Source organism: Tachypleus tridentatus, chromosome 8, assembly GCF_004210375.1.
Source record: "Tachypleus tridentatus isolate NWPU-2018 chromosome 8, ASM421037v1, whole genome shotgun sequence".
NCBI classification, from domain to species: Eukaryota; Metazoa; Arthropoda; class Merostomata; order Xiphosura; family Limulidae; genus Tachypleus; species Tachypleus tridentatus.
Window position 1 is genome coordinate 113,682,225 of NC_134832.1, and position 144,179 is coordinate 113,826,403.

Here is a 144,179-nt window from a genome sequence, read left to right on the forward strand (position 1 = left end):
TAGTATATATATACGGGTATTTGTATATATATCAAGACAATCAATTTATAATTAATGTGTTTGTGTTTTCTTATAGCAAAGCCACATTGGGCTATCTACTGAGTATTATAATTAATACGACCCGAATCACAAAACTCATTTTTTCAATATACCTTTTAACAACTCTGTAAAACAGACATCGCCAAAGATGGAACAAGACTAATAATACGACCCCTTTTTTATTTCATTTCAAACATTCTTTTTTTAAAATTAGATATAAACAGTGCCAGTACATCTAGTGCAAATCACAGGAAAGCATTACAATAGAGCCAAAGCGGAATCTAATCAACGTACTGAAGACAGAAAATTAATCAGGAATTGATCTTATATTTATTACGCCCCCCACCACCAGTGACCTATCGGTACGTCTGAAGACTTACAACGCTAAAAACCTGTGGTGCGCAGAGCACAGATGACCCATTGTGTAGCTTTGTGCTAAACATCAACAACAACCCACTTATTACTGACTTTTTCGCCATTTCTATGTTTATAAGCCCCTCAGTGGCACAGTGGTATGTCTGCGGACTTACACACTAAAAACTGGGTTTCGATACCCGTAGTGGGCAGAGCACAGATAGCCCATTGTGTAGCTTTGTGCTTAATTCTAAATAAACGAAATAAACAAATAAATACAGGGTTCTTCAATGTACAACAATTTACTTCTATATGTGCTCCCTAGTGGCACAGTGATATGTATTCATACTTACACTGCTAGAAAACTTGTTTCGATACTCCTGGTGGTAAGAGCACAGATAGCTCTTTGTGTAGCTTTGAGCTTAGTAACAAATAAACTACCAAACTACTGTGTATATTTTCTTTATCATTTTCTTATTATACATACATACAAAAGTATATTTTATGTTTATTAATTTATCCATTCATCTATTTTTGTCTGTGACTGTTTGTGCGTGTGCTAATTCAAGAAACCAAGCCTCTCTCCATTTAATTTTTTTTTAACTTCGCGCAAAGTTACACGAGGACTATCTGCGTTAGTCGTCCCTAATTTAGCAGTGTAAGACCAGAGGGAAGACAGTTAGTCATCACCATCCACCGCCAACTCTTGGGATACTCTTTCACCAACAAATAGTGAGATTGACCGCACATTATAACGCCCCCACGGCTGAAAGGGCGAGCATGTTTGGTGCGACGGGGATTCGAACCCGCGACCCTCAGATTTCGAGTCGAACGCCTTAACACACATGGCCATGCCGAGCCTTCTCCAAAGACGTAACTCACAACAAAAGGATAACAAATAACACTTGGACACAAGTGAAAACAGGTAAAACATGTCCTGATTTTGGAGGCTATATCATCCCACCATGTAGCTTGTACCTTTGTGTTATTTGTAATAGTATTGCTGCTATTTATTATTATTATTTGCTTTGGAAAAGGAATTATCTCTTAAATTGGTATTTGTTTATTATTGAAGGTTTTATCAGGTTGTTTTATTAACGCATTCCCTCCTTTTGATGTAAACTTTTATTTACATTTATTTTTTATTCCATTTTGTATTTCCGTTGTATAGATATATACAAATTAAACATGTAAACCTTATAAATACACACTCGAGCAGGAACTTCGAACTTAATAGAGTATACATTTTAATTTTTTTATTCATATAACTCTAAAGCACATCAGTATTGCCCATTCCTATTCACAATCATCGTTTGAACCGTTGTGGTACGTAGTATATGTAGTTGCAATTCAAAATCCCGTAAATGTTTTCGACACGTGTCAAATTTTTTATATTATATACATGTATATATACTTTTCTTAAATCCAAAACGAATAGATGAAAGGTATTCATTAAATAAGTCTTTTTTGGATTTCTTCTGACTTTATTATCTTCATACAACGAATCTTTGACTGTGACATATTGTATTAGATGTGTTATTCACTAGACACAAGTATCTTAGACGACTTTACTTGTTATTTTATTTTTCACCTTTTCAAGTATGAGGAAACAACCAGTGAAAGCTTTGGAATGTCTTACTGTTTGTGTTCTCAAAGGACATTATATTTAAGTACTTCTAGCGCCATGCACTGTTATTTGGTAACTGACTACAGCAAGCACCGTGGTTACAACAAAGTATTTGATGTTATAAAGTAGTCACAAACCGTGATGTGTAGATATATATGTGACGTTTCTGAAATTATCATGTTATTAAATTTAACAAACATCGGTAAGAATATTGAGAACGTACTGAGGACCAGAATCTTTGTCAGCGATACAGACAAGCAACACGACAATAATTCACAATAAACTATAACAGTTTCTTAGTGATTTGAGACACGACGACAGACAATATTATTTTAAAAAATAGTTAAACATTTGCAGTAAACCTATCTCCTCTAACTTGTCTCTTCAAACAGTGATCGATAAGTAGTGCCACATTTGTAACAACTTTAAACGTGAACAAAAACTGCAAAATGTTGGTTGTGGTTAGTCAGTAACTGACACAACCTTATGAATGTCGTATTTTATCTTTCTTGATTAACCAGGGATACTGAACATCACAGCAGTTCCTGTGACAGATGAAGTTGGCGCAGGAATTACATAACTTTTGTTCCTGACTGGAAAAGTAACATAAAATGTCAAACGGTGAAACATTATTTTTTTTAGGAGGGTGAGATATTGATAACATTTTCCTGTGCGCATTTAGCATTTTCTGAGAACCTCATTTTTTTCTACTCCCATCCTATTATCTCGTCGAACTTTTCCAGTGAAGCTTGAAATTGCTACCCTTTAAAACAAATATGTGTGTGTTTGTGTGTGCATGTATATGTATATATATAATAAAAACAAGAACAATTATTGTACCGAGCCTGATTTATCTGCTGTTAAGGCAAGATTTTGAACCTGTAATGATATCAGATTGTGAGATTACCCTGACTTAAACAAATAATTTCATTTTTAATTGTTTGCTTCATTACGTAAAACGTACCTTCCAACAAGTGTTTGTGTATGTTATAGAAGATGTGTAGGCTTACAAATAGAAGTTAAATCTGGCAGACACAAATCTTCTGAATTTTATACCAAACAAATAAGCAGCTGTAATAATAAAATGAAAACAATAGAACTAAGTTTTATAAACGTCCAGTCCTTGGACTATATATCTTCGCGGATGGATGTTATAATAATAAGAATCAATATGTTGTCGCAATTAACAATATGAAATTTCCTATAACTAGGCTTGAGTGTAGAGGTCGCCACAAACATGACAGACTCCAAAGGAGAATGTCTAAAAGATATAGAATCATCAGTGACATGACCAATCATTGCAATATCCTTATTTACATTTCATCCCATTTCTTCCTGATATTCCTTGCATACAAATAACCACATATTCCAACTCTTTTCCCCTCGAACTATTATGTAAAACAAGGCTTGTCTATAAAAAAGGAAACAAATAAAATATTTTTGACTACCTTTTCTTAAAAAACTATTATTTTCTATGATTTTTTTCACCCTCTATTGGATTGATACGGTCATATACATTAAGGGTTGACACTTATTCGAAGGAATCTGAAATTGTCCCCTGTCCTCCAAGTAGCACATATTTGAATTTTTTGGGGAAAATATTACGCCAGTTGTTTAACTTAGTCGCAATTGTTAACACCAGGTATTGTTTGTATGGATTGTGATAAAATAGATTAATGTATATTTGTAGATCTTCGTCGAACTCAAAATATTTTTAGAAGCAGATTAAATTATTTAAAACAAAGGACTTATCAGTTGTATAAGAATACGTCAAAGGAAAAAGGAAACAGGAAATGTTATAAAGGATATACAGGACACAAAGGAATTCCTTGTGAAACAGAAAACAGGTGACAACCATAGGTACAATTGCCATATAACTTTTTCACATTATATGTATTGTATACGAAATTAGATTTTATTCTATACTTCTTCCAAATTGTTACTAACACATCATTCTGATATATATCGATCACCCATCATGTGATTGGGCGATAAATGTTTTGTTTTTTCATTAGACTTATGGTTAATTGCTCGACTGCTTAAAGATATTATTAAGAAAAACTTAGGAAGACAGCTTGGTTTGAATTTCCAGCAAAGTTACACGACGCTGTTTATGCTAGCTGTCTCCACTGTAGTTGTGATAGGCTAAAGGGAAGACAGATGCTCAACAACTCCCACCGCCAATTGTTGGACAACTATTTTAAAAACAAATAATGGAACTGACAGTACATTATGACGCTCCCACGGCTGAGAGAGCGAGCGTGTTCGATGAAGAGAATTCGAACCTGCGACTGGTAGATTGCAAGTCGAGAGCTCCTAACTACCAGGCCTTGCCAGGCCTAAGAAAACACTTTGATGTAAAGTAGAAAGCTACACAATTAGTTATCTGTACTCTGCCCACCGCAGGTATCAAAACCCAGTTTCTAGTATTGTAAGACCGCAGACATACCGCTTGTAACACTTGGGTACAATTGCGTGTGTGTTTTTTATAGTAAAGCCACATCGGGCTATCTGATGTGTCCACCGAGGGAAATCAAATTCCTGATTTTAGCGTTGTCAATCCATAAATTTACCGCTATCCCAGCGGGAGACACTGGGTACGAAAACAGACATTTCAAGGTAAATTTAAAATTCAATCCAAAACACTCATTTGTAATAATGTTGTCATGGTTACATTATTATTAAACTACTTGTTCTTTGTATACTTTGCAACAAAGGAAAAAGTGGTTAAATGTAATATTTATCATTCTTGAAAAATAATTTATTTAACTTCTATACATTACAAAATTATACACTAGAACAAAATAATTTACATTAATCGTCGAAGTGGATTTCACGGCACATTATATGTTTCCCATCTTAATTCTATTTGACCAATCTTAGGGGGGCAAGAATATCACTCAGTTTTTTTTTTTACTGTATAATACATATAAAAGTATTTTCAACTGATTATTATCTTCAAATGTCCTACTTTAAAAATAAGAAAGACAGCAAACGCCGAATGAGGCATTTGTTTGTTTGTTTTGGAATTTCTCACAAAGCTACTCGAGGGCTATCTGTGCTAGCCGACCCTAATTTAGCAGTGTAAGACTAGAGGGAAGGCAGCTAGTCATCACCACCCACCGCCAACTCTTGGGCTACTCTTTTACCAACGAATAGTGGGATTGACATTATACCGCCCCCACGGCTGGGAGGGCGAACATGTTTAGCGCGATGCGGATGCGAACCCGCGACCCTCGGATTACGAGTGGCACGCCTTACGCGCTTGGCCATGCCAGGCCGCCGAATGAGGCAATACGACAAACTTCGCCACAGAAACACGTTGCTTTATTTACACAAACGACACCTTGATTAGCATCTTGTGAAAACATAAACACAATAAAACAGCACTTTACAATAGACAATGACATTTATCCTCTACAGAACCAGAACCGACAACTTAGTGTAATACACCATCAATATTAACAACCTTTACACAAAAAATGAAACTACATTAATCGAAATATCACATAACGTTCTTAATACCGAAGCCAAATTATTAGAGCTGACACTGTTTAATAATACTTAAAACATAATAGAAACTAATTCACCGCGTGTCATTTGAAACTATACAATGATAAGTAACATATGCAGAGTGAAGTTTGAAGACCACAGATAGTTAATACACTTCATACTAAGTAATAAATGTATAGCAGCAGGATTAGTTTCTTGCCTACTATTAAGAGAAGTTGCATCATTGGCTACGGCAATAGAACAAACAGCATGTTTACTGTAGAAGGAACATTTATCATATAACCTAACATACAAAATTATATAATATCAAACTTCGCTATCGGTCTACAATATCACATGCTCTATTGTAAGCATACAACCTCTAAAGCTAATTATATACGCTCTGTACAGAGAAGTATCAGAAGCTATAACATTAAATGAACGTGTTACAAAATTAATATACCAACCACTGCACCCAGTTTATAGCATTATAAGTCAGTACACATGCTGCTGTGCCACCGAGGGAAGGAATCTTGTTTTTGATAAAATGCAAATACATTTGACTTAGAGGCATTTTTTAGTAAAGTTAATGTGTTATAAAATGATATTGTGTTGGTTGTTTTATTTGTGTATATGATGTACAATTATAGTTCCAACATTTCGTAAGAGTAAATGCAAAGTATAATTTAACACGAGAGGGGGCAGAGTTAAATAACAGAAGGATCTTTCATATGATAGATATAATGGTAAAAATTACGTTCCCAGTTATTCAAGCAACCATATAATATTAAACATTTAACGAATTGTTTAAGAAAAAGTAACACACGAATCATGTTTTAGTAACATTATTTTATTAAATAAATTCTTAGTTTCACAAACATATACCTTTTTTATTTCTATTAAACATTGTAAAAACATACTATATATTCAAAACATTTGTTCCAAACTATTAAACATTACTATACTTTCTTCCAAAAAACGGTTATTGGAATTAATAAAGAGAATAATAAAATATGATAAAACAAACCCTAAATTTATCGTTTTTAACTTCATGTACTTTCATATAACATATTTTTTGTATTTTTGTGGTCATAATATTGAGTTCTTATAAACAGATCTACGTTAATCCCTTTCCGGAAGTTCTGGTTGAATTTTTCTTTTTGGTGATAAAATTGAAAATAATTTTTATAGACTTCTCTTTGAAAGTACGTGTTAATGGAGTGTGTTGTTAGTTGGATCATTCGTGTGTATGTTATGTAGACGTACACGTAAATTTACTGTGTGCTTTTAATGTTTGCATAATTAATGGGACTGAATATTTTGTATGTATAATTATTTTAGTGTTTGCATAGTTAATGGAATTGCGTTTCCATTATGTGTGGATATTCTGCGAAACACAGTAATGGAATTAGACTATTTTCACATCTCCGAGAAAGGTTGGTTGTGTTTACTTTTTACAAGTAGAACGAAACATAATTTTATTAATTATGGAAATGTAGAGCACTTAGTTTAACAGTATAAAGATATTCTAGAATTGAATCTCGATTTTTTTTCCCATAGTTTAGGATACACATACTCAAATTTTAAAAGCTAAGCAACGTAATTTGTTATCAAACTGGTATATTTTTGGAAAAACACAGTTTGAAGAAAAATAGAACCTATTCCACTCCCCTTGTTTGGTGCCTTTATTTACTAACAATTAAGATTAACAATTCACTGTATTTAGCATATATGTCAATACGTTTATAACATATTCAGCAAGATTTAATGATCTGTTTCTATTCCCTTTATTTTGGTTATATTGGTTATACTTGTTTCATTTTATTTTAAACTTAGAACAACCATTTTCACGGTATCTGTGTACTTTGAAGTTAACTTTTATTTCTTTATATTTAAAAAAAAAGTACGAAACTTGTGAAAAGATTAGTTATTTAAACTTGGTTTTATATTATTTGAACGAGATTTAAGAGGTTGTTAAAAACAAATAAGCAAAAAAAAAAAAAATATACTACAACAGATTGAAGACTGTTCATGTAAATAATACGGTTACCATGACGATAGTACTTAGTTATCTTTCATCCGGTTTCTAGTAGTGATATATATGCTGGCATCGGTGCGTTTTGTTATTTCACGTTTAATGTCCATATTTAGTAAATAAGTTTTTTTTTCTACAATGCTTGTGCAGCCATAATAATAAATAATGCTCATATAGTTGTAATAATGTTGGTCCACTATCAATATTCCTTCATTTCTAGAATGAGTATTATATGTATTCTATTCTACAATTATTTAAAGCAATGGATAATGACAGAAAAATATACGATTTTATTTTGTTAAGTTGATTTCATTTTGTGAAGTCGATAACGTCGACACGTAACTGTTTTATCTCTAGCCCTATTTATGGTCTTTCCTTGAGCTATTTTCTATTATTATTATTCCTGGCATTCTCCTTTTATCAAAACCCTAGTCTAATCTGTTTCTTACTAAAGCTTGGCAAATGTTTAATTCTCGTCTCGTCGCTTGTTCACCACCATACTGGAACGTGTTCCTCGTGAGCATGCGCAATAGGTACAGCTTGTGGTCGCTGCATCAGCTATAGTTCTCACGACATGTAACGAGTGGAGAAGGCTGGAAGCTTGCCAGAGTGGAGAACGTCTATGGTACGTTTCTTCAATCACAGACAGACCGAAAGCTTGGTGATCTCGAACGTGAGCTAACTGATTGTTTTGTTCCTCTGTCATCTACTAAGATTGTTCTACTGAAGTGTTTTCTTTACTTACTACTGTAAACAAAACTGTTTAAAAATTCTAGAGTTTAAAAACAAGTATTTAAAGGAAACCGGAGAACTACTCTAATGTATGCCTGAAGAAGACGAAATGAATGAACCGGCTTCCTTTCCAACAGGACTGTTAGAAGAAACGACATTTGTAAGGTTAACGTTATCTTATTCTATCTGCACTTTTTAAATAATTCTAAATATATGAAAGAAAAAAAATCATCTAGAAATCTCTATCACAACTGGTGATTACCTATGTTGCACCAGTTAGTTAAATAAATAATTTGGTGATTCTCGTTTAAATTTATTCGATAGGGCTAGAAAATGTTCGTGTTTTGAATCGGTATCCCATGTTAGATATCTGTGATCAAGTTCGTTCTTCGATTCTGAACTATCAGTATGAGCTTTCTACAAGTTCCACTACATCGTATAATTATTGAACAACAACAACAGTAGTACTCAACTCTTTCCTAACAGATTTCTTAACACTGAGTAACTTCTCATGCAGAACGGAAGTGTTGTTTGCTGGAAATCTTTTTGCGAATATCCTCTTTCGAAGGTTTATACTTCGTAGTTTTCAACAGTTTTTGTCAATTTCGTTGAACCTCATTTCCTGTTTTCTGTTACTGTAATTCACAGTAATTCAAAGTTTTCTGTGTAAATCTGTAAAGGAAACGATGTTCTTTTTAAAGTAAAATATTTTGAAAAGTTGTACGTGCTTGTTTTACGTAATCTAAATAAGAGAATTGATTACATCCAGCTACTAGAAACCTAGAAATGGAAACCACAACAGAAGTAGTGTAATTGATTTTTAACTATAAAAACATAATGTTGTGTTAAAAACGTGTCATGGAATAAGTGTCAGTATTATTAATATAACTCCAGTTCGAAACGTCTGCAAAGAATTAAGAGCTATTCGTTATAGCTGGTCAGTATTTCTAACTCTGCTCGATACACATTATTGTTCTGAGTTTCCTACTGTAACTAAAATGTTCAAGTAGTATTGTTACGTTTTGGAAGTATTGTCAACGGCTCAAGAACTCGATGAACCATATATATTCAGGTGTCCACTTCGAAACTAATATTAAACCAATGTTATTGAAACGCCACTTATAAATCACCACTACTAGAAATATTTTCATAACACCAAGGTTCGTGAAAGATCAGTTTTGTAAGACACCTTTCGTGCAAGGTAATAAACAATATTATTTGAAGCAAAGATTATAGGAAAACCAATCGCTTTCACGTCAAATAAAAACCCGCGAAGAAACTTTTTGCAAGAATCGATGAGTTTAATTCGTCTGACTATATAAACTTCGAAGTTTATAATAAGACAAGAATCAAGAATAGCCTGTAGTGTGTTTTTTCAAGAAAAGACATGGACGGTAAGTTTTCTACTTTTTAACGTAAATATTTTACTATTGGACACTATACTGGTTGGATTTAACCTTGTGACAGTAGTGATAACATTACTTTACATTTGTAAACTGAATTCTATTACCGTAGAAGCTCTGAATCTGAAGTTGTTGTTAAAACCTGACATTTTAAGATTATTATTATAATATTTAGTAACGTGATATAAATAATGTAAAAAATTTTAACAGAGTGGTTAAAACGGAGCTGTTGCTAGTATCATTATTAATACTGAAATATACATTTACGTAAAGTAACGATGATACATTTTGTGTTCATAAATGTATTCAACCAGGACGGCGTGAAACAATCTTCGTAAAAAACTTTAACGTTAATTCTTCTAACCGACAGTTGAATATAGTAAATAATTATTTTTCAAATATTGTAGTTTCTTTCATTTTTTTCACAGCTAATGCACATTAAAAATAAAATAGAATGAGCAAATGTAAGTAGAATTTAAAGAATACTGTGGAGAAAATATAGTAATATAAATTATTTTTAGAGACACTTGGGAACTTTCCCAACAGTGCCTAAGATGCTTCTTTGTTGTTGTTAAAGGATCGAAATATCAATGGAGACAAGTGCTTATACTGGTGGTTAGGAAACTTTACTGCATATTTTTTCATTAAGTAAGACATTATTATACAAAATTCAAAGGATTTACTAAGCATGAAAAAAAACAGTTGAAATAAAAAATATGTATAATGCGTATATTGTACGTCTTAAGAAACTTTAACGACTTAAATTCATACTATTTTATATTAACCAGAAACGTGTCGAAAGAAAAAAACACAAACAGCTTTGAGCGAATGTAAAAGTTTGGTTTTATTTTTTAATCCACTCGTTTCTTTTACCTTTTAATTTTTAACAAAACTTCCTAACGGTGTTCGAAACAAGATTTTCGAGTTTACACGCAAAAAAAACAACAAAAAACTGAAGATTTTCAATGAGAAATCTTTTTCGTTACTAATATAACAAGTGCTTTTGGTTACGTCATGCTGAAGTATTCTTCAAAGCGGATATTCCTAACTGTGAACGTTTCTTATTGAAAGAAAAGAATGGGTCCTTGTCTTATCCCATACATTTCAGAAGTCCATTGATATGATTATTTCTTGTGTTTAGTTTCCTCAAAATACACACAAGCGCATTCGATATGTTGACCACAAATGCTCTTTCAGATGTCGTATCTCTATCGTGTAGTTTGCATCGGCTGACTTGTGAACTGTTGCGAAATCCAACGCCTTTATAGTTTATGGTCCATTGTGAGATCCATCGCTCTTATATTTTATGATTCGTTGTAAAATCACGTTTAACAGAGCGAAAAGCAAAGTCGGACTCTGTGATTTCTGTTATTACCAAACTTCAGTTTTACAGGCTCACGAACACGCTATCTAATTCAAGTGGATCGAAATAAACTGAGATTCCGTCAGACAAACAGAGTCTATAAACACTTATTAACCTTACAATGCACGGTTAAACACCGAACAAAGTATTACTAATCGCATTAAAGAAATTTCATCCACCAGGCTTAAACGAGAGGTGATATAAAAGAATAGTCTTCCAAAACCATGACAAATGTTTCATCAGGATCTAAGCCATAAGAAAGCGAGGTGTTTTATTTTAGGACACCCTTCTAACAACAAAGCAAATGTTTTCTCAACATCTAAGCCGTCGAAGAGTTGAGGTGTTTTAAAGAAACTATAAAATTAACTTGGTTCATATTCTGACAGTAACTACTGGAATTTTTTGTTTGTTTTTGTAGTTGTTGTTTTTCTTTCACAGATGTTTCGTTGTTTACCTTGTTAATCGAAGAATACTGACCTGATTATGAGAAATCATGACTGTCAACCGTCCATGTAATCCCGAGGTATTCAGTAGAATGTAAAATCGTTAAAGAAGCTCGGCACTGTCGGCTTCTTGTTCACATGCATTATGTTGTTTTGGGCATTTATAATTTAATTTTTTTACTCCACTTTAACTGTTGATTAACTATATAAATTTTAAAACCTTGAAGCTAATATAACTTTTGTGCATTTTAGCCCCTTATTTTAGAAGGTTTCATTGTGTTTATTCTTTTGGCAAAAGGGATTTGCTTATCCAATGATCACACACCATTAAATTCTGTTACAGAGACAAACAAATATATATATTTAAGCGTGTTATTCTTGTTTGCAACTTAGTTAGAAGTAAGAACATTTTCTTTGTTTGTTCCAACAGTGAATGTAGAGAACTGTTAAATATTCCACTAAAATAAATAGTGAAAAGTTCACATGATATAACTGGAAAAACAAATACCACACGGATAGGTAGCAAGAAGATGATGTCTTTGGTTTATTTTTAAACGTATATTCATTAGTGCAAGGAGCATACACAATTAGTTGTCAAGCGCCTATGCAGATGTATATGTCACAGTTTTGGTTTAATTAAAATAAGGGTAACGAACTGCAGTTACACCTAAATCACGATGTATTTTTTTTTTAAATACAACAATGTATTCACCTTATTCCTTGAAATATGAGTATGGTGATAAACAATTGTATCTTTAACAGTTTTAACCTGATTTAACAGTTACTTAACACAGAAATAAAAAACGTATTTAGTGAACAGAAGAGAACAGAGAAAACACAAAAATACTATTCATTTCATGCCCTCTTCTACACTGTGGAAGTCATCTCTTGGTTAGAGTAATAAATAATGGTTTGTAGAATATTAAAGCCTCTTAGAAACGGTCATTTGTTGAACGCTTTTGACAACATAAGAAGTTATATAATTGTGGACCTAATATGAAACTTATTAAAATCTTCTTTGGTCCGTTTTATTTCCTTGAAACGGAATAATTCTTACGTATAAAACGTGTGGAAAAAGAATGACATTACGGGTGATATGGATATTATCAAAGAATAGAATCACCAAGTGAAGTCACAGTGGTTGGATTATTTCTTTCTTATTCTGATTGAAAGCTATAAAGTAACAACAAATACTCCTGCATTCGTTAATCGTGACGCTGAATAAACTGTGCTAACGACACTTTCCAGTTCTACAAATGAACAACGTTGCTACAACAGTAGATTTACATTAGTCCATTTGTCACTGTATTTGTGTAGCAGTCACGAATCAATTATATTTTCTTTATTGCAACTAGAAGGTTGCGATTTATTGTAGGTTGATGCCAATTTTAAATGTTGTTGTTGTTGTTTTGAATTAAGCACAAAGCTACACAATGGGCTATCTGTGCTCTGCCCATCACGGGTATCGAAACCTGGTTTTTAGCGTTATAAGTCCGCAGACATACTGCTGAGCCACTGGGGGGCCAATTTTAAATGAAATAATATATTTTAGAATTAAGAGAACTAGAAAACTAATCAAACTATCTAAACGACCCAACGAACTGTTTGTTTTAGGGCAAAGCCACATGGAGCTATTTACCGTGTCCACTACGAGGAATCACACCAAAATTTTTGTGTTGTAAACTCGTAAAATTACTGCTGTCCTACCGGCAAACGCACGGCTTTTATTTTTCGAAACGTAATTGTAAAATTACTTAATAAATGTTCATAGCAGTTTAATTGTAAGAAATACTTAAAAACTCAAGCTGAAACTAACACATTTAGGTGAAAATATTTAGAACACAAAAGTCAAGTTATCTCACTTTTAGCTGAAATTGTATGAATTAGGGGGGTTAGGGGGAAGGCAATCGATAAGATTTTTACTGCTAATAAAACTCCAGTAACTATTAGTTTTGTTGTTAGGCACAAAAGTACACAATGTACTATTGATGCTGTGGTCACCACAGGTATCGAGACTTTGTTTTAATGATAGGAACTTTCAGACATACCGCTGAGCTACTGGGAGGATCTCCAGGAGGGAGGTGGGAATTATACAATGTATATATACGTTTTTAATTATTAAATAAGATACAAAGAAACATAAACATTTCGTATAAATTAATCTTACATACAGGCTTCTCTGAGCATAATATAATATAATGATTTTATAAACAGTTATGTATTAATGGTACTAAGAGGCAGATGTAAGCACTCAAAGTACCGTAGAAATGAATTCTCAAAGTGCTTTGTTAATTGTTCATTTGAGAACGAACAGATTATGATAAAACTGAATTTTCCAGTAACTGCTTAACAATTAAATTCAGTACGTAGAGAGTTTTAGGAAAAAGTAATATGAAATTTCACGTTAATGTCGATACAGTTAAAACGTTGTGCACGATTGATATTGGTGTTGAATAGTTATTTTTTTAAATTTTAACCACATCTTAAAAACTTTTACTGGAAACAACGTAGCCCAGCACTTAACTTATCGGACTATCGATCTCAGGACCATCGTTTGAGACTTTATGTGTGTTATAAGGGTGACAGTCAACTCCCAATATTTGGTTAAACTATGTACCCATAGAATAACGGTAGGTGTTAACTAACTGTCTTTCCCCTAGTTTATATGTTCCAAATTAGCTACAGCTAGCGCAGATAGCCTTTGAGTAGCTTTTAGCGAATATCTGAAAACAAATAAACAGAAAGAAACTCTATATTAATGTTGTATTGCAAATATGAAATCTTCCTGAGGGAAACCGTTCCTTAGTTTTTCTCCATAGCATAAATATTAATGTTATTTTAAATATTTTGAGTAAAGTACCATCTTATTCAACCAGAATAATTCGGTCTTTTGTTTTTCGCCACTTTGCGATTTGCTTTATTAACTTTTTAACATACTGTACCTTAGAATTCGTCAAACGCTAGGTGTCACTACAAACTGTATATGGTTTTTAATGAAAAAGTAAAGGATCTATCGCCATGTTTTGAAAATTTTCACCAAAGGTTCAATGAAGTATATAATGAGCTTAGATAAGTGTTTGCATTACGCATGCGTGCTTGATAATGCTTTCTCCGATACATTTTATGACTTCAGCAATGTATTTTTCCACTTTGTGAATAACGTTCGGTAAGAAAGAAATGTCTGCGAAAATTCGGCTATACCTAGAGCTCTGATTGGACGATGTGAATCAAACTGCAAGCCAAGAAATTTGATAACAATGATTTCAGGCATTAATGAAACAATCAGATAGTTGTGGAAAATAACAATTAAACTATTCGGGTTACATCTTATGTGATTATAAAAATATTCCTTGATGACAAGAAATCCACTTGAAATAAAAATGTATCTCAAAACGGCTGGTATGGGTATTAACACTTTTATTGATAAGCAGAGAACAATGTTCCGACCTTTCTAGGTCATCTTCAGGTTAAGAAAGAGAGAGTTTCCAACAGTATACTCTAAAGAAATATTAAATGCTCTTAGCATCCAGGCACATTATTGTAAACAAGCAAGTATTGTCTTCACATTTATTCTTTGTATAGAACATTTCATAATAATATATAAAAAGCTTCTGTTTGTTTTTGTTTAGTACATTAATTGTAGTCTGTCGGTAACCTGTTACAGTCTTCGAAAAATTAAATTTTATCTTCAGACAAGCAATAAATATATAACTCAAGATGTCTATAACGAAAGATATTAGATTGAACTAACACTTCAAAATATGATTCATTTTGATTTTGTGTAGTTAGGTCAATCAAATAATACTGAAACATCTAAAAGAAATTAAGCGGATGAACTTGATCAAATTAAAAAACAAATCTAGGCGTGGCTCTCATAAGACATCACAAATAATCAGATAAATATATGTGATTATATTTTTTCAGTGACAATATTAATTTAAAAAAACACAAATTTACTATAAATTTGACTTTTTTATTTCTTAACTCCTTTTCTTCATCAAAACGTGTATTTCAACGAAGAAATAATGATGTAGTAACATAACCTATTCTTTCGTTTGCTATTTCCGCTCCAACAGACTAACCTCACCGGTTTCACAGCCATTCGGCGCTTCTTAGAAGAGCGAAGCTAATAAATAAAGTTATATCTTCTATAGCGGAATTCCATTGGCTTAGATGTATTGTCCTTTACACCTAAACTCAACAAACTTGACATTTTTTTGTCAGTGTACTTCTCCAATCAAAGTAGTCCCTCACGAAATCATTGATCTGTTTACCATCTTGAAACGCTAAAATCAAGGGTTCGACTTTCCGTGTTAGACAGATCGCAGATAACCTATTGTGTGATTCGGTGGTTCAATAAATAAACTCACCCAAATAGAATATTGTATTTATTTAACTAATTTGTTTACGGAAAAGTTACAAGTTCTTGATGACGAGAAATTCACTTGAAGGAAGACCGAAACGTTGTTCTCTGCTTATCAATAAAATTGTTAATACCCATACCAGCCGTTCAGAGATACAAAAGTTATTAGCTTAATAAAAACTTGTACAGTTTTTGGTTTTCCTATTTGAATTACTGTATCAAGTTCTTTGATTTGGATATTTTTATGTTTAAGTCTAAAAACAAATTTCTGATTTACTACTTAATTTCAAACATTTCTAGAAGAAAAACATTTAGTTTTCACATTATATTAATTTTTCTACATATAATTTATTTCAGGAAGTAACGCAATAAATACCTTTTTATAACCAAAGGTACCACTCAAGTTGAGTCAGTTTCAGCTTATATGATGGTAGTGCATGGTCTAGTGGTTAGTGTGCCTGGCTGGTGGTTAGTGTGCATGGTCTAGTGGTTAGTGTGCCTGGCTGGCGGTTAGTGTGCATGGTCTAGTGGATAGTGTGCCTGGCTGTGAATTGAGGGTCCACAATTCCGTACCATTACCGCTATTGCTATTTCCCACTATTTGATTCGAGTACACCAAGGGTTAGCGGTGAGTGCTGTTGGTTAACTGCATTCTTTCTGGTATATCAGTTCAAAATTAGAAATGACCCTCGCAAATAACCCTTGAGTTGTTTTGCCAAAATGCCTGAAATAACCATTCAGTGAGTTTACGGTGGTTTTATATTCTCTCAAGCAGGGAGTGTTCGCTAACCAAACATGACGACCATAAAGTACCAAATGTTATCTTACGTATTACGTGGTTGACTTGGAACTTAATTAATTTATGTAACTGCTAAGAGTAACACAAATAAGGAAATATTTTAATGGATAGACTCGTTTGTACTGTTTATGATAAGAAAATTAAGTACTGCTCATACTATAACAAACAATCCTTTCTTTGTTTGACCTTGCTGTCGGAGGTCGCTTAGTGTCTCCATAATAATGTTTCATTATAGTAATCTAACTAATAAAGTACTTAGTATCATGTGTTTTTATAGTTGTTTCTTTTAGAGAATACGATGAAATTATGTTATGTGTCCTACTAAAAATTATAATATTAGATAGACACTTATTTTGAGCTAAAAGACATGTTACCCTGAGACCTCTTTCATGACTTTTTTATCTGTTATTTTGTTGCACATTGTATAAGTAGAAAACCCGTAGCGATAAATCAAGATAAAAGTTCTCTATTTCACTCTAATAATCTGAGCGTCCACCTGTAGTAAAAGAAAGTGTGAAAAAACAACATTTTTTTCTACTGCTGCTCTGGCTAGGTATAGCTATACGATTTCTAAAGGTCGCCGGGGTTCGCATTACGAGAAATTGGTATATCTTCCATCTCAGTCCTTATCGATCTTGTATCCGAGGGAGTTGTATTCGGGGTTCATATGCCTAGTCGCTAACAAACACACTATACAGTGTGCATGAGCTTTTCCTATCAAAATAAACAATAGTACAGACTAAGGCGAACTTATAAAATAGTTTTTCAATCGAAAATCCATCAGATTTGTAAGAAATACCCTTATACGCGAGCGCGATCTACAATAAACGGAACAAAATCCGAAGGAATGTTCTCTTCAATTTCTGTTGGTTGTGATAAAAATACACATGCATTGTTTAGTTAGAATATCTAATCTTGTGAAAAGTTTGGGAAATTAGAATGAATATATTTATGTTGTCCATTGTCTGGAAACTTGACGCCTGCAGCGGTGATAAAGAAATGTCCAGTTACTTCTGACATCATAAAAAAGAACAATAATTACAGCAATCTTCAGCTGCATAAACAATGAACTGAAACACCTTTTTTGCCAATCTAATCTCCTATAGTAGTATTCATATTAAATCAAACCAAATAAAATAAAATATTCATATCAAAACAATTTGACTATAGCGGGTTTCGATACCCGGGGTGGGCACAGTACAGATAACCATTGTGTAGCTTTGTACTTAAGAGCAAACAAGCAAACAATTTGACTCTGAATTTCATGCATTTAAACTTTAATGCCTGATGAGCAATTTGTATTATACTGTTACATTGTCTAACAATTATGTTAGTCACATTATATATATATATATGTATGTATATTTAGAGAATACTCCATTTATTTGGATATGTTAAATATCCTATGTGTCGTGTGACTGACTCAACCGTGTAAATGCATTATTGTAGACATATAATAATTACTTAACAAATCAATAGTTAAGAGCTTTCAGAGGTTTAGAGAATGGCAGCTCAGCGTCATTATCAACTACATTTTTCTTGACTGTCTACTTAAAGACATTTGTCACAAGAGTTTACAATTAAAAGAGAAAACTGTAGCCATCAACTACTAGTGATTGGCTAAGAGAAAGAGCGATTGGATAGAGATAAACGATTTGATTCACGATTAACCGGTTTCAAGTGGTCATGAACTGACAATCTGTGACAGTACTATGCGAGGAACAATAGGAAGCTGACAGTAATATCAAAACGCCAGTTTGTGTTCCAGATGCAAATGGGGAAAAAAACACAACATATTCGGTGATACTTAGAGAGTAGGCTGTGAGCAGTGAATAAGTGTGTATTTATAATATAAACAGATTTTTTGCCGTTTTCTCTAATATTGGTAGAATACAAAAATTGGAAAAACGAATTTGAAACACTTGACGGTTCCGGCACTAAAAGTTGAGGTTCGTGTGTTAATATGGAGACTATTCTCGCAGCAGAGCTTTTGTTCCCTTCTTTATAAGGGTTCATAATATCCAAAATATATTTGAACACTGTTACTTATCTTATCTACTTCGCATTCTCGCTTTTCCACCCTGATAGGCAGACTTTTCTAAGAGGAAAATGCAATAACGTAATATACTGTTGTTATCCGAAATTAGTTCAAAAAGAGGCGACAGTAACTTCAACTGTCTTTACTAATTAGCACAGTCACTTGATCTTAGTTCAGTTGATCCTCTTTTGAATGATTTTTGATGTTGCATTAGTTACCATAATCTCTTACTGGCATGTAGAGACCAAACTAATTAATAAATAGACTAAATCAGTCACAGCCATGATGAATTAAAAAAAGGCTTGGGAGGTGATAGCAACTGATAATAGAAAACAAAGGTCTGGATTATTGCAGTGTTGAAACTGATGCAGTGTATTAGATAAATCTCATGAGATGAAAAAATACTGTACTTAATAACACAAATCATATGGAAATAAAAACATTTATTATTTAATTAACTCTGCCTTGATTAGTAATTACCTTTTACTGATTTACAAACATCTGGACATTACTGTAAAAACAATATTTAACAGAGATAAAGGAATGTTTTATAACTTTCTGCTGAACAAATCTGCTCTGACACTAAAAGGCACAACTTTTCACATAATCTGCATTTACTTTTTATTATCTCCACAAGTCAGAAGAAAGTTATTACAAAATGACCCCCTAAGAAATTTGGGCCAACAACCTTTAAAAGTTCAGTAATGAGAACACAGACGGTAACTAGAAAAAATGTGAATTCCAACTAAAATATTTAAAATGGTGAATCGTGCAGTTATACAAACAAGGAAATTTGGGAAAAAAAAACAGCCTACATTTTGAAATTGTAGAAATGGAACTACACAAAGACAGTTTTTTTTAAATTCAGAATATTACAGCTCTTTCCCTCTCTCTTTTCAGTTTTTTCTAAGTATCTTGCATTTCTGAATAAATCAAATTGTTATACTATAGTTACTAATATACAACAGAAATTAGAGTTGAAATAACCAAATTAATTAATCAAAATTCACAGCAAAAAATGTCGTGGAATAGAAACATAATCGTATTAAATTCATATAATTAGAAATAAAATGAAACGTTATATTCAATACAAATACAAATCAGAATACAAGTTACAGTAATTCTAAAGATACAATAAAAAACCACGTTTTGGACAAAGCGGATTGCCACATACAAAGGCCAGCGCGGTCTTATAGTTAGGGACTCGAACTGTGACCGTGAGGTTCCATAGTTTGCGTTTGGATATCAGTAAAACAAAAATTCAAGTCCCGCACTATGGAGGTTTTAAGTTATGCAAGTGCATCTAAAACAATTCCATTAATATTGTTTGTAGTGTCGTTGTGGCTTTAAGGAAACCTTGTGGTGTAGAACCTTTTCTGTTATACTTGTCTACTCTATCCTTCTCTATGTGAGTGGTGCGCTTCTTGTTGTTGACTGAAATCGTTTGGTTACCTGATGATATCTCATTTTAAGAGAGAACACCCCTTTGATAGGTTATGTTAGTAGGTGTTTCACTATCACCTGGTACCACCACTAATCTAACTTGTAAGGGATTTATATTAAAGTGATGTCCTAGTGTTGGTGGCCACAGGTTCTGCTAGCATATGATGAGTTATCAACCAGATTGTATTCCGATCTTCTACAATCATACAGGGGTATATAGTGTCAGAAATATACCATAGTTTGTTAACATAGGCAGCCAGATGTTTCACAGTTTATACGTGCTTGTCTACATACAGAAAGTGTCGAGATTGTAAAGCAGGCATTGTGTCCAAGTATCTCAAGTTGCCGCCTGTCTAACATCTTTAGAAAATATTTAATTCTCTTATTCGTTCTTGCTTCAAAGTGTGGTAAGATGGTTTACTAAGTTTTGCCAAAAATTATATTGATAAGGGTGGCGATAAACCGACTCAAATCTCCTCTGCATTTCTGCCATCGTCAGCAGCCTTTACAGATCTTTCTCTTTCCTGGTGTAGATATACGCTTCTGTGGTAAATCATGGAGACACTATAACAGTATAGAGTCATTTAGACTTCATATTCTTAGCATCCAATACTAACAAGCCACTTCCTTTACCATATACGAGACAATATTAGTCCAGCCAAAAGTCTTGCCTTCTCACTAATGCCAATCACACCACTTAAGAGCAGATAAAGTACTTTATAACTAACCTTCTTCTTTTGCCAAAAAAACACACAGCATCACTTTCTTCCTGATTCTTACATCAAGCTAATCCTTCATTTCCACTATGTACTGCATGCCAGATGCAGACAACCATGGAAACAAGAGCCATTACCATGAATGAGGCATATTTCATCTATTTTGTTGAATAGCAGCTTATTGGTAGTTCTCTGCTAGTGTTCTTGGCAGGTGGCCAGGTAGTCATTTCTCAAAGTGATTGCTACAACACGAGAAGACACATCACAAAAAAATTAGGAACTTCGCCTTGAGAGTCTCAGTTACGTTGAGCATGACCATTTTCTACCAAGAATTACTCTTCTAGAGCTAGCACTGGTTTCCCTATATTGTGTACTCATGAGACTTATCACAACAGAAAAGGAAAAATCGTTTGAAGTAATGGAAAAACAAAAAGTTAAGAAACCCACCTCTCACCCAGCTCGCCTAAATCTTGGTCAAGGCATCAAAACGTTTTGTTTTTATACTTATACTTTTGATATTCTAAAAAGAAGACTATGAAAAAAAGTTTATTTTGAATTTTGAGCAAAGCTACACGTAGACTATCTGCATTGGCCGTCTCTATTTTAATAGTGTAAGACTAGAGGGAAGGCAGCTAGCTAGCCATCACTACCCATCGCTAACTCTTGGGCTACTGTTTTTACAAACGAGCAGTAGGATTGATCTTCACATAAGAAAATTACCACTATTGAAAGGGCAATCATGTTTTGGTGAGATGAGGATTCAAACCCGTGATCCTTAAATTGCGAGTCGAGCTCCATAACCACCTGACCATGATAGAAAGCTTTACTTTTACAAAGTCCCAAAGTAACACAGAGGTATGTCTGTGGGCTTACGACGCCAGAAACTATTTCAAATAGCCGGAAATTTTAATTGAGAAGTTAATTGAATTTCGATATGTATCAAATTTATATTTGACAATAAGATTGATACACACAATTTTCTTTCTTAACACAAATATATATTTAATATACGAACAAGAATACAATTTATAATAACAGTTATTACAAATAATGGGTTACATACAAGAGTTTTACAAAGTTACAAACAATATTGAATCTTTTATCTTCTGGAACTGAATGTTTTATCGATGGTTCACGACGAGCAAATTTGTTTCAGTTGATATTAGTACAGTTCACTTAACTAGCTCTGTATTCTCTCAAGCCGTTTACAAGCAGACTTTTCACCGACGAAGATATCTAATTTCCTCGAAGAAATACTGATATTCTAAGTTAATTCTCTGAAGCTAAACAGTTTATAATGTTCGTAATCCATAAACTTTCCTGGTTAAATAGCTATAATTTCCCAATTGATAGGCGTTTATTACAGTTATAGGTTCTGAAGTTTATAGTACACTAATTGTAGCAAAATAACAATATAAAACTGTCTCTTCGCGCGTCGATTTATAAACTTCAAAGTGAGATTTTCGAAAGTTCAGTTGGCAGTAATACTCGCAATCACTAGTATTCTACACAGTATATTGTTGATTTTGCGCTCGAGAATCTTCTTCAAATTTCGAGAACAGGTGGGACTTGTGCAATAGACATCAAACAATATATATATCACATACATCAAACTGAACCAAATGTAGGTATTAAAATAAAGTTATAACAGTAAATCCGTCACAGTAGCTTTGTGCTTAACTATAAACAAATACTTGTACAAGAATTAGCCAGAGTCTGGCGAAATTTGAAAGAAATTGTGTCAAGTTCAAATAATTTACCCCTCCCTCCATCAAAGTGATTATTTTTCAAAGCTTCTAACTAATTGACTGTATTATTTATGTTTCATTTTACTATTCGTATATTGTAAACGTTGTTTAAAACTGTTAAACCTTACTTTATTTTTAAGCACCCTGTTTTTAAACATTGAATTTATTTATCATGTTTTGATAAGTTACAAACTTATGGAAGAGAAGATGTGTTTAAGATGAGAATAAATGGCCTCGACACTTCCTGCCAATATGATAAGCAATTGTGAAATATTTAACTTTTCTCAGTTAAACTAATTATTTCAGTCAGCGTATTCAAGACACGTAAGTTACAATTCACTCATGGGAGTTTCTACATCACACGTTATTAATTTGTACTTATCCACTTATCCCGTTAGTTATAAATTTTAACTTGCATCATTGTTTGATATTCGTCTTAGCATACGTTTTACAAGCTACTATTGTTTATAGGTAGGATCGCGTTAATATTTCAGGTACTCTGATTGTAGACACCGTCACTTAACTAATGTTTAGCTGTTTCCTTTCATTTATCTATGTTCAGGATGCCTTAATTAGAAATGTATTTTGATTATGTGTTTTGAATAAGGATATTTAACACAGCTTTTAATTTGATAGAACCGTTTCATGATGTATCGATCTTTGTTCTCTATACCACTGTTATCTCATCCTTAGTTGAGTTTTCTGTTAGAATTCAGCGATTGTTTAAACAAAAACATGATTTGTGACGAAGGAAAAACTTATTGGTCGTACATAAACAACCTTTTCAGAGGGAAAGCAGCCACCTATTTTACATAGGGCATTGCTGTACTGGAATGCGTTTGTTTTTGTTTAACTAGTGCAACAGCTTTTGAGATACAACACCTTTACTGTGAATTATAATTTATTATTTTAAAGAAATAATTAAATTCAATATATGTTATTCACGCACTAGCGATGAAAGACAATCTCTATGTTTTGAAGTCGTGTTTCAATATCTGAAATATAGTTATTACTTAACTAAAAATCCTTTGCTACGTTATTTAAAAATTGCTCATAAGAAGACAACTTAGTAGTTTATGACTATTTTAAGGGCATGAAGTATGATATTAGTCGCTGAAGTAAGATTTATGAAGTGGAAGGTCCGAGGTTCGAACCTATGATATGTTGATGAGGACACTCCACTTTTACAGCTGTGAATCCGTTATAAATTGTGTTATTAGACTAAGAGATGGTGATTTAACTGCCTATCGTTGGATTAACAGTTCAAAGTTAGGGATGACCTGGACTCTGTTCCAGCCATTTCCCATGTGTCGCATAGGGTATTTTAAGGTCATAAATAATAAGTATCATGACAATGACTTTCGTAACAAAAGCAAAACGTATAAATATTTATGTACTACTTTGTCCTATTATTATTTTAATATATTTTAGTTTTCTATACGGTCATTATAGAAATAAGGAGAATAAATTTAGTACTACGTTCTCTGTGATATTTGAAATTCTATAATAATATACCAAAATAATATATCAAATACATTACAATATAACAATCATTTACAAAGATACAACATGAAACTTAGAGCTAATTTTAACTTCCTATTTTTCTAAATTCTTTAAGTAGTTACCCAGACCTTTGGGATAACGATTAATCCAAAAAATAAATCTATGATCATTTTTAAAAGGCTTGAAAATCGTCCTTCTTTACTGGTTTTGCCTTCCTAGAGCTCGACTCTTTGTGGAAGTTAACTGTATTAGACATTTTGGTTGCGAAACCTTCGTGTTTTAGTTAATCATGTGATTATTCATTTGATAGTGCCATCCAGTAAAACAAAAAATAAAGATAATATGGCTACAGATATATTAATAGTTGATGTATTAATTAATTTTCTACCTATCTTTTACCAAAATATAAAATATAATTTTCACAATAAGAGTAGAAATTATTGAACTTTTCAGTAGTAAAATAATATATGCACTAATTTTATTGTAAAACAAATCGGACATTTAAATGTTTAAGTTAAATGTGATCATTTAAAGTGACACTGCACATGACACATGAAACGATTGATTCAGAATACAGTAATATAATCTGAACAGCAAGAAAAGAATATTTTAAGACTAAAGGAAAATTAAGTTGATGCAAAAACTATAACGTAATACATAATAGAGCACGTGACTTTGTTATACCGTTTAGTTGTTAGCAAGTAATTTTGAAACTCTAAATATGTTACCAAGTCGTTGTTGTATTTTTTAGTAAATCCTTTTGTTTTAAAAGCTTTCGTGATTTTAGATAGTGTAGTGGGAAGTGATATTGTTTGGGCTTTTGTATGCTTTCTTTTAATAAAAGAAAATGATATTAACTAGAATTAGCCACGTCTTCGTATATGGATCTTCTCCCTGTTTAACTAAGCATTAGTTACTGCTTATATCCTCTTTGTAATTATTAGTGTTTTATTGACAAAAGAAAGAGGAAACTCGCGCGATGCAGAAAACATTAAGTGTTGAGCACGTTTTTTAAAATTTAAATATAGAAACACGCGAGTACTAGCACGTATTTATTATTCGTATATTTAAATTTAAAATGCAGAGAACTTAAAATACTACAGAATATTTTGTAGTTATATTGTTGTTTTTTTTAAGTGGAGCTAAAAGTTTATTCAGTAAACAATAAATCTGTGTCATTCACGTCGTTGCTTGTGTATGTATGGTTCATGAGTGTTCTCAAATTTAAAAAAAGAGAGATTTAGTTTGGCAAGATCAATTCGCCTGAAGCTCATACACAGCTAAAAGAGAAACACATGGAGGGTATTATCCCCCGACCCCACATACACAACAAACATTCATACCATCTCGTACCTAGTCAGTCTACGATATCATAATGAATCCTGTACCATTTTTCCAGTAAGAGTGTGTGCCAAGCACTTTGACGACACGTGATGCAAATGTGCACAGTAATTTATGACATTCTAAAGATATTCTACGAGATTTAAATGAGGTCTTCTTTGCTGGCGAATTATTACTACAATAGTACACCATAACTCTGGTAGTATAAAGTCACGGATTATCCTTCATGAGGACAATATCTAGTTGAACTGTATTCGAAAACAAAAGTACGTTTGAGTCTTATATCTCGAGCAGTAAATCTGTCCTTATGAGACACGGTAAAGATAACTGTGTGCATTCATTGTGATGCCTGTCAGCATTATACCTGAGCCACTACAAAGACGGTCATATGCAGTGTTGTTACGTTCTGTATATGATTTAACCCTGACTCTCCAGACATGAAATCATAAATCATTTATAGAGACCTAAATCTTTAACTGATATGTTAAGGGTACATGGAGGCCTATGGTGTTGTTACTTCGAATCTGGTCGTTACATCAAAGTCCAAATGATTCGTTAAATTAATTGCAAGACCAAAGTACCTCTTCTTAACCTTAAGTTGGACCCATGAAATTTGTCGCTTGCCGAATTTATTAACAATAATCCCTCCAGTTGCTGTAAATTCTACATTAAACCCATAAGCATTATAGACTGGCAACTCCTAAGTACCAGTGATTACATCATGCAGTGAAAGTTCCATGACGTGGTCCATGCTGTCTGTCAAATGTATAAATTAGTAGTGGGGCCAATGGCCACCACTTTTTTCTACGAATCTGCATTTACAAAAATGTATGGTTCAGAGTCCGAATTTCAACATTTGAATGGCCCAGACAGCTAACTTTTACGGGAATATCCTCTCGCCATTTGCCTGCCATGGGAAGGTGATTGAGGAGGGCGCTTCACTCGCAATCAGACGGACGCAAATTCGAATCTCCGTCCCACCAAACATGCTAATGGGGGCGTTGTTACGTTATTCATTGGTAAAATAGTTGCCTAAAGGTTGGCGGTGAATGATGATGACTTGCTGCCTTCCCTCTAGTCTTTCAATGCTAAATTAAGGACGGCAAGCACACATAACTCTCGTGTAGCTTTGAGCGAAATTCAAAACAAACGAAACCTCCCGCCATCAGTATTTAACAGTATCATACTATTATACAGAGAAAGAAATCGAAATTGAAGAGGTGACCAAAGCAATAAATCGGTAAATGATTGCACCTGAAAACAAAACACAAAATACACAAAACGTTTTGCTGTGCATTATCCCAACAGAACACATGAAATTTTCTCTCAACTAACGATGTACCGACTTAGAAAACGCGTCAGTTAAGATGCAAAATTTACAAGTAAATAATCAGTTTTAATCTGTGTATTTGCATCTTTACCTGAACTTAACAGATACTGAAAAATATACCATAAATGAGAAACTCAAAAGATAAATTCATAGAGGTATTCAATGATTACTTTGTTCCTATATCATGAAGGCGAATTTGCTGTCAGCGGGAAACGATTTCTTATTAGAGATCTTCACGGGTAAAAGGCTCGCGCGGCGCAAAAGGATTGAAAATGTCATGTTGAGTTTGACATTTCGTTTATTTCTGACATGACATTTACAAGAAATCTTTACTTCACTTCTAAATTTGTCACGACAACATTTTGAGAAGTTTGACACCACCTATAGAATTGCGCGAATTCCCCAACACTTAATATCTAGGGAGATATGGCTGTCACACACGTAGATAACATTTCTAGCAGTTTCCATTTCGTTCTTGTTACTTCAAGTTTCATTTCTTTAATATGAACAGTCAAAAACTTTTACTGTCAACATAATAAAATCTGTGTTTACGGTGATGGTTACTTATGTATTTGTTTCGTCGTTATTTGTTGAGGTATTTTATGGTTCTTTATAACTGTGACCAGATGGTATAAACTACCTAGTGGTTAGAGTGCCGAACTGTGAATTAGAGGGCCCATAGTTTGCGCCCTATTGTTTCAAATTCGTCCTCTGCAATTTGAGCCCTTAGATCCATTAAAACAGCGATAGTCAAATTTCACTATTTGATTAGAATAAGCGAAGAGTTGGCAGTGGGTATTGTTGACTTGCTGCCTTCCTTTTAATGTACTAGTTCAAAATGTAAAATTTTGAGAATGTCTCAAGCAAACAACTCAGTAAATCATTAAAAATTTAAGTAGCTTCAAACATGAAAACAAGGATAAAATCTGGCCTCGTGGTTTGGGTGTTCGATTCACATGAAACACAGGATTGAAATACGTCACCTAACATGCTCATTTTTTAAGCCATGAGAATGTTATAAAGTAATGGTCAATTTCACTATTCTTTGCTGCTTTCTCTCTAGCCAAACATTTCAAAATTAGCGACAGCTAGCACAGATAACTCTCACGTATAGCTTTAAGTGAACATTTATCAAAGAAAGGTATAAATATCCATAAACTCTTATATAACCCGATCTAACACGTATAATTCAAATAGAACAAGGCATGGTTATTGTTTCTAAATGTTATGTATTTAGACATTTCTTCCGAAGCTTGTAGAACTGTGTAAGTGACGTATTTAAAATAATTTAACATTTATGTAAAGTTAGATAATAATTATACTAAATATAAGAATGCTAGAGTTAGTCGCTTGTTGTGATCTTGACGTATTGTTGCGCAACTTAAGTCGAATGAATGTCTGTCGGTGTTTAGGTAAGAAAAGTTCATACCCTGGAGGGTCAGGTTCTCTATTACCTCTTCCTCCTCCCCGTACTTATGTTCTTGACGGATTGGTATTTATAATTGTAGAACTGAATATTATTTTGATCCTTTTCAGGGCAATGTCCATGTATTGTGGCTCATATATAATGATTATTTTATTCTATCAGCAGAATGTCAAGTTTGTTGGTGGCATTTTTTTATTATTATTATTACATACATATATATATTTTATTATTATTATTATTTTTATTATTTAATATATATTTTTATTTATTTATTTTTATATTTAAAATATAAGTTAACTGGGGAGAGATATTTAGGACTAGCTTCATCATGTATGAGGTACCTGTCTAATTCGCATAGTAATTTGTTTTTCATCCAATTCTTATTAAAGTACATTATTGTACTATGTAGGAGTCTATCTGGTATGGTTGGTATGTTCGAATATTTGTGTATGAATTGAGATGATGTTGCTCTAGGAACTCTGCATGCTGTTGTGAGGAGTGTGTTTTGGATTGCTTGTAGTTTGGTTTTAATTATTTTGTCACTCCATCCATGCTGGAGCTGCATAATCTACTACTGGTCTAATATATGTTTTATAGATTTTTAGTATGTTGTATGTAGATGCTCCACTGTTTTTACCAGTTAGACTCCTAGCATAATTAGTTCTTCGCCAGACTTTATTTTTAATTTCGTTCACATGATTGATCCAAGTTAGTTTTGAATCATAGGTCAGACCTAAATATTTTGCCGATGGGGCAATCTGGAGTAGTGTGCCATTTATATATAATTCTGACTGTTGTTTTTTGTGTTTTGTCAATTTCGTAAAGACTACGAGTTGTGTTTTTGCTGTGTTTATTTTTATTCTGTATTTTTGACAGTATTCACTTATTCTATTTAGTTGCGGTTGTATGTTAGTGGCTGCTATCGTGGGTGTTGCGGCACTTTTCCAGACTGCCACATCATCTGCGAACTGTGAAGAGAATCCATGATTCGGATCCCCCAGTGGCATATTGTTTACATACATGATGAAGAGTATAGGGCTAACCACCTCTCCCTGAGGGACACCAGCTTGTGGAGTAAAATATTCAGAAAATGTTCCTTCAACATTTACTCTACACTTTCTATTTTACAAAAAGTTAGATAACCAGCAAATAATTCCTCACGGTAGTTCCATTTCATTCATTCGGAACCTTAGACCATCGTGCCAAACAGTGTCGAATGCTTTCTCGATATCAAGGAAGCAAACGACTGTACATTATTTTTTGTTGAAGCTATCTATTATGGTTTCGGTTAATCTGATTAGGTGGTCTGTCGTTTGTCTAAATTTCCTGAATCCATTTTGTTCTTTTGGTAATTTTGATGTTATCTCCAAGAATGTGGAGAGTCTATTACTGATTATTCGTTCAAGAATTTTGCATACACAGCTGGTCAGGTTGATTGGTCGGTAGCTATTAGGTTTATTTGCTGGCTTTCCTTCCTTATGGAACATTAATATATTTGCAAGCTTCCAAGAAACTGGGATGTATCCTGATGATAGAGATAGGTTGAAAAGTGAATTTAGGTGGTCAAACAATTTCGGAGTGCCCTTTTTTAGAAGGATAGCTTGTATTTCATCTCCACCTGGAGATTTGTTTTTTGTTTTTTATTGCTTCGAGTAGTTCTTGAAGGTATATTTCATTTGTTAGTAACGTGCTTGCATAATCTGTGTCGGAACTTGTATTTGTATCAGTTATGTTTATTGGAAAAATTGGTTCAAATTGATGTTTATTGTTTAATATGTGATTAGTGACTTTATTGTAGAAATATGTATTCATATCTGGATCAGTGCGAGTTTTAAAAGTATTTCTTTATTTGTGTATGCTATAGTATTATTATGTTCAAGTGAAGGATATTTCTTTGTGTCTGTATTTTCATTGGTGAGTCTTTTAAGATGTGACCAGAATTTTTTCGGGTCAGTTTTATCATTTAGTTTTGAGCAATAGTTGTCCCATTTATCTTGTTTTTTATTTGTGTTCTGATGTGATTTCTAATGTTGTTTATTTGCGTTTTGGTTTCTCTGTCTCTTGTTATCATGTACTGTCTTCTTAATTGTCTTCGTTTTTTGATTAGATTGATTATTTCTGTGGTGGGTTTCCATGTGTTGTTTGTTGTTTTATGGTATTGTTTTGGTATTGTTAACTTGGCTGCTTTCTGAAGGCATTCCGTAATTGTTTGACAGTAGTTATCCATTTCAATATGGGTTTTAACTTCTTTTATAACTTTATTAGGTAATAGGTTGTCTAATTCCTGTTTGTAATTTTGCCAATCTGCTTTTCTGTAATTAAATTTTTCTTTCCTAAATGTTATATTTTTATGGGGGGCGAGATCGAAGACACAATATTGGAAGGTGATCACTGTCAACATCTTGTCCCACTTAAAATTTTATTATTTTTTGGCTCAGATTATATGTACACATGCACAGGTCTAGTATGTCACTGGAGTTAGTGTATGTGTAGGGGTGGTATCATTTAATAAGACTATATTGTTATCATCTATGAACTGTAATAGACTTCTGTCATTGTAGTTTGAGCTCCGGCATCCAAAGGTAACATTTTTACTATTTAAGTCACCCATAACTATGGAGTTTTGGTTGTGGGAAAAGATGTTGCTGAGTAATGCTATATCTAGTTGTTTATTAGGTGAGCAGTAAATTCCTGCTACAGTTACTTTTGTTTTATTTCTTTGCAGGATATTGACAGTAACATGTTCGTTGTTACTGCTCAGTTTAATTTCTATTACTGATAGCTCCATTTTGTAGAGCAGCATAATGCCTCTGTTTTCATCATTTTTATTTATTCTTTCTTTCCTTATTGTTGAATAATTTGGTATTTTAAATATATGTTATTGTATATCAGAGTTTCGCTTACTATTATAATGTCGGGGTTAGTTTCTTGTATTAGGTCTTCGATCTCATGTTTCTTGGAAGCTATTGCACCTTGGATGTTGATATATACTACTGTGAACATTATGCTGTGAGCATGTAACAAGTAAGTGTTGATATTATGTAGGGTATGTGTGGTGTGATGTGTTTTTTGGAGATATTAATCAGTAATTCGAAGCAGTTGGTTTTCGGTTCGGTTTTGTGTATTCTGTTACAAATTCTGTAAATATGTTTTTCATTATGGTTGTGAAAAGGCTTGTTTTATCTGGTGTGTTATTATTCGTTTCTTGGAGGGTGGTGCTGTTTTATTGTGGCTTTTGTGTTTGTGTTAAGGTGTTCTTATCCTGAGTAATATTGTTCTGTTCTTGCTGTTTGTGGGGTTCTTTTCCTTTTAACATTTCTGCATATGTGGTTTTAGTTGTTTTATTAAATTCTGTTGATATGTCTGTTTGTATTTGGTTGATTCTGTTCTGATGATGGTGTTCTTATCTGATATATACGTTGTTTTATTTATTTGTATTTATCATATCCTTTACAGTTGGCTGTGTGGGTTAGACCACAGTTACAACATTTGGGTGTTTCTTTATCTTTTTCGCATTGGGTGATATGGTGTTCCCCGCCACAGCCGCAGCACCTCGGTGTTGCTAAGCAGGCTGCAGAAATATGTCCATATCTTTGGCAATTGTAACATTGTATAACTACAATTGCCGGAGTTTTTAGTTGTTCTACTTGGTATTTTTGATACCAAAGCGTTATGCCATTATTTATTAATTTTAGATTGTTGTAACTGTCGTCTATGTTTATACGTATAAGATTAGTGGGTGCCTGTGTTTGCTTTGAGATTATACGATGTATATTAGTATGTGGAATGCCTTGTTCGTCTAAAGCTTGTATAATTGATTCAAGGTTAATTATTTGGTGAACCCCTCTTACTACAATGGCTTTAGGCTGCGGCTTACTTCCTGGCAGGTGGATTTTAATTTTGCCTGGTTTGAAAGCATCTGCTGGCCACTCCTTTACTAATCTGTTGAGGTCAGCAGCGTCTTGTCCTTGAACAAGGATACCACCTCGGGGCAGACGCTTGATATTAACAATAGTTACATGCGGCTTGCAGTGTTTAACCTCTGTCGCATGTAGGGGTTGGTTTTACTGGCCTGGGATAACTTCTATAATGATTGAGAATTGTGGTGGTTTTGTTTTTTGTGCCATATTGTTACTTATTTTTTGTTCTTTCTGTAATGTTTTTTTTTTATGTGACTGTAATAAAGCCTTCTTGATCTTCGGTGTCTGGCTCACTGCCTGTGGTATTTTTCACAATATTATTTTGAGTGTTTTCGGTAGATCTATCAACATCCACGGCGTTTGTTTTTACTTCTATTTCTTTTACATTGTTAGTTATTTTATTGTTAATGTTACTTGCAGGGGAAGCTACCTCTACCTCGGTATTAGTAACAACAACTGGTTCTTCTTCATTTTCGGAATTTTCCGTAGAGTTAGTTTAATAATTTTTCTTTTGACTTTTCTTCTTTTTCTTATATTATTTTCATTTGTTTTTTTCTGCTGTACTAAGTTCCTTTTTAGCTATAGTACATAGCGCTAATAATGGTGAATTAGTTAAATTACTTTTCGATTTGCCACCAACAAGACTTGACTTGTTTTCTGTATATCCTGTTCGTCCTCGGTACTTTTTCCGTCTGCCATAGTTTGTCCTGGTCTGATTTTAGTCTCCAGGTGAGATCGTAAACGCGGTTTCCCGCTCTGCTGTCAGTGATTTCATTAGGTGGCCGACGCTTTGTTTGTTTGTTTGTTTTTGAATTTCGCACAAAGCTACTCGAGGGCTATCTGTGCTAGCCGTCCCTAATTTAGCAGTGTAAGACTAGAGGGAAGGCAGCTAGTCATCACCACCCACCGCCACCTCTTGGGATACTCTTTTGCCAAAGAATAGTGGGATTGATCGTTACTTTATAACGCCCCCACGGCTGGGAGGGCAAGCATGTTTGTTGTGACGGGGATGCGAACCCGCGACCCTCGGATTACGAGTCGCACGCCTAAACACGCTTGGCCATGCTGAGCCTGTGGCCGCTGCTATAGTAGTAGTCTTTGTAGTCAATCGCACTGGTAATGTGTTTTTTTTTTTTCAGCTGTATTAGTTGGGGGAAGCCTATCTATTCAATCTTTCCTTTTTAGCGTTGAGAGAACATGTCTGTATCTTTCTCACTCTCGCCAAAAGATCCCGCAACTTAAGTTGGACATCTGTCAGTTTGTTTTGAATTTCGCGGAAAGCTATACGAGGTCTATCTGCGCTAGCCGTCCCTAATATAGTAATGTAAGCAAGAAAGAAGGCAGCTAGTCATCACCACCCTCCGCCAACTCTTGGGCTACCCTTTTACCAACTAATAGTGGGGTTGATCGTAACATTATAACGCCCCCACGGTTGAAAGGGAGAGCATGTTTGGTGGGACGAGGATTCGAACCCGCGACCCTCAGATTACGAGTCGAACGCCTTAACCCACCCGGCCATGCCGAGCCGTTGGACACCTGGTAGCACTTATCCGTTTAATTTATTCACTTTAAAGTGACTGGTTGTTCTGTTCCTCCTTGCAAAAGATTAAAAATATCTGAGAACAAGCAAAAAAGCCACTAAAATTGAATTTGTTTAATATTTTTAACCCCTAGTTAAGTGAAATATAAGTTAACTCTATTAAGCACCTAGTCCGTTCTTATGGGTTAAATTCGTATTTCAATATAAACTAGCAAATAACATTTGCCAATAATCAATTCTGTTACAGGAGTCTTAATGATTATTTAGGTAAATATTTCTTTTTTCTTGTTCAAGTTAAATAACGAAGAAATCTCCAAATAACACTCAATAAGATTACAATACTCTCGTTGAACTGGCCCACATTTTTACTGAGTTAATTCAACTATTAGCAAACAACGTTATTTAATTATCACAAAATAAAATGAGTAAAAGCCACAGAGTTACGAAAGAGTATGCTTATTCTAAGTACTTGCCACAATTTAAGCAGATAATATTTTATAACTAAAATACACTAAGAATACTGTAGCATAGGAATATAACGAATTCTATTTGCTTATAATGGGATATCTTAAGATTTAAAAAAAAAGAGAAAAAAATAAAAAGTCATGGGCAAAATCTGTTTTTGATTAATTTGTTATATTTGATTAAAATTCTGTTGTATAAAATACGTTTATTAATTTTTTTTCAGGAAATAAAACTTACATCGCAACCAATATGATGAAACGCACATATTGTATTCATTACATATACACACAGCTAATTATGAGGCTCTTGAAGAATCAGGTGAGACGACACCTGGTCTGCACCTGAAGATTGACTATATTCTAAGTCACGAACACAGTTCAATTTGTTGGTTAGGCAGATTTTTGGTTGTTTTCCTTTGTTAAGTAATCTCGGATCTCGGCAAGTACAGTTTGATTTCACACGGTTTACCACACGAATAACTTAGGGCTCTCAATTAAAGGCAGCTTTCATATTCTATTTGCTTTTCCTTCACGAACTGCCTGGAGAAAGTCGAAGATAATTAAATCACGCTAAACCAGTCATGTATAATTTGACAGCGAGTCCGAATGCTGAAAACTGCGACCTTGTGCTGGGTTAACTCTGGTTCTATTGCACAATACAATGTCTTATTTTAAGTTCACTTTTTATTGGTGTAGTTGATTTCCTTTTTTGTAACAGACGTATCTTTAAAAGTATTGTATTGTAAATTAGTATGTGAAGCTATACAACTATTTATCCGTTAAATAAACCAATTTCCTTTGTGTTTTCACTTTCAACAAAATAAGAAATGCATCATTTAACGAAATATGAATCATAGCATGACCAACCGAATAGAACAGTTTCAAGAAAGTCCTGATAACCTAACTTTATTATTGGCTATAAAAATTGATGGTGTGGTTTCTACTTATTTATCAACTTTTAATATTTTTTTACAAAAGGAATCAAAAGTTCGAACTTTGAAGTCACATTCTTGAGAATCACAACCATCTTTACGTAGTAAAATAGTGATTACGTCATTCGTACGTCATATCGCAGCGCTCTCTGAACAACGTGAAAACTTGCACAGAGACAGAGCAGTTGTTCTGCTCGGTATGAACATTTATTTCCTTTTTTAACCAATACAGGAGACATGGAACCAGACATAATACAGAAAAAAACAAAACATGAAACCAGACATGATACAGAAAAACACGAAACCAGACATCCAGTATTTTCAGAAAAAAAAACTTGCTAATTTGTTTCCAAACTTTGCTTCATAAAGAGCTTGCTTGCTCATGTGTGTAAGTTGCTTTATATAGGAGATAGTCCAATGAATAATATAACACGTGCATTAACAGTGTGGCCAAAATAAATAAACACTTGCTATATTATTTGAGCACAGGACGCATGAAACTATTTTCTTAGTGTATGAATGTATTATTTTATGCGATTGGATATAAATGACGAAACGTTAGTGACAAGACGAAAACTGTCTTTCGTTTAACACCCTTCTCATGTTGTTGAGTAAATTATGACACCCTTCCTGTAGTGTCTTTTTTGTTCAGTATAAATAACTGTCTCATTTGCCTTTTTGTTGGAAATAATGGCTTATTTGTTACAGATATACGTGTTTCTGAAAATACAGACTTTCAATAAGTTACGACTAATGAACGCAGTTCCGCCTACACGAAATTTCAGCCACAAGTACATTTCGCTAACATTTTGTTAAATTACTTATACGATTATTTTGTTATTAATTAATGAGTCTTCAGTCACGCTAGCATTTTTGTTTACACATATAATTTATTATGAATGAGATACAGTCTGTTCTGAGATTCTGTGATTATGATATAAGTTTGTATTTGCTCTTCTCTCCGGGGTAGTTTTTTCTTTAATATATTGTTTTAAGCAGATTGCATAAAGTGCATGCGCATTTAGGATGTTCTTTTTTACCACGATAGAACCCACCTTTTTATGTTAGACCTTAAAAAAAAAGAAGAGATAATTTAATACATAAATAGCTCAAGTGTTTCTCAGTTTATCATTATGAAATATTCATCTAAATATACACGTGTAGTAACAGAAAGGAAAAAGGTGGTGTAGTAAAAGTTACCCCAGTATAGATGGAAGTTTTCTATACAACTAATTTCTGACAGGTGCCTCATGTAATTTGTACAATTTGCACTGATAGGCTAGAGGGAAGGTACTTAGTCAACAGCATCTATCGGCAACTCTTGGACCATTCTTACCTGAGCGAATAGTGGGATTCGATCTCCACTCTTATAGCGCACCTTAAGCTCCAAATTATTTTAACGAGCATCGAACCACAAACCCTCAGTTTCCCTGACCCAGCACGTTAACTGCTAGGTCATGTCTGACTAGTTGTTCACACTAATGCCTCATTAGGTCAAGACTAGATGTGTGATATTTACATTGATTGTATTAGAAAGCTTTACATTTTATATTTGTTTATTCTGTAGGCTTGAATTGATTATAATAATTGTTATTATTAACAACCGTTAAGGTAATCTTATATACTTTATATATTACCATTTATCCGTATGACTTATATGTAAGATACATACGTGAATCCTATAGAGGCAGGTGTGGCACGAGTATATGTGACGAGAATAATATCGATATTTTACACAGTGAGAAGAATCTGTAATCCAATGAGCTGTATACGGTATCCACACTCACGTACGTAGCAACAAATCCGTTTCATCGATTTTCGGGTCTTTAGTTTTCATTTATTTTCCTCGTTTAAGTCTGTATTTTTATTGCTTTAAAAATGTGTATCTTTCGTGTAGCCTAAACTTACACATTTTCTTGACCTGACTGAAGTTTCGTGTACTAATGTAGTAATTGTAACGTAACTGTTAAATAATATTCTGATAAAAATGATAACGAAAAATAATTAAAACAACATGACTTTGGTGTAATTCAGAAAATGTATATTAATTTGCATAATGGAAAATTATCAGAAAAAAATATGGTGTCTATCAGTTCTCATATATCGTCGCTTCTGACCTCACACTGTAGGTTATTTGTTATTTTGAATTTCGCGCAAAGTTACTCAAGAGCTGTCTGCGCTAGCCGTCCCTAATTTAGTAGTGTAAGACTAGAGGGAAGGCAGCTAGTATCACCACCCACCGCCAACTCTTGGGCTACTCTTTTACCAACTAATAGTGGGATTGACCGTCACATTATAACGCCCCCACTGCTGAAAGGGCGAACATGTTTGGTACGACGGGGATTCGAACCTGCGACCCTCGGATTACGAGTCGAACGCCTTAACCCACCTGGCCATGCCGGGCCTCACAATGTAGGAATCGTAGAAATAAAATCACTAAATTACCATTGGGTAACATATATGTTACATGTATGCATATCAATAAAAATTACAATGAAAAAGTAATAGATAAAGTAAATAAATTTATCTCTTGACATTCTTACTTAATTACACTCTGCAGTTATGAGATATAAAAAACTGATGTATTTTAATACGGTAAAAACAAATAAATGCTGGCGAAAAGCAGGAATTATAATGAAACAATTTAAAGGGAAAAAAAACTATTGATTTCAAAAGTAAGCGTGAAACGAATTTTATGAAATTGTGAAAATAGCATTTTTGCTTTTTATTATTATTCAGAGATAAAACACACCAACAAAGTAGCTGACGACTGGCATTTAAGAGATCTTCAAAGTTGATTGTCAACTATAATTCATAATATTGTATCGTTGGATAGAGAACATAAAAGAAATGAGTCATCTCTAGATTAAAATAATTCCCTTGCTGAAAAATTTATAGTTCATTAAATATTTGAAAGTGTTAACTAACATCTTATATTTTATTACCTTCATATGTGTTCTTATACATTTGGATTTTAAGTCCCCATTGAGCAATTTTCTCTAACTTAATTGCCATAAGTTTAGCAGTGTAATGAAAATATAGCTATTTCAACAAAGAATTTTACAAGTTACTCTTAAAACTACAATATATATATTTATATAACTAAAACAACACAAGTTTCTACCTGTAAATAAGATAACAAAAGACCAAAACACCAAATCTTAATTTGTTTCTTTTCCTTTCTTCATTATCAATTTTGTTACTTCCAAGTAATTTTAAAGATGATCTGAAAAGTGACCTTTGAACTTACGAAACCAGGAGAAGAAAATAATCTGAATTAAAAACATAATTTTTCAAAATGTACAACGTAAAATGTAATCCTTGTATAAATTAAATACATCAAATTATATTCAAAAATAAATAAGTTGAGATTTATCCAATATACCTTCCTTCTTTTCTACTCCTTTATAATTTTTCTTTTCATTGAAACTTTATTCTAATTATATTTTCTCTCGTTATTATTGAAGATGGTTTATTTCTATAATTTTTAACAATCTAAGGTACAATAAAGCAGTTACTTTGTCGTGTTTTTTCGTGATTCCTTTTGTTACTCTTTGCTGTTTTACAATTTCAATTAACTTTACTTAACTACTGTTAATTTGACCTTTTTTTCTCATATATTTAAAACGGTACTAACAAACAATTGTAAACTATTTCTCAAAATGTAATCGTTTATATTTTGTGTTCCCGTGTCCAAAAAGAAAAAAAAAAGTAATTATTTTTTCCAGAATTTTTACTTTCCTCAAAATACATTCATTAACATATTTGCCTTAAATAATAGTTTTAGCAACAAAAAATTCACCAAATATATAATATATTTGTGACATATATATATAATGAATAATTGTATATGTTTTTTAGCTTTGTTTTCGTATATGGGTATAAACAAAATGATTTTTGATGTAGCGCCGATAAACTTATAACTACAAATAGAATTCGTATGGCAAAATATTTGTAACAAAACAAGAATATTAGATAGTACATGAAACAATATAACATTAAAGTAGTAAGAATCACAGGAGCAGCCAAAGTGTTATGTAATTTCAAGGTCACACAAATTTAATTATTAAGAGAAAATTCCTTAACATTACATCGTTATTTTGTTCAACTTTTTTTTTTTTTCTTTTGGTTGACTTATAGTTTACGTTTCAATAAGATTGTTAATATTTAACAGATCGAAGTTCGTTTTCTGTTCTTTCTGAAGTAGTGACAGTGCGTTCACCTTCTGTTTAAGAACTGGTTTTCTTAGCGGAGAATGAAGCCAACGAAACCGAAGGTAAACGCAATATCACATTCGTTTAGACAGTGGTTGGTAAACTACTGGTGTTGTAGGTTTTAGTGTTACGACGTTCTATTATTTGTCTGCAGAGCTTTCTGGTGGTTTATCCAATACATCCCTAGTTGCACCTCGACCACGTAAACTCATATATAGATGTTTGTTTTTATTTAAAACTGAAGAGCCCTTTTAACCTACACTCTATTTTTAAAGCACATTTTAACTAAACTCGTGGATACAGCTGTCTGGTAACTTTCTTAGTTTTCCTATTAGTCTAACGTAACAGTCAGAGGAATATTTAGTTTTCAGTTTTTATGTGGATTACTATATTTAGGGACGACAATAAAAAACAATGTTTTTAAGCATTTTTTGATGTCCTAAATTTCTACTTTCAAAGAAGGTTTCAATTTCCTGGTATTTCAAACGCTCTATATAGCAAAGTTTAAGCAGATTTTCTTTAAACATTGAAGAAGAGAAACTTTCAAAATATGAATAAATTTCAATGAAATTGGCTTTATGATACGCTTTAGTGTAAATATAACCCGATTATTTAAAACATAATCATCTAAGAACTAGAGTTTTTCATTCTGTTTATATTCAACAATAAACTTATATTGAGATGTTTATGATTTAGAAACTGGAGAAATTCGTTAAGCGACTCAACACTGTTAAATACCACAAACTTGTCATCAACGTATTTCCTGTAACATACAGGCTTAAAATGTTCAGGATAGGACTATAACCAAACTGTTTCATGGAAATACAGAAAATGTTAGCAAGGCTGGAGTCTACAACCCTCCATCAATCTGTTCTTTGATTTGACCGTTAAACATAAACGTGTTTTAAAAACATGTGTAGAAACATCAAGTACAATTTCATTCTAAGCAAACACAAGATTAGAACAAAGATCGATGGTTATATTTAAAGTTGTATTTGTTGACAATTACTTGAGAAAACAACTAGCACAATAAACATTATCATTAAACTGTGTCTGTTTTAAACTTTTGGCAAGTTTGAATGTATCCTTCACACTAACAGAATGTCCTTTCTGTACAAACTCTTTCTAAGATGGTACAACATCTTGTTAGTGGTTGACAGTCGGTACCTACGCAAGAAACAGGTTTTCTAACAGGGCATCCCTATTTGTGAACCATATCAAACCCATATAAAACCCTATACGGTGAGCTCGTTAGACTGAAATGTTTGTACATATAGTCCGTTATGACACCGTCTTTTTATTCTTCTTCTTAACTTTAAACTATATCTCGTAAATCTGGTTTCCCTGACTGCTCTTATATCACTTCTTATTTATATAAATTTATCCACACTACCTTGAATATCTTCCAATTTGTTGGTGTATTCCACTTCATTTAAATTCACAATTGCGTGACGTTTATCCAGTTTCAAGATTAAAATAGTATTCCAATTTTTGAAAACTTTCAAAGCCTGTGATTCTTAACTACATAAATTAATTTTACATTTTTCTAGGTTGAAAATCTTGAACATCTAAAGAGCACACCCAGTGACTTCAGTTTTAACCTATTTGAAAGTTGTATACACATTTTTTTTCAAATGCTGTAAGAAAGTTTCAAAAACCTACAAAATCATTTTATCCAGTAACTTTCATCACGTGAACAGAAACTTTTAGCCCTCTGGCTAAGACTCTTTTCTCATCATCGAACAAACAGTAGTCTGATAATTTATGAATGAAATCGTCCAATTGTTCCAATATCGCGTCCCACATGTACATTTTTTCGGTTAATTGAGTTTACGTAAATGTTTAACTCTGATTTCCGGTAAAGATATTTTATTAAAGTCAATAATTTTTATCTTACAAGTATCCTTGGTCTAAGGGGTTAATTCTGTTTTTTAGATAATATAACTTTTCAAATATCTTAAGTATAGTTTGTTTGTTTTTTGAATTTCGAGCAAAGCTACATGAGGACTGTCTGCGCTAGCCGTCCCTAATTTAGCAGTGTAAGACTAAAGGGAAGGCAACTAGTCATCGCCACCCACCGCCAACTCTTAGGCTACTCTTTAACCTTCGAATAGTGGGATTGATCGTAACATTATAATGCCCCCACGGCTGAAAGGGCGAGTATGTTTAGTGTAATGGGGATTCAAACCCGCGACTCTCAGATTGCGAGCCGAGCGTCTTATCCACCTGGCCATGTCGGTCTCTTAGGTATAGAAGACTAACCATGATTTTTATTTGCTCTAGAGGTTTTCTGAATATTAATTTGACAAAATTACTACATTTCTATACTTGAAATTTAAGATGACATCAAACAGTTATATCCAAATGTTAAGTTAAAGTGTGTCTTTAAAATAGAGTGTAAGTTTACTTGGCTCTTTAACTCTAAAAACAAATAACAAACAATAAATATCTCGCTAGTGCTAGATTAGTTGACATGTCCAAAGTACAACCAGGGATGTATCGAATCAACCACCAGTGAGTAGAAGGTGCTGCAGTTGAACAAAATAACTGTAAAACCAAAACCAACAACACCAGTAGCTTATCAACCCCTGCCTATATGGGGCCCGGCATGGCCAGGTGGTTAAAGCTATCTGAGGGTCACGGGTTCAAATCCCCGTTACACCAAACGTGCTCGCCCTTTCAGTCGTGGGGACGTTATAATGTGACGATCAATCCCACTATTCGTTGGTAAAAGAGTAGTCCAAGAGTTAGCGATGGGTGATGACGACTAGCTGCCTTCCTTCTAGTCTTACACTGCTAAATTAGGTATGGCTAGCGCAGATAGCCCTAGAGTAGCTTTGCGCAAAATTCCAAAATAAGCCAGACCACCGCCTAAACAGATGTAATGATGTGCCTCCCTCCAGTTTCATCAACATTAACTTTGATCGTGGATGTAAGGTGCACTAATAGCTTGAGCGATTTTATAGATATATTATTTTACATATATGAATGTTGTGTAAATTGTTTATAATAATGATTGCAAGATAAATACAAGAAATCGATCAATTATACTATGTTCTTTACCTTCCTATGCGCTTGTTGTTTTAAAAATGTGACCTGAAAATAAGAACATGTTTGTATAAAAATAAACTGAATTTAGCCTATTTATTTATTTATTACAGATAGATAATCTACATGTTTATCTAATTAAACACTTTTTTGTATATTATAAATTGAGCTTAACCAATGAAACGCTTTGACATAACAATTTTTGAAATTGTACCCAATCAAAACCCTTCTCTGATATCGTGATATGTGTATCCAATGAAACATGAATCGACATATGACGATCAATTTCGTACAGTGAATGCGTGTCAGCATATTTTGTTTTCGGATATTCGCGAGAGGCAACACAAGGCTATCAATCCCTGATTTGGAAGCGGTAGACTAGATGGACACATGTTCATAGCCCGACAGACTAACGCTCAGTCATCCCATGTGATGACCTAAAATTTTCAAATATAACTTACTTTTGCCCAAGGTAACATTAACTTTGTTTAGAGAAGCATATTTTCGAATGTACTGAGTTCTTGTCTAGTGAAATGTTTTTATTTTTGCATAAGCTAACCTCAGTTTTGCTGAGAAAAACGTATTTTTAACATATTCAAAACCTGAATTTTTATTCAATAAAGTATGTTTTGAATATGGTAATATAAACGTTATTCAATTAAATACGGTTATATTTTATATAGCTAACTAACATTATATTCAACCAAATATATTTTTGTACATAAGAACCTGTTTCTTTTTCAACAGAACTTAAATTCATATTTAGTTAAACACAATTATTTTTAAAACCTAAAAGTTTGAATAACACGTAAAACACAACCTCAATCTTTCATATTTCCCTCTGTTCTACGCATAGTTATCAGAAGTTCACACATGAATTTCAATACATTTTTATTTTTTCTAGTATCATGTTTAATTTTCCACCATTTGGCTCTGTACGTTTTATTATGAATAGGAGAAAACTTTTGTAGGTTTGAAGAAAAATGTGTAAGGCATGTATATTTAAGACTGATAGACGGTGTATCCCCATTGCAATGTGGGTTCTACTTCCGCAGTCACCTCCAAAACCTAGGGTATATTTTATATCCCACATTATCGCTAGGATCCTTTAAATTAGTGCGTTTTTCTATTTTTTATGGGGCCTGGCATGGCCTAGCGCGTAAGGCGTGCGACTCGTAATTCGAGGGTCGCGGGTTCGCGCCCGCATCGCGCCAAACATGCTCGCCCTCCCAGCCGTGGGAGCGTTATAATGTGACGGTCAATCCCACTATTCGTTGGTAAAAGAGTAGCTCAACAGTTGGCGGTGGGTGGTGATGACTAGCTGCCTTCCCTATAGTCTTACACTGCTAAATTACACTGCTAAATAACCCTCGAGTAGCTTTGTGCGAAATTCCAAAACAAACAAACTATTTTTTATTTATTTTTTATTTCGGCTTGTTTTTGGTTAAAATAAACAAATATAATTAGTCAGAGATTTGGATTTGCTGTTTTTCACGCAGTCCTTCCTTTTGATTTTGTTTACTTAACTATATTAGTTTTAATTTTCTCTAAACAAACACATATATGTACTATATACGGGTTTCTTTTTTGGCGATGAAAAAAAGTTATAGGCTTAAGGAAAAATACTTAAGCCTTGTGTGCGCTATATCATTTTCATTCGCGCAGCTCTCTCCTTCGATAGGAATACTTTTTTTTTTCAATAATCAATAACTAAAATAAATAAAAAAGCCAATAATGATTATTTCAGCAGAGCGCACTAATTAAAGCAGCAGTTTTTATAAAGTAAATATAACCCATTTTTATCTCCACAAAATCAACATAACCCGACGACTACCATTAGACTAGTCGTGATGAATTACGTGCCCTGATTAGTAATAATTATAAGAACAGCGTCGAGCTGGTAATTTCAGCTTAGTTCTTCCTCAAAGCTCGTAAGGATAGGATGAAAACGCGCGAGTGCCGTAAGAAGTGCACGTGATAGTGAACTTCGCGTGCAAGCGGGTGTTGATGGGTTATTGATTCTAGTGGCTGCAGACAGCGTTGGGAGAAAGGTCACGGAAAAGATATCACTATGGTGGTTTTATATAGCCACTCAACTGCTCGTGGCCATTCGTAAAACACAGGACAGAATACATTGTTGCTTATAAATTACTTCTGCTTTTCGCACGTTATATCAAAATGGTACAGTAATGTGCTCTGCCCGTGTACTATACTTGCTGGTATTTCTTTGGATGTAATGAAAGCAGTGATGCACAATGGTTGATGAAAATATTCGAATTGTTTAGACAAAAATCTACAAGCGTACTCGTGACAGATGTTTATTACATCACGTACTTTGGTGAGGTATTTTTTTTATATATATTTTAAGACCCTTTTCGAATGCACGTGTCTCCTACAAACGATTTCGATTCACCCTTTCTAATGAACTTTACTACCGATATTGTTGTTCGTTAACAATAGCCTTTAGGAATGTATTTATTGATTCAAGTTAGTTAGGTAGAAAACCCAAAATGTACAGAAACAAAAAGAAAGAGAAATATTTAGTGTATAGAACATGTTAGCTGGCATAGAGTAACTTCTATATGTAAGTAATATTGTATCCTGATAACACTGTTAATAATTTTATTCGCAACCTTCTTTATACTGGTTAATCAGAATGTCATTATACCAGTGTTGAGCTAGTACCGGTATAGCGTGATTAAAAATACCAGTCTTACTGTGGTGCTATAATACACACATTACAAACAGAATAAAATAGTTTCATATATTTGTGTATTGTGTATGTACGCACGTACATACAAAGTTGGAAATAATTATGGAACCATTTTATAGTGTAAAACAGAACTGCACTATAGCACAGTCATGTTTTAATAGATTACAATATGACTGTTTGTTATCCAACCAGTCAAAGATTACAAACTACTTGTTATCCAACCAATGAAAGATTGAAACCAACATAAAAGTACATTGAAAGTAGCAGTGTGAATCTAGTAATGGCTCCCTGAGGATAAATATCGCATAATAAGCGTTTAAAAATCAAAGCTTTGGCTGGGTAGGAAAACTCTTTGCAAACAATTGCAACAAGACCCCACGCTTTAGTAGGAGATGTATGCAAGACTCAAAATACCCTTTTGCCGCCCTTTGACGCCTGTAAGGAACAGTGATAATAAGCTACTTTTCATTACCACAGAAGTGCTTTTGTGTACTGAGAAAACAGTGTACTGTTTCCTACGCTTTAGTAGGAGATGTATGCAAGACTCAAAATAGGTTACGTGAAATCTGCACTGTTGATAACAGAAGGTAGAAAATGAGAACTTTTCAGAAAATGATGCTGTCTTAGTTTGTATTCTTTACAAGATAGAAAGTGGTCAAGTACAGATCTTACAAAATGCCCTTGTATGAATATAGGTGTGAATGTTGCCTTTAGAACAGTAAGATACGTTATTACCATGATGTGGTCTTAATGGATGAGTAGCTACTTTTGAACCGACATTTATATAAGAATTAGATCACAAACAGAGTAATGAGCAAGTTAGTCCAACTTCAGATAGTTTGGCAACAATCAAAGACAGTTTTTTATAGGAAGGTGGAGAGAAGAACAGTGTAAAACATACACAGTGGATCATGGTAAGTGATCAGTATAAAATCGAAGCTACATTTTAGAAAAATCTTTTGGTAATCAACAAAGTGATGGCATTCTAACTGCTGACAGGTACAGGCAGGTCGTAATCTATCAGGCTATTCCCTCAGGTGTACGACTTATCAGACAAAAATTCATTTTCCAGCAAAACAATAATCCCCAGGGTAAGGCAAACGTTGTAAAGCGATATCTTGCAGTTAGAGAAGCTCAATGGAACGCTCACAGCTATGTCTTGGCCTGCACAAATTACCAGTATGAGACTTGAGGCTGTATGGGTTTATATTGAAACCTTAGAAGGTCAAAGGACAACTGAACGGCTTAGATGAATTGTGAAGAGTAACACAAGATATTTGAAATAATATTTCAAAATCGTAACTTTATAAACTGTATGACACACATAAAGACAAAACACTCACAAAATACGTAAATAGTTTTTCTATTTATCGGGATAATGTTTACCATCATTAACAAATCTCCTACCTAGTTGTCATAACTCTTTGTTTGTGCATCTTCTATACGCATACTTTCTGTTTTTTATAGTTTGGTGATTAGGATGCTTGACTCGCAATCTGAGGGTCGCAAATTCGAATCCCCGTCGTCGATTATATTCGTCTTATATGGTCGCTGACAGGACCAGCCATAGGATGCAAAATGTTTTGGTTTGCAGAAATCCTTGATGATCTCAAACTAATGGGATTACTGTTGTAACGAAGAAAGTACAGAAAGTATTTAGCATATACGTTGTAACGAATTTATTACTTATTTTAATACGGATGTTTGTTTTAGTTAAATATATATATAGAAATACATATAGCTGATACTGTTAAATTGGTATTGCAAAATTCTCTCCTATTCAGTAAATTTGTAGAAGATTCTCGAGCGTCAGAATCAACAATGCACTAGATGTGTATGTAAAATACTAGTGATTGTCAGTGTTGTTACCAATTGAACTTTCGAGAACCTCAAGTAATTATTATAAAATGTAGCCATAGCAACACGCAGAGAAACAGTACAATATTATTATTGAAGGTATGCGATTTTATCTGTTTCCTACAGTTAGTATACTATATACCTCAGAAGCTATAATCGTGATAAACGCTTAACAATCGGGAAACTATAGATATTTGACAAAGAACGTTTATTGATTTCGAACACTATAATTTTTTGTTTTGTTTTGTTTTGTTTTGTTTTTAATTTCGCGCAAAGCTACTCGAGTGCTATTTGCGCTAGCCTTTCCTAATTTAGCAGTGTAAGACTAGAGGGAGGGAAGGCAGCTAGTCATCACCACCCCCGCCAACTATTGGGCTACTCTTTTACCAACGAATAGTGGGATTGACCGTCACATTATAACGCCCCCACGGCTGAAAGGGCGAGCATGTTTGGTGCGACGGGGATGCGAACCCGCGACCCTCAAATTACGAGTCGCGCGCCTTAACCCACCTGGCCATGCCGTTTAACTTAAGAGAAATAACTTCGGGCGTTAGTATTTCTACGAGGACAATAGATACCTTCTTCGGTGAAAACTTTGATTCTAAACAGTGGGAAAGAATAGAAAGATAGCTTGCTACCTATTAAGTGAACTGCATTAAAATCAACGGAAACTAATTCGCTCATCGCGAACCGTCGATAAAACAATCAGCTCTAGACCAGATAGAGGACTTAATATTACTTTTAAATTTGTGGAACTTTCATGTATAAATCATTATTTGTAATAACTGTTATTATAAATTCTAGTATTGTTTGTATATTAAAATATATATGTGTTAAGAAAAATAACTGTGTGTGTCAATCTTGTTGGCAAATATCACATATATATCGACATTCAATTAACATTGAAATTAAAATTAAAATTTCCGGTTGTTTGAAACTGTAATACGTAATATATTATAGAGGAAACTCACCTGAGATAAATTATAATACGTAACAATACATATATACGATAGTTACACATATGCATTCATACTGAGTTCATTTTCAAGTATGCTGTTTCACACTGCCATTTTAGATGGTATTTTTCTATTTGATTTTGTTTATTGTTCAAGTAAGAAGGTGAGATCACCATAGTCGTTTTCAAGGTAATGCAAAAACTGGTAGAAAGAGAAAAATAATTTCGTAAGTCGTTTGTTTTTTGAATTTCGTGCAAAGCTACACGAGAGCTATCGTCGCTAGCCGTCCCTAATTTTGCAGTGTAAGACTAGAGAAAAGGCAGCTCGTCATCACCACCCACCACCAACTCTTGGGCTACTCCTTCACCAACGAATAGTGGGATAGACCATCACATTATAACGCCTCCACATCTGATAGAGCGAGCATGTTTAGTGCGACTGGGATTCGAATCTGCGACCCTCACCCTCACTTAACCCACCTAGCCATACCGGGCTTCGTAAGTCGTTACAACTCATTAATGTTTAAACCTCTTACTTTTACTCTTTAATACAAATATCAGTGAACAAATGCGCAATGCAATTGTTTTAGCAAGAACAGAAATATTTTTAAAGCAAAAACGTAACTTAGTGAATCAAGAGCTATCTACGGCTTCTAACTCACGTAGCAAAACAGGATATTGATTAATTTATTATACTTCCAGATACTTCAGTCTCCAACGTCCCTTGTATCACGAGAAATAGACAGCCATATTTTCAAGTATTTTTCTCTTCAGTATGTGTCTTCATGGAAATATTGTGTTCAGCAAATTGCAAAAAAAACTCTGACAAGCAAGCAGCTTGTTTGATTTTGTTTTGTTTTTGTCATGCTAAGACTACTCATGCTAAATTGTATTGAATTTTTTATTATAGCTTAGCAAGATAGATAGCGGCTAGCTTGCCAGCAGCGACTGCTAATCTGTAAGCTTACAAAGCGTCTCAAAAAAAAATTATTTGACGAGTTTAAAACATTAAAAAATTATCTCAGTAAAGAAATTGTAAAATATGTTCTCGTAAGATATAAATCTAACTGCGTGGGAAATAACGCATACTATAAAGGATTCAAGCGTTTCGTTAACAAATACTAACACACCAAATTTAGGATTTACTTCAAACGACTTAGGCTTTCACACTCTCCATTATATTAGAAGGAAAATAAACGATTTCCTTGTACAAATACATGGCGTGAAACTCGATTCCGTTTTCCACCAATTTGCGATATCTGATGACAACTATGCAAAACATGTTAACGCAATACCAACACTATTTTTTAAGTAAAAAAAAGAAAAACGAACAACAGACAAATATATATATGTATGTTAATCATGGAACATAACGCAGTTTTGTATCATTTTTAGTTTGCTACCAACAGTTTTGTCGCTAATTAGTTTGAGGATTTGAGTCACTTCGATACCTTTTCAAGCAAACCCTGGCAGACAATTTCAAACCAATGTTGGTGACACTGACAAAACTAGGTTAACTAGTGGCAGTAAACGGCAGTTTAAAACATATATACCCGAGCAGTTGCAGAAAATATTTTTTTAATACAACGCCGTTGAAGTAAGACAACTTACAGGTACTCTCACTATCAGATCCTGATTTACCTATACTTTAAACAGATATATTACTTGTGGCTCCCACAAATTTGTAGTAAACTATCCTAACCATGAATTAGGTTAACGTGCTAATCTCATGACTATTCGACTTTCTCTACAGTTTGGTTGGAAAGGTGCAAAACAAAACGAAACTATTGCATCAAGGACCATATTTTCTAGACTTGATTTCACTTTTAGTGTTTTTAGTTTGATATATTTATAGAAAGCCATTCGTTATTTTCTTGTCTTCACGTTGTTACATCTGTTTCGTAAAGAACAATTTCCTGGACATTTATACACATTAGTATATTTTACCTTAATTAATTAAAATGATACAAGGATCTTATTGAAAATTGTATTTGAACGTGTCTTACGTTTCTGTACTTTTATTAAAATATAAGATGTCCTATTTATAAAAACTTCTGAATTAAAAACGGTATATATAGATTATGTTTTTACTCATAGCTGCACAGCCACGTAATGAATGTGGAGAACGCAACGGCTCTGGTCACTACTTTTTGGACCCTTCATGTGCAAAAAAAAAAACAACAAAAACATTAGAACAAAAGCAACGGCATCAGCTTTGTCCGCAGCGAGGGGAGCGTGACAAAAATACGAATCCAATATTTTACGGTTCGCGACCCGTTGCCGCAAAATCGCTTTCAAAGCTGTTATTTTACTAAACGAGTGACGGTTAAGTTACTGTTTGATCAGATAAAAGTGCACCCAAAGTTAGCGGTGGGTGTTTTTTTACTACCTGCCTTCCCTTTAGTCTATCAGCTGAAAATTATACGCAGATAGTTTATGTGTAAAAATTCTGAAACAAATGCACATCAATACCTTGTTACCTTTATTTTAATTTACTATTTAACTTTTGCTGATTATTTGGTTACAAGGAATTGATAATAATAAGTTGGATCAAGTTTCATGGTTTTATTTTAGAGCAAAGCCATATAAGGCTATCTGCTGTGTGCTCTACGGGGAATCAAACCCTGCATTTTTGTGAAGTGCTAACTATTTAAAAATGCATCATTCTCTTAAGACTATCATCGATATACCTTTTCTTGAGAATTTATTAACTTAATGATTACAGAATTTTTTTTTAGTTTTAACAGTGAAGGATCACACACACAGAATAAACGGATTATTAAACATTACCATTGCTGTAATATAATTATTTCTGCGTATAGCCCTTTGTGCATAAACCTGAAACAAATGAAGATAATTTTTTTGAGTTAAAATGTAAAGCTAATCGTATTTTCAGAATATCAAAGGTTGGATGAAAACAAGATTGCGTAACTATATATATATATATATATATATACGTAATGTGTGAGCTCGGTTATATTATGTTGAAAGAGGCGGACATGGGCGTCACTAGGATTCTTTTTCTGGGTCACTGTTCAGTTAAACCAGTTTAGATTTTGAAGTTTGCCTTAGAAACCCCGGATTATCTCTCAGTAATTTTCACTCACTTGAAAATATCAACAAAAATACAAACTAGTATAATTTTTCTCCTTATATTATAGTGCATTATTTTTTTATTTTGCTTCTATTTTCATTTAGAAACCTTGCGCCAGGCACATTGCATTCGAATACATTGATTCATAACTAGTTTTAAATCGTTTTGTTTGTTTTTGAATTTCGCACAAAGCTACTCGAGGGCTATCTGTGCCAGCCGTCTCTAATTTTGCAGTGTAAGACTAGAGGGAAGGCAGCTAGTCATCACCACCCACCGCCAACTCTTGGGCTACTCTTTTACCAACGAATAGTGGGATTGACCGTCACATTATAACGCCCCACGGCTGGGAGGGCGAGCATGTTTTGGCACGACTCGGGCGCGAACCCGCGACCCTCAGATTACGAAGCGCACGCCTTAACGCGCTAGGCCATGCCAGGCCGAGTCTTTCACTGCTGAATTCGAGACGGTTAGCGAAGATAGCCCTCGTGTAGCTTTGCTCGAAATTCAAAAACAAACCCTTTACTAATAGTGAACAATTAAGGACGGCGATAAATAGCCAAGGTAGCTTTGCCAAAAATTAAAAAAACACAAATACTTATGTTATTTATTCGAATTTTTCTAAAATCGAGCTTAACTTTTAAAATGAATCGAAATAATTTCTAATGTTATCGAGTGTCCTTCAGTTTTAAACAACGACTGTAATCTTTGAATTTCGAAAAAAAAAAAATTCCTAAAAACAATTACATCCATAGGAGCATAAACGCACACATACTAAAAAAAAAACACAAACGGCAGTCTTCCAATTTCCGCATAACTCACGCATGACGTAGTCTGAGAAGATTAAAAAATAAACAAATAGGCAATTACTTTTCATAACTATTTATTAATGGTAAAACCAAGCATTTATTTGCCATACACCACGCCAGATATACATTTTCGCTTTCAATTATACGCGCAGCTTCCAACGTGAATTATCATCTCAGTAAAATCATTTATTATTTTCTAAAAATGAACCAAACGCAAGGCATCAAACTTAGCTGCATTAGACACTTGTTTTATAGATTTACAAACACAATTCCCAGTCGACAGTAATTACCTAAATATCTTGTACATGGAAAATACGAACTGATATAATAGAAAAGCAACACATCAATAATAGCGTCTCAGGGACTATTTGTGATTAATTCGTTTGTACAGATACGTATATAAGAGTATATTACTTGGAGCGTATACAGCCAAAATTTAAACCAATGTAAGCAACTGTAAGAAAGTTGTACAAGATGACATATGTACAGAATACGTAATCGTTTCACTTCAATTCAATTCGTTTTATTAGGTTTGTTTGTTTGTTTGTTTTGAATTTCACGCGAAGCTACTTGAGGGCTATCTGATCAGCACTAGCCGTCCCTAATTTAGCAGTATAAGGCACCTGTTCATCATCTTCCACCGCCAACTCCAACCATCACTTTATAACGCCTGCACGGCTGAAAGGGCGAGCATGTTTTGTGTGAAGGGGATTTGAACCCACGACCTTCAGATTACGAGTCGAATGCCTTAACCACTTGGCCATGCCGGTCCCATTCTATTAGGAGGTAACCTCCACTAAATAAAATAATTCTTAGTTAAATAACTCTTGTTCTCGTATATCATAACTTGAGTTAGTTAAGAGATATAAATACAAAATCAAGACTTTTCGAAAAAATAGCTTGTGCACTTGTGCCTACAAAATAAAGACATTTTCAAATATACTAATGACCATTTGTTGGTCTTATTCGTTCTGTTAACGCATCTTAGTGGTTCAAAAGTAGGCCTGGAGACTTATAACGCCAAAAATTGGGGTTAGATATCGGCAGTGGTTCAGCGCAGATAGCCCATTGAGGGGCTTTGCATTTTGAAGCAAGTTAACCATTCTGTTAATCAAAGAAGCTAATGAATGGGCAGGTAAGACATACACAGGTTTTTAACATAATACAAATTTATAATGTATTTACATTATTATTGAATTACAAATATGCACATATGATTGTGGAAAAAAATCGCAAAATGATTCGTTCTTTATTATGAACCAAACAGTTAAGAAGGTAATTGTACTTATTTATTTCTCTTTGATGTTCACAGTGACATGTCTGTGAACTTGCACCACTAGAAACCGTGTGAGCAGAGTCCCCTTTCGGTAGTTTTATACTTAATTCCGAACAATAAATCAATCAATTCTCTTTGATTATTTAGAAAAATATGTATATTTATTTCTTCTACTGGTTTGTTTTTAAGACATAATAACCATTTTTAAGATATAAGCTATATTTATTTCGAAATTATTTACTCAGACTTTAATTTGTTTTACATATCAACCGCATTACGTTCCAGATGGTGCAAAATCATATTTAACATGTGTGAATGAGCGTCTAGTTTCTTAATGATTGAATATATAGTTTAAGTGCTACAATGACAATAAAACCAACGCTGTTTCTCATATAAATTTTGCCTCGTTTATTTTTTATGTGTATTTCCATACTTCTAAAATAACAAATGGATTGACGGTTAATATATTAATAAAATATCCGTGTTTGAAGAGATTTAACGGAAAATAAAATTTACTGTTTCTTACAGAAACTAAAAAGGTTAAGGAATACTTTACAAAACAGGCAGTCTAAGAAAATATGTTGATAAAAAACATGTAAGACCGTAACAAAGCTCAAGTAGCAATGCCGATTTCAATGCACTATATCCTGTTAGCTTGTCTGGGCACAGTCTCGTGGTTCGTGCGTCAGTTTGTGCAGCTGAGATTCTGCGGTTCATGTCCTGTTATGACCAAAATAATAATAACCAATCAATAACACTTTGATACTGTCGTGTGTTTATAAAACTGGGAATAAAATTCTACCCTTTGCCCCTTAGTGGTATGTCTGTTGACTTACAACGCTAAGAACCGGGTTTCGATACCCGTAGTGGGCAGAACACGTTTGTTTGGCTTTGTGCTTAATTCAATACAACAACCATTTCCTCTGATAAGAGTAACTCAAGAGTTGGTGGTGGGTTCTTTGTGATGACTAGCTGTCTTCCCTCTAGTTTATAACTCTAAAATTTGGAGCGGCTAGCGCAGGTGGCCGTTCTATGACTTTACGAGAAATGCAACAAAGAATCAAAATGATACAATCTCCCAACTTAAAAAATAAAAAATCGAGAGAAAAATCATAGAGATGGCACCATTGTACAAGAAAATAAATATTTTTAAAATGCGTGCCGATTATTTTGTGTTTTGTTGCTGAAGTGAAGAGCATTTCTATGTTACACGTTAAGTTGTCTCCTATAAATCACTAACTAACTACCAGTCTTCGTTACTTTTATTGTTCAGACCCTCGAGACAATAAATTCTTATTTCTGTTCAGTAATCGAAATTAGTTGCAACAAAGAAAACCTTTTATTTCTTTTCTATTCACTTTCCTACCTTCTTTTTCAGATTATAAACGTTATAAATGGCACCTGTGTTAATAACTGCGAATACCCATTTCCACCCCTTGTTTACTTTCACAATGTAAATGGCTGTACGTATTTCTGTCGACGTTTCGTTGCATTTTCTAAACAATTAAAAATGTATTGTTCTCTTGTAAGGCTTCTAGTTACACAGGCAAGCGACTCTTAAGACATAACAAATCACACACCTATGAAATATCTCTAGTATATTCGACAAATAGCACACATTTCGGTTCAGAAACGTACGTGAAACGAGCAATAGTAGTAAATATCAAAAGAAATGCACAATTAGGAATTGTTGTTATCCTTTAAGTCAGAGCTGCACAAATCATAGGTTTAAACGTGTTCAACGCTGTTACGTTTCTTAGAGGGCTCTGAGTGTTACTTTACGTATTTATACATTTATTTGTTGATTTACTGTTTGGGATTCAAACGTCGATTTTGACTCATTATGAAAATGTTTGTTTTGAATTTCGCGCAAAGCTACACGAGGGCTATTTGTGGTAGCCGTCCCTAAGTTAGTAGTGTAAGACTAGAGGGATAGCAGCTAGTCATCACCACCCCCCGCTAACTCTTGGACTATTCTTTTACCAACGAACAGTGGGATTGAAAGCCACATTATAACGCCCCCACAGATGAAAGGGCGAGCATGTTTGGTGTGACGAGGATGCGAACCCGCGACCCTCGAATTACGAGTCAAACGCCTTAACTACCAATGGTAGTGTAATAATACATACTTCATCATATTACATATTCATGAAGCTTTAGCAACATTTTATCTAATGATGCTAAAATCTATACCAAACTGCAGCTTTTGTTATTATACATTAAATAAGCCGTACTTCTTAAGAAAATATATTGTCGTTTTTCACCTCTCCAGTATTTAAGTGTAGAAATGAAACTGTGTAAAATTTAGTTTCCAATAATACATCATACGCTAGGAACTACACAAAACTGAGCTGCGTGTTAAAATAAAGAAACAATTATACACGTACGTCGACAATGAAAAACAATTGGTATTAGAAAGCACAGGTATTTGTTTGCTTTTGCTTTTACCCAACCTCAAGTATCGAAGCAGGTTTTTCAACGGTGCGAGACCTTAGACTTATGGCTGAGCCACTGGAGAGCAGTAACTACTGCCAAAATTGCATTGTTTGTAGCACAAGTTGACAGTGACAAGACCGGAATTAGTAGGCACCATAAACTGTATTACTTGTGACAGAAGTCAACAGTGGACAAGGTAAGAATTGGTAAGCACCATAAACTGTATTACTTGTAACAGCAAGCCGACAGTGGAACAAGGTCATAATTAGTAAGCATCAGAAAACTATATTAGTTGTCACAGCCGATCAACAGTTAGACCAATTTGTGTTAATCTAAATGTAGCCTCACGCTTTAATGAAATTTATAATTTATTTCTTGGTGGCTTATTTTTCTGTCATGGTAAAATAACATAAATCTGAAGGTTCATGGTTCACAAGCCATTGCCGAAAAAAACAAACAAACGATGGCTACAACGTGCAGTAAGAGAAGATATGTGGATGAGTCTAATAAACCTACAAACCCCTTGGAAAATCTGTGTAAAGTATGTCACTGGTTAAAAATGAAAGATAAAACACAATGTCTGACACCTCGAAAAGTTTTAGATTGTGTTAGAATATAGTTCGAAGAGAAGGTAACTAGTAAAAAAACGCACCGCCAAATCTTATAGCACGTACACAAATTTGTTATTTTCAAAGTGAGCTTCCTTTAATTACTCAGTTCCATTAAATCTAGTTTATTTACATTTAACTTAATAGTTGTGTTGTTCACTGTGTTTGATACTTTATTATGACTGCGCTGTACTCGCACTTCGCTGTCTATTTAACCTTATTAACGTTGTCCTTACTTTTACATGTATCGAGAACTGACACATACTAATATATATACCAAAAAAACGCTGTGTACTTATTGCAACAATCAACAGCACACAGATATAGAACTAGTTTTGTTTCTTACTGTCAACATAGTAATTCTTCTTTCGCCCCTTCCTCGGTCTATTCGATCTCTCTTACATCTCCTGGTCTCCTTTTTTTTCCTTATCCCTATGTTAAACGTCTGCTTTTCATAACCTTTTCTCAAAAATCATGCCAACACGTCCTTTATAAACTTTTATTTGTGTTTTGTGTTTAGGATTATAAAGGTTCATAATTCTATGTGGTTCTATATTCTACACAGTGGCTAAAAATAGAGAGGCTGCCGATGTTTCCACTAATATTTTAACACCTTTGAGAGCTATAATTCCCTAATCCCTCAGGGGCTAAACAAAACCCTGTCACTTTCTTGGTTCTCATAACTTTAACCGATGTTCTTCACACCTAGCTTCATAACAATTCATTTCCATAAACAAAACAAAGAGAAACAAAACATATGTATTTAATTTGTCTGAAAACACATTCCCTAAAAAATCACTTTCTTTAACTTGTTTGTAAAAGTAAGTAAAAATGTACTTGAATTATTTTGTTTGAAAGCTCAACACTATAAAACAAGCCCGTAGAATAGGGTTTCTATTTATCTGAAACCCTCAATGGCACAACGACAAGTTCGAAAGCTTATAATGCTAAAAACAGGGTTTATTTACCTGTGGTGGGCATAAAATAGGTAGTTCATTGTGTAGCTTTGTACTTAAATATCAATAAACATTTACTGAAAAACTGGTTCAGTAAATTGTGCTTTTTTAGATTGTTTAAAACAAGTTTCGTTAAACATTTCATTAACACTACTTTGTAACTGAGTTCCATAGTGTTGATTTCATTCTGTTTGAAAGATCAGTTCCACAAATTATGCTTTCAAAAATACTTACTATCTTTGGAAACTCAATTCATTAAAATACACCTCATTTGCAGTGAACTAAAACACAATATTATGAAGCGCATTACAATAAGATGTCATCTACTTTCTATTTTTCGAAACCTATTACGTAAAATGCACTGTACTTACTTAGTACTTATAATTCCATTTTCAGAAAGCGGGTCGAGTTCATTATCAGAACTATAAGTGTTTTGTTGTTGCTGCTGTTTTGTTTTTTCCTGTATTGTAATGAGTACTATCATCTGCAGTGTTCGCTACAACAGGATGAATGATAAGACCTGTTTAGTCTAATTATTAAAATAAGGATTTAGTTGACGTATGTGTACTCAGAGCTGAGTTAAGATACACGTAGCAGAAACACGCCACATTCCTTTCTAAGTCAGAAGTGGTTTGCCTAGGTTGATTCGGAACTCTAAGCCCAATAATGAAGCGAGGGATTTCAAACAATGTAAACGTCCGCTGCTAACCTAGTATGGAAGGTTTTGTACCATTATATAAATGCAATACAGTATCATAAATAAGATGTTAATACTAAATATGTTGTCGTAACTTTAAATTCATACCATTAGAATAACAGATGACTGAGCTTCTCGTTGACCTTTCTGTCATGGTAACGTCTTAGTTAAGAAACAGATGGGATACTAGATCAAAAAGTAAATACAGATCGTGCAGAAAGGAAACATTTGGGGTCTGTTAGTTTTCAGTAGTTTTGAAGTAGCAATTATGTATCTTTTCTCTAATCACACAAACGTGGTTTTTCCGAATAAATCATTTACCAATTCTGAACTCTGCAATGTACTTCCATGTCAAAGACGCTCATGAACTTATCTTTATCTCCCTGTCTTACTTTCTGTATGTTCTTGTTATTTTTAAATTTACCTAATTCTATACGTATCTTTCTGTTTGTTCTACAATCTGTCCATTTATTCATTTCTATTTATCTGTCTATCTGCTAGAATAACAGGTTATCACTTTTTCTGTATCCACCTCACCATAAATTCATTAGCAATTTCTCTCAACGTCTATATACTTGTTTAACAGGTTGGGTCAATCTATTTTTTTATTTTTCACATAAATTTCCCGTAATCTGCGAATACATGCAGCCATCGAATCAAAGAACGTACTTTAGACACGTGATCAAACAACAACGTAGCACTATTAATTTGATATAATGTGCTGTCATCACACCTAGTGAACAACGACCTCTTCCAGCAACCAGACCTACAGGTCAACACATTATTTACAACAACACCTAACGCCCAATATTAGAATGACTTAAAATAAATTTCTGGAGAGGGTAATGATTTCTTCTTCATTTATATTTCTCTCTGTGTGGTCTTGTTATATCCTTCGTTACATCAATGGTTTCAAAAGTATTGCTAAATTTATACTTAAACCTTAGCGATGAGAAGTAAAAAAAACAAACATGCTGAATATCCGTATTGGGTGACGTTATTTCCGTAACGCTTGATCGCTTAGCAGAAACACATTACTTGATCACTTTTAGGATGGACCCCTATAAACACTTTTTAGAAGCTATCATAAGCTTAGTAAACGGTGCTATTATACATGCTTGTTCAAAAGCTCTCGAGACGACTTTTATTTTTAACTTTAAGAGTTTATTATCCAATACTTAACCATTGTATCAAAAGATCGACAGATTTTGTTAAGTTAAACTTATTCGAAACATAGCAGTCCACTCTGAAAGTTAGCAAGAGGGAATCCTCAATAGCCGGGGCTGTGATTAGATCTCAAATCGATCAAGAGACGGAGCTATGAGCCTACAAGTTTGTACTCAGAAAAAATACTCATAGCCATTCAATGAGGCACTATGTTGTGGGTAAAAAAAAAATACAGTGTCACACCTTCATACCATTCTTAACGGGCCACTCTGAAAGTTAACCATGCCGACCGTAGCAGTCACTAAGTCTAACAAAATATTGTCACAAGCCTTCTTGCTAGCCTTAGCAGTCCACTAATACCTTGTATGATAGTCAAATTGCTAGTTCTATTTTTAAGGAATTGAATACTGTATACTTTATTTGTTTGTTTTACTTACCAGTGCAGGTTCCTACAAGCAGGATATTATTTTGCTCATACATCACGAATCTTCACGTCTCACTGAAAAAGCACAATTGAAATTGAAATTTTCAACTTGAACGGTACATTATGTGCACAATTGTTAAACCGCTAAGTCAGTGATCCTCGAAGCTTCAGATATAACCATTACTAATTTTGAATTACCAACCAAAGGAAAGACCAGCCAGAAGCACCCAGCGACATGAAGACCTTTTCCGCCTCATAAATCTCTTGTTTGTTTGTTTGTCGAATTTCTTATAAGCCCGTCCCCAATTTTGAAAGGATGTACTAAATAAAGGTAATTAATCAACGCCACCTACTGTTAACTCGTGGGCTACTCTTTAACCAACAGAAAGTGGGACTGAGTGTAACGTCACAACGCCCTTATGGATGAAAGAATGAGTTTATATGGTGATGGGATTCGAACTTGCGACCCGCAATTTTCGAGTCAAGTGTTCTAACCACCAGGCCTCTTTAAACCCGAATAACAGGTTTGTTTGTTTTTGAAGTTTGCGCAGAGCGACACGAGGACCATCTGCGCTAGCCGTCCCTAATTTAGCAGTGTAAGACCAGTGGAAAGGCAGCTAGTCATCACCACCCACCGCCAACTCTTGGACTACTCTTTTACCAAGAATAGTGGGATTGACCGTCACATTATAACGCCCATATGGCTGAGAGGATGAGCATGTTTGGTGTGACAGGGATTCGAACCTACGACCCTCAGATTACGAGTAGAGCGCCTTAGCCACCTGGCCATGCACCCGAAATAACAGGATTAGTTATTAGTTACTTATTATACCAAAGGTCGAAAATGTAGTTCTAAACCTAAGACCTTCGAATCAGCAGCCTGACGTGCTAGTCAATAGATCACATCCAGTCTGAGGAGGGGAAGTTAAACTTAATATAATTACTCTCCACGTGGAATTGCTTCAGAGAAGTTTGGTTTGGTTTCAATTTCGCGCAAAGCTACACTAGTCGTCCCTAATTTAACAGTGTGAGGCTAGAGGGAAGGCAGCTAGTCATCACCACCCGCCGCTAACTTTTGGGGCATTATATTAACAACAAAGAGTGGAATCGACCGATATGTTATAACGCTCCCACGGCTGAAAGGACGAGCATGTTTGGTGTGACGGGGATTCGAACCCGCGACCCTCAGATTGGTGTGAAAAACTACTTGGTGCTTCACTTCATGGGAGTTTTAAACAATAACTCCTGGTCTTAATATACGAAAAATAAACCAGGGTTCCAGAAACAAACCGTCCCTTCGTTTTGTCACTGATGTATCTAAAGTCAAGAACAACAGTAAAGACTAAACTAGAAACATCACCACAACAACAACTCATTTCCATTAATTAATTTATAGTGAAAAAAAAATCTTGTTTGCAACTTTCAAATATCTTGTCGTCAAATACGTTTATTATCAGATCTAGAATAAATTTAATTAACAGTGTCGCCAAATGGTGTTTGAATACAATGCCTAGTTTTAATTATCGTATAAATTTTTAGGTTAAGTGAAATATAAACATGTTTACTCTTGGGATAAAAAGTGTGGTGAAATATCAGAATCGAATTACGTATCTAATAAAAATTTTAAATCCAAATTCTAACTTGTCCAAAACGAGTTGTTAGCGAAAAAGGAAAAGAGAACATATTTTACTGTAGCCTGCTTTAATTTCGATACTACTTTGTTATTGGAAACTTAAAATATTCCCATTAAGAACAAGATAAAATGTGTATTTTAGCAATCACACTTCCCAGATTAAAGAATTGCATGCTTCGACAAATTGAACATTAGGCTAGATCTTTCATACAACCAGGACTTGAAAAACATTTGAATGGCCAGAACCACTAGTGATTCAGCACAACTAAGCTTGTTCTTTTTTTAAAAAAATGCAGACATTGTAATAAGGAAAAAAATTGAAATTAAAATGGGCACTTGAATGCACGGTGAATGATAGTCAACCATGAAACAGAAAAAACTCAACCACACTAACCTCCCTCTCTTCCCTTGGCAATACTATACATTTACAAGGCTCAACATTCAACAAATGGTTTCACAATGTACTTTTAAAACCCTGCAGTTCCCGTTTGCTCTTTTGATGCTGTTTCTTATAATTATGCTAAGGTTTTACATTTTTTGTTCTTACAACTCCTTATTGTACATTAAAAGAACAATAACAAGACGTGCAAATGTACAAATAGTAGTCACATGGAAATAGTAAAAAAGTTACACTATATAATAACAGTTTAGAAAAATCATTTTCACCTACTCCTCTCTCTCTCTCACACACATATGCACTAACAAAATTCGGTCTTTTCCATGTTACAAACTTCTGTTAATCGGACGTGACTGGTATCTAATATGTAGCTTTTACGTCTTATACACATTTTAGATACCTTTAGTGGCCAGAGTATAAGATAGCCCATTGTGCTTAACTTCAAACAAACGAATACACATAAACGAAGTCTGTGATGCTCATGTTTTTTTACTTGTTTAGAGACTGTCTGATCTTCCAATTAGGCATAAATTACGGGGTTTCTTAATCTGTACTTGTAAAACATGTATTCTGCTTCTTATTACATGATAAAGAAGTATACAGTTACGTATAATATTAGGGTTTTTTTTTAACCTCGTAGTTGTATTATGCTGTGTATCACATGGTAAAGAACTGTTGATATTTTCAGTGGATTTTGTAGGCTTTTGTAAAGCAGAAACTTTCCCTTTCACCAATTTACTACCTTATATTTCCTGCTAATCAGTACATAAACACAATTAATAGAAAATGTACACGTTATTTAAAAAAACAAAATCGTTTAAATACCATTTTTTACATCTTTTAAACTTTTAATAATCATTAATATCCATAGTTATTTAGTGACCGACAGATATACCCGTATGATACTTTTTACAATAAAACTGTGGTACTGCAATAACAGATATACTTTTTGTACACACTTGCATACAATCTAGGTAAAGTGTAAGTTGGCATATTTAACAGTTTGAATTGAATAAAAAATTAGCCACGTTGTAAACGTAGCAAATTTTCGCAGACATAAAAAAAGTACAAAATATCAATATATTAAAGCAAATATCCGTTTAGTTTTGTGATAGCTATGCCACGATGCTTTACGAATTACGGACTGACAGTATCAAATTCCTCCCCATTGTTAGTTGTTGAGGTACATTTAGGTCGTTCACACGGGTTTGGTCCTAGTACTGCATTCCAATACATTGAAACATGACTAGCAGCGCCCTCTCACGGGTACGTGAATGCTTCCCAGTATCAACTTGCCCCGAGTGCTGCTTGTCCTTGTGTAGCGTAGCGTTGTTGTAGAACGTTATAATTTTAATAATTTTACTTTTGCTGAACGCCGTGTATGTTTTTCACGTGAGGATTACTTTTCCCGTTATAATTTCGGATTGTGTGTAAATTCAACAGGCATATATTTCAGTATTTTCACCTTTCGGATAGTTAATTGTGGTCAGCCTAGCTTTAACTAGCAGTATCTGACAGTGTACATGCACTCTTCAGGCACTGGACCGCCACCATACCTCACGTGGTAAGTTGTTTGTACAGTGAGGCCAATAGCTAAAAGTGACGTACAGCAGTATAATAACTAGTTTGAAATCTAAATAATTAAAAATTATTTACTATCCATGGTCAGTGCAATTTTTTTATGTTATGGATTTACGTATCGTATATATTGGTACTTACCTTAAAATATGAGGTCAAAATTATGTACCTCAGGACAGTTGGTATGGCTATTAACACTTTTACCACTACAGCAGAGAACAACGATTCTACCTTCTTAGGTCATCCTCAGGTTAACAAAGAGAGAGTTTGTAACTGACCGTTACCTAGCAAATGTCTTCGGAACGAGAGTGTAAACGAGTACGGGATTGTAGGGGGCGTTGCAGTTAGATGTTTGGTTATTAATTAGTGTAGGTATAAAGGTGTTCCTGTATATTGGCTTAGTTTTGGTTTTAGTTGGGTCTCTCGTCATCACAAATGTCAAAATTAACTATAATAATTATAGGGAAATAAATACAATATTTTTTAATCCTATAAAGACAAGTAGGAATCACATGTACGTTATTTAAGTAGCTACAGTAATAACAAAACTTTTAATGTTACAAAAATATTGAAACAAGAAATTACAAACTACAAAAGCTAGGCCCGGCATGACCAGATGGGTTAAGGCGTTCGACTCTTAATCTGAGGGGTTGCGGGTTCGAATCCCGGTCGCACCAAACATGCTCGCCTGGGGGCGTTATAATGTGACAGTTAATCCCACTATTCGTTGGTAAAAGAGTAAGTAGCTCAAGAGTTGGCGGTGGGTGGTGATAACTAGCTGTCTTCCCTCTAATCTTACAATGCTAAATTACGAACGGCTAGCGCAGATAGCACTCGAGTAGCTTTGCGAGAAATTCAAAACAAACAAACTACAAAAGCTGAATGATTTAAAATAATAAAAAACATCCATGCTTTGGCAGATCGTTGTAATTATGATAGTCTGAGCCAAAGCAGAGGTATTGTTTTAATTTTAAGTAGGTTTTCTTTTTTCAATATTTTTTGTAGCATTAACATTTTCTGTATTACTAAAAGCCAGCGAAGTTACGTATATATCGACCCATACTTCTCTTTATAAAATTAAATTGTTTATTATGCTGTTTGTTTCCTTTTTTATTAACTATATTTTCGTGCATCAAACGTGAGGTGCACGCACATTCAGTTGGATTTTATTATCATTAGGACCTGTAACAACCGAACCTCAAATCTAATTATATGCCCAAAGTAGCACATCATCCATTAAATACATATATATATCAGTATCCTTTGCGGTACAAGGAAGGAATCACTGGGATCCCAGACGGAAAAGTTCTGAGAAAGAATTAGAGTGATAGGGTGCATCTTTTTTTCTTTTTTATTGTATACGCTTTTCTGGAAAAATCACTTACTTATTTACGTACTTAAATGAAAATTCCTTGAAATAATGCAATTTTGATTTACCCCATAAACACGTATATAGCAATGTAAGCATTTCGGGTTTGCTCGCCCAATTCTGTGACTTACTCATTATTAATATTTACACATTTCTAATGATGGCTTTAAACTAACGACTTTTAAATTCGCCATTTTGTTTCATCTCGATCGCAACTAGTAAGTACAAGCACTGGACATATGAAGATCATCGTCTTAAAAATTGTTAATAGAACAAAAGATAATGCGCTCGATATATTGGATAAACATTCGGAATCAACACTCGCGAATATTAGTCATTTCGACGTATATTTCAGTCATGCTCATATAAAAGTAAAAAGTTAAAGAAATGTGTTTAATTTTTTTCTGGATAGAGGGCAGCAACAAAAATCTACACGAACAAAACTTTTTGTTATATGTATGTATAATTAGATTTATCCACCTTTAACTCAATAATCTATTAATTTTAGCATGTTGTAAAGCACTGAAACTATTTCCCCAGAAAATGTCAGGTTTATTGACTTCCAATGTATTTACTTAATGTTTTGAAACACCCGTCTTAATTTTCGAGAAAGACGGAGGATTGAAGACTTTAATATTTGTCTGTTTGCTGTTAAATGGGTCACGTTCTTCATTGCCGTTGAAACAGTAACTTACAAAATGGGTAAAAACACAAAAACAGAATAGTTTATTTATACGTTTTGTTTCTCCGTGTTCAAACACACACGTATACTGTTGCTTTTAAAACTGAAGGATATAGTGAATGACTTAATTGAAAAAAATTCTAGCCAGAATAATTTGAAATTAAAAGGCGGTGGCAATTTAACATTATGCCTAATTCTTACTCATTAATCATAGCAATTTTTAACATATTAATTAATTTATTTTATGGTGATAAGAAGATTTAATGTGCAACAAATACACATGAATGTGTATATATATATATATATTTAATTAAACGCAGTAAGTTCCACTACCCGACGTTTAATTATATATTCATCACACCTTAATGTACATTGTAGGATCTCGTTAAAAAAGAGAGAAAAACAAAACAAGATATGATGTTATATTATGTGTGTATTAGATATTTGTTTAAACCTGTGATTCTCAAAGTTCTTCCTCTGCAGTCCTCACCCCACTGTTGTGTTCTCTCAAATGACCTCGGCCTGGTGTTTCGCGCCAGTCATTGGCACTTTAGACCATTTGGAGGACACTCTTTGACCACTGATCTAAATCGTTCGATTGATTTACGAACTACTCGAATGAATGTTAAACATCATGTAAAGCTCCTTTGTTTTCTTCAGCTCGTGATAATAAGATACTTTTCATTACTACAGAAGTGCTTTTAATGGAAGTTGTTTTACCAGATTTGATGTATTAAACAGTTTGTGTAAATATTGTCAATAGCGTTTCTTATCAGGTGTACAAAGCCACAACATGACGGAATAATTAAAAGGTTTGATCCCTTAACACCCTATGCAGAAATATAGAAGTATACATGTTACACTGTGAGAAGAGGTAGAAATAGAAATAATAACTGTTTTACAAAAAGGGAAGAAATTGGCATTGCATCTTCCCTTTTTTCCCCCATTCTTCATTTGTATATACGTAATTATATGAGAAATATATATATATATATATACATCTAATTTCTTAGCAGGACTTTTTTTTTGCATTTCATGCAATAAAAATTTTCCCATTTCCGTTTTGACATTTCTGTTTGCTTTATAAAGTACAAAGGAAAAATATTTTCAGAAGACTTAGCTTTTCTATATAATAGGAAAACCAATTTCGGAAGAAATGCTGCACTTCTATCGTACACGGATGTATAGGTGGTCTAACGTTAAAAAGACTCAGACAAATGAAAGATGTTTTTCAGAAGGTTTAGCTTTCCCGTACAATGGGTAAAAAAAAAAAAAAAAACAACTATTTCATAAGACGCGCTGCATTACCGTCTTATAAGGATGTATAGGTGATTTAACGTTAAGGATTCAAACAAATTAAACTGAACACATTGAGGGACAATAAACACTACTATCTTTCCAAGCATTTACTTTTCTTTCCGCTAAGAGATACAATTTAGAAACTAACTGTGATGCCGTGGAAAGAGTAGATATAAAAGGAGATAAGTCCAGTGAAAGTTTGAGAAGTTAATAGTAGTAAAGGAAAATAAAGGATAAAGAAGTGGGCTGGATGAGGTATACAGTCTTCTGGAAGGGTAATTAAATGAATGAGTAGGGAACTTCTCGATTGATGATTCCTTTGAGTCAGTTGCGTGACTCCATTGCTTTTGGTTTTGTATCTTAATTTGATGAATCCAATTACTTTGTATTATGGTGGTTCACTCCATGGAAATTTCGATCTCTCACAAGATATTATATAGTTTTTATGTACATGAAACTACATCCAATACCTTTGTATTACGGTATACTAATATAGTTTACACAAGATTTAATATATACAGAGAGTTACTTACCTTCTATAAGAACAATTTATGTACGCTAAGGCAGAAGAAGGTTGCAGCAGATACGTGTTGGTGCTTCATAGACGACATGTTTATCATCTGTATGTTTGGTTTACAACTAATTCCCGATCATTCGACAGTGCAATACCACTAGAGTAGACTTATGACTAGAGGATGTTGCTGCAACTTTTTCCTTTCAGAGATTACTGAATGATGTTGTGCTAAAGGATTCAACATTTCTAATAAAGAGAACCTTCAGTGTTCTGAACAGAAACGGAAAATCTCGCATAGTTGTGTGTTTATGACAACAATGGGGCCATAAACCACTTCCCAAGTACAAGGTTTCTCACTCAAAATATTATTATGATAAAGCTTGGCATACTTCCTTAGAGTGATAACAAGATAGTAAACATGATTTGTAGTTGATGAAGACAGAGTCCAAGAGTTGACAAGTTTCCAGCCACAAAAATCAATGGCTGTTTAAACGAGAAAGACGGTCCAAAAAACTAGAATTACAGAAATCCCATTTGATCACATATCCATCAAGTCATTCGATGCAGTTTCAATGGACTTTTGTGTATTTTTACCTGCTTGAATTTCATCTAGGAACCCAAGAGTGTAGGGGTTGTTGAAAATGCGTCAAGGTGTGTGGTCGAAGACTGACTGATCCTGCTGTCTTTCGCAGAAGAGTTTCGCAATAGTGAAAATTGGAATGTAAAGTAATTGCATGTAATCATGTCATTAATCTGAGCTCAATCAACAATGAAGGAAGTAATTCCAAGGATAACATAACGGTCGTGACTTTATTCTTATAAAATGCTATTAATACTCAAAACAAGTAACTCGACGTAATACGTTAAGTCGTATTCATAGTAAAACATGCTCACGAACCGTGATTAAGAATTTTTTGTTTATCTGAATATAAACATTTCAACTTTTATATATTTCCTCATAAAACTTCAAGTTACGTCAGTGTTGTCCTTCAACTATTAAGAGCACGAATTCTATTATTGTAAAATAATACCTCTAACATCGAATTAGTATAGCGATTCATCTTTTCTTGTATAAATGGTTTGGATTGTGTTTACTTCAAGCGTAGTAAGAAGCACCCTTATTGATTAACCACGATTTTTGATACAAGTTCAACAGTTAAAAACATATCATGAATGTTTTTTGTTAAGAAATTTTGGTTTTCGTCTCTGAAGGATAACATACTATTGATGTGTATATTTACGTATAAATATTTTCTTACATATTTTAAACGCTTCATTTAGTTTAAGAAAATAAAACATGAAACTGCTGCAGGGTATAAAATATCAAACTATACATGAAACTATATAGAATGGACGGCAACTGCCTGTTGTGGAGGCATAAGTGTAGAGGACAACGTTTCGAAAGTCTTCCGCTTTTCGTCAGACTCGCCCCCCGCTAGTACAGCGGTAAGTCTCCGGATTCACAACGCTAAAATCAGGAGTTTGATTCCCCTCGGTGGGCTAAGCAGATAGCCCGATGTGGCTTTGCTATAAGAAAAAACACAAAACACATTCGTCAGACTTGAAGAAGACTTTTGGAACGTCATCCTCTACACTTGTTTCTCCACAACAGGCAGTTGCCGTCCATTCTATAAAGTTTCATCATGAATACTCTGACCAAACAATCTATCAAAAAATTTAGACTATACACCTTTTACCTTATAAACAGGCTAAAATTTTCGATAACACTAGTTTAGTTTGATATAACATGTAATTCAGAAGTAATCCATGCATTTAAAAATGGAAATAGAAGAAATTACTAGGACCTCACTGCACTAGAAGAGGTATGACTTGAAGTCACTCTTGATTAATCATCCGGGTCTTCTCAACAGGTATTTGGAAGTATATGAGAGTAGTAGTTTTTTGTACATTGAAAAAAATGTCGTTTAATTAAAAAAAGGAAAAGAAGGAATCGGTCATTGTAGTTTAAAATAAAATAATTGAAATAAGAACTAATATATAAAATATGTGTTCGAGCTATATATCGTTGGGCAGTACTAAACTATTATCCTTACAGTGTAGGCAATCATTCGAGTAACTGGACCTTCGAAAAGTAAAGAGCTGCCAATTCCATTAAAAGAAAAGAGTTGCAAAAAAAGAAATCTGTGTGGGTGCCTTACAAACATTAAGGTAATCAAGATATGTTTAGCAATTCGAAGTTTGATATCTGAAAAAAGTAGTAAAAAATAACTACTATTTTATAGATATGGAAAACAGATACTAGAGAATGTTCTGCTTAGGTCCAGAAAGTAGGAAGTAATATGTTAGTTAGTTTAGAGTCAATGCATTGCAAGACCTGTTCTCTTCAGTAAGACTGTAATGCACAAACGTGGTAAAGCAATGACGTACAAGTGGTGAGAATATAGTTAGTATCTCAGAATAGGAAAAAAAACGTAACTTTAGCAGCTACTCTGTAGAATCTGTTGCCATGACAACAGTATACTGGATTTCGTGAAACGCACAGAAATCCAATTGAATGGTTAACGTAAAATTTGAAAGAGCGGTGAAATGCCTTCCAAAAAAAGACTCGCTGATCAGATTACTCTCGTAGATTGTAAAGGTTGTTTGGATCTAAAAACGGACAAAGAACCCGCCTGGATCGTCAACACGAACAATACAGTAAGCTTCGTAGAACTAATCAAGAATGTAGTAGAAATGTTCATTGTCGAGCTGGTAGGCCTAATATTTCTGATAAAAATCACATACTTTGGAGATCTTTTTTCACACGTCTCTTGTTTTGTTCGTTTGCAATTTCAAATCAGAGTTGTTTAAATGTAAACAAAAATCATTTTAAACTTCTATTTTGGCTCCCACACTCTTGTACTGCATATATAAATAGCCTTTCAGGTAAACTTTTGTTTCTCTTTGCCCAACATAGCTGATGAATTCTAGTTTTGTGCGAAAAGCCTCTTAGAAGACTTCTGGAAAACAGAAGATTGTACTTTCTAAGAAAAATCCCCTGATGTAGACAGAATAATGACAACGTCCAACATTTCAATTAAGTATTGTTGTAACTTTATGACTTTTCGTACAGAAGCGCACAACAATCATATTTTTCAACAATACTTGAAGTTCTGGAAACTGTCAGTTTCTTATATCTAACCTTGTAAAAGTTAGTATTGTAACTTGTTATGATGTGACGCTTTTTGCTGATAACGTTTTTCAATAATAATTTATATTTGTCATAAGAAAACAACATTAAGTTTATACTAATTTTAAAACACTGAAAGCTTTATACGATCCCTGAGGATATGATAATATTCAAACATACTGTGTTCGTTATATTCAATGCTGACGATGCGTTTCGCTCAATATCAGAGTTTATCTGATTGACTGAAGTACGACAAATATGGTAATAATCGGAAACCTTGTACAAGGAGCATTCCGATCACTGCTATGTTGGTTGTACCTTAACTGGATATGAAAATGACGGGCATATTGTGGTTGAAATACTATTATACAATTTTTTCGAAAAAAACAAACATAAAACCCCGAAGACCCAAATAAAGACATTATTATTTAAATATAATTTAATCCTAATACTACTGTTTTATGGTTTGTTTGCTTTTGTTTTAGAGCAAAACCACATTGGGTCATCTGCTGTGTCCACAGCGGAGAAACTGATTACCCCGAATGTTAGCGTTGTAAGTCTGTAAAGCTTCACTTGGGTACAATATCTTATGGCAAATATAATTCAGTATTGTTACTTTTTGGTAAAGTGTTATAACCTTGTCAGTTTCTTCGAAAGAACTCTTCCTCTAACCATAGTAAACAATACCGTGAAATGTTAAAGGAATGCAGTTTCTTCGACAGAATTATGCCATAAGCAGTACAGTCAAGAAATCATAAGCAAAACAATAAAAACATTCACATGTTGCCTCGACAAATTAGGTTTTCACGTGGAAACTGAAGTCTGGTTGCAAAGTGCATTTGAAAAATGCTCTCAAGAAAGGAAGTGCGTACAAAATATTGATCAAGTCTTTCTTGGTAATGAACATTTGGCTGAACGTGATAAGCATGCAATCACCGGCTTGGACATATTGTTACAGAGATCTTGCACTGATGTCAAAAAGTCCTGTGATATAAAGTTTAATCCGCCATATTAGGCCTCAAGCGATTACATTCACCTTAGGTGAGAAATTACGGATATGCCTAATGATATCGCATCATGTGACTTTGTAAATCATCTCGGCTATGTTCACAAACATTAGGATACTGAATAGCTTTCGACTCTCTCTTTTTTCACAGCTAGTCACAGAATAAAAATTACAATTTCTGTAAGGATATGGATTGCTGTTGACTGTCAGAAGGACGTGTATGGGGATATCAACTTGTATTTACAGCATTCTCGCTTCTGGTCATGTATGTCACATGTTTGTATGCAGTTTACTTACTTTTAATACGTATGGTTAATGATTTCTTGTATATCAATATATGCGCGTGTCTTGTGTCTTAATTTGTATCTACCATTTTTTATTAATTCAATCGAATGTCTCAAAAATTACATATTTTTTTGTATTTCCACAGGGTTTCTTAACGTTGACAAATTGAAGCTTTGTCTACTATGCCCGTGGAAGACCTGGCTATTCACAACAGGCCTGTGACCTACTCTCCAACTTCTCTTCCTGGCCAGTCAGCGGCTACTATTCTTCAATCTGTAAAAGAACAGGTCAGTTGATCACATCATTATTAACTAAATATTGTTTGTTTATTTTTCAATTTAAACGGTTATATTCTTGCTCTTGCTTTTGCTATTGCGTAACTAATTGCTCTTCTATATACAGGGCGTTCGGAAAGTCACTGTGCAGTTTTGTAATCATATGTTTATTCAGTCTATTTCAAGCCAGTAACTGTTAGCAGTGTTTAGAAACAAAATGAAAAGGTCCCAAGCCTGTATTGATGCCACCGTGGTCACTTTTAATATTGTTTATAATTGTCATTCATATTTACCTCCTGTATTCTATATTGAAACATGTCTGTTAACAAATATATAAGTGCACAGTGACTTTTAACGGTTGTAATTTTACCAATTAAAAGAAAATGTAACTACCTTTGTCGAGCGCATTTTGGTGTATATACATACAGTTGAGCCATTAAGGGATACATATATATGTTTCCTAACAGCTCAGCTGTATTTCTGCAAACTTGTAACGATAGAAATCTGGATACTTATGATAGATACAGTAGGGATAAAACATTGTGTATTTCTGTGCTTAATTAAAAAAAACAAATGTATACACATGTGTGTATGTATATTGATAACAGTTCTATATATTTAAGACATATTTAACACAGTTATTTCTAATCCGTACTAGGCTAGGATATCTCTTGTTATAAAATTTTATTTATTATTACTGATGTACTTTTCATTTTTCCATTACTGGTTGACTAGGTAATGATTGCGAAAAATTCCTAACTGTTGAAAAAATAAGCGGTTGTAGCATTAACATTTGAAAAATTTATCCTACTGATGAAGAATTTTATAGACGTTCTGATACACGGTAAAGTAACATTATATTGTCATATATTTTAATGTGTGTGTATTGTTTTCTCAGCAGAAATGAATTAACAGCGATTACTTGCAGGAATAAAAAAGTGTACTTTTAGATTTTCAATTATTTTTGTTTTCCATACAGAATCTAGTTCGTTATTGATTAAATTCGTATATATGTATATATAGTCACAATGCACCATTACATATCACTGACATATGTTGGATTAACAGTAAGTCATATACGTCAGCGCATTGATAAAAATGGTTGTGGTAACTTTTTCAAACATGATGTAAAGTTAAAAATACTAGAGTATCATTATATAACAAATTAGAAATTCACTTATGCTCCCTACAATATTTTTGATGAATGGTTTAATATGGGTGTACAGATAAGTGTTTACACGAGAACGAAGGTGTGCACCGTCTATCAAAATACCTTCAGTTGGAAAGATGTTAAACTGCTTATTTGTAACTATTTTTGTCAGTAAAAATTATAATAAAGGAAAATCATAAAAAGGAAGAAGAGCCCTTCCATAATAAATAAACCGTCCCCATATAACTTGACTTAATACTCAAGTAGTATACCACACCAATCTCTATTAAAGACTAGAGCTCACTGTAATTCTAAGAACCCATGAGTGAAAGAATAATATGATATAATATATAAATCACATTAAATCAGCCATATCTGCTAGAAACAAAGTATTTTGTCCTATATTAGAGCTCATCAGGTCGGCTGATATACCACTTAGTGATCGTTAGTGTGTGAATTAGACTACGTAACTGAATTGTAATCACTAGCAATTGTATTTAAGTGAATTACAATTCAAAAACTTAAATAAGAACAGCGCCATATTATTTATTTTAATTGACTTTGGTGCAATTTATTTCTTCGTTTTTATTATTCTCTTTGAATTTACGTTACTATAATTCACAAGAATTGGACAACCAGCAATCCTTAAAGACTAGCTCACTGTAACACCTGAAATGAAATATTACAGGTTAGTGGATTTTTTCGTGAGTCTATACTTACTTGTACGGATCAAATATTTTTGGTACGTTCCTTCATGTTTTTCCACCAGGACTTTTCATATGTCAGTGTCGTACAGGTAGACCGTTGTTCAAATCCAGGGAATTGTTCTATCTGTCATGTCAGTCTCAGCAGACGAAATATCCCACACAAGGTTTTCTTCAATTTTTTACCACTGAAAAATCGAGCAATGTTATCCTAGAACCTTTCCAAGCAAGTTCATCTTCCAAATGACCAGGTTAATTTGGATTTTCTTTGTTCGAACATCTTTCTGGGTTCGATGGACGTATTTTGTTTTGGCAATCAAAATTTAAAATCATTTTTTTGGCTTATATTATATTATATGTAATTATTATTTCTAGCCGATATCAATAAGTATTAAAAACATTCTATACTTATGTCTTTGTTCTTATCTTTTATATACGTTCTTAGTCTGAAACAGATAGAAATGTCTTCGTGCCGGACATTAAGTTTGTTTGTTTGTTTTGGAATTTCGCACAAAGCTACTCGAGGGCTATCTGTGCTAGCCGTCCCTAATTTAGTAGTGTAAGACTAGAGGGAAGGCAGCTAGTCATCACCACCCACCGCCAACTCTTGGGCTACTCTTTTACCAACGAATAGTGGGATTGACCGTCACATTATACGCCCCCACGGCTGGGAGGGCGAGCATGTTTAGCGCGACGCGGGCGCGAACCCGCGACCCTCGGATTACGAGTCGCACGCCTTACGCGCTTGGCCATGCCAGGCCCACCGGACATTAATCAAGTTGAAAGAATCGATCGCTAGAAAAATGTTATACAGTCACACCGGATGTTGCAATTTAAACATTATATTCATAAACTTGTTCAAGTTAAATTAAAATTATAGAGAAAAAATTAATGCTTTGGTACAATAAAGAACCAAGTTATGATAGATTATTAAAATATAACCACGTTTTATGTTAGGCTAATCTGATTTTAAAGGCTAAACATAAGTTGCGTAGCGCCTCCGTGCGAATTTTTTGTTGAAACAGTTAATAACTGTTACAGCCTGAAGATATATGTAAGGTCTCCTTGGTCCGGCATGGTCAGGTGGGTCAAGGCGGGTTCGAATCCCGGTCGCACCAAACATGCTCGCCCTTTCAGGCGTGGGGGCGTTATAATGTCACGGTCAATCCCACTATTCGTTGGTAAAAAAAGTAGTCCAAGAGTTGGCGGTGGGTGACTAGCTGCCTTACCTCTTGCCTTACACTGCTATATTAGGGACGGCTAGCGCAGATAGTCCTCGTGTAGCCTCACGCGAAATTCAAAACAAACTGACAGATGTCCAAAGAAGTGAGGCAAACATGTAATGAATTAAGATCAGAGCTGCTCTGTTGTCACTGGCGATTGAAACCAGGTATCGATTGATCTGTAAAGTATAAACAAGCTCGGACTATTGCTGTATATCGTAGATTATAGAAAGTTTTATAATTGAACACAAGTTATCACGTGGATGTAGAATATCCGTCAATGTGTTTCTACCAATGAACAAAAACAGACAAATTGGTGATAGATTCATTAAGAAGCACCTAACTATAATATGTTTATCCAAACTTTGCTATTGCTTTTAATCGTAGCTATGATATGTTTTACTTACTATGGTAAAATAGGAGGTACACCATATTCCAGTCTATTATTTAAATTGTCAGCCTGAAAAATGTGTTTTCTTTATTAGGTTAATTGACCAAATATTCTTAGGTATGGAATAAACATGATTGTAAATTTTTTAAATCTATAATTAGATATGCGTTTATTGTTGTTTTTACATATTTAAAAGCAATATTGTATTTAGAAATTAGTGAAATCTGTTTTCCGTCAAAATTTACATTAATACTTCAGCTTTCACTCCCCAGAAGCATAATGTTATGTTTTTGTTTTGAATTAAGCACAAAGCTACACAATGGGCTATCTGTGCTCTGCCCACCACGGGTATCAAAACCCGGATTTTAGCGTGTACGTCCGCAGACATACCGCTGAGCCACTGGGAGGCAAATTTCGCGAAAAGCTACACGAGGTCTATCTGCGCTAGCCGTCCCTTATTTAGCAGTGTAAGACTAGAAGGAAGGCAGCTAGTCATCACCACCCACCGCCAACTCTTGGGCTACTCTTTTACCAACGAATAGTGGGATTGACCCAAATTATAACGTCCCCACGGCTGGGAGGGCGAGCATGTTTGGTGCGACAGGGATTCGAACCCGCGACCCTCGGATTACAAGTCGAACGCCTTAACCCACTTGGCCATGCCGGACCATAACGTCATGTATCTGGACGTACAACTCTAGAAACTGGGTTTCGATGCCCAGGTTGGGCAGAACACAAATAATCCATTTTGTAACTTCATGCTTAATTTCGAACAAACAAAAGTTTAGCTTATGAAAGATAAAACTTGTTTTAAAGATACAATATATATATATATATGAAAGACAGCAATTATGACAAAACTTGTGTCATTTATTATTCACAGTGTATTTACACAGAAAACAAAATTGGAAATTGTGCACAAGGTAACTTATACCATTGCACCAGATTTTAAATACATCAACAAGATTTTTAATGCTACTCGTAACATTTCTTCAGATTTTTCCTTCTTCCTCTCGAACTTGCTGTCTTCTTTTCTGATTTTATTCTTACTTGGATTAAAATGTCTCCTGCGTTACTCAACGGTATAGAGAGTAAACGGTCCGTTAACCCTCGAGAGATTTTTTTAGCTGTCACAATTCGTCAGAATCGTGAGTTTCACGTGATCTGTAGCGTTGTTGACGGCTCTCAACCAGAATACCAGTCACCCATCCATTTACTTTGTTTTTTTCTATCATTGTCCCTGTTCTTCATGTCACAACATTCTTACTTTTACCTTCTGTGTTGTGGAGGTTGGCGCTTGTTTGTCCAAAGTCATTGTCTAGTTTTCTTTTCCATAAAAAGCAACAAATAGTTTCTTTAGTCTGTCAAAGAGCAAGTTTCGTTTATATAACCGGCGTTATTGATTTCTTCCTCCTTTGTTTGATTAACGGCCTGAAACGTTTTCCATAAACGAAGAACTTCAAGCATCAGTGATGAAACTTCGTATTAATTTGTGAATAATTTAATGGGACAAATTATTTTAAAAGTTCACGTATAACTGCAGATTTGATTACGAGTTTGTCAATTTTATTTATGCATAACTGACAGTGTAAATACTAAGCCTAATCCCTGTTAAGGTTTACTTACTGTATTTTGTTTTTGAATTTCGCACAAAGCTACTCGAGGGCTATCTGTGCTAGCCGTTCCTAATTTAGCAGTGTAAGACTAGAAGAAAGGCAGCTAGTCATCACCACCCACCGCCGTTTACTTACTACTCGGCCCGGCATGGCCAAGCGTGTTAAGGCGTGCGACTCGCAATCTGAGGGTCGCGGGTTCGCATCCCCGTCGCGCCAAACAGGCTATCCCTTTCAGCCGTGGGGGCGTTATAATGTGATGGTCGCGCAAAGCTACACGAGGTCTATCTGCGCTAGCCGTCCCTAATTTATCAGTGTAAGACGAGAGGGAAGTCAGCTAGTCATCACCATCCACCGTCAACTCTTGGTCTACTCTTTTACTAACGAATAGTGGGATTGACTGTCAAATTATAACGCCCCCACGGCTGAAAGGGAAAGCATGTTTGGTGCGACGAGGATTCGAACCCGCGACCCTCAGATTACGAGTCGAACGCCTTAACCGACCTGTCCATGCCGGGCCCATCCATACTGAAATCAAAGAATATACGAAAGTCTAAAGATTTCATCTGACATATTGTAGAGCCTCCCTCTCCCCCGGTGACTAAGTAGTAAGTCTGATAACTTATCATGCTCAAAATTTGGTTTCGATACTTGCAGTGGGCATAACACAGATAGCTCATTGTGTAGCTTTGTACTTAACGATAAAAAGAATGGTTCTTATGAGGAGCGATATGTGTACTCTATAAGGATGTCCTATCCACACACATCATGTAACATCATATATAACTCTAATGATGTTCTATCCCTGCACATCCGCTCACATAAGGAAGTAACACCATATATAACTCGCGCATGCGAACGCTGTGTTTACATATTGAACACTGAAATATATATATAGTACTTTAAAACTACAACTTGAGTAAGACTAGTTTTGGTGTGGTATAAAATAGTTTATTCGACACGAAAAGTCACAAAAATTCTGTATTTTGCTACTGAAGTGTAGTCTTTTAATCACTAATTAGAATGAACAATTTTCTCTCTAACAACTGTGTTTTAATGTAGCAGTATGCGACTATGTAAACATCCTAATATGGTTTTTGTTTACTCTTTCGTTATTAGTCATGTCACTGAACATTTTATTCTCTTTGTCTTACAGGAAGCTCAGTTTAAAGAGTTAACGAGGGAACTAGAGGCAGAAAGACAGAGCGTTGCTACGCAACTTGAAACTGTAAGTATACGGCAGAGTAATAAAAATGATACATAATTTTGTGCTTATACCTGTTGCCTTACTAAATGGACTGCTGTCTTATTTTACTTTTACCGACGACGTTAAAAAACCTCGAAATAAATAGAGTGGTTGAAACCAAGCTTACGCTGCTGTACGTCTCACTTGAGTATACATACACTGTAGATCCTGTACACTTCAAATAATTGTCAACTCGTTTCAGTAACAAAACCAATATATTATGTGTTAAATTATAAGCATATATTTTACTTAATTTGTCTCACGACACAGTAAGTGTTCGTGTTTTTAATAAAACTTCATGACATAGCTTCATTATTTCGTCTCAATGGAGTAGAGCAAACGAGCCATCAAGTACAAAATAAACAAATAAATATATATTATGAGTGTAGAACAACTCAATAGTGAGTACAATATTGTGTCACTTGAAGTATTGAAACCCGTATATCCATGTCGCAACCTATCAATGGCTTCTTGGGAACATTTATATATGGTTCCGATGTACACTGTAAGTTGTCATGTATATTAACGGACAACATAATTGTATATTGGTTTATCACATGTCATGTGTGTGGTTTACTTAGTAGCCTGACATGAGTGAGGCGGACACGATATGATAAATCTGTTACTGGCTGAACCAAGCACATTCACTTCATTTTTTATTCGTGTATTCGAAAAAGAGGTGAAATATCAATTATGTAGAATACTGATATGATTTTCTTAATATTATTCGGTTTGTATAAGTATGATTTGTTAAAGTAAAACGAAAAGCAATGATTTGTCAAACTAAATAAGTAAAACGAAAATCATATCATTTGCAGCCTGGGTCAGACAAAAAAGCACTAAATGATATAAGTAAAAAATATTTAGTATTGAAACTGTGTTTGAGAACAGCGTGCTACTTAAAAGTATTATACATAATTATTTATTTTAACTAAGAAGCAATAGAAAGTATCACCACGTTATTTATAATTTTCTTTTTATGTCCAATGTCATGGATGTTTTATGCAATGAATACTTCTAATTCTGTGCCTTAATATTCACGGACTCTTCCACCTAAAACGGTGAACATTTAAACTTGTATTATGGTTAAAAAGTGATAAAAGATACCTTGACATTTTTCACTGTTTAAACTTTTCATTGTGTTTCCTTATCTTTCACAAATTCTTCCAGCCAAAACAATGGCCAATTAAACATTATACAACGGATCAGTGATCAAAATATAAAAATGTTTTTACATTGGCATTTTGGGTTGTTTAAAACTTTCCATTGTATATGTTAACGTCATTGAAATATTCCAGCCAACACAGTGAACAGTTAAACAATAAACGACTCAATAACCAAAAAGTAAAACATATTTTATCATTTCATTTGCATTGTTTTTAACTTTTATGGTCTATTCCAACCAACAGAGTGAACAGTTAAACATTATTCAACAGCTCAATAATGAACAAAAAGTAAAAACATTTTATTTTGACAGTTTGTTGTGTTTAAAACTTTCATTTGTATTTTTAATATTCACCAACTCTTCCAGTCAACACACTGAACTGTGCAACGTTATATAAAAACTCAACGATCAAAAGTAAAATTATTTTGCCATGACATTTGGCATTGCTTGAAACTTTTCTAATAATTATCTATAACGTCCCTTCCAGTCAGCAAACTGGACGCTTAGACATTGTGTTTGCGTTTGTTTTCTTATAGCAAAGCCACATTGGGCTATCTGCCTGGTACACCGAGGAGAATAGAACCCATGATTTTAACGTTGTAAATTCGTAGACTAGCGGGTAACTAGACATGTAGTAACGCTGTTGTTGTACCTTGAAGTTAAGCACGATGCTACAATGGGCTGTCTGTGCTCTGCTGACCAGAGGTATCGAAACCCAGCTTCTAACGTTGTAAGTCTGCGGGCGTACTAGGGGGTGGGGCAGCAGTAACACAGTGATAGAAAAGTCACAATATATTACTTGTACAACTTGCATTGTTTTATCATTTCATTCGTATTTCTTGAAAAACAAATTGACAGCGAACAGTCCACAAAAAAATCAGTATAGTTTGTCCGTAAGCCAGCGGTACATCTGCAGGCTCACGGCGTTAAAAATCGGGTTTCGATAACCGTGGTGGTCAGATTACAGATAGCATATTGTGTAGCTTTGCGCTTAACAATAACTAAAACGAAACCTTAAACCATACAACAATAGTAACAACAAGCTCAAACATTTGATAAAGAAAAAAAATTTCTTTCATGCAGGTTTAGACATACTTAGACAGAACGTTAAAACTTGCAGATACGTTGGAATAATTTGCGTAAAAAAATAGAGTCAAATCAGTGTTAACCAAGCTGTTTAACAACCAGTAACGTAGTAAATGATAAAAAGAAATATTATACGTAAGAACGAATTATGAAATGCTGCCATTTAGAACTTTGAAAAAATCATTATCTCTTTAAAACTATGCTCTTTCTTTGTAGTTAATCAGAAATTGAGTTACACAATTAGCTATCTGTACTGTCCTCACCAGGGATACCGAAATGCAAATTTTATCCTTACAATTCTAGAAAATAAGTACTGGATACTGATAAAACTATCCATTAGTAGAGTGTGTGTTTTCTTATAGCAAAACCACATCAGAATATCTCCTGAGTCCAGCAAAGAATCGAACCACTGATTTGAGCGTTGTAAATCCGTAGACTTATCGCTGTACCAGCGGGGAACTCCATTTGTAGAGCTGGCAGTCAGTAGCATTGTGTAAATAATTATTATTAACACCTTTGGAGTCATAATTAATTGTATTAGACGGAAGCAGTTAATATACGTGCTTTAGTAACATAAATTTTTTCTTAATATATTAATAACTTAATGGCTTAATATATTAATAACTATTTAGACGGAAATTTTGTGAATTCATGATTAATTAAAGGCTATCTTGAGACATTAACAGTTGCCTCCCTAATATGTAATTGTAAAAAATGCCCAGAAAATTGCAAAATCCACAAATTTGCTTGTATCTTCGCATGGATCCATTGAACTTCTATACCAAATTTGGTGAAGATCCATCTATAGAGGAAGAAGTAGTGGTATGAAACGCAAAAGCTCCAATAAAAACCGCAAAATACAAAACTTAAGATTAGTTTTATCTCCCAGTGAACCTCCATACCAAATTTGATAAAAAATCGCTCATAAAAACCGCAAAACGCAAAATACAAAACTAGAAATTTCTGTGTATTCCCGCATGGACCGATTGAACGTCCACATTAATTTTGGAAAAAATCCATCCAGATCCTGCGAAGTAGTTACATGGATGTACGACAGACAGTACTATTATATTTATATAGATATATTCAAGTGGTTATGTACAGATTTTTAAAAGTAGAAAAATGAAGTCAAATATTGGCCTTCGTTACCGTTTTACTTAATTTATTAATTAGAAATTGTGTAATAGCAGGATGAAACTATCACTATTTTGTACTCATTACACAGTTAACATGTTAAACACCAGAACGTCGAAATATCAAAATTATAAAAGAATTAGAAGCAATCACGAATTCCAGTTTGATTAACGTAAGCAGTGCGTACTTGTTCAGAGAGAAGTCTGTGCTCCATGCCAATGGCAAGAGGAGTTAGACAGCTTTTCTTTATAAGTAAAATCAGTTTAACCTAATGTAGAGCTGATACAAGCCAAAATGTCCTTGTGTAACACGAAACCAACAACTGGAGCCCTTTTAACCTGAACATGGATAAATGGGTTACCTTACAACTAAGCATGTCCTAGAAATGTTATATCACATTAAAGTGTTATTTATGTAATTCATTACCCTTTTTAATATGTGTTATATTTTGTGCAATATAATTAAGTGACCTCATTTGACTGAACACGCGTACCAAATGAGTTTCATCACTGGTTTCACCATGTAAACATGAACAGTTGCATCCCCTGCGTGTCGAGTGAAAGTATGTTCGCTTGTTGTTATTTTTTGCTAGCTAATTTTCTACGTTAATTTGAAGAGTGTCTTTTTAAATTTCTGTTATTCCTTTTAAAGTATAAACGTCGGGAACGTGAGCAGTACGAAACTGGAAACCTGTTGAATTACGGGTCGACTGAGGATAGAGAAAATTCATACGATTGGCGATCTCCCTCCAGTCACAGTCTTGTTTTCCGAGAGAACTCCGAGCAAGGCCGAAGAATGGCCGATTCCCACCTGTAAGTAAGCTTACTTACATTCTTATCAAAGTTATTGAAGTTTAGTAATCTCATGGAAGAGCTTGCATTCTAGGGCACAGTTTTCACCATGAAATATCTCAGTGTCTTGTAGGAAACTGCTGTGAATATATAGTTTATAGGTGCCGCAGTAAGATACTGATCAGAGTTCAACGTAACAGCTGTTGTTGTTGTTTGTGTATGTAACATATGTTCTACTGAGGGAAAGACATCAAATAACTTATTAAGGTAGCATGTTTGTAGTACTACTGGCAGAACGAAATAAGGCAGTAAGTTAGAAACACAAGAAACTTCTTGCATTTCATGCTGCTTTTGATGGAAACGAAAATATCACTAGGGAAAACTGGAAAACTATGTATGACATTCACATCTCTACTAGAACAGCCTAGCAGTAATATCAATACAACACAAAAACAGTATAATTATTACATAAAAATGACACTTAAAATTCCTATTATATCGTTGTTTTCGCTTTTCTTCGTGAAACACATTATTCCTTTGTGTCTACGTGTTTGGTTTTCTTGCTATCGAATCAGATATCTTGTTTTGAGTTACCATCACGTGTAGTCGTAGAGTAATGGAATTACGGCAACTAGAAAGTGAGTCAGAACATAATGCATATTAACATAATCTATGTTATAATCCATGTACAGATAAATAGCAAAGTGATAATTAAATATTGGTGCATAAGATCTTTTAAGGTTGTATTTTTCTGTCATAAAATTATATCTGTTTTAGAGATGTCAGAGATGGAAAGTTCTATACCTTCTTTAAAAATTGCCTCTTCGTGATTATTTCTAACATAGACTCTCCCGAACGTTCTAAGTAGTTCGAACCGCAGCCGTAAACGTCAGCTCACGAATAAAAACCAGAAACATGTTTTTGTTTCACTGCTGCAGTATATTACTTGTTCTTATGGATTTGTCTCCCCACGTTTCTCCTCTCACCCTTTGCTGTATTAAAAGCAGTGAATGTGTTTAAGAAGGGGACAAATATCAAAATGAAATAATATTACATTATCGACTATTGTGAGCTCCAACCATGGACATTGGAATGGGTTGGAAACTATTATAATAGAGTAAGTGAGATAAGCATGCTCCCTGGAGAAAGTTTTAAGTACTAAAGGGAAAATCGTCATATTCTGCTGCATTGCATATGCAGCTGTTGTCGCGACTGTACTTATAGTTTTCTTGTCCACCAGAATAAACTCGTTTATAAATCCGGAAAGTGGGTCATGTCTGCCGTTCCAGAATAATAAATAAAACGAGTCCACAAAATATTGCATTGAGACCGACATATTTGATTTCGACCCACATTTTTTGCCAAGAATGACATACGTGAAACCTATTAAAGGAGCGATAATAAAGAATGTCCCAAAATTCCCCTGAATAATATGTCTGTTCTTTTATCATAGCCTCCCATCCTGTGTCTCAGCGGTAAGTCTGAGGACTCGTACCGTTCAAAACCGGGTTTCCATACTCGTGGTGTGCACTGCACCGATAACCTATTGTACAGTTTTGTGCTCGGCATCAAATATATCTTTATCACAGAACGCTGAGGATGAACAGACTCGGAAGTAATCAAGGAAGTACCGCTGGCAGTTCAGTGTTTTTTGTTTGTTTTTCAAAGAAAGAAACAATCACAAAATAACGGAAATGCATTATTTAGACACCGACAGTAAAGTTTTATATTTATCTCTACTGAATATGCAAATATAAATACACTGCCATCTTCTTCGTTGAAAGTCAATTTAATAGCTTGCACCTAAGAGCCACATAATATATTTTTAACTTCTACTTAATTTTGCAAATTTTCAAGTTAGGTTTAAAGGTCTAGGTCACTAGCAGCATATATTTGAGCACGTTGTTTCAGATTTTCAGCACTACCATGACCCACGTTTATCTCTCCTCAATTCCACATCAGCAAATATGGCTTGATATTCACATGTTGTTTAGCAGACACTGCATGTAGCTTTTACGCTGTTCAGAATTAGAAACGCTTGCCTTTTATTGTACGAATACATTATGAAGAAAACCACGTTTAAAAAAATACTTGCTCTCCAACTTAACTATTTTGTGAAGACATTTTTGTTGAGTAAAGTGTGAGAAAGGTTTTATCATTGTTAGCCAAAAAATAGTGCTCATTATCCCACCCAAAGATTTTTTTAGGAAGAAAATATTATTAAAATGTTGCGTTTTTTTGTCACTGTAGGTTTGTTTGTTGTTAAATACAGAGCTATACAATGGGAATTTTTTGTTGTGTCCGCCACGGGTATCAAAACCCGATTTTTAGCGTCATAAGCCTAGAGCTACTAATGGGCCGTCACTGCAAGAGAAACTACTGACAAAGAAAAGATGAATAGTCTTCATGATCAGTCAACATTACCACATCAACGTTTTCATGTGCACAGTAACTTTATTTGAATAATGTTAAGAAAAAGAACACGTTATACATATTTCACTGGGCAACGTAATACGCCACCTTCAGGAGACAAAAATAGACACTTGAGGTTCGTTAATTTACTAGAGTAAATGAATGCGTACAATTAATGCATTGTACAGTGGCATCATTTTAAAGGCTAATTCCAGAAGTTTATTTCCATGGCACTTGGGCCTAAATATTTAGTAAAAGTAAACACTATATTTTAACACTTTCTAATGACTTTTATATTTAATTCGTTCTTTAAATTTACCCGTTTCAATACTTTCACAGAATTTCGGTCAAAGAAAGGCATGTGAAAAGTTCATCATATGTTTAAGCCAAGGCCAAGTCGTTCATTTTTAATTGATCAATTGCATTCTTATGTCTTATTTTTCTAAATTTCGTATTTCTGTTTATTTCAGTTATTGTTATAATAAAGAATTTGGTCATAGTAAATAAACGCAAGCATACCAAAGAGTACAACATGGTCATGACCTTGCTGTTAGGAACGAGGGGGTAAATCAGATTTGTTATTTGGGGATTTCTGAGATCAAATTGGTTCCAGGTTATTCTCTACTGTCCATTAAACATGTGTTAGTTCTACTTGTGTGGTTTTGATACATACTTTTGGAAACCGTACATAATGTTACCAAGTTCTGGGTAAATAGTTATGGTAGTATTTGCATGTCCATGGGAAGGAATTCCATCACTCAGCTCTTGAGAACATGTAATAAACTAAATTACCCAATTCAGTCATGCAAAGCAGCCTGACAAAAAGTACTGCTTGGGATAAAACATTATAATTACAAGAATATAAAGATGTTATTGGTTGTTGTCAAGTATAGCGTTAAAGAATCATTTTTTTCCTTTTAATTTGGAAATAATTATATAATCAATCCGTGCGTACTAATAAATTGATTTTTTAAAATAGTATTAGTACTTTCTTATAAATAAAACATACTTTTCGCAAGTGTCTTGGTAAGGTTATTTTATATAAAAATAAATACCAGGAGATTTTAGTGACACTTTTTTTTTAGCTTTTAAAATATTCGAATGCATGGCATAGTAAATATATCGTTATATAAATTAATCAGATTCAACGATCCAGGAATTAAACAATTTCTTTTATCACCAAAACTATGTACTTTTTTAGTGTTGTTAGCCGGTAGAATTTGTATTAAGTGTGTTGAAAAGACTGTAAACATAAGGCGGACAACTACAGGGTGGCCCGTAAGTCCTTACCCATCCATATATTGTGTTTGAACAACGTGATAATACTAATGATGAGTTGAAGGCAGCTGTTACGGCGGCATTTGGAACAATAACCCCTGCTATGTTGAGGAAAATGTCTCACAGAACATGGCGTCGCATAATATTATGCAGCGAGAATGAGGGACAGCACACATATACACTGGATACATAAGATATATGGATGGGTAGGGACTTACGGGCCACCCTGTAGTATCCCATCCTACAGACACTACTTATTTGAAGGATGCACTATCACAGTTATCTTAAGGTTAAGTCCTATTGCATCGGCTTTTGGATTCTAGTCCTAGTAAGTCTTTTATCTACTAAATTCCCAACAAATAAATTTTCTTTTACTATGTATAAAACTAGGCACCTGTTGTTGTTCCCTGTAATGACCTAATGCTTTTTTGTATTGATTTTTTTTCAAAACGCTTTTTACAAAATACGGAATTGCGTTGGTTACCTGAGAGTTAAAAATAACTTTCTTTTTTTTAGCTTAAGAACATTTTTTCTTCTCATTAGTAAGGAACTGTATATCAAACTATTTCACGTGATTACGCATAAGGCACTCGCTTCCTGGTCAATCGAAACCCAACGAGGTACAATTCTTAACAATTTCCTGTTAGTTAGTCAAAATTGATCCGAAGTTCCATACTCAAAAATCACATCATTCTCATTCTTAAACAAGATTTACATGCGGTAACATATTTCTCTCTAAGGGAAACCTTCACTGATTAAGTGCAGTACGTTTGTACAAAATAACATTCTTTCTTTACAATATCCTATACTGAAACATGATTAGCTTTCGAACAGAAGTGGTGCATGTTAAACAACATGCTAAACAATTGTACAAAACATTGAAATTTTCTAATTAACGTAAAGCTGTTACATTCAAGTATTAAGTGCCAAGTCATTTAGTCAATTACCCAATTTATCTAGGCTTTTCTTAATTAAAAGTAAAGCTAATTATGGTAATTACTTCAGCAACGCGAGTTCCTAACTCATTCAAGAAAAAACTTTTATTACATGAAAAGGCCTATAGTTTTAAGCTAAATAGCAGTATAATATTTTGATGTGCTTTTACACTTTTCTATTAAGTGCTTGTATATAAATGCAAAAAAAAAAACAGATTTAAAAGTAATTTGATTAATAATTAATAACAACGATTTATTATTACATTATTACCCTGCAGGTGGGCAGAGTATAGGTAGTCTATTGTGTAGCTTTGTGCTTAACAACAGACATACAGTTTCCTTTCTGAGATGCTCATCAGCTTTTTTACATTATAGCATTGTGCAGGTGCATCATTATTTTTCAATATTTCGTATATATATATATAAGTGAGCTTCTATTCCGTTTTGGCATAAGCATGTGTCCCAAAAGAACGTTGAAATTGTTTCGGACTAGTTATCTTTGTTTCTCTACAATAGCAGATAATATACACTCTGACTACGTCGCATTTTCATGTTCAAAATGTCAACTACTGTAATATCCTTTGCCGGCTGAGTGGATTATGTCTGTATGTTACACTGGACAAATGCTGCGAGATAATAACTGGTCACACGGTGACGCTTAAATAACTATAAAAAATAGGAGGTTTCTTATAAGATTGTAACTTTTATACTTTTAGAATTTTACTTGGTTATCAACGTGCTAGTTCAACAGTTTCATCTCGAGAGAAGAAAGCTTTTGATGAATTCATGTGCATTAGACGAACTTGTCCACTCGCATGAGCAAGTACGCACGTTATATTTTTATGTATCTATAATTAAAAATAGTTTTCACTTTTCTTCAAACATTCCCAGTCTGGTTATTTCTCACGAAGTTTAAAACTAAGTTTTCGAAATCAAATCAGTCTGAAAATTTTCTACTTAGTCCTTGTGTTATTAACAGAACCAACCTTATAGTTTCGAGGAAATCAACTTGTCTGAGAATATCACCAATCACCAATTGCTTATATTCAGGTGTTTTTAAGCCCTACATGAAAATGATAAAAAATAAATAAATTAATTCATTAAACGAAATGTTAAGGTATACAGTGGCGTAGACAAGCCTTCAAAGTTGCCACACATCACAAGGACATACTGCCATTGAAGACAGTGCTTTGGTCTGGTCTCTTTATATGTATGTATGTAATTATATATGTATGCATACACGCAGAACTTGTCCAAGTCTTTAACCAAAGTAATTTATAATGTCTGGCATTTGATATTGTAGTATTTTATAACTAAGTAATTAGGTTACCCGTTCTAGACATGGGAAATATTTGCTCTTATAAACTAAAACACATAGTAACTCGTTATTTCTTTTGCTCCTTCATTATTTGTATCACCTTTTTGAACTTCGCGCAACCTCCTAACATAACTGACTAGTTTTTTGAACTTCATTTCCTTTATAGGCCGAGAATTTATCATTATTGTTCAATCAGTTATTAACACATGTTGAGCCGAGCCCGTTCTTACCTACGTCACTGATTTAAAGAGTGAGAAGCATATCTATTTAACTAATAATTAAACGAGTAACAAAAATAGCACAAAATATATACGTACACACACACAAATCACCAAAGTCCTTTTCATAATACAATTTCTCGTTTCGTTGTTTTATATCCTGAAGAAAATAGGACTCGAGGACGAAAGTATAAAGCCGAGCTTCGAGGTTGACACAAAATCAAATAACAACGTAAAATGATGCTAGAATAATGATATTGCATCTAAAATAGTATGGCATAATTTCTCAGTTAAATACTGATGTCGTTGAAACGTACTCTATTGTTAAATGCGTCATGTTGGATTATTTGGCAAAACAATGCAAATTTCTGTCCAATTAAGAATAAAGAATTAGTGTATTTATCTTATAAAATGTCTGTAAGATATATTAAATCTGACACAAATTAATGGCTTAAGTTTACAACCGACGTTGCAAAAGGAATTCCTAAAAATAGTAGGGTAATGGTAAAGTATCTACGCCTAACCGGTCGCACCAAACATGCTCGCCCTTTCATCCGTGAGGGCGTTATAAAGTTTCGGTCAATCCCACTATTCGTTGGTAAAAGAGTGGCCCAAGAGTTACGCTCAGATTACGAGTCGAACGCCTTGACACACCTGGCCATGCCAAGCCTATTTACTTGTTATACTAATTTTCAAGATTATAATATAATGCGCTTTCAAACATACGTTTAAATAAAAACATTGAATATAAAGCTTGTAATAATATTTTCCTTTATATAATGGCGAAGGCCCGGCCTAGCCAGGTGGTTGAAGCACTCGACTCGTAATTCTAGTGCCGCGGGTTCGAATCCCATCACAGCAAACATACTCGCCCCTCCAGCCGTGGGGCGTTATGACGTAATGGTCAATTCCATTATTCGTTGGTAAAAGAGTAGTCCAAGAGTTGGCGGTGGGTGGTGATGACTAGCTGCCTTCCCTCTAGTATTACACTGCTAAATTAGGGACGGCTAGCACAGATAGCCCTCGAGTAGCTTTGTGCGAAATTCCAAAAACAAACAAACAAACAATCAGAAAGAACCGCGCTTGATTGACTTAAATGTGACACACCTTTGTGCATATGCGCTTGACTTATGCATTCGAAAATCCTGCGACAGAAGATAGTGAAAATCCGCTGAAAAATATGCAAAATGTTTAAATATATAATTGCGGAGTAATTCAGGAATTCTGCGAATAATTATTTTGATAAAAATTTGCAGTAATTGAGGTTTAATATGAAAACGTAAATCAAGTAGATATAACTGTGTTTAACTTTAAACCCTTGCTTTATGACTAGTGTCCAAAACGTCTGGAACCTTAACCACCTGAAGGAATTTTGCAGAATGTGGTCCACCTGCTAGCTTTTTATTTGAAACGCAATGTGGTAATCAGTCACGTATGAGAAATTAAGAAAAACTGAAAATTACCTATTATTTCTAGATTTTTGGACACTCTTTATGTTCAGTTTTAATTAACCACGTTAGAACAAATTATATTAGAAAAGGCTGTGGATCCAAAGTCGCATATCATAGTTGAAATATATTCTTGTCTTTTCATAAAACTGTCATTTGGATGAACATTCAGTGGGTCGAAAACCAGTAACTTATGATTTACTTATATTTTCACTATAGTTCAGCTGTAGTTAAAAATATAACTATAAACTGATTAAAACGTAACATGATTTATGGTAATTACAGTCTCATTGTTAATTAATAATATGATTTTGATTAATAAACATTTTTTAATTTTAAAAATGCCTTTAATTCTACATAAATTATTTTTTCTTGGATTTTATTTATGATAAGATTATAGTTTTAAGTTCATTGTCTGTAGAAAATCCTTTGTTTATGATTTAGAACTAATGTCTGATTTTTTTGAACTCGTAAAAGTATGAAAAATTGCATAAAATGAAGCTCTCAGTTTTGTTTTCCTTATATAACTATTAGAGAGAATTATACAATAAATTACAATTTTATGATGTTCTAGTACTCAGTTGAAACTTGCACTTTTCTAATTAGTTTAGTAATAGTTTGTGATTCTTTAGTGTGATTGCACCAGGGCCAGTGTGAAGGGGGTTTGATGGGGACTATCAGGTTTGTTCATTCTAGCAGTTTTAAAAACCTGTATTAAGTTCGAACAATTTTATCACTGTATTGTGACCCCTTACAAAAGCTCTTCTGACTTCCTTAAGGTAAGAGAAACTGGAGCCAAGCATAAACTGCACTATTTTCTGCCTTGCTTGATATGAAAGGGAACATTCCTTTGCTATAAAGAGTTACAGTTTCAGGTTATCCCAATATCATGCATATGGAAAAAAAATAAAGTTTGAAGATAAATTTTGATGAATTATATAGAATCATTCATCCAAGTTATACCACATTGTTTAATATTTTCTAAAAGTAGTTTTTATTCTATAGGCATTATTACCCAGGTTACAACCCTGACAGCCGTCTTTATGTGTAAGTTTACTGATTTATAAATTAGCATGAAAAAATAAAGACCTGTTACTGTTACATTTAACTGTTTCCTTCCTGTTGACCATTAAGCTGAATTTTATAATTGTATTCTCTGTGGCTCTTCTGTCTTGGGTATTGTTGGCATGTCCAGTATTTTATTCCATCCTTTCTGGTAACTCAGTGTGCCAGTGGTGTTAATTGTTGTGAACTGTGTGTAGAAAGAGGACCAAAGTAATTTTTAAAAGCTTATTATTTTGATATATCTATAATATAAATATCAATATATCTCACTTTAGATATAACTTTACACTATAGAACCTATATCATTTTGAGATTGTTCATACTGGCATGATTTAAAAAATGAAATTCTTCTCCCAATCCAATCTTATGATGAGATATTTCTTCTGCATGGCTTGTGCTTTTTTTATATAATTTTAAACACAACAATATTATTAGTATGCATGATTTCATTTTACAAGCTTTGTTGAAATTTTGAAGTTATTTGTGAAATAACTAGTTTGTTGTTCTTTTTAAAAGATAATGTTTTATTGATTTCATGATTTATAGATTTGTTTACAAAATGTATATGAATTATGGTTTTATGTTCAAGTATTAGAAGGAAAGTAAACAGAAAAAATAACTTTAATAACATGAAGTAATATTGTAAAATAGATATATTACCACCTTAAAAGCATATGAGATCAATTATACTTTTTTTTTTTTTTCTGCATTTGAGTTTCTAGCATTTCATTACTTAGAATCCTTTTTATGAATATATATACATATACAAGAATATATTTTAGAATACCAGTTATTTATAAAAGTTAAAACATAGAACACTATGACTGATAACACTCACTTTACACACTTATAAGTAGTAACTTTAATATACAGAGAAGTAGAACATACAGTACAAATTTATTTTGGTAAGTAAAAGTAAGATAAAATGTTACTTTTAAGTGTTTCCATTAGTGATAAAAGATAGATTTACTTTTTTAAAACTATTTTTTATTGTTATTACATTTGTTATTTCTTACTGTAATGTAAAACTCGTTCAAACTTCACATAAACACAGTTATATAAAGAATTAAGTGCCCACCTTGTTTCTTTTAAGGATTTGTTAATTTCACCACAAGGATATAAAATTATGCTGTGCAATATCCTTATGGCTGCATAATATTAATACTTGTTTCAATAATTATGTGGAAAAGTGTTTTGTTCTGCTTCAATCTTAACATATGTTTTTATTTATAGTAATTATAATGACAGAAAGTACAAGTGTGGAAATGTTTTTACCAACTTTGATTGTTCTACAGTATAAGAAATCTTTTGTTTGTTTAACTTTTCTCAGACTTTAAATATATTTTCAAAAGTAATATCAGTATAATTTGTATATTACAGCTTTTTGACATTTGTTTTACCTTTTAAAGATGTTACTGTGATTTTTTACATATTAACTCATATGATATGCAAACCCTCATTAAATTATTGAAGATGAACATTTGACTTAGAAAATATTCATAAAGGTGAATTTAAGATAATCAAATCACAATACAGGTAACCCACTATAAAACATACATCATTATTCATGCATTCCAAGCACAGTACCCTTTTTACCTTTGATTATTTCTGTTGAATGATTTTTACTCAAAAAAATACATTGTTGCACGTAATTAAACTTTGTGTGTAATTGTATTTATAATGTAAAACATCATACGTGAATGTCTACATGTACATAAAATGTCTGGAAAATACATGTATATTTGTGTATTTGTTATTAATTATTGCCAAATTTTAATATATCAGTCAAGAGGGAGCACCACAAGGAATTCCATACTATCAAGCTCCACCAGCAAATGGACATCATGGTGAAGAAAGTACTTTAACCCCATCACAGGTTGGATAATTAGATCGTGACATAAACCAATGAGTTTGTAACTGATGGTTATAAAAATAACTATTCATTTTTAAAGAGTTCATTCCTGTAATATGTGATTTCAATCAAGTGTAAAAAAAGTTGTATTGATAAAGTGTGTAACTTCCGTATGTGATATGCAAACCCAGTGCAGAACAAATGAAAAATTAAATTCATTTATAAAATGCAAAGGAACTAACTTCATGTTTAGTGTAGGCCTTTAAGACACTCAAATATTGTCATATGTTGTTGTGACTAATCAGAATATCCAAACTCTGATTATATGATTAATCCTCAAAAATCTGTTGGTCTATCGTGTTTGTTCATAATGTATTTGGTAATAGTGGATTTAAAGTAGTATGCAAACAAAAAATCAAGCAATGTTAAATATGTGCTCTTCACCAAATTAAAAAGTGTTTATGAAATAAAGCAAGGGTTCACAGCATGTTGTAAAAAAATCCATATATGTGTGTAGATAAACTGTACATTAGTTTTAAAGAAGTAAGGATGTCTCTAAGCAGGTATGCTACTTTTGAGTAGATTTTGCTTATATAAATAAGTGATAGACCTAATTTTAAACTTATAAGCAGCTTCAAGCATATTATTTTTACTGTTTTAATTTAAAGCTTAATTTGGGGATATTCTTAAAAAAGACTTCAATGGGCTGATGAAAATATAATTTTTGCTTAATGTTTCTTATCATAGTATAACTAATTTGTTTCATTGGTTCTTCCAAGTTTACATATTTTTATATACTGTTTAATCTATTTTTGCAGAATTCCTGTACTATAAAGCTAACAGAATCATTGCCATAAAAGTACATTTAGAGTTGATTTCTGTATAGCTTCTTTCTGTCATTACACATACACTTTAGAATACACATATGCCACTGTTAATGAAACATCACAGTTTAAGCAGCATAATATTAGCATTCACTTGAGTTATTTATAAATTTCGGAATTCACCTTCACTTTGGTAGACCCTTATAATACACATGATGCAATAATCAACTCTATAACATTAAATACTGCTTGTTTTCAATAACAGTAACATTTGAGATGTTCCTGAGATGACTGACAGATTTAGAATAATGTTGCTTCCAGTCTGAGACATGCATTCAAAACTGTCTGTGAAAATCATCAAGCTTCTGCTCTTTCACCTGAATTAAAGTTATATTTACATTGAAGATGTGTATATTGATTGCTTCAGAGAGGATTCTTGATTTATTTAAATATTTATAAATGTGAATTACATCATAAATGTGATTATATTTGTATGAGTAATGTTACATTTTCTATTGCCTGTGTTTTTTTTGTCATTATATTTACTTTTTTGTATGGCTAGATAATGAAAATTCTCTAAACTTTTGTTGACACTTGTCAACCAAATTTTAATATGTTAAATTATTTCAATATTTACAATAATTCTTGTATCTTTTTTTTTCTTTTATTTAGGTAAAAACAATCTCTGGGAACAAAGTTATTGGTAATCATCCTGTTAGACATCTTGCTGCAGAATCACAGTCCATTGGCTATTCACCATATAACAGTGGACATGAACCACACCCACATTCAGAGTATATTACATATGCCTATAACACACCAGGAGATGGGCCTCAACGTTATCAGCCATATGATGCCAGTAGGTGTATTTTCTGTTACCTTGCCAAACAAGGCAGCATAGTGAACAGAAGAAGTACTGTATATGTTTGTTTGTTTTTTTAAAAACTGTTCTTTGGTAACTGCAATTAACTAGAGCGTACAGTAAATTTTCTATATCGTTATCATTTTAAGTTTCAACCATTTTGTGTTCCTGCTAGTATTAACATTTTTGAAACAAACTGCAATGTGTCTGGTGTATATTATAATACAGTCTTGCAGACACTTTATTGTATAATACTGATATATAAAGGTAGCTGCAGCATTGACATATGTGAAACTTTATTTAAAAAAATGTGTTTAACAACAAGAGTAATAAGACAGAAACTTTGAATCAAAATATTGTGGTTTATGTGTGCATATAAATATGTTTACAAATTATGATTGCTGGAAGTGCTACATGAAAAATGTTAATTATGTTTCTGAGTTTTCAATACATGATGATGGATTTATTGTTTAGAAGTGCAAGCACATCATTAGATACTTGTTGAATGAACTTTAGATCTTGTTAAAGACCACAAGTTTAAGAATGTCGTGTTTGGTGAACAGGACAACTTACAAGTCCCAGCGGTCAGATACCCACAGGTGGTTATCATCATGGTTTTGGATCATATGATAGGGCACCATCTCCAGGACCACCCAGGAACCAGGAAGCTTACCTTCTTCCTGGTGGTCAAGGATATCCAGAATATGGTTATCAAGACTTACCTGTACAGCCTCCATCTCCTCCATCGGGAGCATCAGAGTCTCCTCCTCCTCCTCGCCGAGTCATGCCCCAGAACCTTCACCCTGCTCAACTAGAATACAGCCACAGACCTTCTGGTTATAATGATCTTACTAGCACAACATTAGCTCTGCCTGGAGGGAGAGGATATCAGGACAGATATGGTAGAACTCCTTCGCCAGCTCCACCTCCAGGAGAAAGATTTGGTAAATCAAGTTTTCTTGATATAGAAATTGATTGATTTTATATTATACTTGAGATGTATGATTGAAAGAAGTATTTTAAAGACATTAATTGGAAAAACAAATTGTCTGAATTTGATGCATTATTTAAATTCCAATTGGTAGGTAGAGATACCTAGCAGAAAGTTGGAGTTACAAATATTAGTTTATCCACACCTTCAAAATAATATAGTGGTGACTAAAGCTCATCTTTTTTATGGAAGTACATTTACAAACGTATATGATTTTTTTTATAAAACTACTTCAAACACTATTTGTATAACTCAGTCCTTTAAATTCTGGAAATGTACTTTTACAGGAGAAATATATCCTGAACTTAAAAGGTTTTGGATGTTAAGAATATTACAATTATTTGCTCTAAATTTTGAAACATTTTATAAGCATTGGGGCAAAAAATGTAATTTAAACAATTAATTATATTCACTATCACATACACACTTTGTTTAATTCTTTTTGTTTGAAGTAATTCTTTTTTAGAAACTCATGAAAGTGCTATTTAAAGAATCAGTAGAACTTTGATTAATGGGAGCCTCCAAACACCAGGCACAATGCCATTAAGGGCAGACCTTTTTAGTCTTTTTTTCCTTTTTCTGCCAAATAAATCTTGCAGTAATAAGCACTTCAATATTCTGGCTTAAAGGGCAGTGTCTTTAGTCTCATTCTCAATATAGGCACTCAGTAAAGTGGGTAATTATCTTTGTATGTTTCAATTGTATACTGCTAAATTCCAAACATCCCATCAGAAGGATCACCAGTATTCAAACAGTTATTATGTTTATTGAATTGCCTCCAAATATTGTAATAAATGTCTTCACAGATTTATTAAAGTTCAGTCTTATTACTCTGAAGCATTCTCATTGTAAATATTGTAGGATACATAAGCTGGTAAATTCCACATCATGTTCTCAAAGTAGGGATCAAGTTGGCTTGTTTCTGTACAAGTGCTTTGTTGCTCTCAAGAGTATCGTATTATCATATAAATAGTCTAAGGACACAAGGTGTGATTTGTTGCTTTATTTTCAATGGATTTCTATATCAGTCATTGACATTAAAATAGTTTGAAACTTTGTGGCCAATGATAAAGAGAAAAGGGCAGTGCTAATCCGTCTCCTGTTTACAATGTGTCATGTCACGGCAACATGCAACTCACTAACACCCATGTCTTGAATATACCAAACAAAGTGGGAGGTAAGGCATAAAATCCACAAATTTATTATAGTCAATATAGATTCCAGCTTTGTGTGGCTCATTTTTGTTATTAAGGGCACCTTGCTTTGGAGGGTATTTGGAGGCAGTCAGAAGGGTTCCCTTAATGTCAAGGGGTACTGTACATGATATAAGAATCAGATATAACTGATTGCCTTTTTTGTAGCTATTTGATATTTCTGGTGAAGTAAATTTGTTGTGATTTATGATAAGGTTATTATTAGCTACATTTATTTAAGATCAGAAATCATCATACAACTTATAATACTTTTATCTGAGATATTACTGAGCTGTGCAAGTGTTTTTCATTATGTAGCATGTTTTTCATATTGTGTTTAGCTTAACATTTAAGTTAAAATTTATTGTTATTTGTCATTTTCCCAGGTCCCTATGGGTACTCAGGAGCTCACTTACCTCCTACTTCACCTGGTTACAGTTCGTATGAGACTGCTCCTCCACCACAGGGGTATTTGGACAGGAGACCTAGTTATGATGACCGACCTCCTTCACAAGGTACACCCACCCACCTTCCACGTCTCTACTCTCCAGCATCAAGGACTGTATTCCAAGAAGAAGATGATAAAGGACTTCCACCTGAAGCACAAAATCCACCTCCTCCTCCACGTCAGTCTCCTTTAGAGTATGAAACTGAAGGTAAAGTAATGATTAACACTGTCATTTTCATAATATCATATTTGTTATTTGTATATATTTATGATCTCTGTGTATTGAGGGTTTACCACAGTTTGTTATTTTTCAGATTATCGTTATAGAACTTGATAAAACATAGATCTGATAAGTGTAAAAGTAAATGTAAGTGTTGTACCAGTATATTTCTGCAAGTATATTTGACTTCACTCACTGGTATTACAAGAACATTTTTTTATGTACTTATTTTGTGAACAGATGTACGGTGGAGAGATCCAGATCTTCATGAAGTTATTGACTTTTTGAGTCATCCAAATAATGTGATACGAGCAAATGCTGCAGGTTACCTACAACACTTATGTTATAATGATGATCATATGAAACAGAAAACTCGGTAAATACACTTTTATACTACATTTTGCAGTTTCACTTTTCTCATTTAAAAAAAAAAATCTTTGAGCAAGATAAAAGTAAATGCATCCCTCTGATTTAAAGACTGGAATAAACTATCAACTTGGAAAGATAAATTATTTCATATGTTTGTTGTAATAAGTTACCCATAAGCTCACAAAATTTGTTGTTGTGCTATAAAACTATTTTAGCTTTAGGTTATACCATGAATATTTTTATCACACTGACATTTAATTTTATAAAATAACAACAACGATTTGTAGATTTCTGGTTATTACAAAAAACGTGCAAGTTTCATGTTCTTCTTATTATTAAGTGAGAATAATGTGTACAACAGTATAGTCATAACACTTGTGCTGTTTTATAGGGCCTTAGGTGGCATGCCACCATTGATAGAATTGCTCAACCAGGACATCCCTGAAATACAAAGGAATGCGAGTGGTGCACTTCGAAATCTCTCCTATGGTAGACAAAATGATGAAAACAAGGTGAGGACAGTAATTTAATGACATTGTCATTCTTATTCAGGTATTGTGCTAGTGATTTTAAAATGAAATTGAATAAGTTAGTGGTATAAATAGTTATTTTGTTTTAAAAAAAAGGTACAAAAATTTAAGAAATAATGTCAAGTTTAAATTAATATCACTATTATACCTGTGGACTTACATTGCTAAAACTTAGAGTTTGATTTCCTACAATGGACACATCAAAGAGTCCAATATGACTTTGCTCTAAAAAAACAAACAAACAATGAAAACTTTACATGCATTGCATTAGTCTTCATAATGCTGTTAAGAACAATAATTATGACCTTTTACAAAAATATTTGTGGATGATAATGGATATTTATGTCAGTTATAGCTGTTATTCATTTTTAATTGAAGTAAAATTTATATTTTCTTACAAAAACATCTTTCACCCAAGTACATAATCTCCACAAAAAATATATATTTTAACACGTTTCCAGCTATTATGATTAAAGTTTTAACTGAAACCAAATTAATATTTAAAAACCTTATACTGTTTTATTTAATACCTACTGAACACGTTCATAATGCATATTCATAAAAAATTAATTTTAAAAAGTATCTGGGTATTCAAATTGTAACTAAAAGGATTAATTTTTCAGAGAGCTATTAAAAATGCTGGTGGTATTCCAGCACTAGTAAGATTACTCCGAAAGACGCCAGATAATGAAATCAAGGAATTAGTAACAGGAATTTTGTGGAATTTGTCATCTTCAGAGGTACATTTATTATGGACTAATTCCCTTGTGTTAAATTATTCAAATAAATAAATTTTTTATTGTCACAACAGTAAAAATCATCTTATTAAATACTTAAGTGATGGAATGATTTTATGGTCACAAGTTTCTTTTTATAGCTCACTATGCTAATTTTATGAGTTTGATTGTGTATTTAATTTCTGATATCTAGCTAACCCTTGATTGCTTATATGGTGATTAGTTTTTTTTATAATTGTTTTATACTGATTGTGTATTTTGTTACTTTTATTGTTTGAGCTCACTTAGGAGTCTGTAATTGCAGTGTCAATATGAAACTTTCAAGACGATAATTTCCCTCTGTGCAACACTAAAAACCGAGTTTTGATACCCATGGTGGGCAGAGCACAGGTAGCCCATTGTGTAGCTTTGTGCTTAATTCAAAACAACAACAACATTTTTTTACTGCATGATTCACAGCTTTTAATGTTTACTTTTTCTTACTCCGTATATTGTTTCCTTTCTCTAACCACTACTTTCCCACACCCAAGTGAATCATCCTTCTTTGTACATGGCTCTTTTTTTGTGTCCTGAGTTGTATACTTTCTTCTTTTTCTTTTCTTCATGCCCTGTTCCTTGGTATCATTTTAGCCAGTTCTTGAATCAGGCTTCATACCTCCTATTTTGCTCTCTGGTTCTTGATCTTTGCATTTTCATTTTTTTCCCAATACCCTCCTGCATTTACTCTCCTATCTCCAACTTTTGAATGAGACAGTTCATTGTAATTCAGGTGGGTTCTTCTGTAGATGTTTATTCTCTTCTATTTGCCAGCTTAACCTGTCCACAACTTAAAACAGAAATCCACCGAAAAATCACCCATACCGGACTATACATTCCTTGGGACTCAGCACATGAAACAAAACAAAAACTCAACATACTAAGAAACCAAATAAACACAGCCACAAAACTATGCTCACCAGATAAAATCAATGATGAATTAGACAAAATAAAACAATACTTCAGCAACATCAATAAGTTTCCTCCACAAACCGTAGAAAACATTATACGCACGCACACACGCAAAATAAACTAACAAAAGTAAATCTACCCCACAATTTAAAAAAATCACTAAACCATATACTACTGCATACCATATATTCCTGACAGCAGCAAACAAATAACCAACATTTGGCAAAAACTAATAACAAAATATGAAAATCCAGTTAATACCAAATTTATTCCAAAACCAGGCACAAAACTAAGGTCCATACTATGTAAACACTACACTGACAAACACCACACCAACATTATTTATAAAATACAATGTGATAACTGTCACAACTTCTATGTTGGAGAAACAAGTAGAAAAATGGAAACCACATTCAAAGAACACAAAATGTCACCTTCACACGTAGAAGGTGTGTAAAATTAAAAGAGTATTTGATAAACAAACTGGCTGATGTTACATATTTGGAGAAAGCCCATGTTATGTATTTACCAAGATTGTGATTAAACGATTCATATGTGGACATTATTGAGGGTAGTCACACGTTTTCGAACACTGCAAATCAAATAACCACAATATAACCATAGAAAACACCCAAATACTAAATAAAGAAACAAACATAAACAAACACAAAATTAAAGAAACCTTACTTGTACAACAACTCAAGCCCAAAATAAACCAATACAAAGGAACATCTTTATACCTATATTAATAATATAATATAATCAAACATTTAAGCATGCTCTCTACATTCCTATACTCAGTTACACAACCTCCTTCAAACATGTGGTCAGCTATTGGTCAGTTACCTCTTTCTTTATTTGTGAACCTGATGATGACCGAAGAAGGTCGAAACATTGTTTGCTCCTCCACATAAAAAATTTCTCAATCCAAACCAGCCGTTTTTACATATATACTCTTTATTTACATTATGTTTGTCTTGTTCCCTGTCATTTGCTAGGAGCTAAGAACTTGGAGTTGGGTTACTTTTCTCAACCAATCTGCATTCTATCAATGTAGTAGTCTCTACATCTCTCATGTCTTTCACTCTGTTGATCTTGGCTGGGCACACATTTCATAGGTGTCTTTGCCACCCTTCTCAGCTATGGTCTTCCTCTCTTCTGGTCCCCTATCCGACCTATGACTCTGGTTGTTGATGTTCACAACTAGGTCTGGTCTCGCCTCTTTTTATACACTTATTTCCTTACTTGCCTTCTCCCTTGGATAATTGCTTCAACACATGTCTCTCTTTCCTTATTTGGTGCTATTGTTGGTTCCTCTTTGTCTAGTTCACAGCATATATGTTCATCTGACATTCAGATTCCTCTTCCTCTCCTCAATGTCCTCTATCTTTTTTTGCTTCACTCTCACATATTCCTTTTTCATTGAGGGATTTCTTCTCTCCATTTTCACTTGTGATGTTTGCCTGTTAATCCAGATATTTTTGTTTCTATAGCATTCTTCTTGTCATTTTCCTGTCACTCTTTCAGTTTGTTTGCCTTTCAGTGACAGTAATGGCTCTTTTACCACTTCTTCTTTCATCCTATGAACCACTTATCTGCCTTTTGTACTTAGCTGTTTACCCATGGTGTGTTGGTTTCTGCTTTAAACAGCTTTGTTCATGGCATTTCACCTTTTCTAGTACCACAAGGTGTTTCTTTTCCTGTTCTTCTCACTCTGACCTGCTCTTTCATTCTTCTTGCTCAAATCCAATGCCTAACTGATACCTTAGTGGGGTTTTGCACAATCTAATGCATAATTGTTTGAGCTGTTGGTTTCTTACTTTTTATATCATTTTCTTTCCTTCTTATTCCCTGTGTTTGCCATGGATGTATCTCAGAATGACTGGTATGATCATTAATACTTTTACTAATAAAGCAGAGAACAACATTTCGACTTTCCTAGATCATCTTCAAGTTAACTGTATCATGAATGCTTATCACACTGTTTTTTACCACACTTACAATACTCCTCTTCCCAGACTGATCACTTCTTTCTCAGGTTTTGACTGTTAAGAAAGGTAACTGTACTTTCTGTCTTCCTCATGTCTCTCACCTATTTCATAATTTACAGCTGATTCAATTTTTAGAACACCTTTATAATCTCACTGGATCCTGCCAGGTGGCTAATGTTGCCTTTCAGGGTATTCTTACCCAAAATTTCCATTGAGTCAGTATAATGCAAAATGCTTATACCATCCATCCTGGCTCTACTACTGCCCTTGATGTATCCTTGTGGTATATATATTTACTCAAAGCTAGCAACAGGAAAGTGTTCTACCCTCTACCTTGGCTTGCTGTTGCTGGTTTTTTAAAATAGGATTTACTATTTTGGTACTGTCTCCAGTAAGACCTTTCCAACTAGATGTCTGATTGAAATCCATGCACTTCTCAAAGTTTTCAGAATGTGAATGTTCCCCCCCCCCCCCCCCTCCTTCTTACTGTAAAACACAGTAGACCACTGACAGTTACCAGTTCCTAGTTGTTAGGATGGTAATTCATGAAGAATTCTCACTGGCTTGATACAGCACAGTACAGTGAGAAGTATAATAGTGATGACACTATTAGAGTGCATATTTTTTTCAAAACTAAAAATTCTCCTTTTGTAACTAGAAGCTGTTCAGTGAAGCTGAGGTGAGCACACACTATACAAAACATAACACATAACTAACACGTACTACTTCTGCAGCCAGAGCCTGATGAGTAGAAGTGATCACACGGTCTTTAGAAAATATTAATTATAATTCATATGATTTTCCCTTGCTGCCAGTCTGTTTAATAGAGTTGGCATGAACACACACTACAAAAGACCATAACACAAGACTAAAGAATCTGTTCATTAGAGACAAGGTGAGCATGATAGATAGAATTTGAATGAGCCCCAACTACACTACAGATACTGATCCACCAGTGGTTTGTGTGTAAGTAACTGGGTCATCATGTTCTCATTCAACCCATCCCTGTAACTCATGGAGCTTATTTATCCCACACCCTTTATGTTCTGAGCTAAGAATATCCCCTACTCGAGATGATATGAGGTCCCTCACAGGCATGTCTGTACAAAACTCCTGCCAATGGGTTTTACACTCCATGGGCTCCCGTTTTGGTGCTTTCTGAAGGAAGCTCACCTGAAATACCTTTTTAGGTTAGAAAAATGTTAACTTCTCTTATGTATGCACATATATTTGTGTACTGATCATGTTGTTAGATCAGTTGTTGTTTTGACAGGTCTTATGAGTTTGTAAAGGTATCCATTAATTAATAAAATGTTGAGTAATAGTTGTTAATGGAATTTAAAACATTAACAAATTTTAGCTGTTATTTAACTTTAGTGTTTTAGTATGTTAATAATCTCTGGGTTCAAGGATAGATTAATATTGTAAAAGTTGTGATGCTGTATGTTATTTGTAGTGGAATTGTGTGAGAAAATAGACAGTAAAATGTTGTATCAGTAAAAGTTGAATGAACATCAGTAATTTCTATTAAAATTATTTGAATAGTGTAATTCATCAGTAAAGTTTAATGACAACTATGAGATTAGTCTAAGAGCCTTATGTTCAGAAGTAGGCCAGATTCAGCATTATGTTCAGAAGTTGGCCAGATTCAGCACATTGCGTAGTACAAAAACTTTACTTATTTTCTAAGTTACGATGTTGCTTCCATTATTTGATCATGAGCTAATAAAAATAACGTCTGTCACGATTTTGTGAGCAAGAAACATATATATATTCATATACTTATGTTTTCACTGCTCATGAACTTAAAGTTGAAATAGCTGAGATATCTTGACAGTAAAAATTAGGATAATATTAAATGTACTAATTGTGTGTCATCATGGAAACTGTTTTCTCTGTCTTTTTCTTTATTAGCCCCTTATTTCAATGGTGGTAATTTACTTAGTGGAATTAAAAAAAATGTATATGACTTCAAAGTCAATCAATTGTTTATATGCTAATAACCTATTTTTACTATTTGTTTTGATGTTCAGGATATTAAGCGCTCTATCATTGATGATGGCTTAACAGTAATAGTTAACCATGTAATTATTCCACACTCGGGGTGGGACTGCCATAGAGATCCTGTTGATCAGCCAAGAGTCCAGGAAATTTGCTGGTCCACAGTTTTTCGTAATGCCAGTGGAATTCTAAGGTAAACACAAGCCATAAATAGAAAATGTTTAAATTTTAAGCCAGTAAAGAAAGGACAAACTAACTTTAAACTAGTCATATTTACAGACCATTGGCAATTGTTTAATTAAATGTTTTGTTGGTAGAAACATTTTTAAATTAGATAATTCCTATTTAGAAAACAGTTAAGAACAAGACAGACAAAGTACAGTTTATTTTAACAATTATCTAAGAATTATTTCGCATAGAAACTTATGACTTAAGAGATAAGTATTGAAATTATGTTCAAAGAGCACTAAAAGAAAACAGTTATTTTCCATCACTTTTGATGTCACTGTGCATAGCTGCATTGTTTTACAGACTTGCTGCGCAATCAGAATTTTTAATACTTGAGAAAGTCATAGTCAGGAAAAGCTAGTTTGCATTTAGTTTATTTTATTATTCAACTACAATGAATCATTTATGAAACAAAACATTGAATAGTGTTATATATAATTTAAGTATTAACTACTAAAAACTGTTTGGCACTAGAATTTATATAGTATCAACTTTTATTCACAAATGTTGCTTGATTGTCAAAATAAAACTTAAAGTAAAATTTGTATTGGTATATGTGAGCATTAACACAGTGCAGATATCATGAGATATATTGAAAATCTAGCTATAAAACACGTACAGAGCACCAATCTATCTTTTTGTGAAATTTGAAGATTAATTTAAAACTATTTGATACAAGCATACAGAAATGAAACTGAAAGTCACTCATGCCAGCCTTCTTACACATACTAACTTTACACAACATTATTCAGTTGAAGGTATATCAGCTTTGAATCTGTGAGCTGAGTGATGAACTTGATATATCAAAGCATTGATTGGTATCAACTAAAATAATGAACTAATAAAAATTGTTATTTCTAATTACTACTATTTTTGATTGCTGTAATTATCCAAGTAATCAAAACACTGCCATTATGATTTTTCATGATATTATTTTTATTAATTAGTGATAATTTATGGAGGGGGATCCTCATGATTCAAGAGCTCAAATCCTGTTGCTACCAGACATGTTCACTGTTCCAGCTGCAGGGCATTTATGCTGCTGATGTTGTTTGCCACTGTCTCCAATTTTGAAATGCCAGCCAAAGAAGGCAAATGGCTAACAGCACCAATTGCCAGCTCTTGGGCAAATCGTTTACAAATGAATAGCGGGATGTTTAATTAAGCAATTGTGTGTGAAGAGTGAAATTTAAAGAGCACTAACCATTTTGCACAGCTTTCCTTATATTTATTTTATTTATTTATTTGACTGTTTTGAGGAAAAAAACTGCAAAATGAACCCTTAAAGACTATATTTCATAATATGTAATTTAATTAATCAATAAAATTTTTTAAAAATACTCAGAAATTTTCTTAAAAATTCCTAAATATATTACATGTGGAAACAGCATAGATGCATAGTTGCATGAAGTTTATTATAACAACTTCATCTTTCACATATATCGCAATTAGATATTTGATCAAAGTATGTTGTATAATTCTGTGAACTAATTTAAGACTATTTCATTACTATTTGGAAACAACAACAACAAAAAACTATTTGGGTGAAAGTGCCTAAACTTACTTAATATACCTGATTTCATATACTGGGGCCTACCGTGTTTTTTCATTAATACTGAGAGGTAATTCAAGAAGTGTAAAGGACTGAACAATATAAGAGTAATTAATGTGATTAATGCACATAGCTAAAGGGAAATTTAAGTCAATGGTCATAACATGGTGGATATGAAAGAGTGTTGATACTTATTGCAATATTCTGATATATTGGCTCAGTTAGTTAAGTAAGATCAATTAATGAGTGACAATTAATTGATTAGTACATTACACTATTTATCCAGCTCTTTACTTTATCATGTGATCACTTTCTGCTATTTTCCTATAGAAACATCAGTTCTGCTGGAGAATACTCGCGAAGAAAAATGCGAGAGTGTGAAGGCCTTGTGGAAGCACTACTTTACTTGGTAAAAGCTGCCATTGGAAAGAATGATATGGATAACAAGAGTGTGGAAAATTGTGTTTGTGTCTTGAGGAACCTTTCATTTCGCTGTCAAGAGGTTGAAGATCCTGAATATGATAAACGAATTCTACAGCCTTCCCACTCTCGTAGTGGACCAATGAAAAGTAAAAAAACTTTCAATTTAGAAATGTCATTTAACTGTAGATTACTTTTAGCAGCCTTACTTGTGGTTAATCCATTAAAGAGAAGAATCTTATTTAATGTAATTTGACATTAAATTAGTTTGGTAAAAATTAATGAAAATTAAAGTAATTCTTTTAATTCTAAAGGAAGTATTATGATACCTATATTCTGTACTTAAAGTTATTATAATTATTAATGGATTATTTAAAATACATAGATAATAAGTATATGTAGATTTTACTGTTACAGAAAATTTTGTAATCATAAGTTGATGAAGGACAAAAATGTGTGGAGAAATGTGTATCCAGCAGTTAAAGTTCCTTCATTAAAAATTAATGAACTACAAGTTTTGTTGTACACTTAAATTGGAACAATAATAACCAGTTTATGTAATGTGTATAGTTATTAATTAGCAACAATACCTATTACTGTCTTTTGTTTTTCTGTCACTTTTAACAGTGCCAGCTTTTCTAAGTTTTGCAGTTAGTGCTAAGGTAAATTTAGTTTTAAAAACACCATTAAAGATTCCATACATTTGTTTCATTAAATTATAAATTTAAATATGTGTTCCATAATAATTACTGTGATAATTCATTAGTGGGAGACAGCTTGGGCTGTTTTGGTACAACAAAAAAGAAGAAAGATGGAGAAAGTACAGAGAAACAAAAGAAAGAAGTTCCCCTCTCCTCTTCCCAGATACAGCGATCTGGTCCAGTTCAAGGTATGGAGTTGCTATGGCAGCCCGAAGTTGTACAGCCATATCTAGCCTTGCTTTCAGAGTGTTCAAACCCTGAAACTCTGGAGGCAGCAGCAGGTGCCATTCAAAATTTGGCTGCTTGTTATTGGCAGGTGAGTTCTGGGGCAAACCTAATTTGAAACCATGTCTTTTTGCACTATTTCCAGGTTAATTACAGGTGTTAACCTAGGTTATTATCTCAAAACTTGGCTATTTGGTCCTGACAGGTTAGTATCTAATGCTAATATATTTTATTATATGAAAATCTGGCTGCTTGATATACCAGTTGGTTAATTTCTAGTGTAAATCTATCTTAGTTTATGAAAATCTAGTTGCTTGGTACTAGTTTAATAATTTCTAATAACCTAGTTTATTATTTGAAACCATGTCTGCATTTACTGGTTGCATGTTAGTTTTTAGTGTTAACCTAGCTAATCAGTTGAGGCTCAGGCTGCAAAATTAGTTTGTGCTAATAATCAGCCTGTTGAAAATCAAGTATCAAATCACTTAGCAGATTGTCTGATGGTCTTGTCTAAGCTGCCATTTATTGCTGTAACTACAGAGAAACAGCCATACCCATGCATTTTTTAATTTTTAACAAATGTATTTTGGTTTGAAGCAAAACAGTTGACTACTCTATACTTTAGTCATTGTATTAGTAGCTTGAGAAGACCACATTCCAGCAAAGTACTAACCTCTGTTCATAAGATTAGCTGTTATCATTCACTGTTGCACTCTATATGAGAAATATTTTTCTTTACACATGCCATAAGCCTTCCACTCCCCCTATTGGAATCAAATAATTTTGACATGAGTTTCATGTACATCATCATGCATTACTTCTTCAGCAATAAGAATGTGGCATAATAATGTCATGTTTGTGACTCCCTCTATATACCTCTATAGAATTATCACTTTTCATGTGATTGAGTCCCTTTATTTATTTCAAGTTTCACGTTTGTTTTTAATACTCAAGAATTAGTTTTCATTTATATTACTTCCAAGTTTCTTCAGATTGTTTTTTTACTATAATTTAACCTATTTTTTTTTTGCAGTCGTCTTGCTATTTATACTTTTAATTTTTGGTTGGCTCTTATTACTTATGAATTCTAAAATTCATGTTACCACTTTGATGATTACATCTGAAACTAATGCTATTTCACAGGCTACATGACCTGGCAAAGGATTTATTGGCATTTATTCACCATGAGACTGGACATTACATGGGACAACCTATCTCTGGACATTGTCACACTACCTTCCAAACATGCTGAGCCTTCACAGGCAGATGAAGCCTTGAATCATCTATTTTCACCTTCTGATTTTGCCAAATTTACTCCTCAGGGAGTAAATTTCCATTTATACGTACTTACCTCTACTCACTTTTCCAATCTGTTTTCCCCACTTTCCTCTGGTGCTTACAGCTTCTGTAAAACTTCAAAATGATAGTTTGATAGAGTTGTATAGAGGGAATCACATGAATATTGCACTCCTATTGACTGAGAACTGACACATGATGATTTACATTAGAGATAATAGGGGAGCAGAAAAGTTGTGGAATGAGTAAAGAAAAAGAGGGCAGAACTGAACCAGAATAGCAAATTCTGTGAAAAAGTACCTATCAGAAGTACATTTTCAGTATAGTTATATTATAACTTTCATGTTTCTGATGATAACTCTTCCCATTATTGATGACTATTTAAAATTTAACATAACTAGTTACTTGTAGGTTACTGCTGAAATAATTGTCCTTACAGTTTTGTAATTGTATATGACATTCAATATAATTTGTTTTATTTCAAGTCTTGATTGTTTATTTGTTTTATAAAAGTGTTTCATGATAGGAATAGTGTGCAACACCACTAATCTAAAATGTGCTCATGACAGAATTGTTAGATTTGTATTTTATGAAGCATGATAGCATACATGTCTAAATATATGGTGTAATGTGGAATAGCATATGCTTAATTATTCTTATTGCTCTTTTACTGTAAAAACCTGTATTATAATCAGAGTAAATAATAATGGCTAGAATATACAACTTTTTACAGTGTATGCTTGCATGTGTGTATATTTAGATAGATTTTTCTGCCATTGAAACTAAAATTAAACTATTATAGGAGGGAATAATGAGTGAATTATTATATTATATAGATTGTATGTAGACTTGTATACTGTAAGCCTTTTTCTACTGCTGACATTGCATTGAAACTTCCATCAGAATGTGTACTGATTTCATTACGTATTTAAAAATATCTTTTTGGGTAGGGAATTGGATATATCTAATATGATCTGGGACACTCACAGTTGTGGAAATGTGTTTATTCTGGCCAAATGCGGAAAATATATCAAATCATGTACAGAAATGTTTGTGGATTAAATTAAGAGATCAAATCAAGCACAGGAATTTTTATGGATTAAATTAATTATGTTTTGAAAAGGCTGATTTCTCATGCCATATCATATTTAAGATAAAACTACCTACCATTCAGAAGTATTAATAATGGTGATTAACATATTAAATACATAAGAACAAAAACATCAGTAATATTTCGAAACCTATTTTATTTAAATTTCATTAATACATGAAATATCTTTAACCTTTCAAGCATTTTTTAATTTTTTTTAATGTATATGTTTTTTTATATCTTATAAACCTACTTTTACTTATATTAAGTTTCTAATCTATTTGCATGCAGATTAACTAAAATACATTAATTCCGGCATATAAAACTTATAACCATATGATGAAAAATATATACAAACATTACATCTTGTTACATCTACTGTCCTGCTATTCCCTTAGGTACTGGACATAAAATACAACAGAAAAAGGCCAACTTCAAAGACTATACTTTTGCTGCATGATTTAGTAGATTAACCAATATTTTTCTCATCACGTATCATACTACTATAAATATGCATGTAGCATTTCCTAATTTATTAGTTTTTTCACAATAATAATTTTACACTTAATTTTAGCAACAACATATTATCACACAAATATTTATTTATCTAAATAATGATGTTCCACTACACTTTACATTTATTACCCATGACCTCATGATCATATGTTTTTCAGAACATTCTTGGAAGACTTTGCCACACTGTGATAACAATAAACTCAATTGTGTACGTACTACTTTTACATCACCTTCCACATCAGTATTCTAGTATAAATTTGATTTCACTAAAGTAATTTAATTTTATAATTGTTATTTGTAAATTATACTTTTTTACAATGTATTATGATTGAGATATAAAGTAAAGAAACTAATTTTAATGTATTTAACAGTAGACCAATATAAATGTTAATGTATAAATAATAAAAAAAGAAAAGCAAACAAGTAAACCTAGCAAAATCATTGTTCCATTTGTAGCATAAATAATGGCTATATCTGGTGCAAATGCATCCAGATCTACCAAAGATATTCCATATTGGTTAGGCATGTTTCAGATCTATATAGATCAAATTGAACCTTGGGTTTTTAAGAGTTTAGTACTCATTTTGCTATTGAAACAAAAGAAAACTACTAGTAATGAAAATGGCTGCTTGATTATTATATCTGACAATATATTATCGAAGTTTATTATATACTCTGTCTGCAAAATAAGTGAAAAAGGCTGTCAAAGTGATAGTGACTAAATGTTGACTTTTTTTTTATAAAGCCTAGTTTAGATATTCGTGCTGCAGTGAGGAAAGAAAAGGGTCTTCCAGTGTTGGTGGAACTACTTAGAATGGATGTTGACAGAGTAGTGTGTGCAGTTGCCACTGCATTAAGAAATCTGTCCATGGATCAAAGGAACAAAGAACTCATAGGTAGAGCTATCTATTGAGAAATTATGCAAAGGAAAAAATTGCTATGGTTTCTGCCTTTTTGAAAATGTATGTAATTATAAACAATACAAAATATTGGGATTTATTTTCATACAAATTTGATGTTGTATATTTCAGAAGTTTCAATAAACTCTAGATTAAAATATCACAATGTTTTTTGAATGCATAAATAATAATATTTTGTAATATCTAGCTAAAATAATAATTAATAATAAAAATCATACCTTAGATTTAGACTTCAGGTCATTATATATTGTATCACTGTATCTTTACAGAATAAGAAAAACTAAATCTATAAATGTACTGCTATAAAAGAAATCATTAATAGTTTTTAAATATATCTCCTCTTATGCCAGTAAATTAAAACTATCAGAAAGTTATTAAAGGAATCTATTGTGCTTTAAAATACCTACAGATTAAGTAAACGTGTGTGTGTGTGTATTCAAAAATCGAATATGATGTTGTTATAAAACTTAAGCTTTTGACCCATCAGTTTATTCTTTTCATCATTTGGGCAATTGGTGCCCTGTGTGAAAGCGCTACCCATGGTACAGCCCTGAGTATTATTAACAGAACACAGCTTTCAGTGACCTTTTCCTACTATGCCAAGATCCGTGTCTTTAGTCATGCTATTGTGTTTCCAGCTGTATTTAAGTTGTGATCCAAAAATATGATAACACAAATGCATTACCTTACACTCACTATAATCAAAGGTAATTTGTGAAATATTTGTCTAACTTACTAATTATCTTAACTATTTTATAATATCTCAGCTGTCTTAATAAAGTTATAAATACCAAAGAATTTAATGCCATTAGCTAACTTTACTAATTATATTTTATAGCCTCATCAATATTACTAATGTAAAAATAATTGATCAAAGGCCTAAACACTAACTCCTGAGACATTCCACTAGTAACAAAGGTCCAACTTAATTTTTCAATTAATAAGAGCATTCTGCTTTATTCCAAAACTCCATCCTACTATCCAGTTAGCTAGTTTTTCCAATCCTTACTCATGTGAATTGTGGTTTTCTTAGCTAATCTTTTGTGTGTCACATTATCAGATTAGTAAGGCCAGATTTTCCCTTAGTGAGTCTCTAGTGAATAGCTATTCTCAATTAGTACTGTCCTCTGTCAAGGTAGTGAAAAATAAATTTGTCAGATATTCGAAGATTAACAAGGCATTGTGTTACAACCAAAATCTGGCAGTATCTGGAACTAGACATCAGGTCCACAGCAGGAAGTACTATATGCTATTGACACTTACAGAATGTCACTACCTTAACATTTCTCCTTCCTACTATTCTCTTGATGTACATGTCCAGTGGTCTGGTGTTGTTTGTAGATGACCTGGATACATTTAGAATCATATGTCAATTGTGTAATGCCATTCCTACTACAGACCTGATGTACAAGAGCAGATACTATCAGGTTTTGGTCAAAGCACTTTGATCTTATTCCTGTAAACAGATGGCATTGAGGTGGCTGACAGGGTTAGTCAGCTGTTCCACTTCAGCTGGGGTAAACTTGAGTACCAATGTTGGACATTCTCAACAGGGGTTGTGAACAGGGATGCTGGTGTTTGAATATACTTATGAAATTGTGCAGTGCCCTGATGCATAGAGTTTGTTTGTTTGTTTGTTTGAATTTGAATAGGGCTATCTGTGCTGCTAATTTAGCAGTGTAAGACTAGAGGGAAGGCAGCTAGTCATCACCACCCACCGCAACTGGGCTACTCTTTTACCAACGAAAAGTGGGATTGCCATTATACACCCCCCGGCTTGTTTAGTGCAGCTTTAACCCACACCCTCAGATTGTCGCAATGTGCCATGCCGGGCCCCCCTCATAGGGCTTCATGGTAGTTGGGGTCAGTGGGCACTGAAATGTTCTTTCTTTATTATAGATCCCCAAAATTCAAATAAAAATAAAGTAATAAAGAAACAGAACATAGGTAAACAACCATGTCTTGAAGATTCTGAACAGAAGTTTTTAACTTTTTCAACACCTGTATCTCATTTTCTGATATTACCTTTTTTATCAGACAAGTCTTTAGGGAAATGATTCTCTTTTTTTTATTCAGAAGGGACTAGGGGGGCGTGTTGTCTCTCCTATGCCAGTCAAAAAAGCTATGTTCTGGGGATATAACGATTGAGATAACTCCCCCTGCTATTTTAAATTTGTAACAAGGAGTTATAGTTGAGAGGGATTTAAAGAACATTTTCAAGTTAAGAGATCCTTACTGGTTTCTTCAACCAGGATGTTTCTCTATTTCCACTGGGAAGGATAGAATAATGCTACCTATAAATGTACTAATTTTGACGTTTACATCACCATGTTCATCTGCCACTATTAAGGCAGGTTGTACAGCCACATATTCCCAACCCTCTCAGATGTTTCCAGTGGCAGCAATTTGGTCACTTGAAGACATTAAATCATGGTTCTTTAATGTGTGCTTGTCATGGTAGCAATGATCATGATGTCTGTGAGTACAAAATGGGCCCTCATTGTGTTGATTGTAGTGGCTCTCTTCTCTCTTGGCTTCATTCTTGCACTAGGTGTATGGAGAGAAAAAAGGTACAGCATTTGAAAATGGTTCACAATATTTCTTACCTTAAGGCTTGAAATTTCTGCCCACCACTCCATTTCAGATATATGCTGCTGCATTCTGTTTCACTGCTACAGTGGGAGTGCAGACGGGTTTATTTATGCCTCTGACAGAGTCATTTTCAAACCATGTGAAGAGTCCTTTGCCCTCCATGGTTAAGAATGTTGATGAGTCAGTGTCAACATCTATCTCTGTCCCCACTATTCCTTCTAGTGGCTCCTCCAGATCCACATCCTTTAACTTTGGCTTTTGGAGTTTCCTCAAATCCATCTTTTTCTTTGGCCCTGAGATGCTGAATGATTATTCGTCCTCAACCTCAGTTGCTGGGCTCTACATCTGCTGACAGAGACCTGCCCATTTGATCTAGAGCAAAATCCATGGATGTTGAAAGATTTGCTGCTGGTAAAGAAAAACAAGATGGTCATGGACCAAAAAGTTCTCCACATAAATAAAATTAGTTTCAACAATACAGTGGCACTGTTGAAGTTTCCATTCAAATATAGATGACATTAAGGATTTGACTCGTTCTGATCATCCTGTGTGTCTCTCCTTGCAGGAAGTGTTTCTGAAACCTGCTGATGTAGTCACTTTTTGGCAGTTTTCTTTCTACAGAAATGACAGGTTGTGTGATGGACAAGTGCATGGAGGGATGGCACTACTGGTTGATCAGCATGTGCCCACCCTATATTTGCCACTCAGTACACCCTTGGAGGCTGTAGCCTTCCATGTTTCCTTGGGTCATACCATAACTGTTTGTTCTTTCTCCTTGTCACCTAGAAAGACCTATGATGCTCTCATTGAACAGTTGCCATCTCCTGTTTTAATCCTGAGGGATATAAATGGACATAATCCCCTTTGGGGTGGTGCTGATATTGATGGAATTGGTTGTTCTGTAGAGTGTATGCTTTCATATCACAACCTTTTTTTCTTCAATAGTGGTTCTTATACTTATTTTCATGCACCTTGTCAGTCTTTCACTGCTATTGATCTCTATGTACTATCCTCACTTTTTTGTCATTTCAGGGAGGTTAACAGTGACCCATGGTGCTGTCATGGCCATGCCTGTCCTGTATATGGACTATGGTCCTGTATTCAAGGCTTGGCTCCATGCCAGTTGGCAGTCAACTTGGAGTGAGTCTAAGTGATATCAAGCTTTTCCAAATCAAATCTTCTGTTGCTGTTTGGCCATCTTGCTATCGTAAGGATTGAAGGGAGGAAGAAGTTGTCCTAGCTAAGCTGTGCATTGGTCCCAGTTTTTTAATTTGTCATTTTCTTTTATCTGGTACTGATGCACTAGCGTGTGGTCTGTGTGACACTCAAGTCACAATAGCCCACACTTTATTGTCATGCTAGCATTATGAGTGTGAGTGAAGGCACCATTTTATACATGTTTTTACTATGGGTTCACCCCTGACATTGGACAGTGTCATTAGCAATGGTGATTCTGTTCACCTCATTTGTGTTTTTAAAGTTTTAAGGGCCATTGGCCTTTTTAGTTCTTTTTAAGTTTTAATTTGAAAATTTGTCTTTGTTTTATCTTAACATGATTCCTTTCTACATATTTTAATAATTTTGCTTTTATTTTTAATTTTCTACCAGTTGTTGTTTGGCACAGGTAGCCTAGTTGCTTTGCACCAATAAACATCAACCAACCAACCAACCTAGTGGATTAGGTATCGGTTGGGTTGGAAATGCTTGCAAGTAGAAATAGATTTTGGTATGGAAGCTCATCTTTCCTACCATTTCCTGTTTTGAGGTAAAGAGGTAGGTAATAATAACTATGGTCTGTCATGCCTTAGCCACTCAACACCCTGGGGTTCCATTGATTGGTAATAAAAATTATGGGATTCCTTCATGTTTTTTGTGCCTTTTATGTTTCTAACACAGTCATAAAAGGAAGAAGAGTATATATGAACCAGATGTGATGTGGTCTGCTATTGAGGTGTGATATTTTCTTTATTGGTTTGGGGCACTATTTAAAGGGGATTCAGTTTTTCACAGTTCTTCATCAGTTCAATATGGGATACTAGCTACTTTATGAGAGGAGGTATGATATCATTCAAAAGTTAACATTTTCCTACCCTGAAAGGTATTTCAAACAGGTATTTACCTCCTCTCATATTTCCTACTCAGCCTCCCCACTTCCAGCAATATTTAGTGTAGGTATTCTGACCAATTTCAAAGTGATTAAATAGTGCAAATGTGGAGAGGAAGCTGCTTACAATAGGGGTTATATCACACTTCTATTGATGGAAAGCTGCTGCATAATAATTTACATGTAGATATATAGAAGTTGGAAGTGGAAAGCTTGTGGCAAGCGTTGACAATTTGTGCTAATAGAGGGCAGTACTAATTGAGAGAAAGCTATTTTGTGAAAAGTGGTAAAAATCTATCAGAAATATGTTTTCAGGTTAGGGAAATGTTAACTTTTATTCAGTCTTTACCACTACAGATTTAAGACTAACAACCAACTGGACTGTAATTGCCAGGGCAACTCTTATTGTCTTTAAACATAAGAGTAAAATTAGCCCATTAATTATTAGCCTATGAAAAATTAATTAGTCATACACATCTAATCCTTAACCTCCTTTAAAGTCCTTGGTCATGGTCATGGTGCCTTATCTGTTTTTAATATTTCATTCTTTCTGGCTACAACCAAAGGACTAACATCTACATGATTCAGGTAAACTGCAATATTTCCTATAAAAATGTTTAGAATAAGGGATATTCTTAGTATCCTTTCTTTAAAAAGAAAAGAATAATTAAAAGCTGAGACATTTCATCATCTTTGACCAAAATCTTATCAATAGCATTTTTTAAGGAATTATCCCTCATTTTAACATTTTAATTACTTTTAACATACTTAAAAAGTAAAAACCTTGCTATTACATTTAATATTAAAGTCAGCTGTTTATCATAATCATTTTTTGAAGTCCTAATTTGGTTTTTAAACAAAACTCTAACTTTGCTATAATTGTTTAAATTTTCCAACTTATATGTTTGTTTAAACTTCTTAAATGTGTGACATGTAGCCCTAATTTTTTTCTTTGTGTCTGTAGTAAACCATTTAGTTTTGATCATCTCTGGTATTGTTTTCTCTGTTTAGGAGCATGTTTGTCTCAAATTAGAATTATTTTATTTTTTTAATTTCCTGAAATCTGTCATGTTTCTTCAAAATCTGGTTTTCTCAAAGTTTGTAACTAAAATTTCATTGTTCAATGATCATTCTTTCCAAATATTTTCCATTTTATTTCATACAACCATATTCTCATTAGTGGTTAACAGTAAGTATGAAATGGTATCCCTGTCTTTGTTGAATGTCTTACTTGATCAGGTAGTTTTTAACAATTGCCATCTAGATACTTTCAATCATCTAAACTCCTGATTGTAACTCGTATAGATTCAACTTCTTTACTAACATTTTTTTTACATCTTAAGTCCCAACAGACTGTAGTTTGTCCCTTGTATAAAGAAATGCCATTCTTTTAAAGATCCATCACTGTTAAATAACTTTTATTCTGAAATTTCAAAAGTGTTATTATTATTATCAATGTTCTCCAAATTCAATATGATCCAGTGTTGGAACCAGTTTATTTCAGAAGTGCTCTCAGAATAAGGTTAATTTCTCTGAGAACTTTCTTGCATCATTGTAGTACTGGTTCCACTGTTAAATCCAAAAGCAAATTTTAATAAACGATTTGAAGATGTAGGTTGTCTGGGCAATATTCATATAAATATTTTAAGTTTTGAAAATTATTTACTGAATTAAATGTTTGTCATCATAGTAGTGGTTATCAACAGTACGTGTTCTATGATGACAAGCATTTAAATAATAGAAGTGTCCTAACATGCCATGAGGGACTTAGTACAGAAACCTCCCAGTGTTATATCTGTACTGAGTTACTCAAGTTTAAATGTTTGTTATCATAGTATGTGCACTGTTAATAACTACAACTATGATGTAATAGTAGAAGCATTCTAATGTTTTTTATAGGGAAGTATGCCATGAGGGACTTAGTACAGAAACTTCCCAGTAGTGATCCTCAGCAAGAGGGAGGAGGTTCCTCAGATGAAACCATAGCAGCTGTGCTGGCTACTCTGAACGAAGTTATTATTAAGAACAGTGACTTTGCTAGATCTCTTCTTGAAGCTGGTGGAGTGGACAGGTTGACATACATAGCTAAACAGAAAGGCAGGTTTTCTCCACGAGTGGTGAAGTTCACAGCACAGGTTAGTGACAATAAATTAAATTAAATTATTGAATTATTTGTATTTTTATTAGAAATAAACTTTTTTTATGATAGAGCTGAGTGTCCTTTATTAGTTTTTGAATTCATAATCTTGTACTTATATCACGTTAAAATCACAAAACTCTATGAATACTTTATGTTCAGTGCTATGGAATTTATGCATTGTATAGATATGTTAAAGTTAATATACAAATGTTGAATTGCATAGTAATATTCTGATCTCGGAGGAAGAAATAACATTTGAGAGGTTACAGGAAATATACCCATAAAACATATGTGTTGCAGTTGCTGTACAACATGTGGCAGCATCAAGATCTTCGTGAAGTATGTAGAAAAGCCGGCTGGAAAGAATCTCATTTTATCACACGCACAATGGTGGCTCGGAATGCTGCTTCTACTCCAACCAGTGTTAACAGCACACTTCATCGACCAATCAGTACACAGGGAGCAACAAAATACGAAGACAGGACACTACCTCGTCGAGGCCCAGATCCTAATGCTTCTGTTGGAGGTAGCATTTGCTGAGATTAAAACAGTGTGGAAGAATCTCCTTTTGTATTTAATCCTCAAACAGCAAATATTTATTTTCTGATTATTCAGTTCAAGAATATAAATGCCAATAGCTAACCTTTCTCCAATTTATTATTTGTGAATATTTTTTTCTGCACAAACATTCAAAAGAAAATCTTTCACTACAAGAACTAAAGTTTTTAAAATGTTTTGTTTCTTCTCTGACCTGTATTTGTTACCTGTAAAGATACTTTAAACAAAGGATTAAAATTGAAACACATAAGTTCAAGATGACTTCTTTAACTGCAATTTATATATTTATTGTATTAATTTGAACATACTTTGTCTTAACAGTACTTTGTAAAATAGTTGTTCTAATACAGTACTGTTTATTATTTTACAGATGGTGTTCCACGTAGTCGAGTAAGTTATATGCAACTTCTACTACAATATTAATTACCATTTATTTTATTTTGGCCATTCATTTGTTGATTCAATAGTTTTAAATGATTTCTGGTTAATAAAATCTTATTACTGAAAATGATTTTTTACAAATCAGTACAAATATAATACCAGAAACACAGAAATCAGTTAGATGGTTTCATACATAATTCGTATAAAACAGTGTGACATTTAGAAAATAGTTCTTATTAAGATACTTTTAATCCAATTTCATGTTTTATATTTCAATAAAGAATTAATAGACATTGTCAGTGAGCATCAGAGATGTTTCATGCTGTTATAAACAAATACATACTATCTTGTATTTTATAATATCTACAGGTAATGGCTTGATTAGTTAATTATTGTTGTGGATTCATAACAACTGTAAAGAATAGTCTCAACTTAATTTCATAAATATTAACAGTAGAACTAAACTTGTTGATTTTATAAACCTCATGCTGTAATCAAATTTATTTTGTTAGTCAGAGGAACTGCCCTTAAACGATGTTCGAGAAGATATGGAGCCGCCACCACCACCTCATAGGCCACCGGTAGGAGGCGTGTTAATCTTTCCGCCAGTACCAGTAAGTCCTCGAAACTGCATGTATCTGTACATGTTGCATGTTCATGGACTTTATATTTGCATGGACTTTATATTTGAGGTTTTGTTTTTATAATTTTTTACTACTCATTCTTTAGTAAACAAAAATATCAAAGTTATGCATGCACATGCCAGAATGTGGTTTCAAGGACTTCAGGTGATAGATTCTTATTTCTTAATTACAGTTTTTGTTAAAATAACAATTTTAATTTCTCTTTTCCAATTATAGAATTTTACACACCTCTTTTTTCATGAGTTAATAATGCATGAGAAACTTTACCCACCTTTTGTAACTGTATTAATTATATGTATATATATTTTATTTATAACTATGAGCTATAATGAAAGATTAGAAAACTTGTTTATTGGAGCTAAATAAATGTATTTAAAATTTACTTTTAATTTGATGAACATGTTTTTGTACTTATTAAATTTGCAGAACTACAATAAGGTCTTTTGAGACTCGTAAAAAGTGGGTTTGAGAAAAAAAATTAACCTGCTTTTGCAATTTATATGTATTCTAAATACTAACTATATGGTCATAACGTACTAACTATGAGCTTCTTATCAGGTTTCAAAAACATTTGTATTAAATGAAATCACTTGAAACTTTGTAAAATTTATTTTCTGTTCCTGTTTAGCCTCCACCCCAGGGCTTTTGAACTTGCTAGGCCTCTGATTTCTCTCTTTTGGTGGGTGCTTCCTTTGAAACTATTTTATTCTATCTCATTAACAATCTCTATTCTGACTTATTTTACTCTGATGCTATGAATACATAATTCCAAATGCAGTATACAAGTTATCATAGACTTGCATATATAAGTATACACATTTTGTGTATTTGATTTTACTAATTTGCAACAGACTGTAGTCATACAGTATGAAACTGCCAAAATACCAGAATAATAGAATAACATTCACTTAGTTGTATTCTGTTCTCTGGCTAATTTAGTAGAAATATTATTTTATTTTAGTATATAAAGCACTGAATGATATATTACGAGTGATATACAGGAGGAAAGTGCTATTGGAAAAAGGAATTGATCATAGTTTCTGTGGACTTGAGAAGTGTAATATAATTTTGATTGTTTCACAGCCCTTGGCAGAACAATCTTATGCTCACCTACCAAGGGAAAACCTCCAACAAGTTGAGCTACCAGTTCAGGGGGATCAACAAGGAGATTCCTGGGTATAAATGTCATTGCTGTTTCTTCTGTGAATTGCAGACTATACAAATGTTTTTCCAACTGAAGGTCTTGTAGCCTTCTGTCTGTATTGTTCTCCAACCTTTGACAGTGTCAAATAACATTGTTGGCTTAGAGAAATAAGTGTTCTGTGTGACATCTATGCCAACAAACTGCTTCTTCTTTTAGTTGTTCTTTATAACTTGTTATACATTTAGTTAACAGCAAATAAGTTGTTTGAATGGTATAATTAAGGCATATAGATCTTAATCTATATAAATAAAAAACTGATTCTATTAAAATTTAAACTGTGTGTACAAGAAACTTCGAAAAATATTGCCTTGTAAAGTATTATTTCCATCATTATTGCCTTTTTTTATGTGTTCTTGATATCCACTCCTCATTTTGAAGGAAAAAGTTAGGCTTGGAGTAATGACAAGCTAGTCAGTGAACATGACGTTTATAAATCATAATAGGTTATAAATCATTATTATTAGATACGTGATGTTTTTTTTTCGTTTTTTGCTTTTAATATTGAAAATTACATTTTTTGTTTTTACTCAAAAAATGTTGTTTATTTTTTATTAATATTTTCCAACATTCCATATTTTTAATGCAAGTATTAAGTGATGGTTTTATATTAGTGACCTGCTAAGTTTGGTGAATGGACTTTTCCTAGGTAATTGTTGTTGGCATGTTTTAAACATTTGGCTTGCTATTTAAATTTTTTTCACATTATATTATAATACTGAACTTGGTGTCTGTTTCTGTTACAACATGCCTGTGTACAGAATTAAGCTTTATTAAGTGTGTACATGTGATTGTCAATAAACTATACAAAGATCTCAGGTTCTTAGTCATCAGTACACTTGTGTATATTTCTGGTTTTCTAAAATCATATTTTAACTAGCTCTTATACTGAACATAATTTTATTATCAACTTGGATTTTTCTCAATCGACTTAGAAAAATAGATAAGATTTTATGACATGTGGGCAGTCCCAAAGGTAATGTGTGCACTATGGCGGATAGGATGTAGATATTGGGAAGGGTAACCAAAACCATTTAACTTATAATCACTACTTTTACACATTACCAAACATTCATTAATAAATGATATAATAGCATGTTATTATAAAAAGACTCACATGAATTTAGTTTTCCCAGATTTCTTCGTTTTTATTATTGTTATTAATATTAAGGTATTAGAAACCTTCACATCTGAGCAACTTTTATTATTATATTTAGATTTATTCCTCTTATTTTAGGTTTTGATTTGTACTTTTCACAGATTTTTTTATATTCGTTTGTAATTTGAAAAGTAAAGGAGGACACAGGATCTAAAATAGGTGGCCTTGCCTATATAAATAAACAATTTTTCAAGTAGCACAAGAAAATTACAGAAGGTTAAATGTTATGTAATCCACCAACAAATTTTGGAAAGTAGACTTCAGGTTAGTTTGTTTGCCCTCCCTTATTACAGTAAAATTATTATTAATGTGGAGAAAAATGTGTGCGCTTTTTTTTTTTCTGCGTATTTCCAGGGTTAATAATATCTTCCATTATTATGTCAACTATTTAAGAACAAAAGTAATTTTTGTTAATAAACAAACATTACTAAATATTTTGAATATTTTCCTCAAACATTTTGCACTTGAAAATAAACCAGTATCTTGTACCTTATATTAAACTCCTAACATAGAACTTAGGCTGTGTTTATTGCTCAAGACTTTCAAAGTTAGGTTTAAATGGTGGTGGTAAACCCATGTACTTGAATATGTTTGGTATTTTGAAAAATATATAATTATATCTTTAAAAAGATCCTTAATGTGTCACCAAAAGAATAATTGTTAATGATAATATATATAAATATATATTGAATGAAGTAAATATTAATTATATGTAGTATTTACACACAAAATAAATTCTATAATTCTGGAATTAAATTAATAAAATAAAAAGAAATTCACGATATAAACTTCAATTGCTGCAAGAATATTTATACTTATTACTCTTCTGAACAAACATTTACTATTGAACAAGTACTCAGAAAGTACATGAACTGTGCGCATGTATAAAAGTTACTATATTTTCTGGTAGTCTTAGAACAGGTAAGTATCATCAAAGATTTCATGCAAGTTCACTGATTCGTTGATAATCCCAACACAATATATGTTTATAAAAGGAAATACATTTAAGATTATTCTAGGGGATTCCATATAGTTACTATAGCATATATAAGATAATGTGAAATTCAGTTAATTTATTGGTGACCCCAAAGTGTTTTTCAGGGTATATCAAACTGTTTCATTTGCTGATAATCGTTCCTAAAGGACTAAGTTCAGTATCTAAAGTTATATACATGTTAGAAGATTTATTGATCCAAAAGACCCCTGTGCAGTGGTTTAAAGGTTATATAAATGTTAGAATACTGGGTGGTGGTTAGTTAGAAGGATCAACTAAGGTACGTCTTGTGGTTTACAGAAGTTAGGATATTTATTGGTGATAAAAATTAATCCATTTTAATGTTTCTAGAATTTCACAGAACGTTGATTCATGAAGGCTGAATACAGTACTAATTATTTAAAGTTATCTGGTAATTACAGACTTACTCATGTCCCTAAAAGACTTCTAGTAATATTTTTAGAGTTAATAGATCAGGTCTGTTTTATTTATCTATTAATTTATAAAAAAAAAAATTGCACAAGAGGTCGCCTGAAAAATTCGAAAAAGCCCACACAGTCATGTGCCTTTTTTTTTTTTCTCTAGTAAATATTCTTCATTAAAATTGTGTGAATTTTACATGTAATAAATTCAAATTTTGGAAATATGTTTTTTAAATTAAACTACTTTAAACCCATGGAATAATTATTCAAAGTCGGTATGTTTAAAAAAAATAACTTAGACACTGTATGAAAAGTTTATATTAGTGAAACAAAGAACATAGTCAACTACAAACAATTATTTGAGGTCAAATCTTGGGTCAGCGATAAGTTTATGGGATGCCAACGCTAAAATTTGGGGTTCGATTCCATGTGGTAGACAGCGTGTAGTTAACTCATTATGTACATTAAAAAAACAACATCAACTTGAAATTGAGAAAAGAAAGAAAATTATTGCTACACAAAACAAGTTTCAGGTAAAAAAATCAAGACAGTAAAATTTATTATTAATAATAATTTTAGAACTATCGTCGACTTCGTGATTATCGTCGTTTTTAATTTTATAAATTTCCATACCATTACATTTACTTACTATTCGTATTGGCTAGCACAACCGAGAAGATAAATGAACAATAATTATTGACGCCAAACTCGAGCCTAAAGTTAGTTAATAGTTCGAATAGTCAATGATTCCTCTTGGGAATTTCCCGCAAATATTAAAACATCAGGTGTTGAAATAAACTTACAAGAAGAGCTTACAAACTGAATACTAATGAAAACAAAGTTTTCATTAGACAACTTTATCTCTAAGCACAAATTTCCGTAACCATTTGGGAGTAAAAAAAAAACTAGTTTGGTAAACGATCGTTAGATCTAGCAACCCTGTGGCACAAGAAAGTTCGGAATAACTTTTAGTTCAATAAAACTGTAACATTTACACAGTCGTAGCCAACGTCTAGAATAGCTATGGAAGATTCAAACAAAAGTTGTTTTTTTTCTTATTGTCGATTCAACGTGCCTTAATTATATGTAGTTTTAAGAATGAATTTCTCAAAGGAGGTCATCAGAGCCTTAAAATTCACTAAAAAAAGCATAAAACTTCCGCCTTTTGTTTCAGCTTACTTCATAGTCATGTAATATACAAAAATTTTTGAGTGTTACTTGCTTATTTTTGAACTTCTCGCAAAGCTACACAAGAGTTATCTGCGTTAGCCCTCTCCAATTCAGTAGTGTAACACTAGAAAGAAAATAGTTAGCCATCACCTTCCACTCTTGGGCTACCCTTTTGCTAACACTTTATAACGCCCCCAGAGCTGAAAGAGCGAGCATGTTTGGTGGGATTGAGATTCGAACCCGCGCTCCCTCAGATTACCAGTCGACCGCCTTAACCCACCTGGCCTATTGAGTGTCACGAAAATATCATTAAGATTTATTTGTTTTCAAGGTCATTAAACACCATTTGAATTTTTTAATTACAAGCATTATTAAAACATTAAATTAAATGTTTGCATATATTTTAATATTGAGTCAGTTGTTACTTCCATATATTGGCGCCTGTTTATGTTTTTAATGTTTAATAGGAAACACTGGACAGAGGAGAGTGACGAGAAGATACTTTTGATTAAAATAAGTGTTGAGAGCTGGGTAGAACGTGCCTCATTCTGTCCCCTAGTTAAACGTCTATGTTTTGCCTATGTTTGTATATATATTTTAATAAATTTTATCATAAACAACTGATGCAAGTGTTAATGATTTGGAAGTAGTTATCCTATTTTGTATTCACCTATTCTTTCTGCAGATGTAGTTTTGAATGGTTTACCGTTTGGTAACTAACAAAGAATATTAAAGTGTCACAAGTGAGTGCTTGCATTACAAATCGGATTTTTCACCTTCTAGTTCTGTGCCCGAAAGTAGGGTTTGTTTGGTTGCATACCTGGGTGTGGCAGCTTAGCTTTTCGTATAAAAATATATAGCATCCGCCGAGGCTGTAATTCTTCTACCATGCTTCGATTTAAGTTGCTATTTATAGCCATAGTAAAAACTTAAAAAATATATTATCGCTGTAAGCACAAAATAAATCCCCTTCATCAAGAATGAAACACACAAAAAATTACAATATACGTGAGGTTAGGTTTGGTTTGTTTTGAATTTCGCGCAAAACTACACGACGGCTATCTGCGCTAGCCGTCCATAATTCAGCAGTTTAAGACTAGAGAGAAGGCAGTTAGTCATCACCATCCATCGCTAATTCTTGGACTACTCGTTTACCAATGAATAGTGGGATTGACCGTAACATTATAATGTCCCCACGGCTGAAAGGGCGAGCATGTTTGGTGTGACAGGGATTCGAGCCCGCTAGCCTCGGATTACGAGTCGAGTGCCTTAACCACCTGGAAAATCTGTATGAAAAGTTTACGACAAATTTTATAGACGCAATGTAAGAGTTATGTAACATCCTCTCTTAAGAGTACTAAAAAAGAAGTTTTATAAAATAAATTTTTTATACACCTATACAAAATTAGCTTCAAGTTAAATAAATTAAGCTGTACCAGCGTTTTGGCTTCCCGGCAGCGTCAAGAATTTGCTAACTTGACTTTGTAACGTTATTCAAAGATTTTATAGATGACTGATTTTAAAAAGAATCAAACGTCATGGTATTCTTGACACCGCTAGGAAGCCAAAACGCTGGTACAGCTTAATTATATAACTTCTAATTATTTTGAAATCACGTGTGTCTGTCTTAGTTTTGAGTCATTTTATCTGATAACATTCCTTTAACTAATCTTAAATATAGTAGGAAGTAAGGGTTTTGTTATTTAATTTAAATAACATGGCATAGCCACTTCCTGAGTTCATATAACCACTGAACAAGAGGAGGACTAACAGATAGCAACACCTGCTGCCCACATTATTGAGCAGTAAAATTAACCGTTACAGTTATAACGTCTCTTCAGCTGAAAGTGTGTTGTACGTTAAGGGGCATATTGTGACTCGAATCTTGGATTTAGAACGAAGCCTTTTCTCATATAAATTATTTCTCTGTTTTAAAACATATAATAAATAGTAAATGTAGGTGACTTGTGCAACCTTTATACTCTGGAATTAAAAATTCTGTTGAAAACAGAAATCTTTATTTGGTGTTTCAAAGACGTTTCTCGTGCTTCTGGAGCTTTCAAAAAATTCACTCTTATTTAAATATAAATAGTTTTGATTATAAAAAGATTTGCAATAACGACGTGTTATACCGTCAAACTCTAATTCTTCAATCAATTATGAACTAATTTGTTGTTCTTTCCTCGCAAATCCTAATCATGTGTTTCAACACACTTTCCACATCGCACAAGATTTGCACAAATTGATATTAAAGATGACGTCAATATCTGTCCATAACAATTGTGCATGAATAAAATTAAAATCATTATCGATACAAAATTAAAAATAGTTACTTGTATTTATTTAGCTTTTTTTTTGTACACATTTTTGTTAACGTCAAGTCACAGTTAAGGAAATGAGTTAAGTGCCTAAACTGGCAAAGCATAACGGCAAACGTTTTCTTTTTTTTATTGTTATTATCTTTAATTTTTTTTTATTTAAACTATTTTGTACTTGAATCATAAATGCATCTCAACAGAATTCCACATCTATTCTTCCTCTGCCAAGAAATCCTTTCCATGAAATCCAAGTTTCTTTAATCGGGCTGAAGTTATGTAGTCTAAGAGTACAGCTAAATATCATCGGTTTGCTCTAAAGAAAACTACATTGTAGAGACATTAAACCAAACAAAATGATTCAGTTACTCTGAACTACAGGTGCAGTTGTTTTATTTTTGTCACAATCCTCTTCATTAGTTAATTTTGCTCGGCATGGCCGGGTGGGTTAAGGCGTTCGACACGTAATCCGAGGGTCGCGGGTTCGAATCCCTGTTACACCAAACATGCTAGCCCTTTCAGCCGTGGTTACTTTATATGTTGCGGTCAATCCCACTATTCGTTGGTAAGAGAGTAGCCCAAGAGTTGGCGGTGGGTGGTGATGACTAGCTGCCTTTACACTGGTCTTACACTACTAAATTAAGAACGGATAGCGCAGATAGCTCTAGTGTAGCTTTGCGCAAAATTCAAGAAAATAAACAAACAAACAGTTAATTTTAAAATACGAATGAGAAATAAATAAAATTATTTTTCTTAGGCCTAAGAAATTTTTTTGCTTCTCCAGTAAACATTTATCCCCAATACAACATATAGACACATATATACAATGTACGATACTTTTACACACTCCTGATTCAAATTTCCTGATGGATTAATAAATATTGTATTCAGGTTTATTGTTGTCTATCAAGTAAGTAATAAGATCTGCAATAAATAGCTTAATCAGGAAATGTTTTGCAAAGAATAAATCAAACATGAACAACTAAATCTAATGACCCAAGTACATATATGAGACGCCAATAAAGACCGTTTATATTTGACTGTGAAAAATACTGCTATCTCACTCTGTAATACTTATTGTCTTTAATAGATATATAAACTAAATGGTTGCTGGAATAGAGATAAATCAATTGTTTCACTTCCCAAAGATAAAAGAATTGTGTTTGTGCCATATTATCAGGTCAAACAAAATCCCAAGATAATATCCCCAATCCTAGATTATTTACTTTAGAAATCACTTCTATTTTGTTTACTGAAATGGAAATTGGTCCCCACCTACGTACTTAGGTATGACTTGAAAACAACATTAGTGTACTATATAACCTGAACATTGAGAGTTTAAGCTAATGACCACAACCTATAAATTCCATGACGAGTTCTATTAAGTAATAAATAATGAAACTAAAACTCAGTTGGCTGCTTGTTATGGATTTGTGTTTTGTTTTTCTGTTGATATTCTTAGAATAATTTCCTCATTTCATCACCAGGTGAGCTTAAAGGAGCTCTACTCGCTTAGTTTTTCATTTTCAATAAAAACTAACCCCCAGTGGTTCAGAGGAAAGTCTGAAGGCTTATATTTCTAAAACCCAGCTTTCAGTATTCGTGGAGGGCACAGCAAAGACATTGGATTTTGTAACTTCGTGCTTAACATTCAAAAATAAAACAGCAAGAAAAAACAACTATAAAAACGAAAAGCAACTTATGAAAATTTCCTTAGTGGCTCAATAACTTGAAATAATTGCGCTGGATATATCACATAATTTATTTTTAATACAGCTTATTAGGTAAAACACTATATTAAAAAAAAAACGATTTATTTTGACTTATATTCTTGTTTACCTGCTGTATATTTAAACTATTAAGTCAAGAACCGGTTTTCATACAAATGTAATATGCATATTAAGACCACTAATACCTGAAAGCTAACTCATCAGTCCACGGTTATTTATCATCACAATTCATTAAATTAAAAATGTGTTTGTGTAACTATGTTTAAATTAGAGGTAAACTCAGCATATATTTTACTTTGAAATGATTCAAGGGTAAAAACAGAGTAAAGAACTAGAGTGCTAAACCATAATCATGGCTTGAGACCATAACATACAATAAATCAGCATCCTGGTCTTTGTTTCTGGAAATCCATTCATGCAAAGATCTTAAAATATTGTTATCATTGCATATAATTATTCAAAGAAACAGACTTCAATATTCACGAACATTCTCGATTCACTATTGGTAAACATTTTGTAATATTAAGTGCAACAAACTATAAAAATCCTTTTTATTTGTCAGATCTTGTAAACATTAATTTGAAAACCGGTTTTCAAACAACTATATTGTGTGTGTCAAAAACCTGTAAAGACGTATTCTTAATAACTACATCGTGTTACCATTTTATAAAATATCAGTAATTTCTACATAAAAAAATTAAATTAAAATATAGAAAAAAGAATCCGTTATTATGCTGTCGTATCTAAAACGTATATTTATCCCTGTTTACTTTCCGTTGTCTATCTTATGTGCAAGGACAGTGGTTCTCCACATCGATCATACAAAAATTCATAGGTGTTACAGCCAATTACTTTACTTGCATGCCCGTTTATTTCTCTAATTTTTTTAGATATATGATACTCCAACCGATATGATGTAGAAGTGACTTCTTTGACTTCTCCAGACGAAGATCTTTTCTGATTATGCTGCGTACTGTTGCCTGGGGCTCGAAGACGGTTTATTCCTACTGATCTTTGTGTTTGTGGATTATCACTTGTTACAAGTCTCCGAATTTTATTTATCACAACTGTGGTACGAAGTACTACACATCTTGTTTTGATGGTCCAGATAGCCCAAGTTGATTCATATTCCTTTATTTATCAATTTCATAACGTGAAACAGATGTTTCCGTCTTGAAAATTCTAAATCACCGACCTAAACAGTCCTTTATGATTTGAGTCTTTAAATATTTTGAATCAAAATGACCGTTACATACTCTTCTCCTTTTTTCTCAAAGGAGACCAAAGGTCGGTGGCATTGTACTGTTCTATATAATGTTAAGCAGTATTAAAAATAAATGTTTATATATTCCATTGAACTACGACTTTACATTAGCTTTCAGATTTATTTATATATTGAAAATTGTTTTAATATAGCGTAGTCAACCTTTTATATATACATATGGATTACATAAAATGATTAATTCAAGCAAAACATTTAATTTAATATCTAATGACATTTACACTTCAAACATTGTTTCGTAAAGTCAATGGTTCGTATTTGTCGTGATCGGTACAAATATTATCTTAAAATTTATAACACACAATTAAAAATAATCTATTATTTTTTATAATATTATTACTTATTCAGAAATCTTAGTGCAGTAATAAATAAAATTAATTTGATATAAAGAATAATTCATAATAATAATTAGTATGTAACCCCATTTACTAGCTAAAGATAAGGCTAAACTGAGGCTAGTTTCATTTCTAGACTATAAATATTGTTTGCTCTTTTGAAAGAAACTTTAGATTATAATTTAAGAACAATAATATCACATTATTTCCCTCTCAACCAAATAAATAAGTTAGTGGAAGCTAAGATTCCTCATCCTTTATCAATAACTAACAATAGGAAAGATAATTGTTTATGAAAATATATATATATTAAATAAGCTTCTCCTCAGTTTATGGTATTTTGACACTAAAACAGCGAAATATGAACGATATATTTGTATATATGGGTACAAGATTTTAAGATAACTTCCCTAACACTTTCTATTTTTCGATATGGTAGTTTATTAATTGAGAAGGGAAGCAAAATGGAATTAAAAACTCATTAATTAGCTATCAAACATCCTACCTGATCTTATTTCGGGTTCCTACTTAAAGATGTGCATTATATAAAACCTCCTAGAATAGATTCTACATAATAAATACAATATTTTATATTTTCCTTTTAGGACTGACAAAACACGATTGAAAACGCGTTTGACACCAGAATGCTTAACATTTTCAACTTAACAAGTTTCCATCGGTTAATTTTAATAGCCTTTCACATTTACTATGATGAGTCACTGTCAATTGATCTGTAGATAAAACAGATCTGAAAAGGCCTCGCTACTTGTTTGAACGTTTTACACTATAAATCTTAGTTGTTTGTCACCGGAAACGGTGAACTTGTAGAATCACGGAATAACATTGGAAGCAGATAGATATTCAAGGAAATGTATGTGAAATATATAGTATTAAGATATTTATTTATGGTTTACTTGCATGAATGCATGAAAAACACACATTATTTATCAAAGTTATGGTGCTGCTCTATTTTAACTTGGATGTAAATCTTATGGCACATTACTGCGTAGGGTTTAGAAAGATCAGCACCAGGTACAAACTTTTGTAGTCAAATTGCTGTAAGATATGAATATCATGGATTTATAAAGAGAATTGGCTACTGCATACGGTATTGTTGAACAAGTGCTTAAGACATTTTGATCTGCTAACTGTCATCCAAATTTTCAGAATGTATGTGTTGAAGAAATGGAGTAATACTGACGAACTGATGTGGACTATCATTCTACATGCTCGAAGTCTCTTCCTTGACCGTGTTAGCTTTGAAATGTGCTGCAAAACTAGGCTCATGTAAACTCTGAAATGTGTTGTCTTGAAATAAGACTCTTTGTCTATTAAAATTCATTCCCCACCAACGAATTTCCGGAACTATATTTACTCTACAAAAGGAACTCCATGATCTTGGACGAGCTGAAACCCATAATTAGTTCACTATTGTTATTTGTTCTGAAAGTGTCTAAAGCGTCGAAACTGGAGTGAAGAACAGGGGAAAACTACTATATCAGGATGACTAAAAGTTATACAGATGTTTTTTGGATGTGGAGAATGTATTGAATAAGATCCACGTTGTTCCAGTCGTATGTACTGGAGATAATATCACTGTTGTAGTTTGACTAAGATGGAATTAATCTACTGAGTAATAGTTAAGAGCATACTGTGACATTTAAAAAATCTTGCGCTTCTTGAATTGGTATTTTCTATCAGTATCAATGTACAGCACTATAAATTAAATGTATGCGTGTTTTTGTGTTTTTCTTATAGCAAAGCCACATAAGGGGACAAACTGAAAGCAATGTCTAAAAGTGGTTTGACATAAATATAGTTCAGAGTCTATTATTTCAAATGATCAACTTAAATTCATTTTTTGAGAGTTTAAAACACCACGTAAAGAACAAAAATGATTAGCTCTGAAAGCTTAACGCATTTGGAGCTGTCTTGCAAGTGGAGTGGCTGTCTGTTTCATCAGATATCTTTTGATTGGCAGCAAGTATTGTTACTAGAGTGTAATTAGCTTTTGGTTAAGGACAAGAGTGAATCAAATGCTTGTTAAAATGGAGCCCAGCGATAAAACACACCACTTCGTGTTCAGGTTGTGAAGCACCAGTACTTATAGTAACCTAGTGATAATAATCACTTGTAATATTTATATATGCACAGACACAAAGATGCCCAGTTTACAAATGTTGTTTTTAGCATAAAGCTACATAATAGACTATCTATACTTCGTCGACCGTGTGGTATCGGTATTCGGATTTTAGAAGTCCGTAAACTTACCTCTTCCCCACCGGAGGACATAGTTATAAACAGAAAGTACTTGTTAAAATCGCATCTATAAAATTCCTGTCTCTAAATAACGGGTTTCCTTAATATTTTGATAAATCGACTGTTTTCAAACTATAGTTAAATCTTTTCAGCACCCTGGTGGAACAGCGTTAAGTTTACGAGCTTAGATAAATCCCGAGTTCGATTTCCAGCGGTGGGTACAACAGAAGGTACAATGTGGCTTTGCTGAAGAACAAACAAAAAGTATTTTCAACTGTTTATTTGGTTCTATAAGTTATATTTCAAAATCACAATTTCATTAAACGTTCAGATGTAATTTTACATCATAAAGAAAGCTATGAACGTAACTCGCATTTTTACCGCTTTAATTTATAGATTTCTTTCTATCGACGCTCCTTTCTTTATTCCACATTTTAAACTTTATTTCTGTATAACAAACATGTTGCTCAACGACAAAATTAATAACATCTCAATATTTTTGTATATTTAAGAAAACAATTTATTACTTTAAACACAACGTAACTTCTTACAACAAAATATTGTTCAGAATAAGTTCAGTTCTGGGCCTGGCATGGCCAAGCGCGTAAGGCGTGCGACTCATAATCCGAGGGTCGTGGGTTCGCGCCCTCGTCGCGCTAAACATGCTCGCCCTCCCAGCCGTAGTGGCGTTATAATGTGCGGTCAATCCCACTATTCGTTGGTAAAAGAGTAGCCCAAGAGTTGGCGGTGGGTGGTGATGACTAGCTGCCTTCCCTCTAGTCTTATACTGCTAAATTAAGGACGGCTAGCACAGATAGCCCTCGAGTAGCTTTGTGCGAATTTCAAAAACAAACAAACAAAGTTCAGTTTTAAATGTTAATAAAAATCTTTCTACATGTTACCATTGTACATGAATTCTATATACTTCTGTTGAAGCCAGACATTTAGTGAATTTTTTTCAACACTTCCATATACTGTGTAGTAACAAGAAAACTTGTTATAAACACATGCAAACCTAGTCCTATTTGTAGTTTTTGTTATGGGCACCAATACCGGTTGTTTTTTTTTTTTTTTTGTTGCAGTTCAATCCAGTAAACCCGATTGCGATTGGATGATACACCTTCTTGACCTGGATTTCACACGTTAAACTAGATTTCTTTAACTGGCAAAAAGTAAAGCATCTGCTAAAAAAAAAGAGTCTTGCTTAAACCTTTGCTGATGTTTTTTTTTGTTCAAACATAACCAAGTACAGAGATTCTTAAATATTTTATGCTCATTTAAATATTTAGTTTTTATTCTGATTAAGATATTCATTCCAGTTAGTTAATGTACTTTTGTGTACATTGTCTTACACAGTTTTTCTTTGTTTGTTTGTTTATTTTGTTTTTGAATTTCGCGCAAAGCTACTCGAGGGCTATCTGCGCTAGCCGTCCTTAATTTAGCAGTGTAAGACTAGAGGGAAGGCAGCTTGTCATCACCACCCACTGCCAACTCTTGAGCTACTCTTTTACCAATGAATAGTGGGATTGACCGTAACATTATAACGTCCCCACAGCTGAAAGGGCAAGCATGTTTGGTGCGACCGGGATTCGAACCCGCGACCCTCAGATTACGAGTCGAACGCCTTAACCCACATGGCCATGCCAGGGCCATAAGTGTTTGTTTTTCGTGTATTTTGCATCTGCGTTTAACATCCCGCATTTAAATCAAATCACCTTTTGAATTGTTCTCGCCATCAACGCCCTTGAGCCTAGCCCGGCATGGCCAGGTGGTTAAGATGCTCGACTCGTAATCCGAGGGTCTCGGGTTCGAATCTCCGTTACACCAAACATGCTCGCCCTTTCAGCCATGGGGTATTATAATGTGACGGTCAATACCACTATTCGTTGGTAAAAAGTAGCCTAAGAGTTGGCGATGGGTGATGATGACAAGCTGCTCTTTCTTTAGTCTTGCACTACTAAATTAGGTACTGTTAGCGAAGATAGCCCTCGTGTAGCTTTGCGTAAAATTCAAAACAAACCAAACCCTTGATTCTTCAGTTAAAAGCGACCTCTAACACGTCTAGAGTAAGGCGGTAGGAAACAAGCGTGTAATGGGTTTATTCTCTTGAAATTTTTACACGTTCTACAGCAATTTCTGTACACTGAATCGGAAAATATTATCCAAAACGTCATATGTACTTTTACATAACTAAGTCATTTTCATTGAAATTGAGTCAAGTTTTGTTATATTTAAATGTTGAAAATCACTAGTTATAGATTTCTCTAAACCACTCGTAACATGAGAGTCTTATGTTCCGTGAGAAACATACCGCTAGTATATAAAACGTTAAAATATTGTACGATATGTCATTTCCGAATAGTATTTCTTGGTACGTGGCTATGGCAACAAGATGTTGTTTAAATGGCCCCTACACACACACACACCTATAACAACATCATATTCAACAACAAACAAATGATAATAAATTCAAAAAAACAACAAACTATAAAAATATACACTACTGCACATCATATATTCCTAATATTAGCGAAAAATAATCAACATTTGGAAAAACTTACAACAAAACATTCTGGTAAACACTAAATTTATTCGAAAACCATGTGCAAAACTAAAGTCCATATCATGTAAGAACTTCACTGATAATCATAACATCAACATTATTTATAAAATACAATGCAACAACTGCTACGACTTCTATATTAGAGAAACAAACAGAAAAATAGAAACTAGATTCGAAGAACACAAAAAACACCACATTTTTGAACACTGTAAATAAAGCAAACATAACATAACCATAGAAAACATTCAGATTCTAAGTAGGGAAACAAATACAAACCAACCCAAAATCAGTGAAGCCCAACTTATACAAGAACTCAAATCAAGATTAAACTAATATAAAAAACACCTTTATAACTATATTAATCAATAACCTAACACCTAATTGCAATGTCCTTACAGTCTCGTACCTATTTACACTCTCGTCCCTAAGACATATGATCAGCAACAGTCAGTTGCAAACTCTCTTTATTAACCGGAAGATGACCTGAGAAGGTCAAAACCGTTTTTTGTACTTCATTTTAAATACAGTTTTAATTCCTCTATCAGCCGTCTTCACAATACAAATCGCCCATACGTATTCTATTATATTTGAGGTAAATGTGTTGTAAAGAAACAAAGGCAAAACATTAAAAAAATTCGTCAAAAAAGTGTATTACCCGTATTTTGTAAAAAGATTTGGGGACAAAGACAAATCACGAGCTCTGCACATATTTTGCACTGTTTCTTTAGAAGAGCTGAGACAATAGAAAATTAAAGGTAAGGAAAAGTCTTTGCCTTTTGGAAATGGTCTGGCGTTAGCCTAAAAACCATGAAGGTGGCTGTTGCTTTTGCTCATGTAACCTGCAAGGCTACAACATTCGAAATAAAAAGAAAGTTTCTGATCTGAACCTTCAATCTTCTATAGGACCTGCTGCTCATTGATCTGATGTACCTCTATCTACTCCTAATACAGTTTCATCTTATGCCACTAAAAATATGATAGGGATTGTTTTCAATCTGAAACGTCTGGTGACAATAATTTTTCACGCAAGGCAAACTTAATGATTTGGTGAGAGTTTTAGACCTTCCAAAAGTCCTAAATTACGACAATATTGTCAATAACTTGCTTCATAAATTCAGAGTTCGATTGTAATATCAGATTAAAAATTAATTTCTTTCACACATATGTTCACTATTTTCTTCAAACACTAGGTGTCGTTAGCGAAAAACAAGGAGAAAGGTATAACCAAGACATCAAGTAAATGGATAAATGGATACCTTGTATCAGGTAAGGTGGGACATGAGCATGGCGGCTTATTACTGCTGGTCATTGAAACAAGACATTCCAGATGCAATACATAAAAGAAAGACCACAACATGTTGTTTTGAGATTAAAAGGCGAAGATTTACAAAACAATCAGGATGAATGAGGATGAACAATGGTATGACATCACGATTCTTCCCTTCTATTTAGTTTGTATTGTTGTTAACAAACATAATAATAAAAATATTCATTGTAGTAAAAGAAATAATAATTTGATCTAAGTAAGAGCTTTTCACTTCCAAATTTGTAAAAACATCCTCACCCAGTAGAAAAAAAAAATATTGCTATCGAAATCCTCGTAGGTGAATCATGAAAAGTCCATTGTTAAAACCAAAACACCTTTTATGAAGTTTGAAATTCACAGGCCTTTGTAGTGATAATACTATTTCCTCAACAAGTCGCAACTATGCTTGATTCTACTTAAGCACAAAGCTACACGAAGGGCAAGATGTGCTCTTTCCATGACGGATATTGAAACCCTGTTTCTAGCGTTGTAAGTCCTCGGACATACCGCTGTGTCACCGGAGGGCGTGGGCACTATGTTTGAATTATATCTAATAATAGTTATACTCCAGAAGTTTGTATATGGAAGTGCTAAACATTTATATGACCTCAACTTAAAACATAACACGTAGAATAATTTAGGAAATGTTTGTGTCATTTTGATCCTCCTAAGATTCTGGTAAAGAAGATAGAACTGAGAGAATGTTGAAGTATTAGTGACTGAAACTTGAATTATTGAAAAAGCAGGTTGATAACAGTATGTCTTCTGTTAGAGAAGCAGATAAGTATAGTTAGCATGTGTTTCTAAGCTTTATTTCTTTAAATATAGACGCTCTGAAGGAAGGTTTTCAAACATACACTTTGAAATCCATCAATATGGTCTGCACTCTGTTCGCTTGCTTTGCTCTCCAACATAGAACCTAATTATTACATACAATCTTAGTGCCTAAAAACCTCCAGGACGATAGGACCTGCAAACAATCCCGTGAACGACACGAGTCGGTGTCAGACACGTGGAGTAAAATAGGCGTGAATCCTCCTGTATGCTGGTCAATGACCTGAATTTAATTGACTTTTATCTGCAGTTTAGAGCAAGGTCGTCCCGATTTCTTTATTTCGTGCATAGAGGAGGTAATGGAAGTAGACCAACTTTTGTTCTGATTGGAGTATTTTAAAATGTTAGAAAAACCAACTAGGAAGATCCTAAAATCTTTAGTACCCCAAGTTAACTTATAAGTGTAAGCTTGTTCTGGGATATTGTTAGGCATCACAATATATATATACACAGACCAATAAAAACTGTTACCAAATAAAATGTCTTCTCAAACCTGAAATAAGTTACTGCTCAGTGAAAACATTTCCAGTATAATAAAAAAATATGTAGATGTTAAATAAGGTGAAAATAAGTTTAAATATTTTTAATAGCCTATATATAATCCTGTATATTCTCTTTCGCTAAAGTTTAAAACGAAATCAAGCGCAAACGTTTGAACCAAACGGTAAAATTTGTATTGAAGCCACCAACAGCTAAAATAGTAAACTACAATTTACAGTTTTCATAGCAAAAGAAAAGTGCATCACAAAACTGTTCAGTTCAAATGACTGACAAATATATTTTATTCCAATAATTGTTATTCCTTAGACTCAAGTTTGTGTTCCTGTTACTTGTCGTTGTTTTTTTTCTTTACATTCTTCCCTGAAAAATCTTAGAAAATAGCCAGTAGATAGCACAAGGATAACTCAGAGCTTGCGATTAATTTATTGGTAAATACCAGTAAAATTTGAGTTTAAAATAAAATATATGGATAGTCACATATTTAAAGTTTCATTTCAAAGGCCATTTTTGGTTGTTTCTTTATAATTTTCGCCCAAAGCTACAAAAGGCTAACTGTCCATATTCGACCCTAATTATAACTGTCATATATATCAGGCACTAGTCACTAGTCCACCATTATACTACTCGTCTCTTTGGTCACTCTGCCTCATGAAATAGTAAAATATTACCGTCCTCTTAAAACACACCCCCAGCCACAAAGTTCGGATCAACTTTTTGCCGCAAGAGAACGCGAATCTGAATCCTCAGTTTTACAGTCCAAGCTCACTAAACACTTGACAATGTCCAGATTTTTTTCTTTTTTTTTTCGCTGTGTCATTTTACATTGTTATTTAGTTCAGTGCCAGGGTCGTACTGGTTTTGTAGCTATAAAAACACGTTTATGGTGGCATGAAAACTTATTCATTTCAACACTCAGTTAATTAAAAAAATCAGAACGCATCGTTCTTTATAAAAGATTTTAGCCTTAAGGTTTCTTTGTTTTTATCAATAAGATAAGTCACACTATATTCTGTGTTATTTAAATAGGGCTTGTAAAGTTTATTAAAAGCTATTTTAGTGCCTGATATTATCTTATCATTTTAGTTCAGGGAATATTCCGAAACTCAATGTTAAAAAATTACAGAAGACACCCGACTGTATTTTTATATTTATAACTGGCGTGATGAGATCTCAATCTAAATACTTTCGTTAAGAAATTTAATGGTTTGGTTTGTATTTCACGCAGAACTACACGAGAGATATATGCGCTAGCCGTCTTTAATTTAGCAGTGTAAAGCTAGAAGGAAGTCATCTAGTCATCAGCATCCGCCTTAACTCTTAGGCTACTCTTTTATTAGCGAATAGTGGAACTGACCGTAACATTATAACGCCCTCACGGCTGAAAGGGCGAGCATGTTTGGTACGACGGGGATTGGAACCCACGACCCTCAGATTACGAGTCCTGTGCCTTAACCACCTGGCCATACCGGGCCAAATAATTTAATAATTACCAAATTACGTGAAAATAAGAAATAAGTAAATCTACAATTTCAAGCAATTATTTCCATTTTACTTAGTATGTTATTATTATTTATAAAGTCACATGTTAGAAGAGAAACGATGTTTATACGTATACTTTTTATTTGTTTTTATATTTACAAATTACTTACTGAATAAATATTTGCACTTTAAACAGTCTTAAAAACCAACAGTTTAATTTAATAGCCTTCTGTAGTGTAGTTCTAACACTGCTAAACACAGCCATGGCACAGCATGACGGTTACGTCACTTTATTCGCAATACGTGGGTTATAAATTCGAATCTCAACTGCCTTTTAAACAGTAGGAACTTATATTATGATGGTTAATTCAATTTCTCTTCACTACAAGAAGGCCTGGCATGGCCAGGTGGTTAAGACACTCGACTCGTAATCCGAGGGTCGTGGGTCCTAATCCCCGTCACACCAAACATGCTCGCCCTTTCAGCAGTGAGGGACATTATAATGTGACGGTCAATCCCACTATTCGTTGGTAAAAGAGTAGCCCAAGAGTTGGCAGTGGGTGGTGATGACTAGCTACCTTCCATCTAGTCTTACATTGCTAACTTAGGGACGGCTGGCTATTGCTTTGCGCGAGATTCAAAACAAACCTATCTTTACCAATAGAGTAATCCAAGAGTTGGCGATGGGTGGTGATGGCTAGTTGTCTTTTCTCTAGTGTTACAATGCTAAATTAGAAACGGCTTGAGCAAAATTATATAAACAAAGATAAACATAAGCAATGCTGTAAAACTATAACGATCATAGTAACGCGAAGTGCTCTTGTAGTTCATGCATTTCGAGCCCCCCCCCCAAACGACAAAGCGATGTGTCTTTCACGTACAATTCTAGAAACCGAATTTCAATCACGAAGGTGAGCAGAGCATTGTGTAGCTTTGCGCGTATTACAAACAAACAATCTTCCATCAGAAATCTGATTCAGCTGAAAATTGCTTCAACCTCAAAGAGATTTTAATATATATAATAAGCTCTTCATGTTATGTGTCTATGTTATTGTTTGTAGTTTCCATAATCTGTTTTTTATGAAATACGTAGAAAAGTTAGATGCAAATAACTTGATGTAATCACAAATCTATGGCGTTCCAAATATGTTATAGAAGCAATAAACACATATATATGCAGTGAAAAAGTGTTCAGATTTATTGTTTTCAAACCTGCTCTTTACCAAGCCAATAGGTAGGCCTTTTTTTGTTTATTTAATATTTTTTGTTACCCGAAGTTAAGTCGAGTAAATATTTTGAACAATGATTTTGAATATCTTACTTTTTTATACAATGAACCTTTGATTTATTGTAGATTTAACCATTCGTCTTAATTCGTTAACTATATTCCAACCTATACCTGTAAAGTTGTGTAAAAGTAAATGTCATTTAATTTAGAACCTAGTTGAACTGTTAACGTCTTACTCTGGAAACAAATAATAACTAGATTGATTTTAATGGTTAATATATCTTCTTTATTACCAGTTGTATAACACTAATTAAGTCAGCAGCACAGCAACGTTTGCTCCACCTTGCATACGTTGTTTTATTTAAATACTTAGGAGTTTGTGTAAAACGTGCTGATATTTATAACACAGAGTTCGTTCGCCTCTTTATTTTAGCTGGTTCTCCAGTGGTTCAACGATTAACTTGAGAACTTATATCGGTAAAAGTTAAAGCTTCATCCCTGTCGTAAGCACAGCACAAACATACCATTCTTCAAATGGAAAACAAAAACACTTCACTTATATTTTGATTTTGTTATATATTACCGACACAAACACCGTGCTCAAATCAAATATGACTTTGAATGCATTTGAAACAGCAAAGTGTCTGACAATACAACTGAAAGTAAAATCCGTCTAAATTCGTTCACAGTAGAAAAAACCCGTGAGTTGCTTGAACATAGTGGGTGGGTCATAAGTAAGTAAGGCCCAGCATTTCCAGTTCGTTAGAGCACTTGACGCATAATCTGAGGGTCTCTTGCTCGAATCCCCGTCACACCAAACATGCTCGCCCTTTCACCCGTGTGGGCGTCATAATGTTATGGTCAATCCCACTATTCGTTGGTAAAAGAGTAGCCGAAGAGTTGGCGGTGGGTGGTGATGACTAGCTGCCTTGCTTCTAGTCTTACATTGCTAAATTAGGGACGGCTAGCGCAGAGAGCCCTCGAGGAGCTTTGCGCGAAATTCAAAACAAACAAACAAAACATTTAAGTAAACGGTTTTAAGTGTTCCTCTATTAGAAGAACAATGTATTTTTTTATTGAGGAAGAGCCTATCATAAATTTGTAGAAAATTTAGAACTCTTCCCACAAAAGTTTTGTAAACCAATGATACATCTGACACCTCCTATGCTAATTCGGAAAGAAAAGTAGGCCATGATATAAAGATATGAAGTTACGTTGTATATTTGTGAAGGAAAAAAAACAACGAAACCCTTAGATGTAACTTAAACCAAGGTCTTTAGTTTAAAAATCACGATATCATGTAATAACACAGTAACCTTTCAAATAATCATAAACGCTATATGTGTTCTTGAAAGTGTAGACGTCATTAAATTAATAGAACTCCGACAAAAAATTGTAGTAAATAAATGAAATATAACTACAGATATTGGTGAGCTTAACTTTTATATTTATTTCATTAAGTACAACAACTGAGATCTCTCACCCTACCTCTTTCAAATCATATATTACCTTCCTTTCTAGGCCCCGGCATGGCCAAGCGTGTTAAGGCGTGCGACTCGTAATATGAGGGTCGCGAGTTCGCATCCCGGTCGCGCCAAACATGCTCGCCCTTTCAGCCGTGGGGGCGTTATAATGTGACGGTCAATCCCACTATTCGTTGGTAAAAAGAGTAGCCCAAGAGTTGGCGGTGGGTGGTGATGACTAGCTGCCTTCCCTCTGGTCTTACACTGCTAAATTAGGGACGGCTAGCACAGATAGCCCTCGAGTAGATTTGTGCGAAATTCCAAAACAAACAAATAAACAAACCTTCCTTCATAGTTCTGCCTTCTTTCAATAACTTAAAACGATCAAAATGTAGTACTTAATTCATTCTCCCCTTTGTGAAATATATTCAAACATTTATATTTGGTTCAATCTAGTCTTCTTCCATTTGCTCATATCATGAAATCAGTAAACTCTACAGGTAGGAATGGACAAGGTATTCAATGAGCATGATACAAATTTGCACCTTAAAAAATCAACAAGGACGGTGAGTTTTACTTTAAAAGACGATTGCTATACAAGTTAACTTGTTTTTCTACCAAACAGGCTCAAAAACAAGGCAATAAAACATCGCCGAGATAACAAACCTGAAAGTAACCAACCCACCAAGCTGTTCATCTTTCTTCTTCTTGTTTCAGTCGATATAACTCTGCACCTTTTGAATCTAAATCCACTCTTTGTGCTTCGTAGCAGAGCACTATGTTATCGCTTTGTCGTAACAGCTAGTAATAATTTTTTTATAATCATAATTCGAGTGTAAATAATATTATAATTACTCCGTGTTAGCTTTCTTATAGAGATCTGGTGTTCCTTTAAAAACTTAAATCCAGGGTGAAATAGAAATTACCAGTAAATAACAAATGAACATTAAATTACAGTAATATTTAGACACTCAATGCTTTGTACTCTATACAATCTTTGTCTACTTAGGAATCCAATCTCTATATTATATACGAAGTGAAAGTAAAAAGTATACGTATAATATCAAATTTTATTACGCACATTCTTAGAATACACTAACTTTCAGTCAGGAGAAAACTTCACAAAACAAGTATTAAAAACATTTTGTAAATATTAAATGATGTACGGATGGCAGTGCTAAAATGTAAACAAAAATATAGCAATGTTACAGCTGTACATAGAACATCGATAATTTTTTTTTAATATTAGAATTTAATGTTATACTGTATAAGGCATACTGCAACTGGAAATGTTGTGCATACCTAATTGTTGATATGCAATTTGTTTATCATAATATAATGGTCATGTCAGGATAGGCATTAACGTACTGCAACTACGCACCTGGGACATACTTGCAGGTAAAACCAAGTTGAGTTTAAACATGTTTTGATTATTACAGACTCTCGCTACGATGTCGGTCAATTCGAACGACTTCGTAACCATTTTGCCCTCGTGTACTTTACACTGTAACATTAAATTTTAATATTGAAAATTATGTACAGGTGATTTATGTATAGCCGTATCATGCCAATATTATTGTATGTATCTGTATTATTGTTGGCACTACCAGCCTTACATCATTTTAAGTTAAACATATTTTATTACTTGTATGTATATATATATATTATGGCTTAGTAACCACAATGTTTAAGGATGACGCTTACTTTCAATCCACTACTTTATAAGTAATATATTATAAATAATATATGTCTTCCGTATATATTACAACGACTACTGAGTGAATAACAAAAAATAAGTGTATTTTAAGTGTTTTAAATCAGTTTAGGGTTGAGATAAATTTTCAGCTACTTAAATACGACGTTTCCTAACAAATATTTGTCTGCATAAAATTTTAACGTTTTTGACTAAGTTGAGGTTAATTTTCTCAAGCCATACTCGCTAAAGACTTACTCCTAACCATTAAAAATACGATGTCCTGCGACAACCTACTTACGTCTTAAAAACCTTGCACTATCCACTTCAATCTTGTTTACGCGGTAACGAAACCAAAATGTAAGTCCTCAGACTTTCCACTTGTTGACAATTCTTCATACTATTCTCTTAGTTATAACAAACCCAACAAATGTTACCTAATCTAATCACTTAATCATCTAATCACTCGGAAAGTATAATACTCTTTAACTCTGCTACCTTTCCCATACATATAACAATTCAAACAAGGTACCACACACTTCAGCTTCACCTATATTTCTAAGCATTTAATGACTATCGCTTTAACAACATTTTAACCTAGCATGCTATAGAAAAATTTTCAGTGTATTACCCCAGTATCCGTATAAATACTTTCTCTCTGAATTTACTACAAAAGTAAACATAGAATACCAGGGCCACACTAACGTTCTTGTTACTCCAAAAAACTCGTACTTTACGAAGGCGGAAGGCAAATAGGTAACAATTTCAATTTAATGAAATACGTAGTATGTACCAAGAGAGAAGAGGTTTTAACATTCGGAGCTAATTCATCAATGGTTATTTTTTATTTTGTATTTCACACATTTTCGTTTGCGTATGATACCATCTTCACTTAAAATAATTGTATATTTATAACGTTAGCTATGACTAACAAGCTGTATGTCTATTTATGAAAAAACTCCATTTTTTTCATCTATTTACTGAGTAATTAATGCATATAAATGCGTAATCACATATTGTTGTTGGTACAACATGCAGTTGGATGTTTTAATGGATACATTTTTAAGTTCACCTCCGGATATCACTGGAAAAATTATTCTAGAAGAAAAATACAATACAAATAACCCTAATCCCACACATTTCAAATGTACTTCTCAATCAAAAAATTACTTAAACTTCAACTTCACTAAAGTAGCTCGTTGGAAGCTTTAAAGATATAATAGCTTTATGTGCATTACCTCAAAAACGTAAAAATAAATAAATAA

At 33.5% G+C, this 144,179-nt stretch overlaps 1 protein-coding gene across 20 annotated transcripts; it reads left to right on the forward strand.

The window, feature by feature from the left end:
• The first annotated feature begins 8,133 nt into the window (after window positions 1-8,133).
• Window positions 8,134-120,999, forward strand: LOC143223242 (catenin delta-2-like). 20 transcript variants are annotated; one of them, XM_076450916.1, is made up of 22 exons: window positions 8,134-9,673; window positions 11,484-11,568; window positions 71,341-71,482; window positions 77,708-77,779; window positions 81,834-81,994; window positions 90,588-90,629; window positions 92,433-92,523; window positions 93,996-94,182; window positions 94,749-95,129; window positions 96,756-97,025; window positions 97,278-97,413; window positions 97,798-97,918; window positions 98,560-98,676; window positions 103,646-103,806; window positions 105,724-105,962; window positions 106,580-106,830; window positions 110,387-110,537; window positions 117,157-117,392; window positions 117,698-117,923; window positions 118,326-118,345; window positions 118,849-118,950; window positions 120,064-120,999. In XM_076450916.1, exons 3-22 carry the CDS (start codon window positions 71,378-71,380, stop codon window positions 120,160-120,162), a joined length of 3,168 nt encoding a protein of 1,055 aa, XP_076307031.1. In that variant the 5' UTR covers window positions 8,134-9,673; window positions 11,484-11,568; window positions 71,341-71,377; the 3' UTR covers window positions 120,163-120,999. The 20 variants fall into 20 exon arrangements, with proteins under 20 accessions (XP_076307031.1, XP_076307041.1, XP_076307042.1 ...); XM_076450926.1 differs by lacking the exon at window positions 11,484-11,568 and adding an exon at window positions 119,609-119,659; XM_076450927.1 differs by lacking the exon at window positions 11,484-11,568 and adding an exon at window positions 119,609-119,659 and having other exon boundaries at window positions 118,849-118,917.
• The last annotated feature ends 23,180 nt before the right edge of the window (window positions 121,000-144,179 follow it).

Coding starts and splice junctions, on each gene's coding strand:
- LOC143223242 (XM_076450916.1), top strand. CDS start 71,378: ATGCCCGTGGAAGACCTGGCTATTCACAACAGGCCTGTGACCTACTCT. Junction 92,524..93,995: donor GTACTTTAACCCCATCACAG/GTTGGATAATTA, acceptor TCTTTTATTTAG/GTAAAAACAATCTCTGGGAA. Junction 98,677..103,645: donor GGAATTTGTCATCTTCAGAG/GTACATTTATTA, acceptor TTTGATGTTCAG/GATATTAAGCGCTCTATCAT.